The 144,179-nt window shown below is 33.4% G+C and overlaps 11 protein-coding genes across 12 annotated transcripts; 6 read left to right on the forward strand and 5 right to left on the reverse strand.

Annotated features, from left to right (window-relative positions):
* Positions 1 to 216: 216 nt before the first annotated feature.
* On the reverse strand, positions 217 to 9,562 carry LOC120348654 (prostaglandin G/H synthase 2-like). The gene is made up of 13 exons (XM_039418842.2): positions 9,409 to 9,562; positions 8,633 to 8,752; positions 6,980 to 7,123; positions 6,762 to 6,905; positions 5,889 to 6,064; positions 5,706 to 5,804; positions 4,777 to 5,011; positions 4,083 to 4,268; positions 3,018 to 3,121; positions 2,756 to 2,903; positions 1,900 to 2,053; positions 1,279 to 1,423; positions 217 to 453 (listed from the first exon to the last, which is right to left on the reverse strand). The coding sequence occupies exons 1-13, from the start codon at positions 9,473 to 9,475 to the stop codon at positions 364 to 366; spliced, it is 1,812 nt and encodes a 603-aa protein (XP_039274776.2). The 5' UTR covers positions 9,476 to 9,562; the 3' UTR covers positions 217 to 363.
* A 2,578-nt stretch (positions 9,563 to 12,140) lies between these two features.
* Positions 12,141 to 51,830, reverse strand: LOC120325482 (phosphatidylinositol phosphatase PTPRQ-like). 2 transcript variants are annotated; one of them, XM_078112248.1, is made up of 61 exons: positions 51,703 to 51,830; positions 51,230 to 51,346; positions 50,873 to 50,996; positions 50,069 to 50,280; positions 49,462 to 49,639; positions 49,132 to 49,260; positions 48,441 to 48,599; positions 47,637 to 47,739; positions 47,115 to 47,293; positions 46,332 to 46,476; positions 45,819 to 45,952; positions 44,605 to 44,730; positions 44,194 to 44,355; positions 43,403 to 43,675; positions 42,340 to 42,645; positions 42,073 to 42,170; positions 41,647 to 41,818; positions 41,034 to 41,159; positions 40,495 to 40,626; positions 39,798 to 39,922; positions 39,033 to 39,174; positions 38,533 to 38,654; positions 38,004 to 38,184; positions 37,534 to 37,694; positions 37,310 to 37,408; positions 36,851 to 37,124; positions 36,285 to 36,434; positions 34,924 to 35,087; positions 32,762 to 33,229; positions 31,950 to 32,176; positions 30,546 to 30,824; positions 27,970 to 28,115; positions 27,744 to 27,887; positions 27,164 to 27,295; positions 26,430 to 26,708; positions 25,823 to 25,971; positions 25,027 to 25,162; positions 24,083 to 24,276; positions 23,406 to 23,652; positions 22,925 to 23,097; positions 22,464 to 22,746; positions 21,891 to 22,175; positions 21,607 to 21,782; positions 21,080 to 21,224; positions 20,357 to 20,490; positions 19,947 to 20,097; positions 19,414 to 19,550; positions 19,144 to 19,345; positions 18,914 to 19,066; positions 18,509 to 18,616; positions 18,009 to 18,147; positions 17,573 to 17,743; positions 16,964 to 17,122; positions 16,348 to 16,520; positions 15,771 to 15,847; positions 15,270 to 15,404; positions 14,914 to 15,036; positions 14,428 to 14,576; positions 13,814 to 13,949; positions 13,503 to 13,587; positions 12,141 to 13,129 (listed from the first exon to the last, which is right to left on the reverse strand). In XM_078112248.1, the coding sequence occupies exons 1-61, from the start codon at positions 51,772 to 51,774 to the stop codon at positions 13,101 to 13,103; spliced, it is 10,089 nt and encodes a 3,362-aa protein (XP_077968374.1). In that variant the 5' UTR covers positions 51,775 to 51,830; the 3' UTR covers positions 12,141 to 13,100. The 2 variants fall into 2 exon arrangements, with proteins under 2 accessions (XP_077968374.1, XP_077968380.1); XM_078112254.1 differs by lacking the exons at positions 21,080 to 21,224; positions 21,607 to 21,782; positions 21,891 to 22,175; ... (2 more) ...; positions 23,406 to 23,652; positions 24,083 to 24,276.
* A 1,822-nt stretch (positions 51,831 to 53,652) lies between these two features.
* Positions 53,653 to 56,424, forward strand: LOC120348281 (uncharacterized). The gene is made up of 6 exons (XM_039418396.2): positions 53,653 to 53,971; positions 54,211 to 54,350; positions 54,524 to 54,609; positions 54,952 to 55,029; positions 55,956 to 56,042; positions 56,269 to 56,424. The coding sequence occupies exons 1-6, from the start codon at positions 53,852 to 53,854 to the stop codon at positions 56,406 to 56,408; spliced, it is 651 nt and encodes a 216-aa protein (XP_039274330.2). The 5' UTR covers positions 53,653 to 53,851; the 3' UTR covers positions 56,409 to 56,424.
* Positions 56,425 to 57,921: 1,497 nt separating this feature from the next.
* Positions 57,922 to 59,249, reverse strand: LOC144422332 (relaxin receptor 1-like). Its single transcript, XM_078112319.1, has 3 exons — positions 59,104 to 59,249; positions 58,502 to 58,644; positions 57,922 to 58,128 (listed from the first exon to the last, which is right to left on the reverse strand). The coding sequence occupies exons 1-3, from the start codon at positions 59,243 to 59,245 to the stop codon at positions 58,024 to 58,026; spliced, it is 390 nt and encodes a 129-aa protein (XP_077968445.1). The 5' UTR covers positions 59,246 to 59,249; the 3' UTR covers positions 57,922 to 58,023.
* A 2,731-nt stretch (positions 59,250 to 61,980) lies between these two features.
* On the forward strand, positions 61,981 to 64,387 carry LOC120348282 (uncharacterized). The gene is made up of 6 exons (XM_039418399.2): positions 61,981 to 62,138; positions 62,544 to 62,683; positions 62,857 to 62,942; positions 63,287 to 63,364; positions 63,599 to 63,685; positions 63,922 to 64,387. Exons 1-6 carry the CDS (start codon positions 62,019 to 62,021, stop codon positions 64,059 to 64,061), a joined length of 651 nt encoding a protein of 216 aa, XP_039274333.2. The 5' UTR covers positions 61,981 to 62,018; the 3' UTR covers positions 64,062 to 64,387.
* A 518-nt stretch (positions 64,388 to 64,905) lies between these two features.
* Positions 64,906 to 68,199, reverse strand: LOC120325447 (relaxin receptor 1-like). The gene is made up of 5 exons (XM_078112316.1): positions 68,065 to 68,199; positions 67,696 to 67,920; positions 67,384 to 67,532; positions 66,775 to 66,917; positions 64,906 to 66,250 (listed from the first exon to the last, which is right to left on the reverse strand). The coding sequence occupies exons 1-5, from the start codon at positions 68,097 to 68,099 to the stop codon at positions 66,221 to 66,223; spliced, it is 582 nt and encodes a 193-aa protein (XP_077968442.1). The 5' UTR covers positions 68,100 to 68,199; the 3' UTR covers positions 64,906 to 66,220.
* A 28,995-nt stretch (positions 68,200 to 97,194) lies between these two features.
* LOC144425559 (cytochrome P450 2U1-like) lies at positions 97,195 to 106,791 on the forward strand. The gene is made up of 9 exons (XM_078114884.1): positions 97,195 to 98,303; positions 98,529 to 98,674; positions 98,951 to 99,047; positions 99,470 to 99,579; positions 100,440 to 100,561; positions 101,645 to 101,775; positions 101,895 to 102,039; positions 102,557 to 102,720; positions 103,239 to 106,791. Exons 1-9 carry the CDS (start codon positions 98,046 to 98,048, stop codon positions 103,554 to 103,556), a joined length of 1,491 nt encoding a protein of 496 aa, XP_077971010.1. The 5' UTR covers positions 97,195 to 98,045; the 3' UTR covers positions 103,557 to 106,791.
* A 376-nt stretch (positions 106,792 to 107,167) lies between these two features.
* LOC144425566 (cytochrome P450 2B19-like) lies at positions 107,168 to 116,637 on the forward strand. The gene is made up of 9 exons (XM_078114885.1): positions 107,168 to 108,038; positions 108,499 to 108,644; positions 109,129 to 109,225; positions 109,919 to 110,028; positions 110,688 to 110,809; positions 111,468 to 111,589; positions 112,326 to 112,470; positions 113,103 to 113,266; positions 113,432 to 116,637. Exons 1-9 carry the CDS (start codon positions 107,778 to 107,780, stop codon positions 113,747 to 113,749), a joined length of 1,485 nt encoding a protein of 494 aa, XP_077971011.1. The 5' UTR covers positions 107,168 to 107,777; the 3' UTR covers positions 113,750 to 116,637.
* Positions 116,638 to 125,602: 8,965 nt separating this feature from the next.
* On the forward strand, positions 125,603 to 129,041 carry LOC120348550 (uncharacterized). The gene is made up of 6 exons (XM_039418708.2): positions 125,603 to 125,767; positions 126,796 to 126,932; positions 127,687 to 127,763; positions 127,999 to 128,076; positions 128,395 to 128,481; positions 128,712 to 129,041. Exons 1-6 carry the CDS (start codon positions 125,654 to 125,656, stop codon positions 128,867 to 128,869), a joined length of 651 nt encoding a protein of 216 aa, XP_039274642.2. The 5' UTR covers positions 125,603 to 125,653; the 3' UTR covers positions 128,870 to 129,041.
* Positions 129,042 to 131,854: 2,813 nt separating this feature from the next.
* On the reverse strand, positions 131,855 to 134,985 carry LOC120348435 (uncharacterized). Its single transcript, XM_039418551.2, has 6 exons — positions 134,713 to 134,985; positions 133,959 to 134,095; positions 133,122 to 133,198; positions 132,787 to 132,864; positions 132,348 to 132,434; positions 131,855 to 132,090 (listed from the first exon to the last, which is right to left on the reverse strand). Exons 1-6 carry the CDS (start codon positions 134,818 to 134,820, stop codon positions 131,939 to 131,941), a joined length of 639 nt encoding a protein of 212 aa, XP_039274485.2. The 5' UTR covers positions 134,821 to 134,985; the 3' UTR covers positions 131,855 to 131,938.
* Positions 134,986 to 139,214: 4,229 nt separating this feature from the next.
* Positions 139,215 to 140,609, forward strand: LOC120325441 (uncharacterized). The gene is made up of 5 exons (XM_039391552.2): positions 139,215 to 139,347; positions 139,416 to 139,501; positions 139,808 to 139,969; positions 140,047 to 140,236; positions 140,520 to 140,609. The coding sequence occupies exons 1-5, from the start codon at positions 139,237 to 139,239 to the stop codon at positions 140,583 to 140,585; spliced, it is 615 nt and encodes a 204-aa protein (XP_039247486.2). The 5' UTR covers positions 139,215 to 139,236; the 3' UTR covers positions 140,586 to 140,609.
* The last annotated feature ends 3,570 nt before the right edge of the window (positions 140,610 to 144,179 follow it).

A 144,179-nucleotide genomic window follows, 5' to 3' on the forward strand; every position in this document is an offset into this window, starting at 1 on the left:
CTGATATAGCGTCATTAGGGCAAGATTTACTGTCTGTTTTGCAGTGCAATGACGCCGATGGGTCACATTCCGCCAATTTTAAAAAATTCAAAATTAAGACAACCTTCAATTTTCTACGTTCTAAAAAGAGAGGATAGCTGATCGTCGCCCAGCAATTATCCACTACGTCCACATCGACTGACAAATCATTCCATAAGCCTCAGCAATAATTCGTACTCAAATATACTCAATCACTATTACCATATATCTATGATCACATGCTTTATAGTGAAAAACAATATAATTTGATTTGTTGCATAAAAATTGCCATCAAATTTTTGAAGTATAATTATTAATGTAAAATCAATCAAACAACGAATATATTCACAATTCCTTTTTCGACAATATATCGACGTCTTTCAATTCGGCGTAGTTCATTTCATGATTTTGTTGTGTGCTCTTCTTATCGCTTACCTGATGAAGAAGACAATATTGAAATACACATTTAGAAAAACAAACAATCAACAATATCAATCAATACAGGAAAGTTTTAAATGGAAGTGAAACATTAGATATTGTATATTATGTTAGTATAAGATTTTTTATGGCGTAAAATACCCCTGATGTTATAAGCGCCACAAAACATATAACAGCGAGAGAGAGAGAGAGAGAGATTTTATTATTTCGTCAACCAAAAAACGTGAAAAATAGTCATCAGTAAAATAGCACTAGCAAAAAAATTTTTTTTTTGGTATGGACAGGAGGAAGCGATACGACCATACGGTCATCGAAGTCAGCTCCCACCATATATGCTGATTTTATTAAGATAACACTGAAAAATGACCAGTGACAAAACTTAAACTGTTACATTAATATTTTTACAATAAAATTCTGAATAAAATTAGGAGACTCGTGGGTAAATGCATTGTTATGAGTATTTTTAAAAGAAAGAAAATAGAAGAAAACAAAAACAAAAACAAAACAACTTTTGCGCGATGTGTTATGCATTGTTTGCAGTCGTTTGCTAAAGAGATACTAAGAGCCATGCTTGGCTTACTCTTCTTATCCTGTTTATCAGAACAAGCAAAAGTACCAAAATACGAAAACGGTATTTTCTTACAAGAATTTACTCACAGCATGGTCACGCGCACTCACTCAGAAGTACAGTTACTCATCTCTGACCAAACTTACAGGCATTTACTGAAATGCCAAGATCTATTCTTTACCGCATTGTCAGTGGGGTCAAAAACAATACATACAGAAAAATGTACACTTTTATTTACATCAAAAAAGTCAAACCTTAAAACTAATCCTTGGACATTCTTTTATATTTCGACAGACGAGTTTTTGCAATGTGGTAGATTTTGCCATTTCAAACATTTCTTTACCCCCAAAAGTCGATTCTCTCCAGAATTGCGGGGAGCCAATGGTATTGGAAAATACACTGAAGTAAAGGATTTTAAAAATAAGAAAATCAGTATTTCTTTTTAATAAAAATAAAACTTTGTTCGTTGTTTGGTAACGGGGTGGGAATGAACGTTGCTTATTTTTTTACACAAATTCTTGACCACACAATATCATTTTGCTTAGCTAAATTGCATCAGTGTCGGTTTATTTCACGAGCCGATGGTCGCTCATTGAGAAAAGTTCTATTACGGGCGCTCCAGAAGTATGTGTACCAATATGGTGGTAACTAGCTTTGTTCGCCTATTTTACATCAACCTGGTACACATACTACGGGAGTACCCTATTACGATGATAATAACTGCCAGATTCTGCTTAATGTTATTGCAGTTAGATAGAATTTAGTGAAAAGAAAGTATGGAAATGGAGGTATAAACTTCAAAAAAAAAATAAAAATTATCAAAAACGGCATCTGTAGCTACAAATGCCCATATGAACTGATGTAAGCGGGTTTACTTGCGAAAAGCATATTGTCCGATTATTTCAATGAGACCAATTCCTGCTATCGCTGTGGGATGCCTTTGTTCAACGATCATTCCGATAAGAAATTCAACGGCATCGATATCATTTGCATAGATTTCTTTTAATGTATTTGCTGTTTGGGCATCCCCTAAACAAAAACAAAAAACGATTATTGCATATCGTAATAATAAAACTATTTGTGGTTGTTGCAGAAACTAAAACTCGACGTGGTATCGATTTCCACATTAAATTAAAAGTTGCTTCGCTTCAAATTATAAAGTTGTTAATCGTCTTCGATGCGTCCCCCAAGGTTTTATAGCTCACTAGTGACTCTTAGTGGTTGATTTAATATTATACTTGTTTTTATACGGAAGCGACATACATGATTTCTTAGCTTATTGGCTAAAAGGAAATGCTTATCTTTTACTTATGTAATAGCCTGCTTACTACGTCAGAATTCAACAAGCATGTCCGACCAGAAAAAGTAAAACCCACATTGTCCAACAAGTTCTGATATGTTGCACTTAAGTTGCATGATTTATTTAGGTTCCATTACATTTGAACCCACGTACATTTGAACCCATGGCAATTTCACCTGCATACTATTTTTTTTTGTTTTTCGGATAGTTGAACCCATACTAACCCTAACCCACGGGTTTTAGCACCCGCATATAGATTGAACGCGCGGATATACACATGGGTCCAAATGTCCGTGGGTTCAAATGTACGGTCACCTTTATTTAGGTTAAATTCCTCGCGCTGAGGAATACCTCATAGATACCTCAATGAACTCTAACATGATTTTTATCTAGTTTGTTTCGAGTAAAGACAAATATAAAATTTCGAATGCCTGTAAGCTCTTCAAATGTGTTGATCCGTGGTAATCTGAAATATTGTCTGTATCTATTATATGATTGCAGTCGAACTTCGCGGTTTAATTCTAATGCTCTCGCGATGGCTTTAATCAGAAATGCAGGCACAATGTTCCCACCAGACGCCTAGAAATTCAAAACCTGTTACCTTGTTATATCAAAGCAAAATGTACAAGGTTAAAAATCCAGAAGAATAGAAGACGAAAACTTCAGTATAATGTCAAACCACTTCAAACTTACTTGTCCCATCGGTTGATTAGATAGTGAAGTTGTGAATGTTGCCATTCCGACTTGAGTGAGAGATTTCGTGTTGTACATCATATCCGACAGAGTGTAATTTTTACCTAAATAAAATATTGCATTAGGAGGAGCCTCAGGTATAGGTAAACAGTTTGACAAAAAATCACCCAGCAGTTGTGTTGTTTGCTGAATTCACAGTATTGGATTGGTATAAGTTGCCATGTGGCACTATTTGAGGAAATAAAAAACTAATGGCTAATGTGTTTTAAGAAGAACGATATCCCGATAAGTCTACTTAATTCTGACAGTCCTATGTGAAGCTTGGATTTATCGACGGTGAGGCTCAAAATTTGTGCCCAATGCTCGCGCTGTAGAGCCAATATGCTAACCAATGCATCAGATCTGCTCGTGAAATTGACACCAAACCTCATGTCAACCGATACTTCCTGTGTTATGCCAAGTATGCCAGTTTGTAGTTGTTATTGCAGATTGTGTTAGACACATCGAAAACCACGGGGTCATATTTCACAAATGGTACTGACTAATATCAGAAACAGTTGTAAAAAAAGGTGATACAAATGTTGGCAACAGTATGGCACTTCACTGTTGTATTCATAGTTGCGGTGTCGTGTTGTATGTTTTGATAACTGGTTACAGATAACGAAACGAATATGCATTACTGCACAGAATGAGAATAAGTCCCGGATTTATTACGAAAATGCTACTGTTGTTTGCAAAACAAAGTGAAGTATTGAACTCTGTATTATATTACTGTGGTTTAGGCCTAGCATCCAATACAATTTTCCCACCAATTTAAGAACATTTAATTTTATTAATCAAGCTTTAAATACATAAAACAATCGTTCTATGTTTAAGGATATTGTTTCATAATGACCATTTTTTCAGTATAGGGTAGGATTTTTCAAATTTATGCCGGGAGATTGGAAAGCCGATAAGCCGGCTTAGTCATATGGCGAGTTACGGCCTCTCGTCCGGATACTAGTCCTTGTCGAGTACGAGAATAATGAGCCGATTAATTGTTTTAGATGCATGGACTTATATTACCTCCGATGTTGAATACATCTGGAACAGTGCCGTGCCAATGGTACATACTGTTGAATTCGACATGAATTCGTCCGCTAGACCAAGCCATTGTTGAGCCATGGATCAGTTCTGGCTTGTAGTCTAACTTCAAGTGAGTGGCCGATATCTGTTGTGCGTAGTCTCCGATAGTTACGACCATCGTTTGAGCTGAAATTGAATTTATATAAGAATTATATATATTCATTGTGTATGTAAAAAAGCAAAATATCGTCGATGTACATAATCGCACATTGCGCTATGTAGGATAGGACGTATAGTCGTCATATTATCTCGTATATAAATTTTATTATATCTCTGGGAAGAATTTTTTTACTATAACACATAAACACTTCTTCAATCTAGATTCTAGAAGTATCCATTTGCCATGGTTCATAAGTATACAAGCTATAAGTCAGAGAGCTTTACTTTAGGAAATATTATTGGACTAATTTGGAGTAATGACAAAACTAAAATTTTGACAATTGACACTGAAAGTTTCGTAATAAATAAAATCTGTTGTAAGAGTTGGGATCACTTAACGTTCAAATGAGAAGCGTCCACGCGAAGTGCTTCAGTGGTGGTAACTGATAATAATTCTCTTTATCTCAAAGGTTGCTTCAGTTATTACTACCCACACCACACCAAATCATTAAAAACTATTCGGCTTATAGCTTACCATGAATATTGTGCCTTGCTGTTTGAAAAATTCTTTCATCGTCCCAGTTTGGATACTCCTGGGCTAGAATGTCGCATACTCTATTGTGCTCTCGCAACCATAACGTGTTGAAATATAATAGAGAAGGGAACGAGCCAAAGAACGGATGCCCAAGTCCAAACTTGTGATCTTCGGTAATTTCGGCTGGATACCACATGTTCAATCCAGGGCAATCTTTTAACTTTGGCGGATAAGTCTGTAAGATCGAAAAAAGTAATGTACAAGAAATGATTTTTATCACGTCGATAGCAATACCATATTGCAACCATTAAAAAGACAGATGTTTAAAACGATTTTCTACCAGACACATATGATATACTACTAACTGAATTGTAAAAATTGATTACAAAATTTTGATATGAATAGAAAAGGGGAGGGATTAACCTCGACCTTTGGGCGGACAAAAAAAAAACAAGATGGCGGCGATTCGGAATTTCCGTCTGAACCGATTCGAATAATTTACTATTCGGTTCGATATGCCCAGCTTTATATAATGTAACGAATTGCAGTTTGTCATATAGATATTACGCTACAATTGAACTCAAAATTATATTAGGTTGATGTCATACGATTTGCTCTAAGCAAGGTTCAAACACCTCAACAAGGGGTCCAGAAGTGTGTGCACCAATATGGAGGAAACGAATTTTGTTCACCTACTTTGCATCATGTTGTGCAAAGGGACTGGAACCCATGACCAGGGAGTTGGTTATTCACTTGACTAACACAGACAGTCCCCGAACTCGTAATATAAATAGAATGAGGAAACTCTGAATAAAATAATGGCCTAACCGTAACCTGGTACACACACTACGGGATTACCCACAAAAGTATACTAATAAAAAAACGCACTATGGAATTCATATTGTGTAGATTTTTTTTCATAAAATTACCTCTCCATTAATTTTTTGCATTTTCATTTTACCGCCTTCCAAAGTTCTCAACAATAATTGTTTTTCCTTTGTTTCACCGTACAAATGAGATAAATCCATCTGAAAATTCAGAAAGAAATCATACATAGACATTTTTAGTGCAATTTATAAGTAGTTCGTCCGTACATTCTCTATATATATTACCTCGTGACTTCCCCACGTCAATTTGGGATCGTCTTGATATGATTTGAACGATTGATGAGTAAAATGTTGTGCGTAAAGAGGAAGGAGTACAGAGGTTCCCATCGGACAAGGTTTGAATTTTGTTCTGGTGAAAATTTTCTGTAAAGTCTCCATTACTCCTGGGAGAAATTTAGGACCTATAATGTAGAATTTTGTTAAAACTTGCAATATGCTAAGCAAAGCAAAGGGTGCATAGCAAAAATTGAGATTTATTTAGAGAACGCCTACCGTGTTTCCCCAAAAATAAGACAGTCTTACTTCAATTTTCTTTCTAAAAATTACTTCAGGTAATTGAATTGAAATCATTTTAAACGAGTAGGAGAGATCTCTTGCTATCGAATACGTAAAAAAGAAATTCGTCTTATTTTCGGGGAAACACGTAAGTGTTTAACAGTCCTGCTTTAAATACGAGTGTATAACCAGATCTAATGACCTGTTATTCAACATAGTTAGAGAAAGCACTAGGCCAGGGTGCAGAACGCACATGAAGATACGTCCAATATTTTTAAAAGATCTTATCGCGTACCATGCCACGTTCGAATAATTGTGGGTTGTGTAAACGAACCGTAAAACACATAATACCTGATAACATGGGCACGAGCTATAGAAATGTGTAAATAAACATAGTGATTCCAGTATAAACCTGAGTTATTACGATGTATTATAATTACAATAACTACTTTTTACCAAACGTCTGGTGTTCGAATTTATGACGTGTTACATTGAGCACGCCGCCCTGTTTTGTGCATCCCTATATTAGGCCATATAAAATTAGTAACAATTAGTACAAACAATTAGTAAATAAATATTTCCCAGGGTCGAGGGTGTGCCTACCTGCGACTCCCATAGGTGTTGGACAATCTTTCGAAACTGGTGGCAGAGTTCTTCCATAAAATGTCTTGTTTGCATATCCTTCATATGTGGGAAAATCTGCGCCTAAACTAGTCGATTCAGGCCAGGGTGGTTGGTCGCTTTTTACTGTAACAAGTTATGGCATTGAGAGAGAAAATGGGTTATCTCACATTTATATTCAAAGTATATAAATAACATACATATGATTATAATTTTAAGAAGAAAATCGTGTAAGAATTCTACTTTGTTAATCAAATCCCAGAATAATTTCCCGTGTGTTGTTAGCCATCTCACAAGAGCAGGTGAAGGTTTGATGGTGTCTCCAATCCAAGTGCTGATGTAGGCTAAAAATAAAACATATTGTAAAGTTTTACAATCTACAATACAAACTAATTATGATATATAAAAAATAACAAAGCGATGCTCGAATATATGGACACGAAACCCAAAACGAAGTCGTACGGTTATGCAATCCGTCACAGTAGACTACCGCCACAAAGTTCAATTTTGAAGACGTCATGGCACACAATAAAAACAAATCTTATAGAGCCCACAGAATTTTTTAAAATAAATATGCGATTAACAAAACAATCCATATGTACATTTCGTGTTCACTGAAAGCTTTGTCCAAATATGTTGCAGATTTCATTTTTGCAAAAATTGCGTTTTTTTTCGATTACCTTAAACTTTCGACCGGCTAAAAACGGCATTCATTGATTCGCCCCAAATTTCATTCGATTTTAAAAAAGACGAAATGACAAGAATTTTACACATGATTGATTTGGATAATCAACAAACAACGTCTATTTTGTTTCCATCAAACCAGGTGATGATTGATGCCAGCTATAGAAGTTCTGGAGACAGTGATGCTTTAGTTTTATTTAGAAACTGTGTTTATGCAGACAAAGTAAACGAATTATCTACATCTACCATTCTGTAATTTTTGAAGTTCACTCTATGACTTCCCAGATGGACACTTATTTTTTTTCGAAATTACCGATAGATGGCAACGTAGTATTTCCAATAAATCGTTATTTCGAGCACCCGTTGTAAGGCTAATTAGCAAACGAATCGGCGAGACCTTCTTGCGTTATTACCACGAACCACATGCCAAACGATATTTGCTGTGTTTTATTCAAGTACCCCATTTTTAGTTGTTTTTGCAAGTTGTGTTCAAGTGAATACACATTCAAGAAGACGGGATCATATTTCACAAAAAGTACTGGATAACATAAGATATCGTTGCAAAAAATAAGGATTTAGATGTGGGATATTGTATGGTACTCAGTGGTGTATATGCTTGAAATGGCTCCCATGGCAAAGTTAAAAAGTGCGCTCTCTTTATTATTTGATTGACGATTTATAATGAATATTGACTGTTATTGAAATGAGATAGTCTACTTGTACGTTATTATTTGAATAAAAATTCAAGTTCCAGTTATTTCCAATCTGGATTTATTTTATTGAAGCACTTTACGGTTAAAACATTTGCCGTTTTTGCGCACCTGTCCAAACGGCGCCCATGGCATGAGCCAAGACTGCCACACCATAGATACGGCATTGATGGTACTTCATTGTTTATGGTTTTGACATTTGGAGTAGGTATATATTTGGTTACAGCTAATTAACAAAACGAATATGCATTACCTCGCAGAATGAATAGATGGAAAGAAATTTCCCGCAAGCTTATTTTGAAAACTGTACATTTATTCCCAGACAAAGTATTTTTATTGTATTTATTTATTTTATAATTATATATACTTCTCAGTGTTGTCTTATTTCTTTCAAAATAACCAATTTTGATTAAAAAAAAAACGGAAAATCTACATTGAATCGTATTAACGTTAACTCACGAGTTTGACAATTGTCTCCATAATATCCCGTTCTATAACAATCACAGTGGTATTGGTCAGTGAATCCAATCCTATTGCAAATCCCGAAATTTTGACAAGGAAAGGAGCAACATGGATCGTCTAATTCAAAATATAAAACATACAGGGTCACAGTATAAATATAGTACGGGTGTGCAATTTGTCACAGTAGACTGCTGGTACCAGCCGTCACGGTGTCATAAAAGCGTGTGAGACAGTAATCACGATGTCATAAAAACGTGTTTCTATAATTAAAAATTATCTGCACAATTTAGATAAAATATCAGAACTCACAGAAATATTCGGATCAAATAAAAGTAATACCTTTTTATCAATAAATACAATCTTTAACCACTGAAAATTTCGAATCAATTGGTCGAGTAATTAATTAATTAAAGAGAAAGGCGTTTTTTTTTCATAATGATGGTATGAAAATATCTAACAACAAGAACGATCCATAGGGCCATTTCGTTTCCAATAAAGGCGGTTTGGCCACTCCTTTGTTGAGGAGGAAGCGAGGACACCTGGTAGCCTACTGGTAAATCTTCATTATCTGTATACTTTGTTGAGTTTGGGTAATACGTGATTGACATCAAGGCCCTCTATTCGCGACAATACACGTGCAAGGCGTGAAATTTTATAGTTTACTGATTTTACACCGGTTGTGGATTGTGTTGCTCATAATATATATATTTTTGAAAGTACTGTATATTTCGATGTACGGTACAGAAATATTATTACATAAAAACACTACTTACATTTTTCAGCAAAAGTTGACCTCACTAGCAGCAAAATAAGAATATACAATTTCATAGTAGAATGCATTGACTTGATTACGCTAAAACGATCATTGTTGACTACATATAATATATATAGAGTGTTATATCGTTATGAATTAGCAGAAAACGATCGAGTATGACGATAATGTGGCGAAAATGGGGGTTTATACATTTCAGGGATTTCTCAAGTACATGAAACTTTGATATGTTAAACCAATAATATCTAAATAAAACTGATCGCGGACCTGATTTGAAAGGTTACAATAAAGGTCAATTGTAGCAATATTAAATATCTGTCTTCTCGTTAATCTGTGCTGATTTTAACCTTTAACTTTGACTTTGAAATACTTTAGCTTATCCTGTCTGTTAGATACCAAATACCATATCGTAGTCGTGATTATTTTCAATCATATGTCGTGCTATTTTATGAATCAATTTAAAATACGAAGTTGTAGGATTGCTTATTCTTGACTTAACTTGGCAAGCGTTTATAGGAAACTATAAACTATTTGTTATAAACTGCTACCATACTCTATTCTATACTAAAAAGCGCATATGTTTCAAAGTCAACAACTCGACATTAAATGCCTATTTCAAATTGATCGTTGGCAGTTATGTGAAAGAATTATCGTTTTCGACAGACATAATAACCTAACCTAAAATTGATTCAAGTCTGTGAAAGTAGATGAGTACTTCTGATAAAGAGAGTTAGAATCGATTATGGTGTTGAGACCGATATTTGGTTGATACTTGGCAACTATTGAAAATCCTGCTTGAGTAGTTTTAATCAAATGTGAGTATTATTATCACAGTATTATTAACTGCAGGACAAAACCAACACCGTACCCGGCGGCTTGCTTTTAAATTTGAATAGCAATTTGACTCAATCTCAATTACACCCACGAAAGAATTTTTCTAATGTTAGGCAATTCAGGAATTCAGGATTCTTATTAAAACGTTCCCTCTAATAGGTAACCGCTATTTAATAACAAATAAATAAATACATCATTGCTCAAGGCGTAAAATTTGAACAACAAATAAAATATTATATATTGGTCAGTTTGTAACAAACTTTATAATATGTTCCCATGTCAGAAACTTCACTCTTTTTTTTAACCAAAAGTACTTCTAAACAAATAGTATTTATATTTTTAAACTGATTAGTTAGGTACCTCAGACAATTTCAATGTCGCCTCTATAAATTAATATTTAGCTGACCAATGTTGTATGGAACATACTCCCCTTCATTTCAAAATTTATCCGGCTCGAAATGCGACAAAATTATTCATATACGATAAAAAAGTTTTAAAACCAGACAGCAGTAATAATTTTCGTGCTAAGGTCATATACACATTAGTCGCTTCTTAAATGCGTAACGCCCGATATCGATATTAGCTCACATTATTTTGTCTACTACGTTATAGCGGTTTCACTGTCTCGAACATCTGAAGATAACATCTATGTAATACGTCTTTATGTAATGAAGAAATGCGCAACGTTTTGACAAAACAAAATATTAGGAATCGCTATTCTTAGCAATTAATATACCAAAATATCGATTTTACAGAATCTGAACTTTCTCGACAAGTATCAGACGACCGTTCTACGACGTGGCTCTGTGTAGCCCACATTCATAAAAATATGGGTAACAGCTGGATAATTCGATAAACAAGGTTGAAAGTTTACAACGTGGTCCAGTATATCATCCCAAACCTAAATTATACCTAAGAGAAATCTAAAATCATTTCGACTTTGCTAAATTATAGATATTTCGATTCTTTCAGATATGATAGATTTTACCTGCCTCTATACGAGTAAACGATACAGTAATTTAAAAAAAAAGAACTTTTCTTAGATATAAACTACATTCCTGTCGCTCTGCCGTGGTTATAGCTCGCGAAGGCGAAGCTTCAATTTCCTACAACTCATTATTACAATAGATTCATATTTTTAGTCTGCCGCCTCGACTGCATGGTGCGTAGTTAATTTATAGGCGGAAATGGTTCAGTTCAATTGATTAGACGTTTTAAATCATCGTACGTGACTCGAAGCTTCACGAAGAAGGACGCAGGAGAGCATTGTGATATGGAACAAGAAAGCAATGCTCAAATATATAAATACGAAGGCTTAATGAGTACCACAAAGTCAACAAAATTCTAACCCGGAATTAAATTTTTTTTACCGATTGTCATATGAAAGTGTGCCCGTAAATTATATAAGAATAGCAAAATTTGAGGTAACATATCGGCTCCGTGGTAAGAAATTAAAAAATATATATAAAAGCCATATCCTGTTAGCGAAAAAAAAAATCTTTAGCCACTGAAAATTTAAAAGCAATTGTTCCTAAAGTTAAGGAGAAAATTCTCTCATAACAACATTAACGAGAACGAGAATGAAAAGGATTCTAGCAGCATAATAACAGAACGATCCATATGTACATTTCGTTTCTAATAAAGTAATACCCTTTTAGCGCCTTTTCTATCTCCGAGCACTGAAAATTGAAATTGATTAGTTCCTTAGAAAGAGAAAAGCGATTTCATAAACCCAACTACAAAAACAATAATTTAGCTGAATAATCCAGAAATTCACTCTGTGTCCAACAATGAATTCTAACTCTCTTTTCGCTTTTAAATTGTCCTTAAATTAGAGCACTAATTCTACTACATTTTCTGCTACTTAGTAAAAGTTTCTCGAATAAAAGCACCACGGTGTTACATTGGAATATATATATTTCTAAAATGAGTGGTGAAAAATTTAGTTTTTTCTTACAAATACTGAAAGTTACTTTTTTCTCCCAGCACATCAAATTGAAACAAAATGTTTTCTATTCAGCTACAGATGACTTAATGAATGTGAGAGAATATATTATGCTCTACGTTAGATGCGTCTGTAAGTTATTACACGTCGAGTTTCATAGTGAAATCTTTACGACGCTACAAGACTTCAGCCAAATATGTGTGAGTAAACGCATTAGTAAGTAAACGCAATAAACGGACTAGCCTCTTTATTACAGTATAACGTACTGTATATATAGTTCATAACAATTGCAAATGAAAACTAAACATCTGCATTATTTTTACTGCAAGAGTAGACAACAATCGCGCATTGAATGAACGTGGGCCCGGTTTCGAATATATATATTTGATAACAAGTTGAAATCCGTATTATATTGTTTTTACGTCTAGACTGTTACAATCAATAAATCATAATAGGTGAAAATGGATTGATCATACGAGTACCGTGAAGAAAATTTGACTGTGTAAAAAAGCAGTGAGTTTCTCTACAGTTTTACAGTAAAATTTAAATCTTTCAATACACCTGTACAATGTATGTATCATTCCAGGCATTTTTCGAAAAATACTCAAAATAAAATGAATATGAATGAGCAAAAATTGATACTGTACAATGTGCATTCATTCTACTTTTATTCAAAAATCTAAAAATAAAAAAAAGTCATTAGAAAATCATCTTAGGCAGTTTATGCAAGCATTCTAACTACTACGTGTGCAAAGAGCCATCAAATTTTCGAATATGTACAAATATGTGAAAGCCTAAAGTAAAACGGCAATGTTCCGAAAGTAAAATTTTCATCCATCATATAACACCTGAAATCTGTTTTACACAAATTGGGACCCTGACACGAATGCAGACTTTGAAAATTTTGGCGCTAATCAAAACATTGTGGTTTCTTCTCCGTCACCTAGAAAATATAAACCCAGTAGGTATCATATGAATTTTTTGTTATAAATAATATTATGAAGAAGTTTAAAATAGTATTGAAAATAAATTATAGAACAGGTCGACATTAACTACATGTTTACGTTATGCAATTTTATGCAATACAAATAGCAAATCATTTTAACTCGGAATAAATGAGATACATTCACACATAAACATTTATATGAAGCTCGATCATTGTATAGTATATCTGTGACCTATTTCTGCCTTTGAAACCTATGTGTGGTCTATTTGTGACCTATTTTCTGCCTTTAAGATGTGGCAGTTATGACCCTATACGACGTATGATTTCGTATTATAGTCTCAAAAGCACGGATACTGCATAATGGGCTCACCAGTGGGAGATCTCACAGAAGACTTTTCCGAAGATACGCTTGTCAAAACGTACGCCAGACAACGATGCAGAAATGAATATTCAGCCTGTTGTAAAAAATATTCATTTTTTGAATAAAGTACAAAATAGCGTAACATCGTACGAATTTTGACATTTGCCTGTGTGAAAATTGTCGTGTGACATATTCAAAAACTTGAATTTATTTAGGAATATGAAAAATATAATGTAGATCAGTTGCGGTTCCCTAATTTCAATCGGTTCAACACCCCATGTGAAAAAGTCACAGCATGAGACAATAAACCTGCAACTTACAGCCGTTTGAATCATATATGGACGATAATTTCTGAGATCAGCTACAACTCCACACGGATCGATGTTGATTTCTTTGTCAATAGTGTCCATTATGATGTCCAATGCAATAAATACCGCTGTGCGCCCCGATCCAGTACTAGATAAATAGGAAATTTTATTTGATATATTACGCAGTTATAACACAAGAAAAGCTCCTGTTGTAGTAATCGATGTTCTCCCCATGTATCGGAATTGTTTATTTTCATAACAATTACCGATCACGGATAAATTAACTGCGATGTAACAATTGTTATATGTGCAGCCTCTCAGATACTAATTTCACACTAACAGGTTTCAACGTCAGATAAAAACAAATTAGACATTACCATTTAGCCATGGGCTAGTTACCAATTATATATAATACATTGGTGACGTGAGCTTATTTTGTTTACATATATAACGAAGTTCTAAAAATGTAACTTATCAAACCAAAACCAAGTTGAAAAGTCTGATTCAACTTATGTTAAGGTACTCCTGAAGTATGCGCACCAAGATGTCGCACAACCTGAACCCTAACATGGTACACAACCTGAGTTCATATTTTAAATCATCGATAATTCAAAAGCAATAGTTACCTGCACATGACGACTGTAGGGCTATCACCCACTGGCTTCCCCATACGAAACGTTTGCAGAAACCTCACGAGCGGTTGGGGATTGTCTGGCACTCCTCTTACTGGCCACATTGTGAAGTGATATTGGGTCAATTGTCGTCTTTTTTCTCTCTGACAAGAATTGAGAATTAAATAAAGTTAAAGTAACTAATAAGTTTCACATCTGGAGGCTCGTAAGTGAAGGAAACTTAACATGGCGCTTCGCTAGGATTTTGACAATACGGCTCGTTTTCGGTAATCAACAGTGCGTAAGAATTCATTATTGCACACGAAGTGTACATATGTATCGTTTTTCCAAATTTTAAATTTTAGTACCTAAATATGGCTGGAGTCGCTATAAGGTTATTAGTTTTATATTTTTTGCCAATTCTTACAACCCGTTCCGAATTAAAGCCACAGCTACAGGATATCCATATCTATATAGGTATAAATATTATGTATCCAATACCTTTGAAATTGTAAAGTTTCTGATCGTCCATTCGGGTTGTCTTTCTTCATGCAACGACTGTACAGACAAGTTGCCATAATATGTTGTCTGCGAAGTATTCGGCCAGTACTTTGTACAATGATCCTGTAACGAATTATTTCAAATAAAAATTCGAAAGTATTATCTTAATTTGAATATAAATAAAAATAACATAATCTCTTTCCACGAAGTATACTGGACACTATCTCAGTCACGCATCCTTGTGGCAACAGCCACATACGGATCCGGAATAAAAAGTAAACAAGGAGGAAGGACCTGCAGTTCAATACACAATACCCCTAGTACACCCCTTAATTTGAATAGGTTACAAATTTTACGTTTCCTTCGAGGTCCACATTTCCAAGCATTATTATTCTTTTTGCTCCTGTTTCCCAGATCATTCTCCACAAATCATTCTTGGTATGTCCGAGTGGGGACTGAGTAGCAATGTATTGTTCCGGTGTACTTGAACCCTATAATTAGGTATTTTGAAAATATAGGTAAAAACCGAATGTATAGAAAAGTCCAATTAAAAGATCCGTTGTATCTATAAGGGCGTTCGTCAGACGCACAAGCATGCAATCAGGCTGTTTACAAACAGAGCACCTCAATTTATGTCTCTTCTTCATAACCACATCGGCTACGCACAATGAAATTATTGCTTACGGCTTTTGCCTTGATTTTTGTATGTACTTTAAATTGCAAATTTTACCAATTGGTACACTTTCACTACGTAGCAATAGCAAATTGAACGTAGGCTTATGCTAGTGTTACAAGAGCATATTGATATATATTTGTCAACAACAACACAACACAGTTGCTTTTAAGTTCATACTCACGGGAATATAACTTGCGTTGATGTATCCAGAACTTTCTGTCGATCCCAGATTTTCAATTTTCACTCTGTAATGATCGTCTGAAAAGAATATAGAATGTTTCAATTGAACGATTCTTATTTAGGCTAATTTCTGGAAGAAATGAGCAAAAATGATAACGTATTAGTTACGTATAACGTATTAATTTATACAGTTATTGGAAATACCTCAACGTATATTCAGAGATTTATTACAAGAACACGAGACAGAGTTACCAATAGTAAAATATAAGATTTTTTCGAAACTTCTTCGAACACAATTTGCTATGTTTAAAGGCCCTGCTCGAAACACTCACTATGTTCGATTTAATTATTTTCAACACTAACTTGGATTAACGTTACGAATAAAACTCGTCATTAACCACTATAATTCCTTATAGTCTCGATAGCTCTTGGCCCTTTATTGATCGTCGGTAACATTACTCATCCTATTTTGCGTCTGAGTGACTGCGTATGCTCTTTGTGAGCGATTTGAGCACGTTTTCGTTGGAAAAATATGTTTCTGTTTCGACTAGAGAAATTGCATTGGAACTTCTACTTACATGGTATAATCTCAGCAAATCTATTCTTCGATTTGTTACACGCCTGACTGCCAATGGTTTTTGGTCCAAACGGTGTGACCGATTCAATTTCTTCAAATTCTGAGGCAAATCCTTTATCATTGTGAGCAGACATTCTTGTCACGTGATTGGGAAAGTGTGCTTTCGACACTGGCCTGTTGAAACGTAAATAGGGATTTTTTTCTGTCTCACTCTCTTTATATATATAAATATATACTTGATCGCGAAAAGTTCGAAGGTTGTATTAAAAAGATATAACTGACAAGGTAAATATTATTTCCAATATATAAAAATATAATTCACGATCACTCACATTACTTCTTATATTGTACTGACAATTTTATATTTCTGTTTTCATTTAGTTATTCATTCTAGACTCAGGAAATATTCACGTAGAATAAAAAAAAAATACCATGAAATAATCATTTTTGATATCGTTATCTGGGGCCTTTCTGGGCACTTTTTTTAAAATAATCCAAGAATAATTTTGTACACCTCAAAATTACACGAATTGACCAATCCAAACAGTTGCTTCAAACAAAAACATAAATTCAATGATATGCACATTTTATATATTGACGTACAATCTATTACGAACCGTGTTATTGACTTCTTTCCTTTGACATTGGTCGGTTCCATCACAAAGGACATATTGTGAGGAGAAGCAGGTAAAGATGAAGTTGCTCGTTTATTTAATGATCCTGATGATCGATCACTTCTTTGAGATTCGTTCAGACTTTGCTGGGTCAATCTTTTCCTGGCAATCAGAGAAGGATATGATTGGATTCAAAAAAATTAAAACATGTACGGGGTTCTTGCAATATCTCGTTTGACATTTTCTTATTCACAATATAGGCTACCTAATTCTTCACATTTTTGGAAAGTGATTTTTAATGAAAACTACAAAATATGGCAAAGTGGAAGTTCATATTTAGCTAGACCGACATGTAGGCCTTTCAACCAGGGGCAGGACCAGCACACTGAAGAACTGTGGACCGGTTCAAAACTGAATTTTTTGAAGGGTGGCGTTCTGAAGATCTTTAGCACTGAAATCAGCGTCGAATAACGTTACAAAATTGTTTCCAAGCATTTAACATAAAATTATACAACGATTATATATGTACATTGCAATATAATTACACTTAATGCCTGAACTCATATGAACACATATCAATCTATGTGCTTTAGGAGAAGAATTTCTACATACCTTATCACACAAACCAGTATGATTACAAATATAACAAAAACTACTATTCCAACGACAAGTCCAACAATCAGATACATATTTGCTTCCAGAAATGATGAACGAGTACGAACGGGATCGGAAAACTCTGTTTCTGTATATTCTCCATTTGTGGTCGTGCCTCTTAGTTTGAGTCTAAAATGAATAATTAATGTTACAAAGGTAGGAAGTTTCTCATTTTATTTAATACGCGAATTTATGAATCATGAAGTTATTAAGTTGAGTTTAAGACCTGACCTTAAGATTTACTTTGAGTTAACGTAGCAATCGCAAATGCTACCTTATTCGTGGCCACAGAAAACAGCTCCGCGGCTAACTGGAGGCTGAGGACCAGTTTCACAAACGCCGGTCTAAGCCGTTTATATTTCGTGTAAAATATAACATCAAATTCACTATATACCTGTACGGTGTGTTGGATTTCAGTGGACCGTTACAATACGGTTTCTTCGTTGTTTCACAAGTTTGATCATTACCTAACACAAATTTTGGAGCCTCGGCTATCGAACGTCGTTTTCTGGTTGACTTCGAGATTTGACCATCTGCATATGAACAAAAAACACACTTTTTTCAGACGTAATTTGATTTGATAATACTACCCAGAGCACTGTAGTTGGAGTGGAAGTTTGACATGTTGTTATTGAAGCCGGAGCCGCATGTTTGAACTTCTCAGGATCGGGAGTCAAAATTATCAATGCCGTCTAGTCAAAATTTCAGACTGTGAGTAATGATAAACAAGTCAAAATTTTCCACAGACACCCCAAAGCAACAAGTTTTCTAAGCGTTCCTAGGGAAGGGTTGCATGCGCCAAAGCTTTGTCATAAAAATTTGATTTTGAATCTGGAGCCAAAGTCAAAATTCATATTTGTTTTCAACTTGGAGTTGTGTAGTTGTCACACTTACCAGGACTACAAAACTCAACAGGATTGCTGGTGGCTCTAACCATATAGGGAGGAGACGGTTTCATATAGTAAGCTTCAAACCAATGTGTTGGATCTTTGTCTATTTTGTCTGAATAAGACATTTAAAGGATTAAGCACAAACACACACTTTTGAAAAGTACAAAAACAAGTTATTGATGTTCTTTGATATATTTTGCAAATAATTTCGATAATTTTTTTTCTAGATATATGACCATTTTAAAAAGTTTGCAATGTAATGCAATTTTACTTACATTTTCAATATTTATCTGAAATCATAATGCAATATGGGAATGCATTCATTATTAACAATCCAGTATGCTAGTGTCCAATTTCACAAACATATAACACAAAAACTAAGAACATAACACACTTTCATTCAGCCTACCTTCATCTTCGGCAACAATTACAGTGATGTTTTCTAAAGGTCCATTTTCATCCGAAAACACTCCACAAATATCAACAAGTAGCTTTGACGAAGCGGCTTTATTTTCCTCCCCAAATGACGTAATCACTAGAGTAACGTTGGGAACCGGTGGTGCTATAAAGTAAATCACAACTCATTGTTAAATTATTTTAGTGTTCAAAAAAACACATTTTACCAATATAAGAACTTACAATTTACGGGTAGAAGAATCGGGCTTGACCAGACAGACCATGGTCCAGTTCCTTCTTGAGTCGCAGAATTCATTCGGAAATAATAATTCCGGCCACCGAGAAGACCAGTCACAATCATCCAGTGTGGAGATGTGTTAGTAACTGGTTCTCCCGTATAAGGGAGATCCGCATCAAGAATGTGAATTGTCATGTTATGATTAGCCTGTTTGAATTCAAACAAAAAATGTAAAGACATTATAGGAAATTGTGTAATTACATGTCGGTACATACTTTTTCACTTTTGTATTGCAGATTGTATTCGTAAATTGCTCCGTTTGGATCTCCGGGCGGCAGAAATTCAACGAGTACTGTTGATGTGTTACCGTCAGTGGTATTCACTCGCAACAAGACAGGGGGATCAGAAGGTGCTAGAATTCAATAATAATTATTAATTTTATGCAACAAATTCATTTAGAGGATATTCACAAATGGAAGAAAGATTATGGGAAGTAATTTTTCGTTTAATGGTGACAAATGTCTGAAAAGGGCTCATTTCGCATTCGTGTTTGTTTTACAGTACGGCATAGTGGCCGTATGACGCTAAAATACTTTAACTACTTGCTATGTGTACACATAAGAGTATGGGATGGCATTCCCTTCATACACCGAGTTGAACGTCAAGTCGAGCCACGGATTACTCTAGTTTTGATTCCGATGTCGATTCAATTACTCAGATGAGTTTCGTTGACGATGAGCTGAGTCATTTCATTCAGATGACTTTGAGTCTAGCTAGAGTTAATGATTCGAGTTTCCCCAACACTTACCGTCTTCGTCCGTTCTAATCATTGTGTTGCCTGAGCTCAGTTTCCCAGCAGATGTAATTGCAGATACAGACACAGCATATCTGGTATCTTTGTCCAAATCAGCGACTGTGACCTCTGAAATTTCCGACGGATATTCGTCGCTTTCTTTTATCTATGCGATACAATTGGAAAATATGAAATTTGTTTTTGTTAGGTATACAAAAGGAGGTATATTATGAATTTGGTTTCTTCTGTCTGCTTTTAGTAGTTTTTTAAAACTGTAATTTTCATAATTAGGTACACGAGTTTTGCTGTCACATTCTCTATCTTTGACATAGGGCTAGAATGACATAGTATATTAGCCCATCTCTTATCCAGTTCCTGAGATTTTAGGTACTTTTAAAAAATGTTCGATTATGCAAATATCTTACAGTTTTTTCTCCAAGTTTCACAACAATTTGGTAAGTAGTTGGTCCAGCCAGCACCAGTGGTTCTGTCCACGTTACATTTATTGCAGTCGAAGAAATTGCATGACCTTTGACATTACGAGGTGGGTATGATGGTGCTGAAAACAATGTTACTAAACTTTTATTTTTGGCTAAAATAAATAAGTTCATAAAAAATGAATGATGGAAAATAATAGTTTATTGAGAATGTTTAAGCAATGAGAACTTGGTGAACGATGATGACTTTTATATCCACCAGCTGCATGAGAAACAAGTTCATCCAAAACATCTTATTCTATATTCAGTTTTTCTCTATTATATCGAATCTCAATATTAATATTAGTAATTAAAGTTTTTTATATCACTAATGAATACTATACTATATCATTTCTCAAACAAAAATACCTGTTGATGAAATTTGTGATATACTAGTGTACTTTTTAAATTTATATACCGTAGTTATACTATGAATAATGAAAAAGAAAAGAATAGAAAAGGCAACGTATTATGGTACTACGTTTCTGTATCTACGAGACAAAACTATTATTGTTTATTCACAAATACATTACTACAACAAAAAATGTACTTTACTTACTTCCCGTTATGATAATGAATTTTAAAGCAAACATCTTTGGAGATTTCACAACTAACTTCAAAATAGAATTAAAGGGTATTTCACAATTCAAAAATTCCATTTTTTTATGTTACCTCCCACTAATGTTTTAAAAGTGCGTTTAAGACCAACTTTGCCCAGACCGGCACCAGTGACAGCTGCCACGCTGACAGTATATATAGAGTAATTTTCCAGGTAGAATATTGTTTTTGTTGTTTCTGCCGACTTCAGTTTGCACACCTTAATAGAAATATAATAGAATACCTTTTGTGTATTATTGCTGTTACTTCTTCGTTCTATGTAATCCCACAAACTTTGCTGAAGTAACTTAAGACGTCGACTATATTCTGTACAATTTCCGAGATAAATTTTAGGGTTTGGTATGTTTTTCAAGCAGATATTTATAAACTGAGAATGTACAGTTGACAAAAATGAAACGCATACAAATGGACAGATCGCCGTATATCCGAACGAAAAATCCAAAAGAATAATTGGTCAAAAATCCAATGTATGATATGCAAATCCTAATAAGCATACTGGACCTCATATATTTATAAACTGGTATGCTACATTCATTGAAACTTTAGTAAAAATTCTGTTGAAAATTGAACCTCTTTCATACCTCTCTGTCAGACACTGTTACCACCGATCCCAAGTTTTTCCAACAGTAATGCGGCGGTCGGTATAAAACAGCATAATGCAAAAGTTGACCATTGAACTGATCCGGTTCCATCCAGTTCACTGATAGTGATGTGCTTGTTTTATTTGTAGTATGAATTGCTTTGGGTGGATCCGCAACTGAAATTTTAAATATGTTCAATGATTCTGTAGTAGTAGTAAAATCAACATGAACACATTGAAATAAAAACTAAAAAAGATTTTATATCACAACTAGTTTTGTCTTACATCCTTCGCCAGTTCTAACACGACATGACGCTGGTTCCCCAATTCCTGGCTTCGTTTCAGCTTGTAATTCAAATATGTAATACGAAAAAGGAAGCAATCCCGTTGCAATGTACGAATCTTCATCTCCATTTGTAACGTTATTTATTTTATCTGATGGTTTTGCTTCCAGATAATATTTTATTTTGTAAGAAATTATATTTCCATTCGGATTATTCGGAGGTTGCCAAGTCAAGATGATGTTGTTTTGATTCAAGGGATTACATTCGAGTATTGGTGCAGCGGGCACTGGAATAAAAAAGAACAATAAAACAATTGATCTGAGATAAGTTAAAGTCCCATAATATTAAACAATTTATAAATTGCCACCACCTTTCAACCTTAATATATATACATATATATATGCAAGAAATTTGGTTTGTTGAAGACTGCGATTAGACCGATATTGTATAAAACAAGGATACTAATTACATTGTACAAATGTGTCAAATAGACTCTTTAGTTGATATCAAAAAGCCTTATAAGTCGTGAAATCGTTGTTGAAAATGACTCCACTGTATATTAAATAATACTAACCGTCCTCAAGAGTTGTGAAAAATTCCGGAAGACTGTGAATTGGGCCAACTCCAGCCGAGTTAGTGCTGAAAATAATTAGCTTATACGTCGTGAAAGCTCGCAAATTTTCAAGTGTATAGTGGGTTTCGGGTGTTGGCAAAATAACAAATTTTTCCGTTTCATGATCTACTTTATTGTCGTCTGCAATTTCGTAATACACTATTTTGTATGTTACTATTCGTCCATTTGGCTTTGCCGGAGGATTCCAAGTTATACTTGCTTCATTTGACGTGATTGTGGCAATCTGAAAAAAAAGGAATATGAACACTCGAAAAATATTACACTCGAAAAAATTATTCAAGATGATATTGTTTCAATAGTTCGATAGTAAATGCGACCAAATCACAATATAATGATATATATATATTGAATTAACAGTGTTTTTTTTATTATATAATACGAGTCAAAATTTAGAATTCTACTTCAACATTGGTCGCAAAATCTTCTGGTAGTCCTTCTGATGTTGTAAATTGAACTGATTCCTTTGGGCCTGTTCCGACTTTAGTCTTAGGAGCTACAAATGCAACGTATGATGTGTGCGGTAGCAAATTTTTAACAGTGAATTCATATCTCGAAGTTGGTTCTGGTGTCTCAGCTGCAATAAAAACAATCAAATTAATGATCAAAGCGTTTGAAATTTGCTAAACTTTGGCAATCATCAATTTGTTTTAAAAGGGTAGCAAAGTAATTTATCTACGTTTCAAGTTCAGAGTTGCTGGACCTCGCTTTAATTGTTAGAAGAAACATCCGCGAATAAGTATGCTCAAAAACTACAAAATATATAAAAAAAAAACTAAACCTGACAAAAATGTGAATACTTTTGAAAATTATCAACTAATAATTAATCACAACCAAAGATAACTCTCTCCCACAACTCAATTTGCACTCGTACGTTTCTGTTACCTGGTATTTCAAAATTGACTTTTTCTTTTGGTACGTCAATAATATGAAAGATCACAACTCCGTTTGGTTTTTCAGTCGCTTTCCAGGTTAAAACAGCAGAAGTACTTGTGATATTCACTGCATTTAAATCTGCTACTGGTAACCATGGTCGATCTTCTAAAGTTCGGAATTGTACTTCTGCAATTAAGCCAGTTTCGTTCACATTTTCTACAACAGGAGCGACGCTAACCATGTAATTTGTGTATGGCTATGAATATAAATAAATAAATTAAAATTATTGAACTAAATGTTAACGAAAAGAAATGTGCTATTTTTGCAAATCAAATTATTTTACTCTCCAAAATGTTGTCTCCCACTGTCACCTACTTGTTGCACACTTGTGTATATGACTCTCTTTTCATATAAATATTCATCTACCCTAACTTGGCGAGTGGGACATGTGTGACAGATGGGGACGAGTGCTTCAAAGAGTGACAAGTGTGTTAAAAGGGTGGACTCTTTGAAGACACTGAAATATTTATACCTCTTAATCGCAGGTAAAAACTTCATTATCACTTCATAAAAAGCCATCTACTCTAATTTGGCCTAATCAGGTGTGGCAAATGACGACAAGCGTGACAAAGTGGAACAAGTGTGTTAAAAAGTGTGGATTTTTTGAGACACTAAAAAATTGGTACCTCTAAATAGTCGATGAAAACTTTATTATCAGGAATCACAGTATAAAATATTGGAGAGTCGGCAGCATTCTTCTTGTAAACAGCAACAACATAGGAAAGAATGCCGGTAACACGATCAGGTGGAGACCAAGAAATGGAAGCTGACGTTGAATTTACTGGCAAGGCTTTCAAATTGTTCACCGATGTGTCTGGGACTACAGAATATTTAAACTGTTAATCTAGTAAATATTTTTTTTTGCTGTAAACAAACGTATTAAAAATACATTGTGTTATTGAATTCAGTGAATTTGTTACATGAAAACTTCTGTCACGTGAGGTACATAATATGAAGGTTAGTGCAACGATTGGTGAAAGTTAATTCAATTAATGTGAGAATTAGGATAAGTAATAATTATGACTAAACGAGCACTTTTTTATTTTTTAATTAGATATGGAGCTCGAACCAAAGCCCTTCATAAGAATCCACATATATCTAACAATGTTTGCAAATCTTATCATTTTATTTGATTTTTCGAGCTATTTTTTCCACATATTACATCGAATAAAATTACATTTTAAGCAGTTCCAAACAAAACCACTAATAATAGTCACCTTCGTTTACGGACTTCGATGTACGTCTCTACGAAATCGATATCTGTAAAATCCTGAATATAATTAGGAACCATGCAAGGCATGAAGTTATAAGTACTAACAACTACTAACCTTATAACGAATCACTAAAAATAACAGCATGCAGATTAACATCAAATTTCTAATGTTCTACGATTGTTCATTTTCACGATTCTGATCTTGCGTGCGACTACAACAATGATCATCTATATGATATTGTATGATGATGACATGTATAACTACAATCTACAAGGGAAATATTTAAGGAAAAAGGGCAAAGAGAAAATTTTTTCAATTTTAATTGTTGTGTGGTCAGTGTGTGATGTCATGCGTACCTCCTTCTTTTGTTCTGGATCTGATGACGTCACTCTTTTTACCGCCGTCACCTAGCGCTGTACTTGCAGTAACGTAAATGTTATACCAAGTATATATTTTCAAATTCTCAACAACTGTTGAAGTAGCATTAATTACCTGAGAAAAACAACATGTAATATACTATAAAACATTGTTTTAACCTCGCATTAATAATGCCTTTGAAAGTGAGGCGTTTGCGAGTTTGGTTAAATAAGGGTTTTATGATTCCACGATTGGAAGTTAATATGATAAAAAGCAAAGTCTCTCTTATAAATCTTATCCGAAAGCTTATCTTCAGCACAATAAACTGAATGTGTTTTCGGTATCCAAGAAGGTTCAAGTTAAAAAGCTAACATATTCAAATCGTAGTCAACCAGAAGAGAAAATAATATAGGCAAAAACGCTTCTGTTACTACCGTCATAAGTAGTGATTCTCAAACGGTGGGGTCCGCCCCACAAGGGGGTGTATACGATTTTTTGAGGGGGTGTGAAGCTAATTAAAAATAAAATCATTTATAGGATTTGATCTTGCCCGCCCTATTTTAAATATATACATTTCTTTATTGTTTAGAGATTGAGATTCCATCCACGTTTTCAACGTGTTTTTTGAATAAAACAGACTTTCGCCTTACTATATGTTATTTGTAGCTCATTGTTAGCTAGTTATTTTTGAGGTGTGGCGCAAGACTAGACAAATTCTAAAAAAGGGGCGTGACCTAAAAAGTTTAAGAACCACTGGTCTTATTAATCTAAAGAATGATGTAACTTTTATTATACCTTATTCTTGCGTATGTTTTCCCCGTCGCCAATGAAAACTGTGTAAAACTGAATGATTCCGTTTGGTTGCATTGGTGGTTCCCAAGACACAAACATTGATGTTGATTCCTCAGATATTGCTGTCACATTCCGCGGTGGATCACTTGGTGCTAAAACATACAGTTCTTTTGATGAATTTGAAAGACTTAGATACAAAAAATAAATTATGTTGTTATAGACTATATATGTACATACATTGTTTGCACAGTTTAACTGATTAATTTATGGCGAATTTACTCAAATTTTATAATCTTACTTCAACTATACTAATCTTTATTAACTTCAACTCATTTTTGATCAACGTTCACAGGCTTAAGAAGCAAATTAACAATAAAATTACATTCTTATTTGTACATTTGTTATACATTGAATATCGCTATAAACTTATCTGAACAATATTTTCAACAATGGCTTCAGCATATTGGAAGCGTGTTATGAGCATGACAGAGCCATACGATTTTCAGTTAAATATAACGTTTAAAATTAGTCGTAACTTTTTTGAAACAACGACCGTGCTAACAGATAGAGTAATACTTCAACCAATGCTTTTCATATATATCATTATTACCGTCTTCAAGCGTCTGGAATATCACCGGAGAACTAGACGGCCCTTGTCCAACTCGAGTGAACGCTGTAACTGTGGCAAGATATGTGGCATATTTTTGTAGATCCGACAAGGTAACATTTGTTTCGTACGTAACAGAATCGAATACATTATCCTCGATTGAATATTCCACCAAATATTCAGTTACAATTCCGTTTGGTTTCCTGGGAGGTTTCCATGATAATGTTATTGCAGTTGACGACAACTGCACATATGTGACGTCTCGTGGAGCTGATGTGGGTGCTGAAGTAATACATAATAAACAATGAAAATGGGAATCTACACTATATAAAAAACATTACTTCGCAAACAATTTCCTATAAAAATATCGCAAGCATTGTTGGATAGAAGACCTAGACCCCGAATCAAGTTGAGTCATGGGTCATCCGAGTATCGAGTCTAGTCGAAACGTCAAAACCATGTTAATCACTGAGTTAAATCATATTGGCGAGTAGTTGATTACGTGTAGTCTAACCCGAGTCGAGTAAATGACTCGATCTTTCCCAACACTGACATTTGACAACGTTTAGAATTGATTGTGTTTTAACTCAGCTCTGGAAAAAAGTAATCCTTGTCTTGCCAGAATGACTCCACAGATATCAGCACCATGCAAATTATTTTAATTCAACTATATTCCAATTATACAAAGATGGCCTATTTTTGAAAATTTGTAATCACAAAAACAATTATTGACTTACAGTCTTCATCAGTGTACACGGTAATAGATGTCGTTGGTCCTTCACCGGCTTTTGTACTCGCAGATACATTAAACTCGTATGTAGTATACGGTTCTAGGTCATCTACATTTATTTTCACCGAACTTCCACTTGCTAGAATTGAAGAATTGTATATAAAATTAAAAAATATACGATTCCGTTTCAAAAATAGTAATACAATCCGATCTTTTTTGATGAAAGCAGAAATAAATTAAAAAAATAATATTATTGGGTCTTCTAAAATGTATCCGGTACTCCCGTAGTATGTGTACCAGATTAGGGTTAGGCCATAATTTCATTCCGATTTCCTTATTTCAGTTCTGTTACGAGTTCGGGCACTGCCTGTGGTAGCCAAGTAAATATACCTCTTGCCCATAGGTTTCAGTCTCTTTACACAACTTGCCGTAAAGTAGGCGAACAAAATTAGTTTCCTCCATATTGGTACACATACTTATCGAGCGTCATTTATTCGTTACAAATATAGATACCTTTTATTTATATTTAATATTCCTATTCTTATGCTGTGTTTGAAGTACAACAAAAATATTGATTTAAATGATACCTGTGACAGTAAGTATTTTATCGTTGTAATAAATAATATAATTTTCTATTTGTCCATTCGGTGTAGCAGGCTCGTTCCACGATAATTCAACAGAGGTCGAAGATAAGTTTTTATATGATAAGCTTTTGGGTGGTGATCCAGGGGCTGTCAAACAAAATAAACAAATCGTAATTAAGAAAGAGCAGAATTTTCAATTGAAAGCAAAGTTATTAAAGTGAGGTTTTACCATCTTCTTTTGTGTGTATTTGCAAAGGATCAGATTCCACCCCTCCGTCGCCATGTTTTGTATGGGCATGTACAAGTACAGTGTATGAACTATCTGGCTTCAGATTTTCCACCACAAATTCAGTATCAGCGCCTTCAGTTTGAAGCCTGAAATAGCATTAAAAACGTGGTGAATGAGGAACTTTTGTTGGAGGTCATTGTGAAATTGGTTTTGATTACAATGTCTATTTAATGTCAGTTCATCACTAGTTTACAGTGTTGGGTCCAGAAACCGAGTTACGAATCCTCGTCACATCACGGGCCATCCGTGTATCAAGTCAAGTCCAGTTCTCAATAAATTTTTAAATTCGAGTACAAGTCAGGTCGAGTCACCACAGTTCCTAGACCTAAGATCAAGTCGAGTCTCCGTTTTTTCAGGTTACAAGTCACGTCGGAGTCATAGGCAATAGATTTTATAAACAACAGTGAGTTGATAGAAGTACGATGACACTAATATTTTACTATCGTCTTATACCAACCTTATTTACAAAGTAAAAATTGAATTCAATGATTTGTTGACAACCCTTTCGAAGACATCAACTCGGCCTAAGTTGAGTTATTGATGCTAGGAAGTAGGCTTGCACGTAATTGACAAAAATCAATTCCGTAATTACGGCCAAATCGATTACGTAATGACCCCGTAATTGCGATATTTTTTTCACACATTTAAACCTAGCATACCAACCAATTTAATCCACTTCTATTCCGAATGGGACATCGAAGTTTGGTTTTCATATTCCCGGCAGTACCACACGCCGGAGACAGATGTTAAAGACAAATATCAAGGAGTGAATTCAAAATAATTTTATTCTGATTTTTATCTTTTGTATTAGCTTTGATTTTCCTTTATCAACTTTATCACCAAATTTTATGCGATCAATTTTATCATTACCAACACTGGTAATATATTTAAGAAACGATAGTTCACTTTTTTAAAATCGTATTGACGTATTAATACGACTTTCGTATTGAATAAAAATTCCGGGTTGCTAATTTATTAATCAACTACAAGCGTATTCTCTCGTTTGATTATACTTTCGCTTGCCTCGCGACGAAGACTTGTTATTTCACCGTTTTTTACAATATCCGACTTTACTACTTAGTTAGCATTTTATAATAATTATTGATGCCGACTTATTGACGATATTCCGAATTCCATGCTTCATTTTACATTAAATCATTTCGCGGCCTAAATGTTATAACATTATTTACGATAAATTTAGATCAAATATTAATTATTTGCGCATTATTTAAAATACCGTACTTATATGACATGCCTTCTCCGAAAATACAAAGTTATATCGCAAAACAATGCATTTTGTGACATTTATTTTGCACTCATGAAAATATTAATTTATTTTTCTAACTCAAGTCGACAATCCTATTTGCCAAGATTGACACAAGTTTGGTCGAGTGCCGGTGGTATTCAGGTCGACGATAAATCAAAATAAGTTGCCGCATTTGGTAAAGACAGGTAATCATATTTGGCCGACATATTGCGATTTGCGAGGCATTGTGAAAAACATATTGAGCAATGCCAAGTCCGGACAGATATATAACGATAAAACCGGTAACAAAACATCAAGATTTTGTAATAGAAAATGGATTTCGCGCAGAATAAACACGGGAAATCCCGTCGTAATGTTGTTTCTCTGCCGTCTCAATCGCTTTACCGATGCCGAAAGGACTAAGTTGCGTTGGTTCATTACGCAATTTCTCTTCCGTCTCTTGCTGTTTGATAAGCGCGACATTAATTATCACGACATTTACAAATAGACCATGTTTTATAAGTTGATCTCTTACATTCTTCACTCATTTCACCCGAAGAAGTTGAAACCAGGTGTGTTGGCGTCCATCGGTCTCGACACAATTCTATTCCTTATTTACGGTTAATATGTACATTGGTCATCTTAGATAAGTTGATAATAGGTTAGTAAATGACGCGTTATGCCCTCCCCATCTGCCTAACAAGAGAGAGAAAAACGGCTGCGAATACCGGAACTCTAACTTCTTTTACTTAAACTTTAATTTTTTACAATCGACGGAATTGACTGCTCTGAAGAGAGCTCGTTTCAATCGCGAAAGCGCTCGACCAATAATTACGACTTTACGTAATTCGTGACTTCGCTTGCGTAATTCGAAATAATTCCGTAATTCCGTAAATTTGTAAATTACGTGCAAGCCTACTAGGAAGCTAGGAAATTTTCGACTTTTCTCAATACAGCATTTATATATGGGTGAATCGTATTGCGCATTTTTTGTTATTCCAAAGACTCGCTGAGTTCCATGACATGTCTCTCTGGCGGTTAGACATGTCCAAGTCGAGTCTATTCACTGAAGTAATTTGAGTCAAATCGAGTCTTGGAAGTTGGAGTTGAGACATTGATTTGAGTCTCCTCAACAATACTAATGTGCGCAATTTAAAAGATTTAATGACTGGTAGGATATATAAATTACAACTCCCTCTCTTAATTCAATTTTAATCTAAATGCTTTTATAGAATATAAACCAGCCCTTAAATATTAAAATAAATCAAACCTTAGGTATTCTTCAGAGGAGTCGGGCAATATCCTTATGACGTAGTGTTGTATTATGCCGTTTGGTTCAAGAGGTTTTTTCCAAGACAGAACAACACTTGATGACGTCATATTTTTATACGCTAGTTCATGCGGAGGTGATCCCGGCTCCCCTTCACCAGTATGAACGTACAATGGCTCACTCCTAAGACCTCCATCTCCATATCGAGTGCTCGCTGAGATTTGAACCCAGTATTCTCCGTACACGCGTAAATCATACAAGTAAATAACAGTTGAATTGCTGAAAAAATACATAAAACAAATATTTCATGTATTGTTTTAAAATGCGCTGACACCTTTAAAAATTTGAAGCAATTCGATGGTCCCCCGAAAAATTAAATTATTCTTTGGCATGTACACACACGAACAAGAACAACGTAATCCATTGTGGGGTCGTTTGGTACTAATTGGAATATTTTTGATTGTGTCAATATATCATTCACTACTTATCAGTGTGGACAATCGCCATAGTCTCTTTGCAATAGTTTCTAACTTGCAAATGACTATTTACTCAGTAAACGAATAGTTGAAGCTTGATAAGTGACGCGCCCTTAGTAAAAATTTAATTTTGTTCAGGGACCGTAAGCAAATTAATTCAATTTAAACGACAATTTATAAAAAAAAATTATTATCATCATAAATAAAAGTCGATGTAATGTATGTATACAAAAATATATAAACATTTTATAAACTACAATGAAATGACTATTTTACGACAAAGAACTCTCCGTGCAAAGGTATGAAGAAAATGGGCATGACGCATCGTTACCGTAAATACTCGCTGAAGTACTAAAATAATAGCACTTATCGATAAAACAAATCATTAACACATTTCAAGTGAGCAGCTGCAAAATGAGATTGTTATATAATTAGTCATCAATCCCATTAAAATATTTTCAGTTTGATGTCTTAGTACACAAAGATGCAAGCCAGTAATTGTCTAGCCACGTGATTTTCCTACCTTTTGAGCCGCGCCCCATTTTTTATTACAAATTTTCCATACATGAAGATGGAATAATTCACAAGAAAGCTATTACTTTTATTTATTTTTTTCCCGAGTCTTACAGGGCTCAATATTTCACCGCAATTTTTTTGGTTTTTAATATTTACTAGTACAATTTGACATGACACACGGTACAATTCCTTGTGTGGCATTTTACTGAAATTACTCTGACGGTTTTGATATTATTCGTTTTCATTAGGAATTTCTAAACAACCTCATTTGCTGGTAATATCAAAATCAAGATTATAATATAGAGAACGTACGATGGCAGGATAAATTTTTTAACTCATTTGGTTTTAGAAAAATAGTTTAAAATCGTTTTTTTGTTGATATTTATTAACAAGAAACACCAATCCAAATCACCTTTTTCTAGAATATTCCTTGGTTTCATTTTTGTAATAAACTGTATAAAATTGTATGACTCCATTTGGTATTAATGGTGGGTCCCATTCAACTTCTGCAACAGTTGGAGTAACATTTACATATCGTAGATTAAAAGGTGGAGATCCAGGAACATCTTCATCAGTAAGCATTTCAAGTTCTTCACTCGGTGGGCCTCGTCCTGCTGAAGTCCTTGAATTGACAAATACCTATACAAAATCATAGAAATTTATCAGGAAGTTTGTTAATATTAACATTTTCAAGTCCAACGATTTTACCTTATAAAAAATACATCTTATAATGATAAGTTTTAATTAATACATATATCAGTCTCTTTATAAAGTTTAATCATCTGGTTACTAACAAACGCATGGACAACGGAAATTTTAGATTAGCCACATTTTAATTTAACGAAAACGCTAGTCTCAAAAGAATAGACGAGATGTTTTCGTTACATATCAAATTAATCTGACTTCAATCTCAAGCCTAAATGCATTTGTTGAGGGATTATGCACCAGAATGGTTCTGTATGGCCTTAGTAGATTTTAGTTTACAAATTCTGTATGATTTTAAAAGCTATTAGGATTAAAATGGTTGCCGATATTGTAATCAACATTGTATATATCAATGCTAGTTTGTTCCCTTGTTTTATACTTCGAGTTCGGAAGAAAGGATGATCCAATCCTTGCTTCGAGCAACCGTTTTTTTTTCAAATGCTTGCATAGGTTTTTGTTTAAATTACAGGCGTATAAATGGCATAAATATGGCTAATGGCTAAACAAATCAAAGCATACCGAATACAAAGAATATTTTTTCATATTCTTCAATATTGCATACGTCGTGTCAAAAACTTCGAATCTCAATTCTTTTTCATCCGAAATGTAAATAACTTCATAAGCCACGATTGCTCCATTAGGACTCTCTGGTTCAGCCCACGTAAGATTTACAGAAGTTGATGATATATTTTCATATCGTAAATTGGTCGGTTTTGATCCAGGCTTGTCTTCAGCTGTTTTGACCTGAGTAGCTGAATAATTCCCCGGACCAGCAGAAGTTACCGCACTGATTCGAAACTCGTAGAGGGTATAAGGGTTCAAATGCTGCACAAGATAGTTTATTGTTTCGTTAACTCCTATAGTTATTTTGCTTTCGAGTTCTTGAATTTTAGCTATGACTTCAGGAACGACGCTTGGGTGTGGAAGGTTCTCATTTTCTCCTGTGTTCAGGCTTAAAGATGGTTGCTCTGTTATGTTCCGAGCGTTCTGAATAATTTAATATAATTCGGATAAAATGAAAATAATCTTTCAGGCATTGTACAACAGTCTTGGCTTGGCTCGAGACACTGACTCGACGTAAGTTGGATACGAGTCATTGAGTTGAAGATTTAAATGAAATGACTTGAAATCGTACTAACACAAGGGTTCTCAACTTTTTTTCTCTCAAGTACCCCCCAGAGTGACCAAACAATCAACGCAAACTCCCGTAATCAGGCAGCGAACAAAATCGTGATATATTGACTAACAATTTGTTGCAACAACAATTTATTGACCATATGTAACTAAATTAAATCTTCGCGTTGATATTATAGCCCTTGTAGTCGGCCCATCTAATGAATTCTCAAAATCAAAATTTTCAAAAAAAAGTTTCAATAAGCATAATCGCTTTCTACAGTGCTCGAAGAACGCTGTCTTAGAGATTTCAGTTTGTCTGCAACGCGGTGAATTTCACATTGTTGCGTCACAATCACAACAGCGCAAGGTCCGAGAAAATCTACGTTTCAAGTGGCACGCATTTTCCTCTAATACACTGGTTCTCACCCAGTGGGCCATGGCCCACTGCTGGGCCATAGAGGCATTTTCGAGTGGGCCACGAGCGTATTATAATTACTATAGTTATTGAAAAGTTTAGTTTCATTTGTGTCACTATAATCAAATTTTTATTGTAGTAGCAATGAATGATGCTGCCGCTTTTTATTCTAACTATTAAAGAAAGTTAGTGGGCCAAGGACTTTTTATGCAACAAAAGTGGGCCATGAAAAGAAAAAGATTGAGAACCGCTGCTCTAATAGTAATATATGACATTAAAAACAGCGACACACAAAAACTGGAATGCCGTCCAAGTACCCCTGGAAATCTTCTCGTGAACCCCTGACATAATCATCAGCAAGACTAAAGTGAGTGATTGAATCGATTTCTACCCAACATTGTTGTACAGTGCATTCAGCAATGTTAAAGTAAGTCACCGAAAAATAACGAAGTAGCAAAGATAGCCTACTTGGAATCCGTTATCACAGTGGTTTGATATGGCCCGCTAAACTTAAGTGAAATAGTTTAACACTCCATGTTTTTTGTTTTGTTTTAAATACCACCTATTGTTACGTGGGAATCAAAGTTTAAGCGCGTGTATATTCGTAACATTTCAATTATACCGGTATTTTAGTTATACGTACCGGCACCGGCCCCTTGCGGCCACACCTTTCTCCTGGTGTCGACTATCTCCGTCCTTTCTATTTTTAGCCCCACCGCGTTATCAGGTTATATATAATCATTTGAATCAATTAAAAACATAACAGTCTATAAGGTATATCATGTTTTTAAAATCATGAGCGATAATTCAAATTATATGATTCTATACGGACAAGATGACTTTATATAAATGGACCTCGCGTTGGACGCGACTTTCTTGCCATCATGGAGTTTATGATATCGGTCCCAATCCCAACCTTCATCCCCACAATACAACAGAATGAGTAGATATGCCAAAATGGAATAACATGGTTCTCATAAAAACAGTAGATTTTTCCATATCAGTGAGTATTTGTAAAGACCTTTGTTTGGAGTGAAAGCCCGAAAACGTCGTGAATAAATAAAAATTCGCACAAACAATAACAAATTTAACACCAAAGTATGCCATCTAACAGCAGACCTATATAAAAGAATATTAGAAAATGAATTACCGAGTACACAATATCAGTTCTCAACGACTTTTGTTTATCTATATCGTATATGACGACTTGATAACTTGTCACTATTCCTCGTGTACCGCTTGGTGGATACCAACTCAAATAAACAGACTTTGAATTCATCACTTTACCGCTCAATTCAACCGGCTTGTTTGGAACTGTATAAATATAAAGTATTCGTTAAATACCAGTCGTACTGTAAAGTCTTCGCATATGAGCCGACTTCAAAACTTGATAAAAGAAGGTTCTATTTAAACTAAGGGGTCGGCTTATACGCACATAAATATGATCGCACTAAAGGGTCGGCTTATATGATTTGGAGGGTTGACTAATATGCGAATATTTATGATTTCCTCGTTTCAAAGTCGTTTTTAGTTTTGTTTCGGCTAATATGGAGGATATACTGTACTTGATCCACACCTATTCCACTGTTCTGAGTTATATATTTAAGGGCAAATGGCTAAAGTAAGCATATGAAGTAGGAATCATGCTATGTGCTATGTTAAACAACGTTGTGATAAGAATATTTCTCTTTATTTCCACATAACCCAAACAACATAATCGAAGAATGAAAATTACGGGACAAAATATTTTTCATTTACAAATATGTAGTAGATAATAAACAACTATGTACATATTACTAAATTAACGCTAATATTATGATTGCTCAATTTTATTTTTGAATGGTGAAAGTGAAACTTTTTTTACAACGTTTTATACTCACTCCGTAAGAGTTGAGGTTCACATGATAGATTTAGTTGAAAATTATTGTTTAAATGTAAGGGCTTTATGAAAATACTTCAATATCATTCTCTATTATAACTAACTTAATATCAAATGTTCAATCGAGCAGTGTAAATTTGAAATGATAAATATTTAAGTCATTTTCCTACAATACTATACATACAATAAGGAGTGGTACAAGTGGTGAACACGTGAACAAAAACGTGGGGCGGGCGGAACAAGTGCGATACGACATTTGTAAGACAACTTATATATTTCAAATATTTCCTCTCCCATTTAAACATTTATTCAAATATATATTAATATTCAAACTTATTGTTTAGATGATGTGAATCGTTTTAGTTTTTGTCATTAAACGCCAACTTTCATGAAGCTTGTACAAATCCTTGTTGGGAGTGAACGTGGTGGTATATTTCCTGATACATATTCAAAAAAATTTAATATTCTTCCATTAAATTTCCATTTTTCGATTATTTTATTTCGGCAATGTAGAAATAAAACGCTATTTTATTATCATGATGTTGTTCAATCTCAAATGTTCAAATGAAATTGATCAAAATCACAGTAAATCATAAAATCATTTAAATTTTTTTTTTTTATAATATTCTCACCATCCTGAGTTGTGTTCAGCAATAAGAAATCGGTCCATTCTGAAGAGCCTGCTTTAGTATTAGCAATCAAATGAATGGCATAGACAGCATAAGGACGAAGATCTTCCATGGTATAGTAGCTTAGGTTGGTGGTAGTACGTAAGACCAGCCCTTGAAAAATGCATATAAATACTTGAAGTATCTATTTAGGTTTGCTTCAAACCAAAGCCCCCAATTAAAAGCAGAATGAATACCGATAGCAAACTTGCAAACCACTGTTGTCCTCAATGAGACATATGGAGGATCCTTGCAACAGGGATGTTGGTATAGATAGCGCTTGACAGACAAACAACGCCTGTTATAATAACTATAATATAATTCGAGTGAAGCCATATTTTATCAATGCTTAAGATTTTAGAAGACTTCAGTGAGTTTTGAACCGATTCTATTCATAACTCGTTCGGATTTGGTCAAATAAGTAAGTAAAGGGCAAATGAAGATATTAAAGTAAACTCAAAAGATTTTCTATGAATTTGAGGAAGCAACTGTAACAGCTATGACTAAAATGAAATGGGAATTTTACTCACCAGACCGATCAAAGTAGGAAACAGAATAAGTCAATTCTCCGTTTGGAAAATCTGGTGGATTCCACTCCAACGTTAGGTAAGTAGGTCCAACGTTTTTCACAACAATATTTTGTGGCGGACCGCTTGGGGCTTCTTCAAGTGTTCTACCCGTTGTCGTCTCTGAGACACCTTTTCCAATCGATGTGAATGATTCGACATAAATTCGATAAGGACTATATGCTTCAAGGTCCTCTAACATGTAAGATACAGGACAGTTTGCTTCAAAGGTTTTCTCCTGAAATATTAGATGCTTTATTTATATTCTGAAATTCTACAATGTCATGTTTTCACTTCAATAAAGGGGTTGCATTAACATTCACTGCTGGGGTAAAGAGATACTTTATTCTGGGAGGACAGCGATCTTATCAGAGAGGCAAAGTCTATCCAATTTAGTCTATCCATAGTTTCCGTTGTACTTACTCCAGTAATCAGCGTATCATTGATCGTTGGCAGTGTTTGTAAGAACAAATTCATGGGTACTGGTTCTTGTCCTTCGAAGCACTCAAACGGATTTCCACTCTAGTTAGAAAGAATAATAAATAGAATTGAAACATGTTATGAAACATAGTAATCCAATGAACACGAATATTTTTTGTAAATGAAGTTTTTTGCAATTTGTGTCTCTATTGCAAGAAAAAGCTTACCAAATTTCGATCAAATATCACAGAAGCAATTTTATTGTCCATATTGTCTTTTACAGTTAACTCGTATTGCATTATATACCCATTTGGTTGTTCTGGTGTCTCCCATGTTATTGTAAGACTCCGTGATTTTTCAGCAGTGGCAGTCAAATTATATACCGGTCCTGCGTATCAAACAAATACATGTAGGGATTTATTTGCAAGTTTGAGAGCATTGAAAGATTGCGAAATTGGCGTTTTTTATATCAACTGACACTTCACTTTACATAGGAATAATATAATCTCTTTTCATCAAATAGCAGGTATATGTGTTGAGGCATTTTTGTTCATACGTATCACTCTATTACAGCCTTGTTCAAGCCTATTGGCAACTGCTTCATACAGATCCAGAGTAGGAAGAAAATAAGAAGTAACGACTTGCAGTTCAATAGACAAATTCCTAGTAAGTTTTGCTATTTTTATTCACATATTACCTGGTAGGGATGGTAAATTCTTGATAAATTCACCGTTTGTCCATTCACCGGGTCCTTTTGAGTTTTGTGCACGAATATGCACTACATACCATGCACCGGGGTCCAGACTTTCCAATCTCCCACTTTCAGCAGTAGCTGTGAAATTCTTGTACTCATATTCTTCATGCGAATGTGGATAAACCTTGTGAATCATTATAAATTGGATTTACAAATTTTCAGTAATAAATTTGATTGTGAAGACAAAGTTATAAAAAATAAATGGGAATATCAACTTTCAGATTATATAAATTTATCGTTTTCTTCAAATATACTTTTTCTAATACAATTTAAAACTACACATATCGCAGTGGAAATAATGACGAAAATATTATATTCGAAAAGGGTGGAAAAATGAGAAAAATATCTATGTTTATTTCAAATAGTTATTCAAAGTTAGCTATTTTAGTTCTATAAATAAATCATAATATAGAGGTAAAATACGAAAATAGCCCTAGTCTTTTTCAATGTACCTATTATATTAAAATTTTACTTGTTTATATCTGATAGTGTGTTGCAGAATTTTTCCGTTTGGATGCGGCGTCTTCAACCAAAAAATATCAACGGATGTTGGATCAACTGTTGTTATTGATTGAAATATTGGTGATCCAGGTACTGAAATATAAAGAAATTTAAATTGAATGGAAGATGGGTGTTTAAGTAATTGTATAAATTCAATTAAAATACTTCAAAGGTTGAGGTTAGAAACGTGACACAAGATTTGGGGCTTAGCGGGCTATTTTATTACCACAATGCCGTTATACTGACGACCTTAATATTACGTTTTTTCATTTTATGCCACAAAAAGCTCAATACTTCATTAGCTGATTTATTAACTGGGCTACGTATATCTTTTGAATGCAAAATTTATCGATATCTATTAACTAACACATTCATTCAAAACAATGAAAAGTTTTTTTTTGTTTTGCCGGTTTATAGATTACCGTGTGTAAATGAGTTTTGTCAATAGTGGAATATGAGTACGTCACTCACGAGCTTCCTTGGTTTCTATGGATACTTGAGCAGACTCTTCAGACCTTCTGATGTTATTTTGACTCTTTGCGTATACTTTGATATCGTATGTTACACCAGGAATAAGATCAGACAGAGTCGCTGTTTCATCGATTATTGAAATCTAAACAAAATATTCGATAAAAAGCTCTCAGAAAAAACTTTTATATAGTGCTGGAATTGATACGTGATACACTTGTTGGTGTGATACAAAGGAATTTAAAGTTAAATATGGATTGAGTCGACTTGCTTGTGAAACTATATGTCATCAGTATGCAGATAAACATATTTCCCTTTCCTAAATTAATGTAACCGTAAATAGCGCCTCCCAACTTCCCCTAAAGACTGAAACCAGATTAATTAGAATTGGCAGATTGTAAGTTATATAGAGCCCTTTATTTATAGCCCTATAAATGTCAAAATGTATTCCTGGTTGGGAAACCTTGTCCTCATTATTAGAACACAACTTTTATGCAAAGCACCCTCGATTCCCAAAAATTTTGGGTACAATCATACACACACAGAGTTTCGAGATTTAAATTAATGTCTTCATTTTCTTAGAAATAATTTTTATGTTTCGTTTTTATACCCCTCTGTATATTCTACAGCGTGAGTTGGAAACCTTGTTTACAGCATTCCAAGTTACTCTCACAGTAAAAATTGTATACCCTGTCTTTAAAAATATTTTCCATTTAAAAAAAAAAATTAAAAAAAAAAAAATTAAAAATTGAATAAAACTATTATTACTTCTCCATCAATGGGAGTCCATTCTATCGGATAAGAATCGGCTCTGCCAATCGCTTCGTTCCACTTTACAGATATAGTCGTCGAAGTCCTACCAGTTGACACAAGGTTTGTTGGTGCCAGTGGAACTGAATAAATAATTAGAGAAAAACCTAATGAAGGAGATAATAGTAACAAGTACTATCCCGATAATAACACTTGCATAAGGAATTGAAGATAATATAAAATATTTGAGGCTATCTGGGAGTGAATCAAAGAATTTTACCTAAAGATTCTTGATACGTTTATGATTCTGTTTACATCACTATAGTAAGTATGATTTAGATATATTAATAACAGTTTTACTATTAATACCAGTTTTACTGATTCATCTATCATTTTATAAAATGACGCCAAATTCAGATTTGCATTGCCTCGAATTATTGCGTTTGCAGTAACAAAAAAGTAAAACGTATTTTCTATTCTGAAAGATTTCATCAAGAAAATATACTTGCGCGTATATGACGTATATACGAAAATATACGTCAAGTGCGTCATATAAGGGGACAAAACCCAAATCTAAGAAATTTGTTGCGCCTTATGGTCCGTAAAATAGAGTACTGGGCATGGAGTAAGGATACAGTTAATATTTCGACTGTACATCTAACAATTAACTAACAATTTAACAATTTTTCCTCTTTCAAGAAATAGTTTAACTTACAAAGTGTTGCAGTCGCAGTAACTTCATGACTTGAGGTTTCATTATATATGGCAAATATTTTCAATTCGTATGTTGCTCCAGGAATGAGGTCGGTGAATTTTACATAAGACATCTCGGTAAATTCTTTGCGATCTGTCAAATTTCCAGTTATAAAGGTCAGCATTTGAGCTGTTATGATCGAGTGGTGGAAAAGTGCTGATATAGACAAGATTAAAAGGAAAAGAAGCGACAGAAGAAGCGATTGCTTCTAATGTAATGTATATTTCGGAAAATTTATTTCATTACATTATCTAATAATAAGTTACAGTTGGTAAGCGAGACAACACTATAAATAACTGCTGTGTGAATAATCACATCGAGAGAAATACATTAAACGTGTGCTTAAAATCGATGTACGTTCAATTACCTTCCAAGCAATATCTAAATATTCAATACATATTTTTAAGAGCAAAAAGACATCAATTTAATACGATGTTTGGCAAAATTTAGGAGCTGAAATGATACGAATTCTGTAAAACGGCTGTAACAGTTGATTTTACCTTCTATGTCGTCAGAAGACAAAACGACACGAAAATTGTCGTAGAGTGATTTTGGTCGATTCCATCGGACAGTGAAAGATTTTTCTCCAACGTCATACACTTCAACATCAGTAACAGCAAGTGGCCCTGTCAAAGTAAAATCACCGATCAACAAGACATGTTTTATGTAGCCGTTTTCTAAAACGGTGAATCACTTTACCCGATGTTCTAAAAATGAATATTCTAGCTGATATACTTATCTAAATACAATTGCGCTCATCAAACATTCAGATTAAGTTCCCAACAAACATATTTCAGCGTAAGTTCGCCGTCGAATGAAATATAAAAGCGGAAAGAAAGGTTTATGCAGCCTACTGGAAGTTTTCCAAGTTTAATGTCACCCGCCACATATTGACATCTCTGTAGCTTCGAAGACTCAATGTACAGATTCCAGATCTGTGTAGTTGTTAGTAGATATTGCACCCAATCAGTACCAGCAATACACGAATAAATTATCATGGCTTTACTTTGCAAATTGCACCACAAAAATTTCAACTTAACAATATTATTATTCAGTGTTGGTTCTAATTTTAGTCGAGACTATTTTGTCATCGAAACAATATTCAAATCTTACTTGATTGTATAAATATTCCTGCGGGAACACTTTGCCAGGTACGGTCTAGTGTCAAGGTAGAAATAGACGCGTAATATAAAGTAGCTGGTGCCGGCAATGTGGAATTGTAATTTGATTCTGTAACGTAAGCCGTGTCAACAGTTTCTTCGTCACCCGCTAATGTTATTTCAACCTGTTAAAATCAGGAATGAAAAAATATCAGTGTGTAATGTAGTCTCAAGTCTCCAAAACCAGCAAACATCGTAAAAAACTCTATAACAAGTCCAGTAATTTTAATCAATGGTCGTGCAAAGTGAGCTTTGAACTATTGAAAAACAAAATTAACAAAAATTTCATAGTCTGAAAATATCGGCTGATTTACATTTCACAAAAAGACACATTTCCTGATTTTTACATTAAATTGATATAAACTAAAGATAATATTACCAAAAATTCGAAGTAACCACCAAATCCTGGTTTCCATCTGAGAGTTGACCAATATTCATCTACTTCAGAGGGTTTCACATGAGTTACCGCATTGGGTACTAAAATCAATAAAGTTTTTAGGCATTAAAGTATCCATCGACTAATACATTAAATTTTCCAGTTTTTAAATGGCATCTAATATATAAGTATATATATAAATACATTAGTACGAGGTATGAATATCTTTAGTATAACCACAAGGAAATATTGAGAATTTACACAACTTACGCATTGTTAAAAATACAGAAGCAGGTTCACTGGAGGTATCATCGCTGACTGAAAATACTCTTGCATGATATGCCACTCCTGGAGTTACATCGTTTAGATTTGCTATAATTTTTCCCTGCTCGACAATAACGCTTTCTTTATCTCGAAACCATGATGCATTGGCTGGTCTAGTAGTGAAATATTGGTTTTCCAATGCTACATTTTCAACTCGATAACCACTCTTGGTGCCGTCAACTGGCAACCATGATATTACAGCAGATGTTTGGTTGACGAAGTCAATGGCAACGTTTTGTGGTACTTTAGGTTCTAAAACAGAAATTCATTATGTTAAATCAGTTTTAGTAGTTCCGTAATTCTAAATTATATTCACCCTCATTAGCTATATAAAAAAAGTGGAAAGCACGATAAAAATAGAAAATATATTTAATAAAATCGTCGATTTGTGCTCATTTTCTATATATTTTCATTTACAAATACACCGGGACGTAATTATATTGTTGGTAAGATAAATCTAAGAGGTGAGTGCCTCACGTACGTGAATGAAAGGATAGAAACCTAATTCCAATTCTGTTGTTTAACAGGCAAAACCATTCATAAGGGCTAATGCCACCACATGCATATACAGGGAGCATAATGGCTATCATCAGGATTCATTATCTATAAAATATATATATGATAAAAAGAAAAAACATATCTATTTTGATTGAATAATTGTATTACTGAATTACTACGTGACTTTTAACAAGAAATTACAATTCTTTCATACTTTTAATTGTGTTTATTATGCCATTCATTTTGTAACTTTTGATAATATTTGCATTGGTTTGTAAATGCATATATATTCATCTTTAATAAAGATTGTACAAATCTCCAACGACAATCAATTCCCGATAATCAATATTCTATAAAAAATTCTATATTCTAAATATTCTATAAAATAAACGAAAAGTTAATCAGCATCTATCTGTCCTTTAGAAACCCCAAAACAATTTCGAAAAGAAGTATTTTAGTTTAGATAACCTAACATACAATAATATATCTTGAAACATAAACAATTTTTTACTTGTGCGGGTAACAAGCTCGACTTGCTTGCTGGCACGTTGTTCTTTATTGCTGCTCGTCTGTGAGACGATTGTGAAAACATATTCTGCTCCTGCACTCAGTTTTAAAAACATGGCTTCATTCGCTTTATCAATTCCGATTAATTTTGCACCGTCATGACATTCATCACAGGTCACAAGATAACGCGATACTTCTCCTCTGCTTGAAGACCAACCAACTAAAATTGATGTTTCGTTTCTTGTCAAAACTCGAAAATCTTCAGGTGGTGATAGTTCTGGAAAATAGCGTGTGCTTGAAAATGAGAGATCAGTGAGAACAATATTAGTTAAATTCTCGACTATTGCATTGGGTGGAAGCTTTCAATCATTTTAAAAGACTCAGTCTTAGTCTGGGGCAGTATTCAAATTGAAAAAGGGAGAATTACATGCGTTGAAACATCCTTCTCGTGAATTAATAGAAAATAGATTATTTTTTTGTAAAATATTGAGTTTTATGAACAGGAGTCAGGAAAAATTAAAAAAATACCAGTAATGATTTTTTTAGACAATATTCATCATTAAATACTGAAAATATAAAATTGATTGTTCCCCTAGAGAGCGATTTTCTCACAACATCAACAAGAACAACAACAAAAACATATCACGATTCATAAGTACACGTATTGTCTACACGTAATGTCTGAATAACCTGTATCTGTCGCAATATGCTACTCAGATAATTACGAATCGCATTCTGAAGCTGTAGAGTTCCTGCTTGCATTATGCCCCTGTAAGTTCTTTTAATGACGCTCACCCATTGAAATTTTTCCGCGATCAGATGGCATGCTTTTGACATCTCCGCTGATTGTATATGCTTTGAAATCGTATGTAGTTCCTGGAATCAAACCAGTGATTATGGATGATGTAATTCCGCTTTCACTTTTCTTTATAAATTCATCTTTTCCTTGGAATGAACCTGAATAAAAATTGCGAATGAGTTCGTAATTATCAGAATTATAATAATATTTTAATAATAGATTCCCATCGTTTAGTATTAAAAATTTGAAATTGATTTGTTCATTAGTTGACGAGGAAAGGGATTTTTAGAATTTTGGCTATCACAACAACAGCCTCCAAAAGAACAACAACAATTTAGTAAATTGATCACTTCTTGTCGAATATATAAGGTTCTTCAGAACACATGGTGTAGAATACAAAATCTTACTTGTGAAGGATAAAATGTAGCCACTGTAGTAAAACTTTTGGTGATTGCTCCCAGATTCGAATATGTCAATTTTTACACTATCAACGCCAATTTTGGTTTGTACATGGACATGACTAATAGGTGGTCCTGTAGAAAAAAAGCACAGTAATGTGTTACTGATTTACCAACGATTCTGTGTAATGAATATTTAACGAGCAGCCATATCTTTTTTAACTTTCGGAACAATGACCAATCATGAGGAAGTAATCGAAAACGTCACAGTGAGACGTTTTAGCAGCTCTTAGAGACGACTTCCTTGTTTACTTCTATACCATAACCAATCATGGGGAAGTAATCGAAACGTCACAATGAGAAAATGTAGCTGCTCTAAGACAAACTTTTCACTCAGACACACTTTTAGACATGTTCGTGCGCATTGACTCGTTTTCGCAGTTTTGAATGTTGTTCTCAGTTTTAGTTTTATTTCAAATGTATAAGCAAGCACAAGCAGAATAACTCATCAGTAATTTTTTTTTAGTTAGTTGTAGTTATCTAAAACTGCCGAAAAAATTGAGAATGACCAGGCTAGTAAAATTAGCGACTAATAATCTTTCCAAATTGCATTCTAATTAAGATGATTTTGAAGGTGAACTAGTTTTCGTGCGATAAATCGCAAAAACACTTATAAAATAAGCATATCAAAATTCGCAATGTTAAAATATGAGAAAGATTTCTTGAGGTCAAGGGTCGAAGGAACATCTATTATGATTACTATTCTCCTTGACGAGGCCAGAATCAAGATTCATATAACTTAGCTTCATGGAGGGGAACACTTTCATTAAATGTTAACAAGTGGCTTTGCTTCCACGTGATACTATTCATACGTGATTGAGCAGATGGCTGATGAGTGGCTCTTATCTCGTTGAAATCCTGGGTAAATCCAGGCGAAGCGACATTAGTGCCTATTTAATGAACCAAAGTATAATGAATAGAAAGCTTCAGCATTCATTCAAGCATTTACCAGAAAACACTTATAAAATATTCTGGGAAAATTCCATTTAAAAAATTGGTGGTACGATTACTATTGTTTTTTATATTGTTATGTCCATATTTATTAAAGGAAGCTACCTATATATTATTGCATTTTTTGGTTAAATGGAAGAAATGAAATTTTAATTAAGCAATTCAAATTAATACCGGATAATAGACGAGTTTTAGCTTTGAATATTGCTCACTTGTTCTTTCGGATAGTGTCACCGGGTCACTTTCACCATCAAGGCGTTTCGTGATTACAGTAACTTGATATAATTGCCCAGGAATAAGATTAGAGATGAGAAATTCATTTGCTGTATTTTCAACTTCAATAATTCTAAATGCGCGCAAAACAATAAAATGAATTTAAAAACGATAGGCTAGACTAGTTTCTTTTTTATAAAGAATATGCATAGAAATCCGACAAAACGGTGATGAACGACCGCACAACCCCAAAGAAAATATCATTTACATAATACTCAAAACTTACAAGAAGTGCGTGAAGAACTAAATGAAACCTTTTATTGCAGTCTCAATTTTAGCGAAAATTGGTCATTAGTTAACGCTTGGTTTTTATGTTGATTGTTAAAGAAGATTTTTGGTAATTAGTGGTTAAACGAAGAGTAACATGCGGCTAAACTGATGATTTTGTAAATTTATCATTTTGGCGGCTTTTTTTTACAAAATACTTATTAGGCTTAAAAGGCGTGGCTTACCGAGGATTTTGGCCGTCAGACGCGTTTTCTGTTATTTGTATTTCGTATGAATCAACCACTCCTTCAGCGAAGCTCCAGGTTATTGTGAAGTTAGTTACGTGGCGAGACTCCGGAATAAGTCTTAAGTCCTTGACGGGACTTACATCTAAAAATATTATTTGCTGTAGAAAATAAAAAAAATCGCAATCGTCTTATTCAAGTTCTAACAATAACACAAAGGCAGGGCGATTATATGATTGTTTTCGAGGATTTGAGAATTGGGTTCGAATGTTTGGGCCTTCTTTAGTTTAACCTCTTGAAATAAGCTCTTCGACGGAATAAACAAGTCCACTTCAAAGCTATACAAAGAAATTAAAATCACATCATAAAAGGATTTTGCTGTGTGTTTTGTCCTGCAATAACAGACAGGCCTTGTAATAAAAATGAATTGACTGTTGATACCTAGACGAATACTTCATCAAATTGTTATGTCTTTCTATTTGCTATAAATTTGAATTGCTGATGTTTATGTTATACATTTCGAACCTGTGGTGCAGGTATAATTTCTATTTTAGGGGAGATAAGACATTTTTGAAAACAAACATAAATTTCCCGAATAATCTTAATTAATTTTTATTGTTAATATACCATTTAGCGTCAAAATTAAAATTTCGAAATGGCGCTGGTGGATTCAGAGGAGCAGTCTAATAGCATTCTGGGCAGTGATATATTTTTTATTTGATCAAAATTATCTCATTAAACAATAGAATGACTGGTCTCAATCATTTATGTTTTGAACTGTACCTGTTAAAACAGTCAACGAAGTATCAGCAGGGGCTGTACTCAATTTCTCTAAATAGGAAATCTGGCTGACCGAGAATACTTTGATATTGTATTCGGTGTACGGACTCAACTTTTCTAGTGTATAGGTTGTAAAATTCTTGTGCACGTAAATTTTGGTTTCCCCATAAGTTATACAGTATCTAAACAAAATGCAATACAATTAGATAATAAAACATATCAACAACTATAAAAACGCCAATTTATAATCAAAATATTGAACTTCATGAAAGTAAGTGCTCGCGAACCTTATGGAAAAATGTGTCCGGTATTCGAGTAACTAAAATTGCGTACGTTCTCGTATCCCTTCCAATGTAAACATACAATTTACCACGTTTATTTAAATTTTGAAGCATCATATTAATTAATTAATTTGCTGCCTTTCATATCTTATAAAATCGTATTTGGAATAATTTGAATAAAATTATATCAAAGATTTAGTCGTAACCACCATTATTCAAGTAATAACATCAATGCAAAACTTACTTGTCAAAAATATTATCATGGCTAGATTCAGGTTTATTCCATGTAATTGTTATGGTGGTTGGAGATTTATTAATCAATCTTAAGTGTCGTGGAGGATTCGGATCTAGATTTAAAAAGTATATTTTATTTGCAGAACACATACGATAAAAATGTTCGCATGACTTTGTACGATCGTGCGAATCGTGAAAATTTATCACAAGATTTAATAGGATAAGATAAGATTTACATATTTATTCCGGGGAAAAGGAAAGTCGATAAAACGGCTTAAGCCATATGACGAACCACAGCCTCCCGTCCGGTTACAATTCCACGTCGGCTATGGGATTATTTAGTGATTGTTTGGAAGCATGAACTTGATGGTAGAGGAAGCCGTAACCGACCAGTGGTTACATGCATCCTCGCATAGGACTCAAACCTGCGAACCCACGCAGAGTAATCAGTGGTGCGTGGCGAGCGTATTTCTAACGCTTAGCACGATGAGCCACACCGCTGCGCCGATTTAGTGATTATTTGTGATATGTTTCCAATAGGTTATAGAATGTAAAATTATACTTTTCTTTTCTGTCAGTTCCAAATACAATAAAACAAGAAAGAAAAACCAAGGCGAACAAGAACGTTATCATAACAACAAAACGATTCATATGTACATTTCGTTTTAATTAAATTGAAATATTCAACTGTCCACATATTCCACACGGTCTAGTAGTAGATTATTTAGAAGAATTAGTAGAATTTCAATTTTCTCGTGTTTCAAAGGGTATCAACTCTATGAGAGAAATCATGTATCTGAATATTGTCACTTACTTGTCAGAAATGCATGTGTATATTTTGCACTTTTGCTTTCAAAATGTAAAGTCGAAATGCTTGCTTGAATTGAGAAGAAGTACAAATGCCCTGATTTTAATCCAGGCAATGTATAGTTTAAACTCGATCTTGAAATTATGTACTTCTCAGTAACAAAATCTGAATGAAGAATTTAATACAACTTAAAAAACGTTGTTAAATTGATTATATGTATGGTAATTTAGAAATAGAGATTAGAGATCATATAAGTTTTAGATAAACACGGAAGGTAATGATTATTTCATAATCAGCAAAATTTCAGACAAATGCTAAAGATTTGAACCGAATGCCAATATACATTTCTGTATATATTTGATTAGGAAAGTAATAAAAACAATAGTCTTCTAAAAATGTTTTTTTCTTTCAGTGCCGAAATCAGTGAATTGGTTGGAATCAATTGGTTAGTTGAGAAAAAAAGGAAAATTTTCACATCGACAACCCAACCGGAACACCCTACCCCACAATAACCACAATTTAGCAAAATAAACTTTTAGCCTCAATGAGCTGACCCACTCCAAACACGTTGTTTAGATTAGTTTGGCCATGTCATTTGCCACTATTATAAATTTTGTGCCAGAAGCTAATTGATACCACACTTGTCGATGCGTCCTATTGAAAGTAAAAGAAATTGAAAAGAATATGATATACTTGCCCTTGATCTCTTTGATTTCAATTGTATATTGGCCAAAGTCGGATCCATGTAATGATTTTGGTGTTTTCCATGCTATATCAGCAGATGTTTCGGATGTCGAAATATTTATATTCGTGGCACACTGTGGAACTGAATTGAATTATATATATATTACAGTTGAATATGAAGTGGAGTTAGGATGGATAGGATGTGAGTATGTGTACTATTTAACAAATCGAAATGACTTCAGGGCAACGGACTCATATGTGTAATTTGGATGCTAGTCTGCGCAAGCAAAACCTACATTACTTTTCTATTCTATCTACTTTTCTAAATGTATCGTATCCTTACCTGTATATTCGCAAATAAAATAGGTTTCGTATTCACATTGAGCTTCTATCCATTTATATTCATTCATATTTGATTGAATCACCGCGCAGTTTTCAGACGCTTTGTCGTCTTCCTCTTTGAAAGCTTGAATTTCTTCAGTTACTGGTGACCCATCAGTATAAGTGGCGTTAGAACCGTCCTAAAGTTAATTTGTAAAATTATATATAAACATCGTTGGATTCACAAAGAGAACATAAAAGGCAGACAATCCACCTACCCAGTGTTTACGATGACATCTCGTCCCGAATATTAGTTTGTTGTTGTTGGACACAATTACTGAGAGATATTAGTACGGCGGTAATTAGTCTGATTACTTATGTTTTATACAAATTTAAAGACATTTGATAAGACAGGCGACATACGATTGTTGGACTGAGGCATGCAAATTGCATGAATAACGAATGTTTGATAGCCGAATGATGGCCGATCTCACATAAAAAGATGCTGTTCCAGTATTGAGCTTCTTTTTTTCGCTGTGTTATAATGGCACAATTCACATGCTAATGTTTCCAACAATTTGAGTATCGGACGATGAATACAAATTCTTTATGCTAAAATATAAACTTACAAGACTAATACCAATCCAGTTGAGCGCAACCGTACTAGTCAGAATTTCCGCACTGCTGATAAATTCAAATTCTTCTGTCCTACGAGGATCAGCGAGATGAGCTCCCAACACTGAAGTACTACATTCAAGGTTTGCTGCGTTCCTGTTTTCTTTTTTGTTAAATCTTTTGTAACAGTTGTTACGTAATCCCATCCATTGTTCTGGGCATTGAGCTATCACATAAATTTATTTGATTGTATATATTTAATTATAAACTACACCTATATGTAAAATGTAAATCTTCGTTCCCAAACAATTTAATCACTGATTATACTCATTAGAGCACAAAAGTTGGGAAAAATAATATCACGACGTGGCGGCACTGAATAGATAAAGACATCAGAAAAGTAATTGAATGGTCGGTAAAATTTTACCCATGAACAGTTTGCAGTAAGAATCTTTCGATTCGCAATCAAGGGTGAAACATAGTCGTTACCTAATCTCTGATTTACTCAATTTAAATATAATTTTTTTGTTTGAATTATTTTACATGATATGGCTTAAAAATAGTCAAAAATTAAAGTTTGAAGTTAGATGGAAAAAATTACAATGAACATCAATGAAAAAATATAATACAATAAAAACACGGCACATTCGAAACATATTTTGCTGGCTGTTCAACTTTGAGTATTTATTTCAAAATATTATTTAATTAATCATTAGTTCCAAAATTGTAATATAAATATAAACAGTTTGCAAAGACATACATGTCACGAAATTCAACTATTTATAAAATATTAATATTGCATAATGTCAATTATTAACCTGTTGTAATACTCGACATCCACTTCCTGTTTCCTGTTCCATTTACTGAAAGTTCATAAAGTCGTCCGTCGAAAAGGTCACGGAATTCAATTTGGTTGCCGTAAGTGTAATTTAATACTTGAATCTGAATGTTTTGAGAAAAATTGTTATGACATTTTTTTTCAATAACAACGTGCTACGTTTCATTTTTTTCATTTTTAAAAATTTTGAAATTTGGTGATAGCATGAACCCGTATCTGAATAGAAAGAAAAAACAGAATGCTACCGGAAATTCAAAAATTGATTATTCAATGTATTAAATCAAGTTAAGTTTTATCTGGACTAAAAGTTTATAAACTACTTTAATTAAATACATACGTCCAACTCCACATCCCACAACTGTACCGATGATCCTTCGTCTGCAGGGGCTAACGAAATTTTCAAAGTTGTCGTTGTGATTTCATCGATGGAAACATCGAGAGAGGCAGACTCGGCCTGGATAACAAAGAAAGAGTCTGGAATAGATTCACATTTTCAAATTCTATCAAACAAATTTAAAAGTCTTCAACAGTAATTCCAACTTGAACGTTTATAATTAGAATGGGATTTATCTTTCAGTAGTAGAAAACAGCATTGTCATTGATTGCTGCTACAATCAAAATTACCTATTGTGACATAAATAAGACTAGCAATTTCTAATAGTTCTGTCGGCCGCCTCACCACCCTTCTGTGGCCCGGCAGTGGGCCACGGCCCACTGATTAAGAACCAGTGCTTGTCTAACAAATCAACTGCTGTGCCATCGCATTTACCCAACTGAAACAGATTTTCAAAAATCGATATTATTTCTCACCTTGCTGGAACCTATCGATGAATATAGGACTAAAAGAAACACAAATAGGTTTTCTTTGAATTTGATCTTCATATCTTATCAGTAAATACTATTTTATTTTTTCAGCATCTACAACAATAATTGATTTGAATTATTGACCACTAAGCATCAATCGTAAAAACGTTACGTTCGAGTGTTAAGTTCTAGAATGAGTGTCCACGAACGCCACTTCATCGGTGATTTAGATATTACCTTTGTAACGCTTCAGTCATATAACTAATCTATGTGAACCAGATTAAAAATTTTTTTTCTGGAGCGTCAATTGAAAATGTATGCCTACTGTCAGAATTAACGCACGTTATCTTTTTGTTGTTGTTGTTCCCAAACAGATACCTTTTAGTACAACAATATACTCAAATATTTAACTTTTCTGATTTGCTTTGAAATAATTGAGCTTGAGAGTTTTATAGTTAAATTTTATCGTACAATGTTGAAAATCATTATACAATACCCCAAATAAAAGTTTTTTATGCTCTGCACGCAATAGGCTACATAATATAAGCAAAAAAATGAGCAAAAATGAAAATAGATAACTTGTTTATATCTATACCTTCATCGTATCAAATTAACCTTTAATCTGCTTTTACTTTATCATTCCTATCTGATTTTTTTCATTAATATAAGCTGACGAATTTTATATTAGCCATTGTCAAATTCGCATTAATCCAACATTAGCTTGCATTAAAAATTCAAGTCCAATCTATTACGAGTAATTGTATACTCCAAACCGTTATATAGTTGTGTTCCGATCAAGATAAGGAGTCGAGTTTTTTCACGAACAATGGACTTTATATAGCTTGGAATTTTTAACACATTCCTTTGATATAGCATGAACGGACGATAAATTAAGCTTAACAAATCAATCCAATCCTGGCTAGTATTTAAACAAGTCAAGAAAGTACTCCAAACATCTATAAGAGTTAATATAAATGTTTTTGCTCGATGGTACTCCAACGGATCTCAAATCGCACAGATCATCAATAACATTGAGTCACGCAGCAGTGCGCTCAAGATACCAATACATGAAGTGGCTCTTGTGTAAAAATGAAGAGCGTTGCCATGTTCTCGTTAGTGCGTGCTCAAGACCATGATTCAGGCACCATATAAAGAACATCACGAGAGTGATAACTATTCTTACAAAAAAATCTCCCGTAGAAGAATCTTAACAACATTTAAGAATGTTGTCAAAAATGGTATGCTGAAAAATAAAAATGAATAATGTTAGCATTAGTTTGTTCGAATAGGTCAATTGTTCGTTATTTATAGTTCATTTTCATATATTATGGTTTTGGATTGAATAAAATTGGATTTCTGCAAATATATCTATTTCAAAGCTTTGCAGAAACAAAAAAAGAATGTATAAATCATACATAAAAATAAAAATGGATGACATTAAGATTAGTTCATATAAATTAATCAAATTTTGCTTTGTATCTTCTATTTTATAAAAAATTGGAAATTTAATTAAATTTGAGTTCTTCCGAATATACCAATTTCAAAGCGTTGCAGAATTACAAAAAAATGAACAAAAATTCTAGAATTCTTTCCTTCTAATTGGTTGGACTTGCACTATTTATCTCGAAAAAAAACGATAAAAAGATAAAAGGCGTATTATTTTGAGTACTTAAATACTTATTTTTATTCTTTAGATTATCCCCTTTTTTGAATTGGACATTCCCATGGATGGATTGAAACATAACATATTGTATGTCTAGCTATGTCTTCATTCGAGCTCGCATGAGCACAAGAGTCGTGATGTTTGAATTTGAAGACGTAAAATACGTATTATAAACAGTTTCGTCTCTTTGTGTGCACTGTCTAAGCCATTTAGCACGTTCAAGCTCGTAGAAGCTGTTAAAAAACTAGCTATTCTATTGTCTGTAAAAATATACATTTTTTCTGCCGCGGCCGTGTATAAATTGAGAATTGAAACGCACGCTAACTATTTTTTTATACTCGGCCTTGAATAATTTCAACTTTTGTACATCAATGTGTACATACATGTACATGAAAATGCTTGAATAATACCGCAAACTATTCACAGTACGGAAATATATCATATCTTAGTCTATGCGTATATATCCATTTGAGTTTTGAACAACGGGCAAAGATGAATACGAAGCAGCGTGTTATTCTTCTTCTGTCCTTGACAATATTTGCTGAGAAAACGATTGCAGATCAATACAAATGTCCATTTTCTGCTTTGAACCAAACTATTGACTGGAAAAGGGTGAGAATTACGAGTATTCTTGATTTTGTTTTAATTTGAAAGCAATTGAAACAGCGCAAGGTAGCTTCGTCTTGAATGGGTCCACCTGCGACGGTTTTTGATAATTGAATTGAATTTAAAATCCAATTTTAAAATAGCAAGTTTGTTGTTTCATTTGATACCAGTACTGTATATTCGCTCACCCCAAAGGTGCAATCATTCAATAACCCAGTTTATACCATTCACCGTGTTTACTTTAGTTCAGCAAATTAAAGACAACATGGTACGAGGTGCTTACTATTCCTATGCTACTCGAACCTATGGATTGTTGGGATTGGTCAGATTTTGTCCCGCTGGAAGGAGGAGAATTCACAACAAAAATACATCAAAATCTAAAAAGGTAACAAGCTTGTGTACAGAAATTGGAATACCAATAATGTGGCATTGTAATAACTATGTGTTCTGTTAAAATAAAATCTGATAATTTGAAAGTTAGCATATACTTGTATATGACAAAATAATGAAAGCACTTAGTCGTAATTCACAAAACCAATAAATTATTATTTCCTGCAGCGGAAATGGTGGGGAATATATAATCGATTTTCATATGAAACCAAATGCTGACGGATCTTATACCTTGGTGGAAAAAGAAGGTTCGAGTAAGTACATTGCTGTTACATAAATTTCATATCAATATATTATTCAAAATGCTGGAATATGTAACCTCGTCTATAGTTGCAATTACAAAATCTCAATTGATGCTGATAGAATGAATTAATTCTACGGTGAGACTTGCAGTAATTCAATAAAAAACAGTCCAGCTACATTCTAACCTAATTTGAAATGAGGTTTCTCATCGATAGTCTGAAATATTCGCAAATATTGAACTTTTCAATTACTGAATGCAACTCACTCAGAATTGTTGGTCCTGTTTGAATATCAAATAGCAGCTTCAATGCATTATTCCATAAAGGTATCAAATGGTAACTTATTTGGTACAGGATCGAAAATAGCAAACACAACCAGGTCTGCACTTTCTCACATTCAAGATAAAGAAAGTATTGAGGACATGGTAGCAGGTAACTACAGTATTTTTAAATCTAGGCCATATTTCATATTCAATTATTTCAAAATTTTCAAGTACATTTTCATGAAGTCAAATTTGCCATAATTATTATATATATATACTGTAATATACACATCATCTATACATACTTTGTTCAAATGATGTTTCATTTATTAGAATAAATGGAGCTTCAGAAGTATGTGTACCAATATGAAGGTAACTAATTTTTTTCGCCCACATTACATAAACTTGACTTCTACAGACAGTCGCCGAAATCGTAATAGAACTAAAATAAGTTAAATCGGAATAAAGTAATGACCAAACTCTAACCTGGTACATATACTAGGGGAGTACCTGAATAATTTACCTTAACAATCAAAACGCTTAAAAACAGTGAAAAACTTTCAAAAAACAGCAATAATCCTGCTAAAACGCTTAAAAACAGTGAAAAAAATCGTAGATATTTTTTTAATATTGGAATATATTTTACGTACCTATTTACTCAGCTTCTTTTCCCAGTTATTTCTCTGTCATTTGCACTTCTACATTGTACTATATTGCAAAGTTCATTTATATAAAAAGCAACAAACGAATGTTTCAGTCATATCAAAGAATTTACTTTTAATGTCAAAAGACACGCACATTTATATTAGTTGTATTATCAAAAACTGCAGAATAATGTATTAAATTCAATAAAAACAAAATATTCTTGCTGAATACTTGAACGAATAACAAATCATTTTGATGATAATTTTTTCTGCATCTTTTACACTGCTAATAAAATTTTCATGTTGCTGTCAAGTGCTGAAAGTTAGTCACTGTTTGACCATTTACAGCTCCTTGCGAGTTTTTATTATATTGCTCTGGGGAAAGGCCTATGTTGCACATGAAATAATCATTCATGTTTTTTTTCTTCACATTTAATTTTGTTTTATACAGTAACTGAAGGTTTTGTTCTCTTGAAATGGTATTTCATGACAGACTATGAGAATTACCTCATTGTTGGAGCTTGTGGTCCAGGATTTCGTATGTATTTTAAAATCATTTTTGCTTTAAATAACGTCCACATTATCGCATTGATTGGTCTCTTGTGTTCTAACAATTTAATTTCTATAGCAAACCAATTGGATTTTTGCACCCAGTTTATGTGAACCAAGTTTCGTCTATGACTCCGCAAACTTTAAATGCTGAAGATTTAGTAGAGATTTCCCATTAATAAAAGCTACATAATATAATTATTTTCACGTTACAGATTACCAATCTTTTGCAAAGTTCAGAAAACAAAGACCAAATTTTGTTGATGTGGTTAATACTTGGAACAGATTTTCTGCTCTGGGGGAATCCCCAAATGTGGCACTCAGAAGAAAATGTATCAAAAGAAAACACAACTAGAATAAATAAGCTTACGGGTCTGACAAAATCAACTTGATAAAGACAGCATCGAAATATGTTTTTTTGGGGCTCCCGAAGTATGCGAACCAAGATGGCGGACATCGGAATGTAATATGTGTATAGGTTAGGGTAAGGCCATAATTTTAGGTATAAATACTACGGGAGGCTCTTGGCTAGTCTTCGAACTGATAATAGGACTAAAATAAGGAAAATTGGGAAGAAATTATCGCCTAACCCTAACCTGTTACCCATGTTACGTTCCGATGTCCGCCATCTTGGTTCGCATACTTCGGGAGCACCGTTTTTTTTTAGTTTTTAGCAATTTTTTTTAGCAATATACAAGCATGCGATACAGAGATTTTTATTGTAATTGCTTAGTGTGATTACCAATTTTATGTAAACCGTCGCAAGAGTTCAACATGTTGTACCATCGTCCTCATATCGGCCCATACTTCTTATTTAGGTTATTTTTTCCCAGTGATATATTATTTCTATTTGATATTTGTATTCAAGAAATTGTTTGAGACTTATTAAAAACTTTCATCGAAGTAAAGTTGCAAACGAAACTCATGATCACAAACTTGTCGTTCTGGGTATGGTGTTGATACAGCTTAATCGTGTCTCTCAGGAAAACAAACCTTCGATATAAATTGACCCCGACTTGAGACTAAAATATGAAAATAATCAATATCAACAACTCGGTGGTTCAACTTAGATACCGTCTTTCCGTACAACCGAGATTCCAAACTATTATAAATACTGTATAGTAGAAAATATGATGCCAACAAACGTATTTGGAAACCTGTGTATCCATTATCAATGAATCAAGTCCATGCTTCTGAAAACAATACACTAACTAATCCGATACCCGACATGGAACGGTAACCGGACGAGAGGCCGTGGTTCGCCATATGGTTAAAAGTCGTTTTAAGTGGCTTTCCTCTCCCCCGGGATAAATATGTAAATTCTATTCTAACTATACAATATCGATGAGTCAGCAGACAAAAAGATACAACACATTGCACATTAAACGAATCAAGATATTTATTCGCTTGTGTACAAACCCCAGTGTACTTCACACAGAGATCTTCTTATTAAAACAGTGTGATAGTTGTTATATGAATCATGCAGAACAAATGACTTTCGAATGTAAGCACTAACACAATTATAATATGCTATAAATATATTTTTTAAATTCAGCGATGTGAAGAAGTCAAAGCTAGATGGTGTCAATTTGCCGCGGTCGCCATATAATTTTTCAGATGCAATAATGTGGATAACGGAGGAAGTCGAACTGATCAACAATCACGTTAATGAAACACTCAGACAAACAACAAATTTAATTTACTTATAACTTTGAGCCAAAAGTGCATTCTTAATTAACAAACCATTCAGGTGACAAAATTGATGAGCAATCATTGCAAGGAAAACACTGGTGAAATGTGGAACTTTCATTGGCGTGAATTGCAACAATGTTTCATTTGTTTATAGTATGTTTAGGTCATTTAAAAGAATATGTGATGGTCTCAACTTCCATATTTTCACTTGGATTTATTTAGATATTTTTTATTGACTCCGAACACCTATGTCCACGTGACCTCCCTTTAGGATTTCATCATTCTTTTGGGGTTGACTGCTGATTAGGTTTGTCGTATTTTTGTTGCTCTCTATTCCATCCGACCGAGCCGCGTCTTTCTGCTGGGTAAATAAAGTTCCTCAGCTGTATAATAAAAATAAACCTATTGAATTTCTTGTGTAACTTGCACCGCACGAATTCTTCTGGCATGGGTATAAAACTTGACCAGTATATGGTCAGGACTTGCAGTTTTTGTTGCGTTTCGGTAAAGAAGCTACAGCGAAAACTAAAATATTCCACTTCTAGGTTGTTCTAGTCCAGGCTTCAGTACTATGTCTCGTTAAAGTACGTTACGTTATTTTATCAACGGTTATCCTTTTATTAACGGTTTCCTGAAGTTTTTGTTGAACGTTTTTACTACGGCATTGATTCTACCCTAATCCAGCATTGGGTATTCTTCATAAAGGTTGACATAAGGTGTGTAGGAGAGACGCCTTACTTGGGTTATTCAGCATACCTTCGTTATTCTCGCGAAAAAAGGTTTTACACGTTGCCAGATGTATTCAGGTGCTTCAGAAAATAAAAGTGGATTCAGAGCACTGTTGATCGGAATCAGTATCAAGCCGACTACAACGTAGGTATCATTCGGTATATCGACACCTAAAACAAGTATTATCATTATTATTTTAACAAAACATACTTGAAAAGATTGCTGAGTGCGGAGGACAGCCGAGACAGATTCGGTCACGCTTGATGGAATGCAAAAGTGCTCTCATGAATTAAAATAATGTAATTTCGGAGAAAAATAGGATTTCCAACAACTCATAAGAAATTTGAAAATTAAAAAAATATATCTTTTAGCGACTCCTTGCATTTTAAACTTCTAAAGGATTGAATTCGAATGGTCTATAAGTTTATAATAATTATTCAATTTCTCAGCACCAAAAAATGTCCGGATATTATTTCCGCTATTGGCATGCAACGTTAAATCAATATAACTTACCACCATCCTAGGAAATTCATGTCAAAGATTGGTTTGTATAAACCTCCCGCCCCAGTCGGAATCATAAAACAGGCCAGTATCACCAAAACAACCCTCACAACAATATATAGACTAACCTGCTACCTGCATAAACGCCATGAAGCAAATGGACATCCAGGACAAGAAATCCTTTACTATGATGCGAGTTATTTTTCGTCTCATTTTTTTACCTCTTTCTTTTTGTGTATCTGTATTGGTTGCGGTTTTGCCTTGCTTCATAGCTTTTCTGTTACAGAATTGTTCGCCATATTATTTGTGTGGAATTTTGTCTTCCCTATCTAGAACTTGTATCAAATCAGTAAAATCACTTAAAAGTCAATACACTGCTAACTCAAAAAAATTCCAACAGGATTAATCAAATTTTAAAAGTATTGATATTATACACACCTGTATATGAATATGTAGGCAATCACAATGAAGCTAAAAGCCACTAAATTCACGAAGATAATCAGAAGAGAATACATCCAAGCAGTATCTTGTTCACGATCTGGAAACAAGGTTGGAAGACAAACCCCGTGTGTAGAATAATATCCAAATTTTCGTTTCATTGTGTAAGATGGATTCAGAGTTTTCATCAACGCGTTCAAAGTTTTCCATGAGTTTACCGAGTTTCTGGAAAATAAGGACTGAAGGAATGGCAATCAACGCAATGGGAATGAAAACGAATAGACTAGGTAATTCAAACTAATGGCTCGTTTGATACTATAATACAAGCTTGCATAAATGTTTTATAAAATCTTCTAGAAACACGCTTACCTGTAAGAAGACACATTATTAAGCATTGCGAGCATCCGATGGGACTGAATGTTCACTTCATGTTTACTAATAGTTGCAACAAGTGGATTTTGATCATACCTTGATGAAAGCAGTTTTTGTTACATGGCAGCGAAATTTCAAACAAAATCTATCGTAAGCTAGCCTTTGATGTGAACATGGAACAAATTAACTTGGAAGGACCATAGTTAAGATATACAAGAAAGCAATATTCAAATATATAGACACGTCTAAAACGAAATATTTAATTCATGATTTCCCTAGACTCATAAATATCCCAAACGAAGATGTGGATCAACTACTATAATTTCCAGTAGCCTATCGATAACATCGGGGTGTCATGGCGTTCCCAGGTTCTGTGACGATAATGATTCATGCGTCTAGTCTCAACTTGAATCGGAATACAAAATGCTTCGTTTACTGTGCGGTAGTCTACCTCCGATTTTTGTTGATCACGAGATCGAGGGTTGCAACCGCGGAGCCGCCAACGGGTCGCAAGTTTTAATTTTGATGACGTCAACAGACAAGATTTCAAAGTAAAAAACGAATCTCATAGAGCAGTGGTTCTTAAACTTTTTCGAGCGCGACCCAAATCTGAGTTTTATGAATACTCGCGACCCAATCCTAAATAACGCAAAATGTGTTTTTAATGTTAGTACAGTTTGACTCAAATACAGACAACTATTTATTAGAAACAGTCCATTGACTCAGTGAGATTGATGAAACTGAAATTTCCTTTTCATTATATCTTCAATACACAGCTGACAGCTCTATTTTACTTAACGCAATACGCAAGTTGTCACGGGTATCGAGGCGATTGCGAGCTTAGTTTTGATAACTGTCAGTGCCAAATATCCTCGCTCGCACGAATTGTAGCAGAAAAGGCGTCCGCTGTCCGTTGCAAACACGACATCCTAGCTGGCCTTCGGTATCTCTCGCAATATACAACTTTTTACTCATCAAATGTGCACACACTGCTTCGTTCGCGGTAAATGGTGCCTCGAGATGAAGTCACATTTTCTCTAGATATTGAATAATCTAATGTCGAGAAGCGAGCTTTTTCATTGCGTCGTCTATTACAATTTACATTACCAAAAAGAAACCCATTTTTGGTTATTTTGATCCTCTAAGACGACATTCCACGCGGTCAACACAACGACAAGCGACGTGCATGGTTACCGATACCATAAAAATAATACACGTGACTGGCATATCAGAATTGTGATGTAACAATGAGCTCAAGACAGTTCTTTCCGTGAATGAAATTTTATATTTCATTATTTTTAAATACCAGAGTTTAGAAGCTAAATTGAAACATTGGGAAAGCTGAAAATTCTTCCTTCTCCTCTTAGATTGCCCTTGCATTGACGACCTTGTCGCGACCCATTTTTAAACCTTCCGCGACCCATGTTTGGGTCGCGACCCATACTTTAAGAACCACTGTCATAGAGCCTACACAATTGTTTGAATAAATGAATCAATAGCGACAACAACAATCTTCAACCACTAAAAATTTCGAAGTAATTGGACCAGTAGTTAAGTAGAAAATAAAATAAAATTGGAAACATGATTAAATTTGAGTTCTTCCGAATATATATATTTCAAAGCGTTGAAGAGTTACAGGAAAATGGACAAATATTCTAGAATTCTTCCCTTCTAATTGGTTGGACTTGCACTATTTACCTTGAAAAAAAAACGATAAAAAGATAAAAGTCGTATTATTTTGAGTACTCAAATAATTATTTTCTTTCATTAGATTATCCCCTTTTTCGAATTGGACATTCCCATGGATGGATTGAATCATAACACATTGTATATCTAGCTATGTCTTCATTCGAGCTCGCATGAGCACAAAAGTCGTGGTGTTTGAATTTGAAGACGTAAAATACGTATTATAAACAGTTTTGCCTCTTTGTGTGCACTGTCTAGGCCATTTATCACGTTCAAGCTCGTAGAAGCTGTTAAAAAACTAGCTATTCTATTGTCTGTAAAAATATACATTTTTTCTGCCGCGGCCGTGTATAAATTGAGAATTGAAACGCACGCTAGCCATTTTTTTTATACTCGGCCTTAAATAATTTCAACTTTTGTATATCAATGTGTACATACATGTACATCAAAATGCTTGAATAATACCGCAAAGTATTCACAGTACAGAAATATATCATATCTTAGTCTATGCGTATATATCCATTTTAGTTTTGAACAACGTGCAAAGATGAATACGAAGCAGCGTGTTATTCTTCTTCTGTCCTTGACAATATTTGCTGAGAAAACGATTGCAGATCAATACAAATGTCCATTTTCTGCTTTTAACCAAACTATTGACTGGAAAAGGGTGAGAATTACGAGTATTCTTGTTTTTGTTTTTAATTTGAAAGCAATTGAAACAGCGCAATGTAGCTGAAGGGCGCCAGTAGCTACATAATATTTGTATCTACAATTCGAAGAATTTTTAACATTGGAAACATATATAATACTAGGAAAGTTCAAGTTAAATCTAGTTAGATGGTGTGAATAATTTTATTCAATATATATCATATAAAAGTTAGAAAAATAAAATTATTTTTTTCATCTTGAATGTCTCCACCTGCGAAAGTTTTTATCAATTGAATTGAAAATCCAATTTTTAAAATAGCAAGTTTTTTTGTATCATTTGATACCAGTACTGTATATTCGCTCACCCTTAAAGATGCAATCATTCAATAACCCAGTTTATACCATTCACCGTGTTTTACTTTAGTTCAGCAAATTAAAGACAACATGGTACGACGTGCTTAATATTCCTATGGTACTCGAACCTATGGATTGTTGGGATTGGTCAGATTTTGTCCCGCTGGAAGGAGGAGAATTCACAACAAAATTACATCAAAATCTAGAAAGGTAACAAGCTTGTGTACAGAAATTGGAATAACGATAATGTGGCATTGTAATAACTATGTGTTCTGTTAAAATAAAATCTGATAATTTGAAAGTTAGCATATACTTGTATATGACAAAATAATGAAAGCACTTAGTCGTAATTCACAAAACCAATAAATTATTATTTCCTGCAGCGGAAATGGTGGGGAATATATAATCGATTTTCATATGAAACCAAATGCTGACGGATCTTATACCTTGGTGGAAAAAGAAGGTTCGAGTAAGTACATTGCTGTTACATAAATTTCATATCAATATATTATTCAAAATGCTGGAATATGTAACCTCGTCTATAGTTGCAATCCCAAAACCTCAATTGATGCTGATAGAATGAATTAATTCTACGGTGAGACTTTCACAGTAAATCAATAAAAAACAGTAGAGCTACATTCTAACCTAATTTGAAATGAGGTTTCTCATCGATAGTCTGAAATATTCGCAAATATTGAACTTTTCAATTACTGAATGCAACTCACTCAGAATTGTTGATCCTGTTTGAATATCAAATAGCAGCTTCAAGGCATTATTCCATAAAGGTATCAAATGGTAACTTATTTGGTACAGGATCTAAAATAGCAAATACAACCAGGTTTGCACTTTCTCACATTCAAGATGAAGAAAGTATTGAGGACATGGTAGCAGGTAACTACAGTATTTTTAAATCTAGGCCATATTTCATATTCAATTATTTCGAAATAGATTTCAAAATTTTCAACTACATTTCCCACGAAGTAAAATTTGCCATATTTATTATATATATATACTGTAATATACACATCATTACAGTTTTTATTATATTGCTCTGAGAAAGACCTATGTTCCACAAGAAATTTTCATCCATGTTCTTTTCTTCACTTTCAATTTTGTTTTCTACAGTAACTGACAGTTTTGTTCTCTGGAAATGGTATTTCATGACAGACTATGAGAATTACCTCATTGTTGGAGCTTGTCGTTCAGGATTTCGTATGTATTTTAAAATCATTTTCTCTTCAAATAACGTCCACATTATCGAATTGATTGCTCTCTTGTGTTTTAACAATTTAATTTCTATAGCACACCAATCGTATTTTTGCACCCAGTTTATGTGTACCTAGTTTCGTCTATGACTCCCTAAACATTAAATTCTGAAGATTTAGTAGAGATTATTCATTGATAAAAGCTTAATATATTAACATAATATATTTATTTTTACGTTACAGATTACCGATCTTTCGCAAAGTTCAGAGAACAAAGACCAAATTTTGTTGATGTGGTTAATACTTGGAACAGATTTTCTGCTCTGGGGGAATCCCCAAATGTGGCACTCAGAAGAAAATGCATCAAGAGAAAACACAACTAAAATTAAAGGTTTACGTGTCTGACAAAAACAACTTTATAAGGACAGCATCGAAATATTTTATTCTAGTTTTTAGCAATATACAAGCATGCGATACAGAGATTTTTATTGTAATTGCTCAGTGTGATTACCAATTTTATGTAAACCGTTGCAAGAGTTCCACATGTTGTACCATCGTCCTTATATCGGCCCATATTTTTTATTTAGGTTATTATTACCCAGTGATATATTATTATTTATTTGATATTTGTATTCCAAAAATTGTTTGAGATTTATTAAAAACTTTCATCGAAGTAAAGTTGCAAACGAAACTCATGATTACAAACTTGTCGTTCTGGGTATGGTGTCGATACAGCTTAATCGTGTCTCTCAGGAAAACAAACCTTCGATATAAATTGATCCCGACTTGAGACTAAAATATGAAAATCATCAATATCAACAACTCGGTGGTTCAACTTAGATACCGTCTTTCCGTACAACCGAGATTCTAAACTATTATAAATACTGTATAGTAGAAAATATGATGCCAACAAACGTATTTGGAAACCTGTGTATCCATTATCAATGAATCAAGTCCATGCATCTGAAAACAATACACTAACTAATCCGATACCCGACATGGAACGGTAACCGGACGAGAGGCCGTAGTTCGCCATATGGTTAATTAATGATCGGTATGGTGAATATCTGTGACACACACTCCCTGACTTCAATCAGCCAGTAGCCTATTTGTTGTGCCAGGAATCCTTCTGATAAGTCAACGATGGGAGCTTGTCTTCTGGGTTTGGATACGCTTAACCTGACTGCCGCAGAAATTCCAATACACTAAACCAGACACAGTTCCGAATCGAACTTGTTTTATTTTACCACTCAACATAAAGTGCTATTGTGGCCACTCGTGTAAGGTCAGGTGATTTAAAAATAGTTTGGACTGCAACGCATCCAAATTCTACTTAATCAGATATACATATGTAACTAAATGCAAAAATAAATACAGTTTTAGGTACAATCCTAATAACTTAATCTCTATTTCAACACATGTCTACATAAAACACAACCCTAAGTTCCCTAAAATACAACCCTAAGTTATTATTAAATCTACAACAAAAAACGTGCGGCCCTTTTACCAGTGCTGATAAACCAAGAGACTGTCGCAACAACATGTTGCCACAATATGCACTATATACCAATTACGAATGGGCACTAGATTGCAATCAGAAAGTGTTATGTCAATTGAATGCGAGTCATCAAAAGTGGATCCTAAGTCTATACCTAAAACAGTTCTAAATAAATGAAATAATATACAAATACCAATGTGCAGTGACAAAATACATCAGAATATTTGCATAAGAAAAACAATATGTGGCAACACTATATTCACTGCCTTATTAGGAATGAAACGGCAATCATCCTCAACAGTTAAGTCGTTTTAAGGGACTTTCCTCTACCCCGGGATAAATATGTAAATTCTATTCTATCTATCCAATATCGATGAGTCAGCAGACAAAAAGATACAACACATTGCACAGTAAACGAATCAAGATGTTTATACGCTTATGTACAAACTCCAGTGTACTCCACACAGAGATCTTCTTATTAAAACAGTGTGATAGTCGTTATATGAATCATGCAGAACAAATGACTTTTGGATGACTAACATAATATGTAATATGCTATAAATATTTTTTTTAAATTCAGCGATGTAAAGAAGTCAAAGATAGAAAGTGTCAATTTGCCGCGGTCGCCATATAATTTTTTAGATGCATTAATTTGGATAATGGAGGAAGTCGAACTGATCAACAATCACGTTAATGAAACACTCAAGGAAACAACAAATGTAATTTACTTATAACTTTGAGCCAAAAGTGCATTCCTAATTAACAAATCATTCAGGTTACAAAGTTTATGAGAAATCATTGCAAGGAAAACACTGGTGAAATGTATGTTTCATTGGCGTAAATTGCAACCATGTTCCATTTGTTTATAGTATGTTTAGGTCATTTAAAATAATGTGTGATGGTCTCAACTTCCATAATTTCTCTCGGATTTATTTAGCTATTTTTGTTGACTCCGAACACCTCTGTCCACGTGACCTCCCTTTAGGATTTCATCATTCTTTTTGGGTTGACTGCTGATAAGGTTGTTCGTATTTTTGTTGCTCTCTATTCCATCCGACCGAGCCGCGTCTTCTGCTGGGTAATAAAGTTCCTCAGTTGTATAATAAAAATAAACCTATCGAATTTCTTGTGTTACTTGCATCGCACGAATTCTTCTGGCATGGGTATAAAACTTGACCAGTATATGTATTTGTGTGGTCGTATTGCTGCACTACATTGTTAGCATCTAGGACTAGCAGTTTTTGTTGCGTTCTGGTAAAGAAGCTACAGTGAAAACTAAAATATCCAACTTCTAGGTTGTTCTAGTCCAGGCTTCAGTGCCGTATGATAAAAAGTTGAATATTGAAAGCCTGTACTGAGTGTTTTAAGATATATATAATACAATACCCCACAATCACCAATTGCACAGTTACCATGTCGCGTTAAAGTACGTTACGTTATTTTATCAATGGTTGTCCTTTTATTAACGGTCTCCCGGAGTTTTTGTTGAACGTTGTTACTACGGCATTCATTCTACCCTAATTCAGCATTGGTTATACTTCATAAAGGCTAACACAAGCTGCGTAGGAGAGACGCCTTACTTGAATTATTTAGCATACCTTCATTATTCCGGCGAAAAAAGGTTTTACACGTTGCCAGATGTATTCAGGTGCTTCAGAAAATAAAAGTGGATTCAGAGCACTGTTGATCGGAATCAGTATCAAGCCGACTACAACGTAGGTATCATTCGGTATATCGACACCTAAAACAAGTATCATCATTATTATTTTAACAAAACATACTTGAAAAGGTTGCTGAGTGCGGAGGACAGCCGAGACAGATTCGGTCACGCTTGATGGAATGCAAAAGTGCTCTCATGAATTAAAATAATGTAATTTCGGAGAAAAATAGGATTTCCAACAACTCATAAGAAATTTGAACATTAAAAAAATATATTTTTTAGCGACTCCTTGCATTTTAAACTTCTAAAGGATTGAAATCGAATGGTCTATAAGTTTATATTACTTATTCAATTTCTCAGCACCAAAAAATGTCAACAACCCGGATATTCTTTCCGCTATTGGCATGCAACGTTAAATCAATATAACTTACCACCATCCTAGAAAATTCATGTCAAAGATTGGTTTGTATAAACCTCCCGTCCCCGTCGGAATCATAAAACAGGCCAGTGTCACTAAAACAACCCTCACGACAATATATAGACTAACCTGCTACCTGCATAAACGCCATGAAGCAAATGGACATCCAGGACAAGAAATCCGTTACTATGATGCGAGTTATCTTTCTTCTCATTTTTTTACCTCTTTCTTTTTGTGTATCTGTATTGGTTGCGGTTTTGCCTTGCTTCATAGCTTTTCTGTTACAGAATTGTTCGCCATATTATTTGTGTGAGATTTTGACTTCCCTATCTAGAATTCGTATCTAAATCAGTAAAATCACTTAAGAGGTTAATACAATTCTAACTCAAGAAAAATTCCAACATGATTAATTAAATTTTAAAATATTGATATTATACACACCTGTATATGAATATGTAGGCGATCACAATGAAACTAAAAGCCACTAAATTCACGAAGATAATCAGAAGAGAATACATCCAAGCAGTATCTTGTTCACGATCTGGAAACAATGTTGGAAGACAAACCCCATGTGTAGAATAGTATCCAAATTTTCGTTTCATTGTGTAAGATGGATTCAGAGTTTTCATCAACGCGTTCAAAGTTTTCCATGAGTTTACCGAGTTTCTGGAAAATAAGGACTGAAGGAATGGCAATCAACGCAATGGGAATGAAAACGAATAGACTAGGCAATTCAAACTAATGGCTCGTTTGATACTATAATACAAGCTTGCATAAATGTTATATAAAATTTTCTAGAAACACGCTTACCTGTAATAAGACACATTATTAAGCATTGCGAGCATCCGATGGGACTGAATGTTCACTTCATGTTTACTAATAGTTGCAACAAGTGGATTCTGATCATACCTTGATGAGAACAGTTTTTGTTACATGGCAACGAAATTTAAAACAAAATCTATCGTAAGTTAGACTTTGATGTGAACATGGAGTAAAATAACTTGGAAGAACCATAGTTAAAATAAACAAAAAGGCAATATTCAAATATATAGAAACGAAGTTCGAAACGAAATATTGTACTCATAGTTTCCCTAAACTCCTACATATCCCGAACGAAGATGTGGGTCAACTACCATATATAAATTTGCAGGAGCCTATCGATAACATTGGGGTGTCCTAGCGTATCCAGGTTCTGTGACAATAATGATTCATGCGTCTAGTCTCAACTTGAATCAGAATACAAAATGCTCCGTTTACTGTGCGGTAGTATTTTCGCTGAGCACGAGATCGCGGGTTGCAATTTTTAATTTTGATGACGTCAACAGACAAGATTTCAAAGTAAACAAGAGAGCAACGCTCAAATATATGGACACGTGGACTAGAGCGAAGCAGGGTTTACCTTTGACGTTACCGGTACCGTACCCTCAAAAAGTGACGGGTTTTCAGTCGCAAGAATTTTCACAGTCAGCCGTCACGCTTGGCGGATTAAAAACCGTGTTCCCATAATTAAAAACTAATACAGCGCAATTTTGGATGAAATATTAGATCTTATAAGATTCATAGAAAATTCAGGAATAAATGAAAGTAATAGCCTTCTGGCAAAAAAATCAATCTTGAACCACTGAAAATTCCAAAGCAATTGGTCCAGTATTCGAAGAGAAAAGCGATTTTTTAAAGATAATAATGACAAAAGAAAATAACAACAACAAAATTTTGAAACGATCGTTATGGCCACTAAACGTGCCCAAAAACGAATCTCATACACAAATGTTTGAATAAGTAAATCAATAGCGACAACAACAATCTTTAACCACTAAAAATTTCAAAGTAATTGGACCAGTAGTGACGGTAAGTAGAAAAGCAATTTTTTTCCACAACGTCAAGAAGAAGATAAATACCAAGAAGAATACTAACAACAACAACACAATAACGAAGCCACCCATAGGCTCACTCCGTGTCCAAGAATATATATCAAAAATGTTTTTCTATACATTTTAGAGGATAATTTAACAATCTCTCACCAGACACTATCAATAAAATAATCCTCCAAAAACGTTACCAGAGGAAGTAGTGCAATCATGCCAGACAAAAGCCAGGCAGTTCCAATTACAGCCATAACTCGTTTGATAGGCGTCGTTTGAAATGGTCTGAAATTTAAAATTTCGTATTTAATATTTGTTTCATGTGATTGAATTCTTGTCATATTTATCAATTTGAAACTAATAACGCTTGTTTAATTTTTTATTCATTCTTGAAGTACGGTAAAAAGGGACTCATGTAGATAATACCTAGGTCTACATGCCTGATCTTTAAAGCTTGTTAAGCGGCTTTGTTCATTAGAAAGAATTCGATCAATGTACGAGTTTAGGACATAGCTCTGATTCATGTACTATATAAGTAACTACATGTTAGTAGTGACTTCATATGTATCATATCCAGGTGCAACCTGAGGTCTACCCCGTGAGGAATAATACAGCGGTAGACTTCACAATAAAGTAATAACGGGAGGTAGATCTCGGGCTAAACTAGCACCTAGTTAAAATTCCATGCTGTTGGCTTAAAGTATTTTGAGTTTCATATCAACCGCTAAATACTAATTTTTTTGTGATGAGATTGAGAATATATTTACACATAACTCCTTAATCAAGTATTAATGGTAGCATACATCTCTCCCTCCAATACTTTTCCTATTTTTAGAGAAGATTTGGTATTTTGCTCCATGCAAATACAGAAAACACATACAAATAAAAAAAAAAATTTATTCAAGAGGGACATATATCATGTACCTTAAAATTGAATACAGTCTGAAGCTAGCAAGGATTACGAGAGTAAATACAGAGGTTTCTGATCCGATCATTAAAATTGCTCCAAGTGCTGAACACAAAAGTCCACTTCTCCATTGTCTGCTTTCTCGGCAATAATTGCCACTTAGCATAACGTTTTTAATGCAAATAAAACAGTTATGAATCTAAATACAAAATGCATTATCATCATACTCAAAGGATTTATAATATATATATCAATCTGCAAAATTAATCTCACCCCAACAAGCAAATCAGAAATTGAAAGATTCAGAAGCAACATTCTGTTTATCACTTCATTTGTTTTCAAGGATTGTCTCTGGTGAATTAAGCCACGAATGCTTGATCCAGCAACTATAAGGTTCCCCATTATGGCGATGCTACCTACAGATACAAAAAATTAGTGTTAGCAGTTGATGATTCTATATTTATTTGATAACACATGATGCATGGTGCGTTTTAATATAACGTTGCTTCTATTCTAGATATTTAAACTATCATTTTTTTACGCATTGTTGGCCCAACGAGTTTCACTATTAACGCTTGGGCATTTGTTTGCTGCACAGGATTTCAATGATCTTTCTCAATATATTTGAATTGTAATTGTTTCTCATTGTATTGCCTTTAACATTAAAAATAATATAGTTATGAGAAAGCTGTATTAATGTGGACTTGCCAATAATCCAAGATATCACGAGCAAAGAAGTGTTTTTTATTAAAGACATCGTGTCAGAGAAGGCACTTGTGATACACTCCTCCAAACATTCATCGTTTCCACTCTTACAATCTTCACTGCCGTCACAAACCTGGTAAACGAATATTGAGAATATATCAATAAAATTTAACATAATATGTACTTCGCATACCCAATATTACTGGGTGGAATTCTTATTACGTGATATTTATCTGATCCGCTAAACTTAAAGTATATATTCCAAATGACTTTAATGCATCGGAGTTAGACTTGCATCTCTATGTGGTTGCTTAACAATATCAAGCAACTTTCGCCGCTGTTTATTTATGCGAACTAGATAGCAAAGCTCAAATATGTGGTAGTAGCTACGAAATCTATCAAATCTTTCACAATACCGGTACGGTTCCGTCGGTTTCCCGACTTCGACTGACCACTAGAACGCAACGAACGCGAACGCGGAAAGGCCACAGTGTGCGCAATGTTAAATTTCAATGACGTCACTACACTAAAATTCCTCATGAAAATTGAATCCCATAAATCCCACAGTGATTTTTGAAAGGAATTAAAGTTATAGACGTCTAGCTACATGAAAAAATATTTTATCACTGAATATTACAAATCAATTGATCTTATAGTAAGAGGAAAAAGCGATTTTTTCACAACAACAAGAAAAAGTAGAATACTAACGACAAAAACAACAAAATAATGGATAGGTCTATTTTGTGTCCAACAAGCAGGCATATATAATTCACGTTTTGCTGTATATGCAATAGCCATACAGGAATGTGCAAGGTATTTCAAATATATATTTATTATAACCTGCTTTGAGTCGACGAATTTGGTGTTTCCCGTATCATTGCAATAAAAATGAGTTTGAGAACTGCAGTTTAGTTCGTCACTGACGTCGTGACAATCCTGTAATAACATTTAATCGTTTATCATAAACAGTTTTTTTTTGCTCAAAGATTTTGAATTATTATAATTTACAATGACATTATTCGTATGGCATATGTATAGCGCATTCACAACAGGTAAACGAGAATATCGGTCGGAGACCGAAGACTTATCGATCGAAACTGTGGTTTCGATTCATGACTCTATAGCGACACCGCGTGTTCCATCACTAATTAATCAATACCTCGCTATACGACATAATTAATTCAAAATCAATAGGCTTCTGGTCAGAGATATGATGAATGCAAATGCAAAATCTGGAGCAGATTCAATCTTGCTTTCGTGAGATATTGCATCTAACAGACAGACAAACAGACAAATACCTATCAACATACTTACCGATCTGAAGATCGTTAAGTAACAAGTCATTTTTTAAACTTGTACGCTAAATCTTGTTTTTACTTACCTTTTTTCCATTACAAACATTCGATTCAGGTATATGAACAGCAAATTCATTTGTGCAGTAAAATCTATATTTAACATAGATAAAATTTATTAATTAACTTTTATATACATTTTTACAACATAACAATAAATGAACAATTTGCCACTTTTAGGACAAGCCGAAGCCAGAAGCTTGTAGAGATGAGTATAGCGCAAAACTTAGATTATTAAGTTACTGTTAGATGTTCGTCAACAAATTGTTTCATTGAATACATTTTCGAAACCTCCTTGACACTCAACAAACTTTATATTAGGGCATTCAGACATCATTTTGAAATGTATTTGTAAAAATGTAAATGTATGTTGATTATATTTTGATAAATGTAGTAAAGAAATACCTGTCTGGGCAGTTTAACTCGTCTGTGCCTTGAGGACAGTCTATTTTTCCATCACACAATTCACTCGATAGTATAATTTTCGGAATTGCAGAATTGGATGGATTAAATTCACAAAATTCCTGATCCAATGCCCTAAAATTACAAACAGGTATTTTTTTCCCAATCATTCAGATAATTTAATAATGATTTAATTAATTTAATTAGCCTAATGAACTTATCTTTCAAACAAAATCATTTTCATTTATAAAAATCGTATGTTTAAAACCCTTCACCCTTATTCACACAACAAGTATTGTAATATTTTTTAAATATTCACAAATTTTATCACATACTTTCTCACAGAGAACATGACACACCATTTCATTGGATTCATACATCCACATTCTTCTCGTAATCTAGAAGAAAAAGTAGAACATTCCACTATCCCATCACAAAGAGTTGCCCAAAAGCCGTCACAGAATATTTTTTCGCAATTGCTTTCATCAAGTGCGTTTTTGCAGTCTGGTCTGAAACGGTGATATATTGTTAATATTTATATCCAATCAACGTTTAGGAAAAAACACATTCTTTTTGAAAAACTCACTTTCCATCACATCTTGTAAATTTTGATACGTTCAGTGGATTATCGGAATCAAATGTTTGACATTTCATATTTCTACTGTCATTCACCTCTAATAAAAACAAATGAAAATTAATAAGTAGGCTGCGGTGTGAATGTGCGATTGGAAATCATATATGAAGATATGATAAGATAAACTACCCCATTTGACTATTTTGCAGATTTCCGCAGTTTCTCTTTTTTGACATAAACATTCGTCAGATAAATCTGGACATTGTACTATTCCATCACAAAGCTGTCCGATCGGAATTATTAAAGGGTGATTCAAGCATCGAAAACATTCTTCATTTATGTAAACTGCATAACAAAAAGAAGTAATAACATGTGAATGCCTTTAACTAATTACCTAACTTTAAAATAACTTACTTTGTTGGGTGAATGAAGAATTGTTGTTTCCACAAAAACATTCGTCAACATCTGAAATATTAAAACACATTAGATGTTTCAACAGAAATTGCACATGTTTTAACAGAACCTTGTTTTAAAGTTGAATGAACTCTTTTATATATATTACTTTGAGCATTAAATAACTAGAAATTTGTGGAAAAAAAGTTTGGATTTAACAAACCGAAACGATTAAAATTTATTCAGAAAATTTGAGGATACAAGTTTATTTTAATACGAATTTACAATTTTACCTCCGACGCAGTCTGTTTTTCCGTCACATATGTATTTATTTCTTACAATGCATTTATTTGTTGAAAATCTTTGGTCTTTCCAATCACATACTATTCTTCCATCAAGATTCTGATCTGAGTACTGTTCCTCATCACTTCCATCACTGGAAAATTTTAAAATTAGTATTCTCGATTTTTGTATTACCCTCCTTGACTTTATAGACAACAAGCTAACAAATGGAAAAAAACGGAAAAAATTAAACAATAACAAATATGAGTTAATGAGTAAAATAAAATAAAAAAGACGTTACTAGCATTCTTTTTCAAAATCACAGAAATCTTCAGTTTTCAAACACTTTTTTCTATCAGAACAGAGAAATTCGTCAGGCGCAGAGCAATCAACATCTGTAATTTGAGTTGAATATGCAATTATACCATTATCCAAACAAAGATGTCCGAATTCTACTGTTCGTTTTCTAACAATTATCATACTTTCTGTGCATATGCTTTGCTTGTACGTCATCAAGTATTTGGGTAGAATACATAAATGATGACGTTGTCGACATAGATACTCAGGTGTGTTTGTAGGCAAATTGAATTCACGATAAACCTCGTCACTGTCATCACTGGTATTAATAAAAATACAAAAAATGTCAAAGAGAATTTCAATAGCAATCAGGCGTGGCTGTAGAGTAGAATCAAGTTTGGCAAAGCAAGTGTTTATACTATCAAAAAAAGACCTGCATGTAACAAAGATCTTGTAATCAAAATTTGTTTTTATCCGAGTTTGGAGCTGTGGTCAAAATTACAACAGACGAACAGTCTTTTGAGAATTTCCCTGGGGTTGGAAATATTTTAAAATATACAACTTGCAGGTTTATTTTTTAGACAATACACTATTTATCTTGATTGTGGTGATCAAGTCAGAAATCTTACTAGCAATTTTTGCGTCCATCGCAGAATGCTTGTATAGAGTGACATCTTTCACTTCCAGTGCATCCAAATTGACCGAAATAGCATTTTCCTAAAACAAGTAAATGTTTAACTAAACTAGAGTGATCATACGTCTTTCTTTTGGATTTGTCCTTCTTTTCCGTTAAATATGTCATGTCCTTCGAGAACACTCTAGAAGGTTAAAACGTCCTACTCTTTAGGGGAATGAAAATTTAAAATTGTCTCCTTATATAATCAACATTTATTGATGGGTTAATAAGGGAATTTTAAAGTAAGTAGAACATTTTAATTATCATATGACAAGCAATGCATTGCGTTGATATACCATATAGGTATTTGTCTGTTTGTCTGTCTGTCTGTCTGTCTGTCTGTCTGTCTGTCTGTTAGACACTTTTGTATGTTACGCAGTATCTCACGAAAGCGATGTTGAATCTGCTCCAAATTTTGCATGTGCAATTATTATATCTCGGAACAAAAGTTTATTGATTTTGGATGAATTATGTCGAATAATTAGGGAGCTACTGTTTAAATAATTTTTTTTTTATGATTAGCGAGATATTAATCAATTAATTTTTTTTTTGTGGAAGATCGATAAGTCGTGGGCCTGCGATCGATATCTCGTTAAAGCTTTGCTAAATTATCATCCGTTCTGGACGGCTCAAAATAAAGTTTAGTCATAAGGTAGAATATGTCAATTCCGGCAAAAATTCATTATAATGCAGTTTGCAGGAGAGACGACAACTGATCTACCGATCTCCACTGTGCAATTATTATACAACAAAAGATTATTTCTACCATCAACACTGTGGCCCAGCAATGACTATTTTTTGCGATGCATTCTGGTTACGCCACAATGATCATTTTCTGCACAAAATTAACTTCTCTATTGTGAAGTTCTAATTGCGCTCCTAATTTCAACCGTTGAATGGGGTTCAACTGGAGCATGCACAATAGCTTTCGGGTTTTGGCAGACCTGCAAAAGACCCCAGGCTAAATGCATTCTTATTTTACATACTTGTTTATCACGTAAAAATCGTGTTTGGAACTATGATTTTTAATGTACAAATTGTACAGAATCGAATTTTGATGCCCGTGAAATACTTTAATGATTCAATAAGTATCGAATAAGTAGCTTTGACTCTTTGTTTGGTATAATGTTTTACATTATCTTTTTTTTTACTTTTGCGACAAACCGCTAACTGCTTCTCCAGCTGATTTTCTGGCAATATGCAAGCGAAGTCTCTCTGACATGCAATTCCACTTGTGGCATCCTCGTCGCTTTGGTCTCTGTCAAAATGCCAATCTCAAAATAAAAAGAGCAATGCTAAAATATAAGATCATAAAGGCCAAATGAAAGTCGTGATACCATCAAAGTTTCAGTCAAAAATAAAACGTTTTGTATCGAATAATATTAAAGCTGTAATGATGTCATATGAAGACATTGTCGTGAACACGCAAACAGCAATATTGGATGTGAGAAATTCGAGATTCGGAGGATTGAAAAAAATTTAAAAAAAAGAAAATCAAGATGATAGCCTCAAGCGATTTTTTCGTTTTTCAGATAATAAAAATTTAAAAAAGATTTGTCCGTAACTGCTAGAAAGTGAGATTTTTCACAATTTAAACGACTCATATATGAATAACGACAACAATTCAGCAAAAACTATTTACGGGGAAACTTTTGTCAAATCGCAACATCTAGACTGAGATTTTACCACATGATTGATTGCCAAACGGATTGTGCAAATAATCTAACAATTTTGTGTTCATCTGTTTGAGCATTACTTAAATACTTCTTTGAAAATAAGTTCAATGTGGTATGTTTTATCTAAGTAAACACGGTACGTTTTATTCCCGAATGTTTATATAATCATTCATTTCATCACCTGCAATGATAATGACCGTCACAAAAGTTTACCATTGGTATACAATTTTTGTCGACAGAGCATTGAAACTGATTTTCTTTGCAAATTTCCCCTGTAAAACGAAATATATGAACATGGTGCGCAAGTTTCTTTCACCACTGCAAATTTCAAAGCAATTGGTCCAGTAGTTATAGAGAAAGCGAACAAGAAAAAAAATACTAACAACAAAAACCTAATAACAAAACGATCTATAGCTACATTTCGTGTACAATAAATGACTACTCTCTTGCACGATAATTTTTTATATCATTTAATATGAACTTATGTTTATATTTTTGCCATGTAAAAAGACTATTTAATTCCGGTTAGATAACATTCAGATAAGCTCGTCTATATCAAACTCGTAGTTTCAAATGGTAGAAAGCCGGATGAAAATGAACTCAAAGACAACCCTATGAACTGCGGATATCGTTGAAATCACCTATGTTGTAATTAAAAGTCGTGTCCCAGTTGAAAAAAGCTGAACGCGGATAGAACCTTTCGTTTTGAGCTATGAAGCCTTAAGTCAAATTGTACAAAATAAAAGAAACCATTTGAAGCTAAAGAAGAACACATCGCTTATTAGTTCAGTTCATGAAGTCGCTTAAAGGTAACCTAAAGGTTTTTATGAAGACATGAGGTCACTATGCATGCCACAAGCTTGTTTTCTGTCTAAGCAAAATAAACATAATTTGATTCTGATTCCACCTATTCCAAATACTTGATATGTTTGAAATATAATTTCAAATAGTGTCTAATAACTATAAACACATAATATCCAATATTAAAACACACCTTTTGCTATTAGAAATAAGTTGAACCATGAAACTGCCGACGATAAAAAACAACAAATCTTCATGCTTCAGTTTTCGTTTTCTATTCAAACTACTTTTGCAATGCAATATACCCAGGGAGGGTTATAAAAATTTGAAACGCCAATATTATAAAGATAACATGCATTCATTACAGCCAATTTTAAAAGCTAGTGACCTGTAAACAATAAACCACTTATTTTGGATGAATGCTGAAACGACACGCAATGTTACCGAACTTCGCCTTACTTTGTGTCTAGGAAATTAGCTGCTTTTCTATAATGTCTATAACAACATTCAATTTAACTGAAAAATACTTCTGTCTCTGCCTAAATTTAAGAATATTGATAAATGTTACACAAAATAAAAAAAAAACTCGAAAAAAAAAACGATTAGCAATATCTATCTTGAGAGTGAATCACTATTATTTGTCGAGACATCATTCCCTTTCGTTCACTTTCCATAAGATTTGTTTTAACCTGGAAATCAGTTTAATAGTTTCTTCCTCGTTAAAACCCTAGAGGATCGGCCTGGTTATGAATGACTAATCTGTGTCATAATTTGGGATTATGGCTAAATTAAATGTATTTTGGGGGGTTAATAGTATTTCATACTGGTCTGCATGTGAACAAAACCAATTTCAAAACTCAAAATGTTTGAGTTTACATTATCCATGCTTGATCCGAGTGTTCTTAATTACGGTGACGTCATCATATTTTTTTATGTATAATTTTTATTTTGCAACAAGTTCAATTTTATTTGTATGAGTATTTCAAAGCTTAAAAATAATCAAAGAATCTGTTGTTAGTTGGAAACTTTTTGAATTTTGAACGCGCGAGCAACGTTCTCCGGCTCATAATAAACAAACAAAGATACCAGACAGCACGCGATCAAATGCTCTTCGATAAAACGAATATCACTTCACTTACAAATCCCACTTTTGTTTTATTTTGAAGGTGACGTAAAGCTCTTCTAAAAGAGAACTCTTTCGCTTGCACATCAATCACGTGTCGACCACAGCGTTAAAAGTGAGAAACTTTTTCTCGAAATTTTTTTGAAATTTCTCTCTTCTTACCGGCGTACGGCCGTACACATTTGCGCTACGTAATTTGGGCGCATTTTAGTGGAAAGCGGCGAAAATAAGCTTTTTAAGGACAGATTAATGATGTCTTTGGAATTTTTGGTTGGTGAAATATTAAAAAAATCATCGAGGGGTGTCAAAATGACCCAGGAACACCAGCGGTCATTAGGATATGGCTAGAACACAAGTGACTTAAACTTCTTTGTATATGAAGATAAAAAAGTAGTTGAAATTGATATTAAGCACATGAGATGAATTAAATCGAATTCATATGATTTCCTCGAAGAAAATATTATGTAGTTATGTATATACCATTTTGATGAAGAACTAAAATGATCATTTAAAAATTTTGTAACTTATTGTACTCAAGTTTAATTTAGATAACCTTCGAGATGGTTGAAAAAACCATTTCCAAACGTTTAAAATATCGAAAGCGACGTCAAATAAAATCATTTAAATTGAACTTGCCTAGTTAAATGCGGCCGTGCAAACATCTCCAGCTGCAAGTGGTCCTGACAAAACGGCTATAATGATATATAAATGTTTTACTGCCTTCATCTTGAGTACTGATTTAGCCGTTACTAAACAAGTACATTGTTTCTACGATGGTGGGTTTTAGAGCAAAATCGCGACTCCTAAAGAAATACATTATTATAAACATTCGCTGAGCATCTGCACTCAAAAGCACAGAAAGTAAAGGATATCGTATATCACTGAAAATAACTTTCATTCCTCAGATTCTTATTGCATTGATTTTACCGCAAACCACACCAGATTGCCTTCTGGAACTAATTGAGCTTGCGCTAGCTTCAGTATACAATATTTTTATGCGACAGGATTCAAAATTCCAAACACAGATCAATCAATAATAATAATGTAATAGGAATCGAAAATTATCCAACAGGCACTATTCGGTTATTACTGTGCAAAGATGAAACAATGAAAAAGTCATTTGTGTATGTAACATATAGATCAGTTGATACAATTGTACCAATTATTCAGTGAATGAAAAAAGTCTGGTAATTGAACTATTACGACATCGGAAAGTCAGTATAACGCACTCGCGCTTTGTAACAATAAACAGCTTGGATAAAAATCAAAAGCTGTTTTAGTCTCACCTATGCTTCAAATAAAATACTGACCAGGAGAGAGTTTTGAATTATATAAATTGAACTAGAGAGAGATGCTCAATCATAAGGACGCAACGTTACAAGAAAGGCGCATTCGTACCGGTAGGCTAAAGTTAGAATTGAGGGCGCCGAGTTTGTAGGAAAGTTCGTTGAAGTTTTTTGGTGAATATTGTGCCTATAGGCATACGTGAAGAAATTAAACAAAAAATAATAAGGGCGATAATTTTGTACCAATTTCTTCTATCCATTTTTTCTGCAAAAACGATCTCCTTCACAACTACTATAACCACAATTTAACAAAACGATAAGCAGAGACACTTCATCCCAATAAATAGTTAAGATAAATATAAAGACCAACTGATATATGTCAGAATGGCGTCATATTTTGAACACATCTCGTGTGTATAAAAAAAAATTCGTTTCATTTCTACACTCTTCTCCCACTCGCTTGTTTGCGCGGTCAGGGACACGTGCCACGTTTGAAACTTTTTGCATTGCAATAAATTGCATTGCTATGACAGTAATTTTCTTGATTCATATTGTATTGTTTAGGTAGGTATGAATTCTTGATAAACTATGTCGAGAAATCCTGAATCGAAAATTCAGGAATCGGAAAATAATCGAATACTTATAGGTAATCATACTTAGCAACCTTTGCTATAAGAATAAATATCACCCAGTTAAACTTGATGTAACGACGACTCTGTAGAGATGCGATAGTAATACAAGCAGACTAATGTCAGCTGTCACTTTCACAGAAATTTATATCCCGAAGTCTGTTACGAAAATATTGTTCACTTAAAGACGAGAGGGATAATTTAAAAATTTGGGTGGCTTTTTGGTCTTCCATTGATATCCGGATGCGGAATTAGTCATCGAGTCTTCACCTCAACTCGATTTTAGATTAGAATTATTAGGTATTCGTTAAAAATGTCGAATTATTTGATGGAAACATCTAATTTTTCATTTTTTTAATTTTGAGACACGAGTAGCACTAAAATAATGAATGCATTAAAAATTGCAATATTCACGAGTATAATGTTTTTTTGTGACTGACTAAAAAAGCATATTTCATACCAGAAGTATGCCATTAAGAAAAGATATGAAGTTTATAAATGGGAAATACGGGTTTAAAAATCATGAGAGTTTAACTTACCGAAAACCAAGTTTGAATCTAATTACGTAAAAAGGTTTCCATATATAATAAATATCTTATATCGATCTCATGAATACCTTATATGCAAGTTGTAGCCAAGTGTGTGTGACTCTCGACTGAAGCGATTCTAAAATTGTAATAAATAAATATTTTCTAAAAACCAAAATTTTAATTATATTTACAGAATTCAATTATATACAAATGACAAAATCTGTAATTTTTTGTCTGAATTTTTCATTTTGAAGTTCTGCTTGCGACCGCCAAATGGTTTATAGGTCTGATGAACTTGATGTACTCTTTTTTACTGTTTTCACTTTTTTTATATCAAATAAAAATGATGCGATTTATATATATATATATATATATTATACTCTCTAATAACAACGCAATTACAAGTACATTCCAATTCAAATTCAGAATACCCCATGTATATGAATACCCTATGAATATATTTAGCTGCTTCGGAAAACAAGAGTTGGTTCAAGGCACTGTTGATCGGTATCATTATCAATCCGACATGAACGTAGGTAGCATAGAATATTGCCTTCAGTTTCTCATAGTCCACAGGAAACCGATTTTTCAAATTAACTAAAACTTAATGAATGAGATATCGCTATATTAACTACTCAGATTGATCACTCTGAGTTCAGGTAATGTTTCGAACTTTCTTTGTTTGTGAAGATCACCGAGAAATTTAGGCTGGCGTTTCTTGAATTTGTTTAGGTGAATTAAATATGAAGTATCACACATTGACATTATTTAAAAAAAGTATTCTACCAGAGCAGGGCCTCGATATAAGTCAAATGAGTCTCGCAATATACTGAATATAGCTGCAATCCCATGCCATTTTGAAGCGATAGAAACACGCAATTGACACCTACCCGCCACTTGCAGAAATACCATAAACCAATTTGACATCCAGGTCAATAAATCTGTCACTATGATACGAGTTTGATACGAGTTATCTTTCGTCTCATTCTGTTTCCTCTTTCTTTGTGAGTATCGGTATTTACAGCGCTTTTACTTTGATTAATCGCTTTTCTGTTCAATAAAAGGATTGATCAATATTGTATAAAGAATGTTACATTAGTAGGAATGTGGCGTTTGTCTCCTTTTCACGCGGTTGTTATGTCAAAATAACGTAACATTTTCACGAAGGGACTCAAGGTGAAAAAATATGTTTTTCTAAAAAACAAGTTATTTGACTCACTTGTATATGAATATGTAGGCAATCAAAATGAAGTTTAAGGCTACTAAATTCACGATGATAATCAAAAGAGAATACATCTAAGCAGTATCTCGTTCACGATCTGGAAACAATGTTGGAAGGCAAACCCCATGCGTTGAATAGTATCCAAATTTTCGTTTGCTTGTGTAAGATGAATTCATATTATTTATTAAGGTATCCGAAGTTTTCCATGACTCCATGTGGCTTCTGAAAGTATTACCTTCTTCTCTTTTACCTTATTAAAATTCTAAGTAATATTATGAGTTTTCAGAGCGAAATCAACTTTAAATACTACTCATGAAAATTGAACCCGTGATAAATGTCAAATTGAATATAATTTGTCATCTAACATTTATTGGTAATGGGTTTAGGAGTCAAAAAGAGATACCAGAAATAATTACAATATTCCAATAAAATAGCTGAATGTAAACAAGAGTAAATTGCACATACCAAATGTTAATTTGAGGCTAAACAGTTTCAGTCATAACGCTCGAGATAAATGTGTAATAAATGTAATATAAGACACATTTAATTAGGAAATAACAACTCTTACCCAAGGCTGGAAGTATTGGGATACATTATGAGCAGCCAAGAAGTTAGAGTCGTTATGTTATTCTTGGTGATTACTGCAACAAGAGGAATTTGGTTGTACCTTCAAATTTACAGAAAGTTCAAAAACACCATGAAAACTTTCACGACAAGACGGCATCTTTTACTATATTCCTTTTGTGAATTATGAAAACTTGATAAATTGTTTTGGTAGTTTAACCAACCCACCACACGCTACACGCCTCAACAAAGTAGTCCTTTATTGATGTTGCCGGTGGAAGAAATGCAAGGAAACGAGACAATAGCCACGTTGTGGCCGTAATCAAAATAATTTTTTCGAATTGTGTTGTATCAAACGGCCTGAAAATAACATTAAATTGTTGTTCAATCTACGAAAATTAGCAGAAAAAGCAAAATATTTCCTTATGTTCCTTGTGTCTGGTTCGAATCAACCTTTACAACAAATCTCAGACTCACATACATCGTGATAAAAGTCTTACAGCAGTGGTTGTATGTATTTATATGTTTATTCGTCTCGTAAAGGCAATATAAAATAATTAGTAATTATAAATGCCGAAGACGGGATGTATGCACAAGACCACACTGGCCTAAAACACGAATGTGCGGCATACACCCCTTTTGTTATGTCCAACCTTTAAAACTCCCCATGAAATAATTTTTTTGAGAAATGTGTGTTACTGTTATTGTTACTGTTACTGTGTTGAGAAATGAAATTATGAATAACAAGGAGTTTCCTTGTAAAGGGAAGAGTAAAATCAGTTTTTCGCTTAGCATTGGGGCCCTCCGTACAACTAATTGCACTGTGGCCCTCTTGATGGGAACCGCAGTATTTACAGAAACCGTTACACTCGATAACGTAGTGCACGGCATGGGTAATCATTTCCAAACACGGCAAAATTGATCCGTATTGGTTTGAAGACGAAAATGAAATAGCTCAAACGTTTTATGACGAGGCGAACCGCCAAACATCAATTCACACCCTCGACGGGCTGAGAGAGTGATTTCAGAAGGCTGATCAGCAGTCAGCAGTGACATCAACTGGGCACTTCATTCTTTGGACTCAAATTGCACAATTTTATCTGTAAGAGTATTCGAAAGGTAATATGTATCAGAACGATCCTCAAACAATTGGTGAACTTGGGGCTAAAATTGCAGCAAAAATTAAGGTAATCTCCATAGATAAATGTGTGTGCTAGTGATTGACTATTTTGAGCAAGTCTGTCTCACTTGGAACATAATCGTGAAAGAACATAATTTTTTTGCAAAATTTCTTAGATTTATGAAACTGTTGGGTGCAATCATGCACAAACAGAAGTTCTAGCGTAGACAAAATTGAATTTACTCTATTTTTATAGAAGTAATTGAGATATTTATGAATTCCGTTTTTTGAATCTTCTGTTATTTGAATAGCTGAACGGTAATTTAATTAAGTGGTGCAAAAATCACAATCATCACCATCTTTGTGGGTTTCAATTATTAAGGAAAAAATCAAATTACCTGTCAATTAATTTGCGTTGTGATTTTTGTCTTTAGAGAAGCAAACCATCAATAAAATAATTAATATGAATGTATTTGAATCTTAGAATCAACTACCTTCTTAGTTTAGTTATCAATACCTCAAAATGGAACGTAATCTGAAAGAAGCTACAATGACGAGGGTGAAGACGGAGCTTTCAGATCCAATCACTAAAATCGCCCCAATCGCTGAACACAAGGTGCCACTTTGCCATTATTTACCTTCGCGGCAATACCGATCCTTCAACATAATACTTTTGACACAAATAGAAAAAGTGTAAATCTAAAAACAGAGCGTATTGCATATATATGACTAATACACTATACGTAAATAAATATTTTTAGTTACGTATACTTCTAAAGTCCTTTGTAAAATATTGTGTAATGAACCACAATTTACAGTAGTTTGGTGAATGTCATTCGAACAATATAAATGTTTAACTAACATAGTTTTGTCCAACTGTTCAACAACTGCGTCATGGTAATTCATTTTACGCATATGCTTTCGTTTTTACTAGAAACGAAGTGGACACATGAAAGGATTTGTTAAACTGTTGTGTTTGTTGTTGTTGTTAAGGCGACTTTTTGAGGCGGAAATGGCTTTTCCTGGTAATTAATCAATCCATTTCACTTTTTCAATATTTAAAGGTAGAAGTAGTCGCCAGGAGGATATTCCACCTGTCTTTTTAAATTTATGGGAGCACTTTTAAACTTCCGTTTCGATTTGGCAAACTCAGTGATCAGCTAAATTACTGTTACAAAGGTAATTGAACAACTAAAACGGTACTGTCTTTAGTTATTAGACCTCTATATACTTTAGACCAGGGGTTATCAACCTTTTTTGTCAAGTATCACCCCGAGTCACAAAACAATCCACGCGAACCCCGGTAATCAGACATCAAACAAAGTTGTGGTATATTGACTAACGATTTGTTGCAACAACAAATCATTGACCAGATGTAACTAAATTGAATCTTCGTGTTGATATTATTGCCTTTGTCCTCCGACTAACTAATGAATTCTTGAAATTTCTCCCAAGTTTAAATAAGCATAATCACTTTCTCGCGTAAATGAATACTAATACGCTTTCTCCAGTGCTCACAGCACGCTGTCTTTAGAGCAGGGATCCCCAACCCGTTGCCCGCGGGCACCAAGTCGCCCGCAAGGATCATATGAGTCGCTCGCAGTTCAGTTTAAAATAACTCAAATAAGCGCGCTTATCAGTAAGCTACATGCCTACATCTACTGATTTTATTCTTGCTATTCTTGTTTAAACTTTATATGAGAAATGAAAATGACAATATAATAATTATTGTAACGACCATCCTTTTCTGTATGTGACATCGGTAATGTCGCTGGTCATTCCAATTATGACATCACACACACTAGGTCAGCTGGAGCAATCTGTTTCAACAGGTTTGTGATGGCAGTGAAGATTGTGAAAATGGTGCGGACGAATGCCTGTAACATTGTATAACAAGCGCATTCTCCGATACGAAATCATCGATTGAGAATACTCTACGAATGAATTCGCAAAATATGACGAAATTCTAATAATGGGTTTGCAGATTATGACGAAATGCTAAAAATGAGTTCTCAGGTTATGACGAACTTCTATGAATAGGTTCGCAGATTATGACGTAATTCTAAGAATGGGTTCGCAGATTATGAAGAAATTCTAAGAATTGCTTCGCACAAACCCGTGCTAATCCCCTGAATCCCATCACTGATAACCATGGAAAAAATTTCAGTGGTAGATCCCTCAGTCTAAAAATGTATCAAATTGCGACACAAACTTACATAAATTGGGATATTAAATACTACCAATTAAATATGAAAATTAGTTTTGATTATTTTCAGGCAGTGTTGCCATAGCTGAAATCTAGTTGTTACGGGAACAAGTATCCGTAATATGAATTTTAAAGAACTGAAAAGGAATGAAATGATCAACCAACTTCGCGAACCCCCAGTTGTTCACGATACGATTTCCATGGGTACTTGGATGGTAGTCGAGATTTTGTGTGTTGCCGTTTTTAATATTCCTTATTACTACCAAAGGAAAATGCGTGCCCATCGGAACTAGATGCCAATTGAAACATAGATTTCCCCGATACGCGTTGTTGTGATTGTGACGCAACAATGCGAAATTCATGATTTTTGCAGGCAAACTGTGAAATCTCTAAAGCAGGGGTCACCAATTCAACGAGTTGATAGTTTAGATCAGTGGTTCCCAAACTTTTTTGACCATCGCCCCCCTAAAGTAGTTTATACAACTTCATCGCCCCCCAGCAATACAAAAAAATGTAAAGTCAGAAACGAATATATTACAGACCAAATAGGAAGACAAATCATAGTTTATAGTGTTTTTTAATGAGGATAGATGAGCTTGGTGTTCTTCAGCGAGTTTTTTTTTTATTGAATCTAAAATTACCCCGTTTACTGGTGGAAAGTCAACTTCGTTGTTTTGATAGCAATAGTAGCACGGCTGAAAACCCCTTTTTCACCATATAATAGGTCAGAAATGAAAGAATCCAGGGTTTCACCTCTTCAAAAACCGCCGTGTACTCTTGCCTTATAGCATTTCACTTTCACCCCATTTCACATTAAAATAATGAAAACAAAGGTAATTTTCCCAAACTTATAATAATGATTTTCGTACATCTCATTCATTCGTACAGCCTGATGACCTGCACCAAAATACTTCGGTAAAATTCATCCCCGATTCCTCATCCTACCACGGCCTCCAGTCCGATCACCAGTCCATAATCACCCAGCCATTTGTTTTTGGATTCATGGACTCGGATGTAGAAGAAGCCATGACCGACTATCGGCTACGGCCCAGGTTTTCGGCAAATTTTATGTCGCTCGCAGGACAAAATTCAGGGTTGCTAGGCTTTTGCGGGTCGCATATATTTTTTGAAAGTTAAAAAAGGAACAGCGCGCGAAAACTGCGACAATTCGTGAACTCAACTCAGTCGTCTTATTAAATAATTTTTCAATGACATTCAATGTGATACTGTCTTTTTGCTGCATCACGCTGGATAGCTTTACGACGCCAAGATTGAAACATTTTCTAAATGGGCATCACTAATCCCAGTTCTTTGCTTGTTCTTTGTAATGTTCATTTTCGAAAATATTTGTTCGCACAAATATGTACTTCCAAACATCGAAGTGAATATTTTCGCATGATTTGTGGAATTTCGATAAAGATTTTCTTTAAGAAGATACATTCTTACAAAAATTAAGCAGTGATGAATCTCTCGAATAGAATATGAATTTTATTTCTTTATTGCTTTGCAATATATTCGAATATTGACTGCGCTATTGAACCCCTGCCCTCAGCATCAACTTTTCTTCGTGTTTCCATTTGTCTAATTATAATTATATTGTAGGCTCGTTAAACGAGTAGCTGTTCAATAGAATTTTTAGGATATGATGAAATTTAGTCCAAACGTTTCTCACGATAAATTCTGTTACGCAAAAAAATGTTGTTTACTTCTCGAGCGTAGATTATAAATAAAATAAAATAATCGTCAAAACCGCTGTTTGGATGTTTCCCTGGGCATAGACTTCCTTGTTTACTTCGTGACATTGGCCAATCAGCAAGATGCAAAAAACGTAACAATGCCCCATTTCGCATCCGCTCAAGCGCTCAGCCACGCTCACTCAGACAGATTTTCAGGCGTGGTCGTGATCATTACCTCATTTTCGCGTTTTTGAATTATATTCGTTAGTTTTTAGTTGTTTTTCGGAAATTAAAATATAAATCAAATAAGTCAATGATTACTTTGTCTTTCTATGAGTTTCAGTTTGAATACAGCAATCAAAAATTAGTGTAGAAATAGCGGTGATAGACTAGGCTAAAATTCTTTATCGGTACTTTTAAAAAACAGATTGTTGAATGGTGTGTATTAGAAAGATAGTTTGAAACAAATACCCCATTTTACAGGCAACAACTCGTGAAACCACTCTTTTAAAATAAGCACTGACAATTTTAAAATGGTAAAGTATGGGAAGAATTTTCCGCAGTCAAAGGTCGGGGAAAGGTCCATTCAGTGAATCTTCCCGGGCCAGATTATTTTACTCCGGTCGTATTTTGCCGACCACTGGGATACGCAAACTAACGTACCTTACTGCGAAGACGAGTTCAGAAATCCTTTCGCGTGTGATAATCGCCCACATGATCCAAGTCTGCGAATGCACACAATGTACAGAATTAAGTGCGCCGAACATAAAACAGGTCCCGCGAAATCGCCCCCTTCGAATTTTTCGCCCCCCTCTGTATCGTTTTCGCCCACTGGGGGGCGATATCGCCCACTTTGGGAATCACTGGTTTAGATAACCACCTAATTTATCAAACTAACAACAGAATGAAAAAATTTAAAGTCGCAGAAACTTGACCGCAAAATAATGCCTTATAATGCAGTTGATAGAATGAATAATTAAATCTAATATTTTTGTAGTCTTTTATGAAGATATTTTATTTTAATACCTAAATTTGAAAATAGATCTTATTACTCTTTGAGAAAAATTCACGATATACAGGAACGTTTGAGTAAATATGGCCGAGCATTATTATGACATTCCAATGGTGAAGTTCATGTCTGTTTAACTGTTTGTCTCAAAATATCAAGTTATTCGTGTTCCCCAGAATTTACCAGTCGTCGTGGTTGAGTTACAGCGCGAATAAAAACGTTTGTGTAAGGCGTAAATAGGCTTTCATGGATGGGCAAGCAAGGATGTGGGTCTGCGAATCATCATGGCGCCCTAATAAGCTAGTTGCAATAAGGTAAAAATATTGGTTAGCTTGCATAGACTTTTACTTTCGTATGTCATAGCCTTCTAAAGATCTCTTTCTAAGTCATTATAAGTTTTCTTAGAAGTAACCAGTTTAGTATTTCTGTTTAAAAGTCGAGTTCATACCACAGAAATAATATTGTTTACGCTATGTTGAAATACCACGGCAAGGAATAGATTGCTCAAATGGCTGCTGAATGAATAATTTTATAGTAAAAGGATGCTAGCTTTGAGTATCAGCATCTCAAAAAAATGCGAGTCAAAAGTCAAGTAAAAATGAGTAAATTGAAAATGATAAATAATATTTTATATAACTTATTAATGAACTATATGAATTTATAACATTCTTGATGTATGCAGGCGGATATTGCAGAACACTCATATTTGCTGGCGCCAACAGTATATTAATCTTGATCTTTCTTTTGGTTTACAATAGCAAATAAGAAAAAGTGTATTCTGGCTTTTAAACCATGATTTTGCCACTTTTCTCATCGTAATTTTACCTTTTTTATCATTCTACTACATGCTGAAAAGACCCAAGAATTTTCCATTTGGTCAACGGGGCCTGCCTATCGTTGGATATGTATCGTTTATAGGGAAAAATTCAGCGGTATGTTTGCAAAAAATAAAAAAGAAATTTGGATCTATGATGTCTGTTCAATTCGGACGTGATTTTGGGTTATTTTGAACGATTAAGAAACAATAAATCAGGTAAGATAGAATTTATAAGTATATTGTTGCTGCTAAAGCTGAGTAAAAAATCCATCCAAATGAAAATTTATAGCAAATTTGGAATCATTTTGAAAAAAGTTAGAAAATCGTTAAACGACATAAAAAATCGTATATCATTGGATCATTTTTTCTTCCGAAGACTGACTCACTTTTCGTGAATAATTATATTGCTATTAATTGACTTTTTCAATTTTGTTTTATCTTTCCTTCTGAGACATCTCAATTGCAAACTCGATTATTCACGCGAATATGATAAAGTAGCAAGTCATAAAATACTGTTTTATAAAGGTTAGTCTTGTGTGAATGAATGTTTTAATTATAACTGAATGCATATTCAAATTTGCAATGTGGTATACAACTGCTTATTATAGGTACAATTTGCACATGAGTGCGGGAGAGGCGAAAAATGTAACTAACAGCAATAAAAATTCAACTTTATTTTTACTTATATTTCCAAATTGATTTAAGCGCGTTTGCCAAAGAGACTAATTTTGACTTAATCTTATAAATTCAGTTTCACTATGTGACACGAAAGTGTCAAATTTTCAGTAATACTTGATGGTAGCGTCCCTGAAAGGTAAGGTAAAGCTGAGGGTGATTCATATTCATTTCAAAACCATATAACATATTGCAAATTTAGATGAAAAATTCATAAATAAGCTTTCAAATTTTACGCAAATACACAAAATTAGTAGATGAGTATAAAAATAAGTTTACAAATCTTATCTAATTTACTCGTATAAAATCATGCCAGCAATATAATAATATTGGTTTAGTAGTTAGATTGATTCAAAATAACGAATATTAAAATATTACGGAAGTTCAGGGTGAGAGATCAGCGTCATTCTGCGAACTATCTGATTTCAAAGAGTTAATAATTTAGATAATTGACTAATTTATCTGATTAACCACAGAATGATTTCTTTTATAATATGCTACTTATTGGTAAGGATTTATAGATCAAAAATTCGAAATGTCCCGGTGTGGTTAAAAAGACAAAAAATTTAAAGTCGCAGAAACTTGACCGCAAAATAATGCCGTATAAAGCAGTTGAAGGAATAAATATTTAAATCTAATATTTTTGTAGTCTTATATGGAGATATTTTATTTTGATACCTAAATTTGAAATAAAGGTCTTAATATTCATTGAGAAAAATTCACGACAATATCGGAACGTTTGAGTAAATATGGCCGAGCATTATCATTACATTACAATGGTGAAGTTCATGTCTGTTTAACTGTTTGTCTAAAAATATCAAGTTATTCGTGTTCTCCAGAATTTACCAGTCGTCGTGGTTGAGTTACATCGCGTATAAAAACGTTTGTGTAAGGCGTAAATAGGCTTTGCATGGATGGGCATCAAGTTTGTGGGTCTGCGAATCATCATGGCGTCCTAATAAGCTAGTTGCAATAAGGTAAAAATATTGGTTAGCTTGCATAGACTTTTACTTTCGTATGTCATAGCCTTCTAAAGATCTCTTTCTAAGTCATTATAAGTTTTCTTAGAAGTTAGAAGTAACCAGTTCAGTATTTCTGTTTAAAAGTCGAGTTCATACCACAGAAATAATATTGTTTACGCTATGTTGAAATACCACGGCAAGGAATAGATTGCTCAAATGGCTGCTGAATGACTAATTTTATAGTAAATGGATGCTAGCTTTAAGTATCAGCCTATAAAAAAAAGTCAAGTAAAAATGATTGAAAATGATATAAAATATTTTATTTAACTTATTAATAAATCATATAAATTTATTGAAGTATGCAGGCGGGTCTTGCATAACACTCATATCGTCAACAGTTTATAATACCTGTTCAATTTGGACGTAAATTTTGGATTATTTTGAACGATTACGAAACTATAAATCAGGGTGAAGGTATATCGTTACACCTAAAACAAGCGGAAGATCGTGCATAATACTTGCTAGGTATCGATTGAATACTGAATAAATAAATTAGTTTTTATGCATAGTGAAAAGAAATAATGAGTTAAAAAATGGGCAATTGCGGGAATTATCGAAGAGAATGGGAACGACTGGATCAGTTATAGTTTATAAATGAACAAACGGTCGATGGTATGCAATCTATACACACGAACACGGATTTAAAAAATTAACCGAAAAAAACTATTTTAAGCAAATTTAATTTTTATGATAATCTTGTCTATTTAAAAGATATAAAAAATGATTCAAGCATAATGCATGGCATACCATGGTTTCATGTTCCGTTACCAGCTCAGTTTTACTAAGAGAAATTTTACAGTAACTGTAGTACATAAACGGTGTGCGGCAACGGTGTGCAACAATGGCGTTGTTCAAGCGTGCAAACAATTTCATTTCATGAAATTTATCATACAATGTCTAAATATTGTTTAAATTTTTTTTAAATCCTGTAATCTTGGAATAAAAGCAGGTATTCATCGAACAACATGATTTAAACCATAAAATTAATATTAAACAAATATATTTTATTTGATCTGTATTTTTATTGGCAAACAACATGAATTTGCAATCGGAGGTTACCATCTTTCAATTTCAGTCGGAGAGTCGGAACCGAATTTGTATTTTCAAATCTCCCAGATTAGGAAGTTGGAATCGAAATTTCAGACCGTTAATGATGATAGAGATTTCGATTTTACTACAAAAACTCGAAATGCAATAAATGTTATTAACAATCTGTTGAAAAGTCTTGCATACGCTGAAGTTTTGTTATCAAAATTTAATATTTAATATTCCGAGTTTAAATGAGAATTAAAAACAAATTTTTGTGTAGAGTTGAGTCTGGAATAGGAATCAAAAACTTCTTTATTAATAAGTCGGAGTTGAAAATATTTTTTCTCGACCCGGTGTCTGCAGTCACATTCGATTTCGAATTGAATTTTTCTTTATCTCACAGCGCAGGGCAAGACACATACAACATTTTCCGAATTTGCTCTTATATTTTTTACAGATTAGGTGACGGTAAGAAGGCAATGATAGAAAATATTAACGAAAAAACACCTTTGTTAATAGAAAATCCAACAACAAAGTACTCAAGAACCAAGATTTGCAAGTAAGATACACGACCTTTTTTTTTGAGAATTAAAATTGAAATATTCTATATGTAAACAATACTAGCATGACTTCATATTTGCTAGACTTTCCTTTACCCCCTGAACAATGAATACATTTTCTGATGCTTTAACTTTACAAATGTATGATTGATCCACGCCACGTTATTCCCGATTCTCACCTGTCGGCTTCTCCATACATCGCCAATATCGTTAATTACAAAAGATTAAAAATATATTTGTATATATATATATTATATACGTTGTGAATGCAATGTATTCGTAATAGAGCAAATAAGTATAAATATTAAGGTAGTGAAAAAAATTAATATTATAAAAAAAATGCCAAAAAATTAAATCAGCTCATACATTTTTGTTGTCACATGGAAAACATTCAGCGTCTTCTACTTTCTTTTTTTGTTCTATTTCAGTTGAAACTTACACTTGTGGTATCAAACAATATCTGTCGTCTAGTATTCGTTTCGAGGTTCGATTACAACAAGGGTGCCCGACCCGTGACCCGAGGGCCGCATGCGGCCCGCCCAATAAATTTTATAAGCAGACAATTTTTTCACTGTGTTATAAATAGGTTTAAGTATGTTTCGTGGTTTTGATGTGATTATTCCCGCCATCTATCTACATCCGGATGCAGATTCTTATTATTACGTTTTATGTATCAAGACTTGCGCCCTGGTGGACATCTACGTTTGTTTTATTTCGAAGAACTGTGCGTTCTGTTCGACGATCTCGAAAGCTGTTGTGCGATCATAGGCGACGAACGCTGAGCGCAGTTATAGTAATGAATTTGGAACCTAAATTTTCAAATTAGTTTCATTCTGATTGCTTTTTCCGTGTAGGCTTTGATCGTCTTTATCGCCAACGTAAAATAAATAGTGAACAATAATCTTTGCTGCTGGCTCCGGGACCCGTTTTCTTATGTTTGTAGTTTTGTTTATGTTATGTTTGCGTTAAATAAAATGCCGGAGATATCGTCACTGCGTATCCGTCAATAATTCTGATAAAATTGACAATTCTACATATTTAAATTAGTATATACGGTGTATTCGTTCAAAAAGTTATTGTAATGTTTTTTTTCATTAAATAATTGTATTGATGTTCAAATTTCACGAAACGGCCCAATTGGCGCACATTACGCTCATTGAGACAGTATCATAGCCACTGAAAATAAATAAATAATTAAACACCATGACTCAAATATATATGAAACTCAATTTTTACGTCTTAGTTTGTTAGTAACTCTGTGCAGATTCTCGTCTCGTGATAAATTCACAACTGCGTTGTGTAATGATTGATTTTTTGATTCAGCGGCCCGCGAGTGTTATGTCCAAGCCATGTGTTACCAGATATTCGAATACTAAACTGCTATTTTGATATTCGACTTCATATTCGAATATTTCGCCAGCACTAATGAGTAACCATACAGTAAATAATTGTTAACGTGATTGATTTTATGTTAATAACTTGCCTTTTATGTATTATATAAATTCTAACGAAATCAGGACTTGGTTGGTATTAAAGTTTGGTACAAACGTTTGCGGCCCGCAACGAATTTCCTTATGTGAAAGTGGACCGCGAGAGGAAAAAGGTTGGGCAGGCTTGGATTACAACAACCAAATACTTTTCAATATGCTTGATATTTATCGAAAATTGTACGTTTTAATTTTTCAATTCGTTCTATTTCTCAAAGATTTTATGATTCCAGACACCTCCTAAAAATTTTTTTACAGAATCTAACACCTCCGGGTTCGCTTTTAAAGAAAAAACGCATTAAGGTGCGTTTACACTGCATGCGATGCGCAGGGAAAATTTAAGACGGTTCAAATTAAGGCAATACATCTTAAATATGTCCGTATCGGTCATGGATTGATCACTTTGCACAAAAGAAAAAGCATTATTTGTTGAAAATGTCGGCTATTTTAACAAGTGGCGTAGGATTTCGAGGCGACGAATATGTATTTTCGATTTACTAATAAACTTTATATGTATTTTCATTGTACGAGATTAAATTATACTCTGGATTTTATATCAAATCTTGAGATTTTTCTAACGGCGATTACGAATTCGTCAAATCGCAAAGATACGTATCAAAACTGAATACATTTAGGCAGTTTATCTCATACCTTTATGTCCACAGATTGCCGTAGTATTTTAGGATAGTACGATTTTTTTGACGCAAGAAGACGCAACCGCGAGATACGTTGGACGCAATTAAATTAATATAGAAAGACATTTTAGATTCCCGTAATTGTCATGTATTGGATATTTTAAAGGACAGAAAAATTATTTTAGGCTGAAAATGACAGATCTTACTAGCGGGAAAAGGCGGCGACTGTTTCAGACGGAAATGACAATTTTCAAATTTTGAAACCTCCGCTTTTGAAAATCCTCGTTGAGCGCCTGTATTGAATAATAAACTTTATTTGATATTGGTTTAGTGCGATGTAGTGAATACTTAGTTAAATTTTATTCAATAAACAGAATATGGCAATTGGGTATTCCTAATGGTTTAACGCGGCAGGGTTCCCTTTAGAAAAAACGGTGCGTTTACACTGGATGCGACGCGGCAGACGCGACCACAGGGAAAACTGAAGGCGGTTTATATTAGTAAGGGAGAGTACGCCACCCTATCTTTCTTACCCAAATGCGTGACATCCAAGGTAGTGGCTGAATAGCTGTTTGGTCACGTGTCTGGTGTCTGGCTTCTGGACGATAAATATTTACGTCACACAAAGACGGTTTTCGTTTTGCGCGTTACGCGCCCTACAAGCAGGTTATGAAAAAGTCAAGTCAGTGTATTTTGGGGGTGATTTTTAGCTTTTCTAAGATCGACTCATGAAATATCGCCTGGTTTCTTGGATTATTTTGGGATTACTAGGCCCTCTAAAAATTTATGTTTGAGGTTCCTGCATGATGATTTTTTTTATTCCACACTATCCGAACTTTGTGTATACATAGTCAAAAAATATTAAATTTGACCAATATTACTGAAAATGTATAATGAACGACCCGAAGGCGATCAAAACCACGTCAAGTAAACGCGTCCGTTGCTACGCTTTTCAACAAACCGAAAGTGGGCGACGTAAAGGGTAAGGAGAATAGATTTTATGTACGTTCGAGTGGCACCATGTAAAATGAAAAAAATGACCATGGCACTATGGGACCAAATTTAATTATCAAAAATGGCACGAAAAGGGTTAAAATAAAATATCTTTACAAGAACAAAATACGTTCGCTAATTAATTAATATTTTTTAATAATTTACAGTTGGAATATCAAAATTCAATTAATAAAAGTTAGGTAAATCGTGATAATATAGAGAAAAGAAGTACATCTGTCCCATAGTAGTTTTTTAAATACTAAGCTACTTTGAAGACCGGAATGTATGTGGGGATCAACATGTTGATTTGTATCCCGGGTTTGTGTTTGAACAAAGTTTCTAAACGTAAAACGCAATCTCAAATATGACAAAGCGTTTTCTAATAAGAACTGGTGTAGATAAAAACTATTATAACAACATTGAACATATCGTAATTTTGTTGTCATTATTTGTTGAAAAAAGGTATACTTCACGAAGGGGACCTAATTGCTGGGGAGTTTTTTACAGATTACAAATTTAAAAATTGCCAAATCAATTCGAATACAATATTATTCTCAAATATGGGTGGCACGCAAATAAAAAACTGAACATATACAAGATGAGAAAAGTCTTTTAGTTGCCCCAGAAGAATTCCAAAACGTCATGAATTATTGAAAACTTTTGGTGATATCATACATAAACAGATGTTCGAGTATTATAAAAGTTTTCATAATTTATGTATGAGTAATCAGTCAAGAAATGATTCTTTTTATGTCACCGTAAACGATATTAGCGGAAAGAACAAAGCAAAATAAACGTTACATAAATAAAGATTATTAACTCAAGAATCATGAATTTATGTGTAATTCAATTTTATATATTTTTACTATAATGTGATATTGTGATAGAAGCAAGGTGAACTAAACAATTGTGATGTTCGTTCAAGGTTCAGCAAAAGCCAATGAGCGCCGTTCACAAATGACTTCAAACTCAGAAGGTTGATCCGTGAGTAGACTGAACCCGCGTCTTGGAAGGATGGGATAGCTTTCTTTGAATCGGGCAACAATTTCAGTCTTTATATTATTCATGTTAGAAATATGAACAGCACCATTTTCGCCAGTCTTCGTCCAAGGCAAAGCCGTAGCGCCGACTGAAAACGGGACCTCTTCCTTAGATTTGTTAAATTTTCCACCACGTTCGATAAATCTTTCAGGACGGAAATATCTTGAATTATTGTAGTGTTTGGGATCAAAAGTTTGACCTAGAAGTTTGGAGCTGCCTAAAAATAATTATTTCAATATTAGTCAAGATCAAATTGAAAAGTTGTCAAATGTATACCAAAATTCCTTTAGAATTTATAACAACACAGAGATTTTCGTCTTTCCGACGTTTTGACTTATATTTGAAATGTTGATAAGATTGCCTTAATTTTGATTTGTATTTCATGTTATTCTCTCAAAGCAAGATCTCAATCATATGACATGAAGGAAAAATTATACTGATATAATAGTTGAATCTCTTATCCTGAATTTCCAAAAACTTGAACATGAAGAAATATTTTATTTGTTTATTTATCGATTTAAAAGTTATCATCTAATAAAACAACATTAATGAATACAATAATCTTTCAATATCGAATTTGAACTGCCGTCGCATTGCTAAAGGTCAGAAAGTAAAGTATATTAGACGCATGACGCAGTTTACATTGGGGATTCGATTTTTGGCGTCTGGAGAATATCAGCAAAAGGTTTTATAGCGGATGTTTTAGGATATAATTTAACTTTAACATTTGATGAAATGATTATGGAGTCAAGTTTTGAAAGAATTATGTTACAAAATTTTTTGTTATTTCAAACAGTTTTTGATTTTTTCTAATGTATATATAAAAGAAGAACATTCACCATGAGCATTTATTGCAGTTTAAGTAAGATGAATTTAACTTAAATGTTATACTTAATTTTATTTTAGGTTTGCCGACATTCATCACGAACTTGAATATTTTGTAAATACGGACGAATTTTGGCCTAAAAGATATCTCGACCGTGACGATTTAACTATTTTTAATGTATACTACTATAAATTATTTAGGATATTGGGATTTAAAAAAAAAAACTGTTAAGATTTGCAAAAAGCCACTGATATTCGATTCCTGATAGCTAGAAATATACTTAATGTTCCGTTAATGATTTTCTTCTGTCTATCTTTCAGATATACTATTATAAATATCCCACGTTATAAATTTTGCAGATTTTAATCATCTACACTAGAAACAGAAAATACTATCTAAAACTAGTGCGACAAGATGTGGATTGAAATATTTGAATATACAAATGTTTTAGTTGGTATAGCAGCATTTGTATTTTGGTTCTATTTGCAAAGAAAACCCAAAAACTTTCCTCCTGGTCCTCGAGGTCTGCCAATTGTCGGTTACCTTCCATTTATAGCGAAGAACCCCGCAGAAACTTTTATGGTATTGAAAGAGAAATATGGATCAGTTGTCTCTGTAAAATGTGGACAAGAAGAATGGGTCATTCTGAATGATTATGACATCATTAACGAGGTTTGCCAGGAATATCTTAAATGTAATTTGTTTCAATAGATGAATAAATAGGTTCATATGTGTAGTTATTTTGTAATTTTTCTATAGGTAATTCTAATTGTAAATCTATTCTTAGAAATAAGAACGATATAAGGTTCATGTCTGATGATGATTTAGCCACTAGCCCATTACGCATGCAAACTTTACGCAAATACTATTTAACAAATATCAACATGTATTCTTCAGGCATTTGTAAAACAAGGACAAAAGTTTTCCGGGCGGCCCTACAATCTTTATTACGAGCTGATAACCAAAGGGAGCGGGTTCTTGACATTGGATTATGGATCAACATGGAAGGATTTGAGCAAATTTGGCCATGCCACATTGAGAAGGTAATAAATTGTATCAAATATTCTTTGCCGAAAATGAAAATAAGTATTCAGTTTTTATTAAATAAATGTAAAATTGTATTTGTATGAGAAATGAACTTTAAATGAGTGAAACAATTTAAAAGTTAAAGTAAAGCTATCGCTCATCACCTGGTCGAGTCTCAGACACATATAGCATCTTACAATTGTAAAATTATCTGGCTTGTGTCATTAGGAAACACTTGTTTTATTTATTTAGTATCAACTAATTTAATAGGTTTCTATTTCTTGCTTTTTTAGAATGGGCATGGGCAAGAAAAATATGGAAACAAGTGTTGTTGATGAAATAAGATTCTTGATTGAGAGTTTGACATCCAGTAATGGAGAGAGCATTCATGTAATATTATTAAATACTTCGACACCTTAAAAGATATGATACGAATCTTTAGAACAATATTTGTATTTTACCCTAGCACAATTTACTCTATATTTGTATAGCGGTATTCAGTAACCTTGAAATAGATTCCCCCATATTGATCCAAAAGTGGACTAATAGATTGTTGTTGTTGTCGTTGTACTTATTGTTGTTGTTCGTTTATAACATTTTTATCTGAGACCCATAGATTATCATATTTCACTCAAAAACTTTGATGTTTGAATTAATTCATGACAGCATTTGTTTATATAATATATGAACATGCTTTTGGTGATCATTTCGGAAAACTCGGTGCCTTAATACCACTAAAAATTGACCGAACCGGTACCGATGCAACGCCTTAGATTTCATATTATTTTAACATTGCTATATTGTGTCTTTAGATGAAATTGAATCTCGCGGTAACCAATATTATTTGTCGGATAGCGTTAGGTTCCAGGTTTGAATATCACGAAAACAAATTGAAGCATATTGTCGAGATATTTATGAAACAGTAAGTTGATATCTTATTACATGCTCTTTCCTGCTTCTTGGCTCCAGGTAGATTTTTTATTAATATTTCATCAAACCATGATACGTCCCATCTCATTCAATAGGAAAAATATGCTTGTTCCCCCTTACCCTATCGCACTTTACCCATGGGATTTCTTTAAATGACAATTCCATGGCCAATTCTGGTAACTAATTTTGAATTAAAAAGCTAGCTGTATATATTTAATGATTACCAAGAGTAGCTCATACCTGATCCTGTTTTTATAAGCAATTAAATGTGCCGTTTTCGAATACCAAATGACAGAGGAATTTTCATGGTTTCTGAAATTTCTAAATGCCAAGTAGATCGTGACAGCTAGCGAAGTCGAAAAACGTGTGTTTTCAGGTGTCTTGAAATCCTAAAAAACGTTTCCAGCTACAGAATTGCTGATATAGAATAATGTTATTTTTAATGTTTTTTGTTATTGCATTGTTACCAAAATTATTGTTTCATGAATGGTGCCTTGATTTGTATCCTAAATTTTACTTTAAATTTTTGTCGATGCATGACGACATCTTAATTGAACGAATTCGTAACCTCTAGTCTACAAATTTAAGGTACTGAATAAAATACTTTGGTTTGGCACACATTTTTATTTGAATAGGAAACTAGTTAGCTATGTTTGTTTAAAAAACGCTTGTCATTCAATTACTACCGTTTATCAACCATTGCATCAGACCAATTACAGGAGCGGACCGAATCCGATGTAAAACATTGAATAAATCTCGGTATGCAAAGAATTAGTCTCACTGAAAAGCTAAACACTGACCCACAAATTATATTTCCCTTAGTGGCTGTTTCATTTTTTTTTTCATTGAAAGGTCTGAAGACAATTCTCATTCACATATGCTATCGGCGGTTTCCATGGCTCCCGTTTTACGTTTTATTCCTCCGTTCAGCAATGTTGTGAAAATTACATCTGACGAAGCAGAGTGTCTTATGGGTAAGATTTGTTGATATTTTTTAAGTTCTTATTTATATGAAATTCATGGGTTTGATATCTTCAGTATGATTCAAAACATATATTTAATTTCATTCAATTGTCCTGCTGCAAAGTAATGCAAATGTACTTCTTTTACGTTTTGTCCGTTTATTGTAGACTGACTTTGATGGGACTAATTGTTACAGAAATACATGAATATGAATCCTCTAGCATGAAAGCATGGAGGAGGGATAGGGAGTTAGTCTTATTTTGCAATTAAAGAACCAATCAATTTCAAATTGTTCAAAGATAATGTATCAGAATACAGCATCGTCAATGTTTCTACAATAAAAATTAACTTTTGAATATATAAATAAAACTAGCAATTTTTAATAGGTGGCCTCATAATGTTTCTGTGGCCCAGCAGTGGGCCGTGGTCCAGCGGTTAAAAAAAGGTTCTCTGGATTAGATGATTTATAATGTATTCTTCCTTATAATACTTTAACTTGTAACCCTAACACTGTTTCAAGAGTTATAAAAACATTTTTTTCATCACGCTTGCCTGCCGATCTATTATGATAACACTGTTCTCATTTAGCGGTAATGTGTCCTATTTTAGGCATTGCCCTCTTTTTCAGGTAGTAATTGAATTATCAAATCTTTAACCAAGTGAATTTTTAGACACTAAATGGACATATGAATCGTTTTGTTGTTATGTTGTTGTTCTTTAATTGTGAGTATTTTTCTTTTTTTTGTTATGCAAAAAATTCTTTTTTTTTCAACTACTGCACCAATTGCTTATTATGTTTAAATATTTCAAAACTTTGTGTGGGCTCTATCAGATGCGTTGTTTTTGTGCGATGACTTTATAAAAATTAAGAATTGCTCTTCTTGTGGCGGTTCTGCCTTCTGATCAGCGATCTTGTTGTCCGGCAAAGTCATGAACACTGGGCACCGGTAGGCTGTCTGCCTGTGATAGACTGTATACCCTAACTATTTTGTGTCCATATATTTGAGCATTGCTCTCTTGTTATTTGTCTTATACTTATTTATTATAAATTCCACAAGTAAATACAGGAATGGAAAATATTAATCTATTTTTAGCATATCTACGTGAATTTGTAGAAGAACACGAATCTAACTTTGACGATTCAAACATCCGGGACTTTATTGATGCCTTTCTGGCTGAAATGAAGAAACGTGAAAAAGATGATGATGATGATGAAGCTTTCAACGTAAAATATCCTATTGATCCGACTCACACAGCCCTGTTTAATATGAATTATACAAGTTATTCCAGTCAGCTAAATGAGCAAGAACACGCCTTTATTCATATTTTTATTTTCTCATTCAGAAAACGCAACTCACTAGATACGTTCGTGATCTTTTCCATGCGGGATCAGTTACAACCAGCGGAACGTTAACTTGGGCTTTGCTGGCTCTGGTCTGCTACCCAAAATGCCAAGAAAAAATAGTAGGCGAAGTATTGGCAACCTTGGGTAATTTTATATTGTTGATGATGTTACTTAGTGATACATTCTTTTGTTTAATCAAGATTGTTATAGTATTCGATAACTTATGTCATGAACAGTGTTCCCTCTAAGGTGTGCGCGTGTACGCGCGCACACAGTTTTCAGAGGCTGCGCACACGCATAGATTTACTGCGCACAGACGTATTTCGATGTAATGTAACAATGTTCTCGGTTAGCAGGTTGAGAAAGTTTGTTGTTGGCCCAACTTGAATTGCCGGGATGTAAATACATAGGAAATCTTTGTGCATCAATACGTACTATAATGATTTGAAGATTAGATATTATTTTTTGCCATGATTCTACGCGCCACTGAGTTGTTAAACATTAATTTAAAAGCGAGGTGTACAAGGTTCAAAAGATAATTCCTAATAACATACAAATTTTTTTAATAACCTTATTGGAAAGGAATTGTATATATGAATCGTTTTAGTGGTTAGTGATTCAATCTTAATTAAACATCCCCAATTTTTTTGTTTTCTAACAGGGGGGAAAGGTGTCCCATCAATGGAGCATAGAGATAAAATGCCTTACACCTGTGCTTTCATACAAGAACTAATGAGACATAAAACTTTGACGCCTTTAAGTGTATTCCATAAGAACAATGAAGAAACAAATATCAATGGATACACTATCCCGATAAATACAACGGTACGTATTTTCCATAGATAGATCACTATTTTTAGATCGTGAGAATGTTCAACAACAACAACACTAAATAACCCAATATAACACGTATTATAGGTTGTATTTATAAAAATAAAATCATTAAGGTCTTCATTGTTTGTTTATACAGTAGGATGTATCCATTTTATAGCACAACGCCGCTTCGTTTATTTAGTTATTTAACGTTTAGTTCTGCTCATTTTGGGAAATATCTTTCAGATACATCTTTGTAGAAATCCATTCTCAACGACGTTAAATTAGCCAGCTATATTCTAGAGCAAATTATTACCGACAAAATGTGTCCATAGGAACGCAGAGAGATATATTTGTACTACATTGTCTAATGCAATTGAAAACATTTTGAGCGGGCTTAGAATCTTTTTTCTACTTGGAACGAAAAAATAGTTGATTACACACTGCAGTCAGTCCCTCGCTCTCATATTTAAGCAAGTTAAACCAAATAGATACCCATCGTGCGTTGAAAATATATGTCTGTATTTCAGATTGTACCAAACATCTGGGCAGTTCATAACGACCCAAAATATTTTAAAAATCCGAGAGAATTTCGACCGGAGAGATTTCTCGACCGTGCTGGAAAATTCCGCAGATCAAATAACGTCATCCCGTTTTCGATCGGTCTTCGACATTGCATGGGAGAACAACTTGCAAGAATGGAGATATTTGTATTTCTAACGGGAATTATACAAAAGTTAAAAGTGTTGCCAGAGCCTGCTAAGCCCCTTCCTTCATTCGATGACGGTGTATATTGTATGTTAACATACGAGCCACCTCAGTTTGATGTTGTTTTTGAACAACGATAATTTTTTTCTATTTTAAAAATAAAAAAAATTCGGCCTTTTATTTTTGAATCAATCAATAACTCATAAAAATAACATTTAAAACATAGCATTTCATGTCATGATTTAATAAAACGTACAAGCAATGCAAACCGGAATGATTTCTCAATCTTCTAGATCAGTGGTTTTTTAAACTTTTTGAGTCGCGCCCCCCTTTGAAAAATTTTACGATCTCCCCCCCACGCACACACACACACATCGGATTACAACAACTTCACCATTCACTGTCGTATGTATAAAACCATACTCAAATAGTGGTAATCAAACATTCTACATTTTCCGCTCAGTTTGCAATACCTGGTAAAGTCAAACTAAATTTCAAGTGAAACTAAGTAATCAACAACGTATGCTTAAACGTTTACATAAGACACGTAAAATTCCAATCAAATGTTTACTTCATCACTACTCAGCAACGCAAAAATTATTTAGCGTGTGTTAAAAATACACAACAATAACAGACTTCTTGGCTTGCCTCCACGTTTCCAAAATTCACTAACAATACCTTTGGACAACCACCAGATTCAAAAATACAGTTTACAAAAGGGTGAAGTGTTAATAAATTTATGTAAATTTTTGACAAAAAAAAAGCAGTTCATATTTTAAAAGGTATTATGCACGCACAATCCCCCGGCCCTTGACTGCTAACAAATAAAGTAGCTAATGACGTTTGCGATTGCATTTTGTTTGAATCTCCGATTGTTTTCGTCAGTGTGACGTGCTATTTAAGCCGTAAATCTTTATCACGGTTTTTATTCACCATAAATCAGAAATTTTTCATAAATTGTGAAGTTGCTATACAATTCCCACAGATATAGAAAGGTGGAATTGGCTTTGCAGGGTCAGGAACTACTCTCATCTTCTGCAATATTTCTGTTAGGATAATGAATATTTCCATTTTGGCCTGCTGCTAACCAAGCCAACTTCTTTGGCCAACTGAAAACAAGATCACTTAATTTGATTTGATAAACTTTCCGTCACCGATGAAAATTTTCCTGTTGAAATTCTTCTGGGTTTTCAAGATGTTCTGGTTCAAAATGAACAGCGCAAAGATTTGGACAAACCTGAAAGATCATAAATATTTATTTAGCATTTGGACGCACAGTTGACAAATAGGTGATATTTATTATATCATTTAAACGTCCAACTATTTCTAGACGTTATGCTCGGTATAGATGCGAAAAACGCATTATAGAAATTTATCACTCATGCATTTCGAATTACCAAAGCCTTTCGTGGTATTTTTCGCGATAGAATTTTCGTATAAAATTGCCTCTTCGTTAGTTTTATGGAATACACCCAGAGGTACCAATGTTCTGTGCCTCATTAGTTCTTGTATAAAATCACAAGTGTATGGCATTTCCTGTCGATTATTCATGCTAGGTAATCCGTCTTCTCCTAATAAAAGATTGAAATAAAATTGTAATTTTTGGAAACTGACATAATCAGCATTAATCTTTTATCTCCACTAACAGAATGGAATGAAGAGAAATATACCGTGAACAATTAGTATAAACACAACGCAAGTTTTCAATAATTCACGATATTTAGAAAATGAAAAAAAAATGTTCAACAGAACAAAAACATTTTTGAACAATGAACATTCCTTCACATGAATTTATTCCCAGTCATCCCTAGAACCCTCGCCTAATCTGAAGTCCGTATTCCTATCTCACGATGTACTATGCACTATGCCTGATTTATTTAAAATCAATCGGTAATGGAGCTCGTATTATACGCAATTCACATTCCCGCTTTCCACAGTTTTGTGAACTATTATATGTGCATGAAAAAGTAATAAAAACCAATAATTATTAGTAAAAAAATCCCCCATGTGAGTAAAAATTTTCTTTCAATAATGGAAAAATATTAATTCTTGCACTTATTAGTCTTCACCCAATGTTTCGAAAATTTCTTCAGCATGTTTTTCTTGAAATTCTTGAAAATGAGCAAGCGCAAGTAAAGCCCAAGATAAAGTACAGCTGGTTGTTAGTGATCCAGCATCGAAAAGATTCAGGATATATTGAATTTATTGTAGTTTCTAAAAATAAAAAAATCCAAAACCGGTGTTATGATTTATTAGTTAGTAAGATCGTCTTTGCTCTTCGGAAACGTAATGGAATCATTTTGCTAAATTTATTCTGTTGTATTTGTTGTTGTAAAAATTGCTTTTCTATTTAAATATTTGGCAAGTTGAAATTTTCAGTGGTTATAAATTTTTATTGTCGCTTGACGGCTATTACTTTTATTTATTTCCGAGTTCTCGTAACCTAAAATTGACTCCCCCAAAAATATGATATAATTTTAAGAAACAACTAACATTAAAAGTTGGATCATCTTCTGGACTCTTTTTTAATTCAAAAAGAAATGCGTCAATGAAGTCCCGGATGTTATGTTCATCAAAGTTTGATTCGTATTATTCCACGAATTTGCGCAAATATTCTGTAAAATGAAAAAAATATATTACAAGAGTTATGATGAATTTTTTTATACTAATCTTACACTCTACTACTTTAAAAAATTCTATCTTTTTAACCTTTGAAACAAAGTATGCTAGTTGAACTTAACTGCACTGTTTTACTGTAATAATGCCTTTATTTTAGGAAAATAACTATAAATATTAAGCTATATATAATAATTCATCTAAGCAACAAAGAATGGGAGCAATATTATATATAATTTCTACTATGCCAAAACTACCTGAAAACAAATATTATGATTTCGGGTTTTCTGTACCAGTTTTGTATGTATGTCTGTATCTTATCTGTATTAGAAATTCCTATTGTGACATCACAACAAATTAGTTGAGGTGTGCTTGTTACAGAAGGGCATCTTAATTAGCTGGATCTGATTCAAACCTACGTATAGCTTGCCATCAATCTAAGTTTATTTTCCAATATTGTATCGCACTTGTTTTGCCAAATTTAAGCATGCGGGCGGGTCCCTTAGCCAAGTGCTTCTGGATTAAAGTAGGCCTGTGTTTCATGATTTGTTTTGCGTTTTTTACCAAAGCGTCTCTCTGATATCTCCGATAAATATGATTGTTAAAATCTAATAGGTTTGGTATAGGTACTAACTTTGCGATAAAGTAAGGCGATAAAATGAGAGTCGAAGCAAAATAATTATTTCTTAAATTTTAAAATTATTATTTGAACAACTTGTGCATCTACCAGAACGGAGAACAATGTGGCGTAGTTTTACTGTGGTAGAAGGGGTATTTCAATAAAAAATACAAGAGATACAAAAAATCTAAAACAAGCCGTAGTTTTAAAACAGGCTATTTTTAAAATTGATAGGAAACAAAACCCTTCGGGGTGAAATAACAGAAATTGTACAGAAATTTACACGTAACTTTGAGATTCTTTTTGAAAAAAGATGAACAACTTTACTTTTGTTCATAAAGTAACCCTGTAAATAGTTTATATAGTTAGATTTGCAATAGTATTCTATAGAGTTTATTTGAATAATGTTGAGGTTGCAAAAGTTTAAAACCATACAATGTAGTCACGAATTGAACGGCAGTAGAATTGAAAAAATTTGAAATCAAAGTATTTGGAATTTTGACGATAATTTAGCGTTCGAGTGGAATTGAAACAAATTGAAATCAAAGTATTTGGAATTTTGACGATAATTTGCGTTTGAGTGGAATTGAAAAAAATTGAAATTAAAGTATTTGGAATTTTGACGGTACTTTTTCCGACAGGAGCGCGTATTGACAACATGCTGCAATGATCATTATACTAATCCGTCATATATACCTAAATTGAACTGTAGTCGAGTCGAACTGTAGTTGCTGAACGTAAAATTATTTAAATATGACTACGCGATTGAAGTCAAAGATATTGTACAGTTTTATGGATTGAGAAAATGCATGTTCGACATTTAATGATTATTCAAAGGTTTTTGTTGGCTTTGGGAAAGAAGTGGTATGTTCAGATTGCTGAGGATATTCCAATATGATATAATTCAATATTTTTCATGTTTTGAGTAAAAATTTGAAGTGTATTCATACTAATGAAAAATGAAAGTTTAAAGTTGTTAAATTAGCTTGACTACCGAGATAATCGTGCCCTTTTATTTGTCAGAGAGATTCTTCCAAATAAATTGTAAAAATTATTGCGTATCTGCTTCACAGGTGATAAGTATTCTATTCTAAAATATTTCCTATAAAAGACGGAAGACCTAACGATGTTGTGGGGGCAACGTCTGGATTATGCAACTTATATTGTTGGAATAACCACATTTTTATTTTTCTATTACTTGTGGAAAAAAACTAAAATTTTTCCACCAGGTCCTCGTGGGTTTCCTTTATTAGGATACATTCCATTCTTAAAAAACAACGCTGCCGAATCCCTGTTTAAATTGAAAGAAAAATATGGATCGGTTATGTCTGTGCAAATTGGACGTGAAAATTGGATCATTTTAAACGATTACGATGCCATTATTGAGGTGAGACAACTCTATTGTAATATAGTGCTGTATATGAAGTTGTATTTAAAACGTCATAGTACTAACGGAGTCGCCCTAAAAATATATCTTATAAGTGGTGCTTTGCGATTTTATATATGTTTACCCATTGAAGTTTGTTCTGCATCAATAATTTCAGAGATTATGACCATCAAATACTCTTCATTTAACACGAAGTGGATTGTTTTATTAAATTGGTGTGGTTGCGTTGTTGATGTGATAATTTTGGTTGTAATTGTTGTGTTGCTGCTGTGGCGGTTGTGGTTGTAGTTGTCGTTGTTGTTGTTAATAATAATGCTTTGAAATTTTGAGTGGTTGAAAATTGTTGTTTTCCCAAAAGAGATATTCTTTATATATATTTCAAAGCTATGTCGTATTTCTATATATTTTATTCAGCACTTTCATTGAAATTATATAATCACTTTATTTTTTGTTTGCACAGGCACTGGTGAAACAGGGAGAAAAGTTTTCTGGAAGACCTCGTAATTTTGTATTTGAACTAATCACTAAACATCATGGAATTATTGCAATGGACTATGGGCACAATTGGAAAGCTTTACATAAGTTTGGCTTGATGACATTACGAGGGTAAAAAACTATGCCAGTGGTTCCTAAACGTTTATGTTAAATTCAACCGTTTTCCTATCTCGCAACTCTATATCCCCCCACACTGTGCTGAAAAACTTCTATGGTTTTTCAATCTTTAATGTATAATATATATGTGTTCGTGTATAAGTGAGTTATATTAAAGAAATGAAGAATATTAGTAATACTAAAACGTATACAAAGTAAAAATTTCTGCCCCAAAACGGCGCAACGATGACACAAAGGATTGCAATCGCTATTTCAACGGCCTTTGAAAATTGTGGGTTAGTAGTGTACCAAAGAAACTTAGAGTGAATTTTAAGTCCAAATTGAGATCAATTAAAACTGAAATAGAAATTAGAAAGAAAAGGTTATTGCTGCACGTATACGTAAAGATGCGTTGCGATGCCAAGCACTGAACTGATTTTACAATTAAAACCAGCATTGTACACACTGCGTTCATTGCTTTCAAAAAATTATTTATTAGATTCGGCGTAGGCAAGAAAGGAATGGAAGAAAATGTTATTGAAGAAACTCATTTTTTGATCGAAAATCTAATAACGGCGAAAGCTTATAGTTTACAAGTAATTTGATTAAATTTTAATTTAGATGCACAAAATCTGTTAAATATCAGTCTATTTGCAGTAAAAAAACAATTCTCTATCACTGTATTTAAGTTCAAAGATGTGCGAAAATATAATTTGTTTTAATTTTTAGATGGAATTCAATAGGTATAGAATCTGTGATTTATGTAACTATCACCTTTGATTTATTGAATATTATTTATCTAATGATTTATTTGCTTCATATCAATTTCTAGGAATATTCATTTTACAAAGCGATATGTTCTAATATGAGTGTTTTAAATATTTTTTGCATGATACTTGTTTGGTGGTGGGCTCATCATATCATACAATAAGAATAGTCTTACATCTGAAACAAATAACTGGTTGACTATTTCCATGTACGATTATGCCGTCTTATGAAATATGCCGAATATGAAAAATATAAAAAACCGTTTCACACTATAATGATTGACAAAAAAAAAAACTCCCACAAAATGAAATGTTCAAATGAAATCATTTTAATAATTTTATAAAATGAATGTCTAACTTCGGGGGCGTTTCCTATATTTCGAATTGTTTATACAGAGTATACTTTACAAAACACGTTAGTCCTTAAACAAAATTAGAAGCTTTATATACCCATTGAGTGCTTGAAATGCTTTTTTTTATATATAATCATATTTGTAAAATTTTATTAATATCTATTTTTAGAAGAAACTTACTCTTGCAGCGTCAAATATTATATCTCGAGTAGTGTTGGGATCGAGATTTGAATACGACGATAAAAAATTGCTTCATATGACCGAAATCATTCAGAAATTGTAAGATATTTGTACTTTAAAGTTTAAACCATCAATATCCTTGATTTAACATGTATCAATGATACAAATGTTGCCAATTGCCCGTGATTTATTGTTACGTCTATTGTATTGAAAATCATTTGGAGTTTTGACAACTCTTTACAATTTTTTTTTTCATTTTCCATATATATTGTTTTTTTATTAAACCATGACAAATTAATTGACTACCTATTTAATATATACTAATTTCTAGTATAAATGCCACGAAGTTTGAATACAAACCATGTCTTGGGGTGCAAGAAATGATTTATTCAACTCAAGACAATTTCAACAAGAATTTGTTACGTATTAAAATTTTCAATTTTGTCCTGAGACTCACAAAGTTTATTCAATTTAAACAAATCTTACCAATATTAAGCTGTTTCCCATTCCACTTGGACCTCCATATGAAAGTAATTCTCACTCTCAGTATTTAGAAATTCCAAACATTTTGTTATATGCTTAAAATATATAATTGATCACCCAATGCGGACACAGTTCTTTGACAAAATAGAGAACAATCTTATTCTTTAATCTAGAAAAATAATTTTTTAGAAAGTCCCTAATTTAATTTCGAAACACAAATGATGCAATTTTTTATCAACGATTTCCCGTTGCTTTTGTTTTCTTCAATGTTGCAGTACTGAAGATTCAACTCACGCACGTTTGTTGGCGGTATTGACGATGGCACCAATATTAAAGTTTCTTCCACCGTTCAGAAAAGTTGTAAAGATCACTTCCGATGATGCAGACCTCTTCCATGGTAATAAATATTTCAACTATTGGAATATTAATAAAATAAAAACATTATTACTTTTGTTTTTTAGTAATTTATTTGTTCTGTATTTGATGTTGACTTGTTGATTAATAATTGATAAGAAATACCAAGGCATGAAAACAAGGCAGCAGTTTGCTACGATTAAATAAAGCCACGCTAATCTTCAAGATTTATAAAATATTACATTGTGAAGTTTCGAAAATGTCTAAAGGTCACGTCATAATACGTAAATAAAAATTAAGAATCAATTTATCTTGCAAATTGTGTACTGATACTGCAATCTATTAACATTGCAAACATACAAGCAGTCATATTTTTGTTTTCTATCCAAGTCCTTTGCATAACATGAGACGGCAATATCAATTATTGACAAATATGTTATAAACCTCTGGTTTGAGTTTCCTTTCTAATTGTTGGATGGTAAACTCTCCAGTGGTCGTTGCAATTTGATTCAAATTCAAGATTTTTTCAAGTTTTGTTCGACGTTGTTGCCTAAAATTTTTTTTTAGTATGAAATAAACATGTGCAAAACCCCCAAAAACTTGTTACTTACGATCGGAACTTATAAAAATCTTGTATTTTCTGATTTTTATGTGGAAATCAGCTTATTACTTGTCTATCAGTACTTTATTTAATTTTACAGAATATTTATACAAAATCGTAGAGGAACATGAATTAAACTTTGATCAATACAACATTCGGGACTTTATTGACGCTTTTCTTCTTGAAATAAAGAAGAGTCCGAAAGATGATTCAGTCTTTAATGTGAGTTATTGCCTGAGTTTTTGAGTATTCAAGTCGCGTTTGTTAACTTTCATCCATAAACAGCAATTTTTTGGGGATATCGCCGAACTTTATATTTCTGTAAAGATTTTAAAATAAAACTTGTTCATATAGAATATGGATCCTTTTTCTTAATTTCTGTTGATGTTGGTAATAGTCTTGTAAGCATTATTGTTTTTTGTTGTTTTAGATAATCCCTTAAATATTCTACTTACACAATAGTTGACAACCCGGTTTCAAATTGTTAGTAATTGACGATAAGATTAGAATTGTAGCTTCCTAAAAATGGGCTCAATTGTACAGTTGCACGTTGAACATCTTCACAGAATACTAGGAAATATAGTTGTTTAAGAAAAGTTTATAGGACTCAGAGTTGATGACTACCACATCTCTAAAATACAATCTCGGAACCGCCACATGATGTGCCATTTATAATTTTGATGACAACACTAAAATTTAGAGTGAAAAACAATTCCAAAAACCCAAAAGAAATTTTGCGACAAATAAAAATAATAGTTTCCTAGCGACAATAACAATCTTTAACCAGAAAAAATTTCAAAGCAATTTGTGCAGTAGTTGGAAGTGTTTGTTTCAGGACAACAACAAAGAAAGAATATTAACAACAACAAACATTTCAAAAAACGATCAATGGGAAAAAAATGAAAAACGGTTCTTTTAACTGATAAATCATGTTGAATTAATGATATATTTTATTCAGAAACGTCAATTAATTCAATACATAGTGGATCTATTTGATGCTGGATCACTAACAACAAGCAGCACTTTATCTTGGGCATTACTTGCGCTTGCTCATTTTCAAGAAAGCCAAAAGAAAATTGCAGAGGAAATTTTCGAAACATTGGGTGAGGGATTATAATTGAAAGCATAAATATTTTTTGCTTGAAATGTTAAAAAGGCTTAAAACAACGTGAAATGTCTAACGTTACCCTCCGGTGCATTTCTTCCCAAAGAATAATTTGTTACCCCGAGGGCATCTTTTATTTGGTGTAGTTTTGCGAATATTCCTTAGATCTTTAATACTATTAAAAACTTATTTAGACACATATTACAATCAAAGCGAACTATATAAAAGTGGAAATGTGACCTGTATATACCACGAGCTAACGATCTTTTAACGGTTGATTAGGTAATAATGTACGAATAATGCACAGTGCACCGTGAGGTAAATAAATAGTTCAAAATAGTGGAAGGGAGAAATTTAACGAAAACTGTTGGAAATTACTGGTCTAGGAAAACTGAGATTAAATTCATGTTGAGGAATGTTCATAGCTCATAAATGTTTTATTTTATAATTGCAAATTTTATACCTCATTTTTGAATCATGAATTATTGAATTCTTTAAAGTTGTAAGTTTATACTAATTGTTCCTAAGTAATTTTGTACTATAAAACCTTCAGACGTGAAAATGCAAATGTGGATATGCTCGATATATTTCCCTTCGTTTCACTCTGGTTATCACGATAATTTTCCATAGGAGAAGACGGAATATCTAGTATGAAACATCGATCGGAAATGCCTTACACTTGCGCTTTCATACAAGAACTATTGAGACATAGAACGTTGGTGCCGCTGAGCATATTTCATAAAACGAACGAAGAGGCGATAATACATGGATATTCTATCCCGAAAAATACCACGGTAGGCTTTGGTAATTTGAGCATTCATAAAGTGATCAATTTTTATAATGCGCTTCTCTTATTTGCAATCAACATAGCATCTAGCAATATTTGGAAGTTACATTATATAATAAATATCACTCATATTTTAACAGTGCGTTGAAGCGCTAAATAAATATTCATTCAGGTTCATCCAAATCTATGGGCTGTTCATTTTGACCCAGAATATTTTGAAAACCCAGAAGAATTTCGACCAGAAAGATTTCTCGACGGTGACGGAAAATTCATCAAATCAAATCATGTGATCCCGTTTTCTGTCGGCCAAAGAGGTTGCCTAGGACAACAGCTGGCCAAAATGGAAATATTCATTATTCTAACAGGGATAGTGCAGAAGTTGAGAGTAGTTCCGGACCCCGAGAAGCCGCTCCCATCTTTTTATATTGGTGGAAATTGTGTAGCAACATATGAGCCTCCACAATATGAAGTCGTTTTTGAACGACGTTGACTTAACTTTTATATATTTTCCATATGTGCTTATATCGTACAGTTGTGATCTTACATTTTTAGCTCAAAATGGCGCGCTTCAGGCTGCAAACCGAATCACAGTCCCATATGGCAAATTATAAACATTTTTAGTAATCAAGTTAAAGATAACATACCTTATTCCGTGACAGCCTTATTTCAAGTACCCCTATGACCAAATTTTCAACTTTCAATTGTGTGATTTGAAAACATTCAATTCAGCGTACTATGTGCCGTGGAAAATTAGTCTGCCGCGAAAGATTCTTGAATGTTCCGCGAGTCTTTTTGAAATTTCAGAAAATAATCTTGTTTGTATTACACATGCATACAACGAGCAAGCTTATGGGACACGAGTGAGCACTATTTATCAGATAACTGTTAACGTTATTGCGTTGGTCTTATAGGTGTAGTAAAAGGGATTGTTACGTCATGATTGTATTGAATTGGTATGTTATAATGTATTTGTAACCAAGACGTTCACCTTCCACCATATCGATTTGCGCGCTTAGATATGCTACCAGGGGCGCCATTCGCTAAACTTCGTAAAAACCCGGGTTTACGATCTCGTAACCGTGTCTCTCAGAATCGTGATAGCGAAATCTCGTTAAATGCGATTCACCAAAGACCTCGTAAGCACTTGACGCACGGTCACTAGAGTTCTCTCGAAATCTTACGCACGGTCGCAGTTGAACAAACTGCACTGACTGATCACTCAGCCGTATCAGTTGTCGCCTGCTTACGGTCGAGCGTGTTTCGCCTTCGCGGTAACCTGTCGGCTTTCTCTGTTTCACATTTGCAGCCTGCGCTTTGAAATTTCGTTCACATAGCAGTGGCGTAATCTATAGACTGACGGATAGGCTACATGGAATAAATGATGAAGTTACAGAGAGAGAAAGATTTATTGCCACAAAACAAATTACATATTGTGAACTACTTGTGTAACAGACAATAAAATCAGTGAATTGCCAAAGCTTGTTAAGATTCCATATTTTTAATTTTTCATTGAGGGTATAGTCCTCTATTAAGGTCCTTTCACTTGCATCTAGCAGATTTTTTTCTTTCGGATACGACATGGAGAGATTGTTGGGGCTTTTCTTCTGAAAGCTTCAATATAGGTAGCCATTTGTGAATCTGTGTTTATATTACTGTAGGCTAATGCTAGAATAAACAAAAAACAATGACTTCAACAACTGAACAATCTCTGAATCTCAACCCTAGTTTAATCTGTAAATGCGGCAGATATCCAACAGTTAAGTTAACGGCACTAGACTACATACACGCTTACCCGAGTAAGGCCTTTTGATACTATGCCAATTTTTACAAAGTATGCTAACGTCTCAACGAGCCTATTTTAATTTGAATCGCTGCTGAGAGCAATCCGAACTGTTAACGAGGCGAAGATTGTCTTCGTTAGCTAGTGAGCTATTCAGCGCGTTAAGGAACTTTCGTAAATACCGATTCTCGGTAAAATGTGAGAAGAAGGCACTTTACGAGACGTCTCATTTGGCGCCAAAAAAATTCTCTCCAATAATTTCTTTCGAATATTTACGAAGCTCTGTGAATACCATGTTTGCTTTTCACGAGAAAGTCGGTGCTTAACTAACACGTTAAGCGGTAACGAAGCTGAAGCTTTGTGAATGGGGCCCAGGGAAGCAACTTTGGACGAGTTTTGGCTGTCTGGTTACAACACTCAACAACATTCAATCATCGTTGCAAAAGTCATCAAAATATTCTTGTCATTTGCATCGCCATGGCTCTGTTAACACGGATTTTCGGCTTTGACTGAAATTGAAAGCAAAAGGTGCGCGACTTCTTGGAATTGACGATGAAAGGCTGGTGTTCTTGGCAACAGTGGGACTCGTTTTAATATTATTTGTTCTTCAAAACAGCCACACCCATCGCATTAACATTTGCATAGATGTAAGTTTGTTCACAGTTAACTATTTTTGTGCAGCCATATTAATTTCATTTTATTAGTGCGCTGCAAGCAAAACAAGTTCGAGAAGCAATGAACACTTGTCATAAACTATTTCGGCGATGCAAGCCATAAAAAATCTCAAATGGGGTTTAATTTAGAAGAGTACATAGTTAAAAGTTTTGGTATGAAATTAAATTAGCTCTCAGTTTTTATCCTTTTAACTGTATTATTTGTCCTTATTTTGCAATTAACTTTTCCTAATATAAGTTTTGAACGAAAGTTTTTTTCGTTGTTTTTTTGACGTTTGGACCCACTGACATTTTGAACCAGCCGTTCCTGCCAACGCAACGACGCGGGACACGAACTGCATTTTACAATACACTGTTCAAAGTGTGGAACTTGAAGTGTTGAAGTTGTTACTCATTGCTGAAACCATTCCTTTGACTATATATTGAAACTCATTATTAATCCCCCACATGTATACAATATTTTGGTTATGCAAAATTTAATGGATACATAGCTAGTGTTATGCGCAAATTGCACTCCCATTTTTGTGCAGTATGAGTAGTTTATAATGTATGCCTGAATATGCATTATTGTAATAATGTTAAACTTAATATTGATAGTATTACTACAGCAACTGTAATGCAAAGTTCCTCCCCAACAACCAAAGATCCCGTTTGATGAGAATTTTTACTCTGAACGAAGACGTGGCCATAGGAATAATATTAACTTTTTATGCATTTCAAATTTCAACAGCATTTGAGAAAATTTACCTGTTTTTCCAGGTGCTACTGACTATAATGACGAGTTATTAGAATTCGATGTGTTTTTGGAATCTTGTAGTAATTCAATATTTCTTATTTGCTATATTTTTTCTTTAATTAGCACAACGGTTCTGTGTATCATTCATTAGTTTTGAAAAAAAGTATGAGCAGTACTTCCGTATGTTGCATTAATGGGACTCCGTCCTCAACTGTTAAGACCACGTTTTTACGAGTAAGTCATTGCATGTCCTACCAACAAACAGCTGTGATTAAAATAATATAATTCATTCCTATCCACATCATGGATGGAATGACTCGAACGCATCAACAAGTAACCACGTGTGAGACTCAACTTTGAACTTAGACTCGACCTGGGACTCGAATTATTCGGGACTCGAGTCGACTCGCGACTTCTACACAACGCTGGGTATTAGTACAACAATTAGTCAGAAATGATTGACATGAGGCCTACGTGAATTTATCCCATAACGCTCGGAAGATAGTGAAGTTATAATTATAACTCAGTTAAGTATATAATAATTCATATATAATCTATAATTCCTATTATTCTTAATCATAATAAAAATATATAGCGTATACATTGAGTAAAGAGATTCTCCGTACTTGGTGTTTGTTAATAAAATAAGAGACATTAATTTAATGTCTGATGAATTCTTATTTTAAAGGCCAAAAGAACAAAAGCTGCAAATATTGAAACATAATAAAAACTATGGATTTATCTTCTTAAACAATTTGCAATAGGAAATATTTGAATTTTGCAAGATTTTCATTTTGAAATGCGAATTATTGCAAATGTTGTGCTTGTTCATTCAACTGACATGTTCAGACTTGATTAGATTACAAGATGAACATTATCAAAATTGAAGTGCAATTAACACAGTGTACGCCAATTTGAGTCTGACGTATCCTTAATAACACGTTTTAATATGATTTAGTAGACAAAAAAAAAAATACATTGTTCTCAGTTCTACAAAACGGTAATTCATTAAAGTCCCTTTCGAAAGTCTTTATAATTAAGCTTAATCTTTGATTGATTTCCTTTGGAATTGATTGTGGTTATGTACGTGGTACATGGAGTTTTAAAATGAAGCGAAAGAATCAAGCGCATTACGAAAAGTTGAATTTACATCGCACTATTCGTTCTACTAAATAAAAAATATATTAATGCTTATTGTCTAACATTTGTTTACTCCTTATGTGCGCAATATACAATACGCATTGTCAAAATTATAATGCTACAAAAACGCTTGACACCGTACGAGTCTGATGTATCTCTATGGTGTATTAATATGTTTGACACATACCAAAATGTTACATAATCTGTTGTTCTTCAGAACTAAATTTATTTATATTCCCCTAATTACATAATTAATTATCCATATTTTTTTTACACGAAGTTTACATATACATCATTTTGCTCAATCATTTTTGTTGTGGTGTTGTTCTCGATAAATAACGTTTTTATTCGAAAATAATGAGTCAATCAGTTTATGAGTTATACACCAAAATATTGAGGGAAATCGCTAGAATTATATTACTTTTTTTTCAATTTCCATGAGAGCCGGTATTAGAACAAAAATTTTGCTGCTCTTTTTATAATTGGAGGAGAACACATTACACTTCCAGAATTGCTCGATCGCCACTATATTCTGAGTTTGAAGTCGTTTTTGAACGACGCTGATTGACTTGTGCTATACCGTGCTATGCACGAACATCACAAATGTTTATTTCACCTGGCTTCTATCACATTATAGTGCTGAAAAAAAAACAGAACTAATTTTCCTAATTACTGCTACGAAAATTCAAAAAATAATACAGTTCTTTACTTTCTGTTTGTGTATGATTGTACCCAAAAGTTTCAATAATTCAAGATGTTTTGAAAGTCTTCCAGAACAATTGAAATTTTTCTTTGCTTTGGATTTGTTTCAAAGGACCTCTTTCATTTGTAATATTACGAGTATAATTGAAATCCGAGTTGATGTAACAATTTTTAAATTTGTTATCTGTAAATAACTACCCAGCAATGAATCCCACCATTTCGGCAAGATTTGGTTATTTATCCCACTACATAGTGGTACCAAATTTTGATTTGGAATATTAAAAATCATTTTATAAATATTGTATTTGGTTTAGATTCCAATTTTTTAAGTCATTATGTCTTATGATAGGGTAAAAAAATCATTTTTAAAAACATATTTTTGTATGTATAAGGAAAAGTATTAGTCGTAACTTATATTAAATGCTATATTTGAAAACTGTTACTTTTTGTTCACTTAAAATCATAGATTTTTCAATACAGATAAGGATGGTCCTTGAAATTTAATTTATCAAACTGAATGTTTGGCGCCATATTATATCAACTGGGTTAAATTGATACTAAAGTAGGATTTATGATTGTTATCATATTCTTCGCCGGACATCTTCAGTGTCGTTCAATTGAATTTTGACATAACATTAAAATTAAGGTTAATTTCTTAAGTATCAATGGTAGCTTACATCCCTCCCTCCAATACTGATCCTATTTTTAGTGAGGATTTGGTATTTTGCTCCATGCAAATATAGAAGGCACATACAAATATAGAAAATTATATTTTATTAAAATGTGACATGTATCATGTACCTTAAAACAGAACACAGTCTAAAGCCAACAAGGATTACGAGAGTAATTACAGAGGTTTCTGATCCGATCATTAAAATTGCTCCAAGTGCTGAACACATAGGTCCACTTCTCCATTGTCTGCTTTCTCGGCAATAATTGCCACTTAGCATAACGTTTTCAATGCAAATAGAACAGTTATGAATCTAAATACAAAATGCATTATTATCATACTCAAAGAATTTATAATATATATAATAATCTGCAAATTGAATCTCACCCCTACAAGCAAATCAGAAAGTGAAAGATTCAGAAGCAACATTCTGTTTATCACTTCATTTGTTTTCAATGATTGTCTCTGGTGAATTAAGCCACGAATTCTTGATCCAGCAACTATAAGGTTCCCCAATATGGCGATGCCACCTACAGATACAAAAAATCAGTGTTAGCAGTTGATAATTCTATATTTATTTGATAACACATGATGCATGGTGTGTTTTAATATCATGTTGCTTCTATTATGGATATTTAAAATACAACTATCAATTTTTCACGCGTTGTTGGCCCAACGAGTTCTACTAACGCTTGTGCATTTGTTTGCTGCACAGGATTTCAATGATCTTTCTCAATGTATTTGAATTGTAATTGTTCCCCATTGTATTGCCCTTTAAACATTAAAAATATTATACTTATAAAAAATCTGTTTTAGTGTGGACCTGCCAATAACTTGCTAATCCAAGATATCACGAGCAAAGAAGTGTTTTTTTATTAAAGACATCGTGTCAGAGAAGGCACTTGTGATACACTCCTCCAAATATTCATCGTTTCCACTCTGACAATCTTCACTGCCGTCACAAACCTTGTAAACGAATATTGAAAATACATCAATCAATTTTAACATAATATATATTTTGCAGACCAAATTTTACTAGATGGAAATTTTATTACGTGATATTTATCTGATCTGCTAAACTTGAAGTATTCCAAATGACTTCAATGCATCGAAGTTAGACTTGCATCTCCATGTGGTTGCTTAACAATATCAAGCAACTTTCGCCGCTGTTTATTCATGCGAACTAGATAGCAAAGCTCAAATATGTGGTAGTAGCCACGAAATCTATCAAATATTTCACAATACCGGTACGATTCCGTCGGTTTCCCGACTTCGACTGCCATTAGAACGCAACGAACGCGAACGCGGAACTGCCACAGTGTGCGCAGTGTTAAATTTTGATGACGTCATTGCACTAAAATTCTCGTTGAAATTGAATCCCATAAATCCCACAGTGATTTTCAAAATGAATCAAAGTTATAGACGTCTAGCTGCATACAAAAATATTTTATCACTGAAAATTTCAAATCAATTGATCGTATAGTAAAAGGGAAAAGCGATTTTTTTCACAACAACAAGAAAAAGAAGAATACTAACGACAAAAACAACAATATAATCTATAGATCGATTTCAAGTCCAACAAGGAGGCATATATTAGGTTTTTTGGTGAATATAGGCATACGTGAAGAAATTAAACAAAAAATATTAAGAACGATAATTTTCTAGCAATTTCATCCATCAATTTTTTCTGCAAAAACGATCTCCTTCACAACAACTATAACAACAATTTAGCAAAATGATCAATAGAGCCATTTGGTGTCCAATAAAAAGTTAAGATAAATATAGAAACAACTGGTATATTTCAGAATGGTGTAAAAGATTTATTTTTCACATTTGCGTGAAGACTTTTTGCTGTGAATGCTCGCCTGAATGTTTACAGTTGGTATTGATCATGTAGAATACGGCTTCAAATTTCTCGGAATAGAGCCGCATCATTTTAGGACGATAACAAAACGTTTTTTTGCGTTGCGCCTTCCGTGGGCGTTTTCATTATATGTCAGCTTTAAGTTCACGGATTTCATATTGACTGGAAAAGTACTGAGATAAATTTTGTGCTTTTCGTTTATCTGGCCGTGGTCGTTTGCTGGGAGGCATCCACAGCTTGGGCGGGTATTTGTCCAAATGCAACGGGGGGACAAGTCATTAACTTGAAAAATATATAGTTTATACCACTATTTAATACGCGAGAAAAACTCACTTTCCTTGTGTTTACTTTCAATAAATATATAAGTCTACAAAAAATTATTTAAATGCAATAAGACTTTTTTTTAATACAAAATAGAATGTGACTAGTGGCTAATGATTTTTTTTTTTAAATTACTTTGATTCGTGATGACTGAGTCACTTGCACCTTAACCAAAACTTTGTTTTGGAACATATTTGAATTAGCGTGTATATAAGAAGAATCATTGGCAAATATTTTTAAATCACTATTTTTATGAAGAAAATTGTAAAATCTGTATCATGTCTCAGATTGTTCGTATGCGTTTGATGACAGCATCTACGTCAATGATAAAGGCATTATTTGACACGTGCTACTACTTACAATTGTTGCAAACCGGCGCTTATCACAGCGATAATATATCTGCATTCTGGCATTACTTGAGTAATGCTTACTTGAATTGTTGGGGCACAGGCGAAATTTAGAAATGCTTGTTGACTTTTTTTTATTTTATATCGATACAGCAGATCGTGCTCTTGTTTCCGACAGAATGCAGATATTTTGTCTCATATCCAAGCTACAGTCTGTATAACTGTCTCGAATGTAAGCATCCATATTTTTTTCACACGAAGTTTACATATACATCATTTTGCTCAATCATTTTTGTTGTGGTGTTGTTCTCGATAAATAACGTTTTTATTCGAAAATAATGAGTCAATCAGTTTATGAGTTATACACCAAAATATTGAGGGAAATCGCTAGAATTATATTACTTTTTTTTCAATTTCCATGAGAGCCGGTATTAGAACAAAAATTTTGCTGCTCTTTTTATAATTGGAGGAGAACACATTACACTTCCAGAATTGCTCGATCGCCTCTATATTCTGAGTTTGAAGTCGTTTTTGAACGACGCTGATTGACTTGTGCTATACCGTGCTATGCACGAACATCACAAATGTTTATTTCACCTGGCTTCTATCACATTATAGTGCTGAAAAAAAAACAGAACTAATTTTCCTAATTACTGCTACGAAAATTCAAAAAATAATACAGTTCTTGAACTTCTGTTTGTGTATGATTGTACCCAAAAGTTTCAATAATTCAAGATGTTTTGAAAGTCTTCCAGAACAATTGAAATTTTTCTTTGCTTTGGATTTGTTTCAAAAGACCTCTTTCATTTGTAATATTACGAGTATAATTGAAATCCGAGTTGATGTAACAATTTTTAAATTTGTAATCTGTAAATAACTACCCAGCAATGAATCCCACCATTTCGGCAAGATTTGGTTATTTATCCCACTACATAGTGGTACCAAATTTTGATTTGGAATATTAAAAACATTTTATAAATATTGTATTTGGTTTAGATTCCAATTTTTCAAGTCATTATGTCTTATGATAGGGTAAAAAAATCATTTTTAAAAATATATTTTTGTATGTATAAGGAAAAGTATTAGTCGTAACTTATATTAAATGCTATATTCGAAAACTGTTACTTTTTGTTCACTTAAAATCATAGATTTTTCAATACAGATAAGGATGGTCCTTGAAATTTAATTTATCAAATTGAATGTTTGGCGCCATATTATATCAACTGGGTTAAATTGATACTAAAGTAGGATTTATGATTGTTATCATATTCTTCGCCGGACATCTTCAGTGTCGTTCAATTGAATTTTGACATAACATTAAAATTAAGGTTAATTTCTTAAGTATCAATGGTAGCTTACATCCCTCCCTCCAATACTGATCCTATTTTTAGTGAGGATTTGGTATTTTGCTCCATGCAAATATAGAAGGCACATACAAATATAGAAAATTATATTTTATTAAAATGGGACATGTATCATGTACCTTAAAACAGAACACAGTCTAAAGCCAACAAGGATTACGAGAGTAAATACAGAGGTTTCTGATCCGATCATTAAAATTGCTCCAAGTGCTGAACACATAGGTCCACTTCTCCATTGTCTGCTTTCTCGGCAATAATTGCCACTTAGCATAACGTTTTCAATGCAAATAGAACAGTTATGAATCTAAATACAAAATGCATTATTATCATACTCAAAGAATTTATAATATATATAATAATCTGCAAATTGAATCTCACCCCTACAAGCAAATCAGTAAGTGAAAGATTCAGAAGCAACATTCTGTTTATCACTTCATTTGTTTTCAATGATTGTCTCTGGTGAATTAAGCCACGAATTCTTGATCCAGCAACTATAAGGTTCCCCAATATGACGATGCCACCTACAGATACAAAAAATCAGTGTTAGCAGTTGATAATTCTATATTTATTTGATAACACATGATGCATGGTGTGTTTTAATATCATGTTGCTTCTATTATGGATATTTAAAATACAACTATCAAATTTTCACGCGTTGTTGGCCCAACGAGTTCTTCTAACGCTTGTGCATTTGTTTGCTGCACAGGATTTTAATGATCTTTCTCAATATATTTGAATTGTAATTGTTCCCCATTGTATTGCCCTTTAAACATTAAAAATATTATACTTATAAAAAATCTGTTTTAGTGTGGACTCGCCAATAACTTGCTAATCCAAGATATCACGAGCAAAGAAGTGTTTTTTTATTAAAGACATCGTGTCAGAGAAGGCACTTGTGATACACTCCTCCAAATTTTCATCGTTTCCACTCTGACAATCTTCACTGCCGTCACAAACCTTGTAAACGAATATTGAAAATACATCAATCAAATTTAACATAATATATATTTTGCAGACCAAATTTTACTAGATGGAAATTTTATTACGTGATATTTATCTGATCTGCTAAACTTGAAGTATTCCAAATGACTTCAATGCATCGAAGTTAGACTTGCATCTCCATGTGGTTGCTTAACAATATCAAGCAACTTTCGCCGCTGTTTATTCATGCGAACTAGATAGCAAAGCTCAAATATGTGGTAGTAGCCACAAAATCTATCAAATATTTCACAATACCGGTACGATTCCGTCGGTTTCCCGACTTCGACTGCCATTAGAACGCAACGAACGCGAACGCGGAACTGCCACAGTGTGCGCATTGTTAAATTTTGATGACGTCATTGCAATAAAATTCTCGTTGAAATTGAATCCCATAAATCCCACAGTGATTTTCAAAATGAATCAAAGTTATAGACGTCTAGCTGCATACAAAAATATTTTATCACTGAAAATTTCAAATCAATTGATCCTATAGTAAAAGGGAAAAGCGATTTTTTTCACAACAACAAGAAAAAGAAGAATACTAACGACAAAAACAACAATATAATCTATAGATCGATTTCAAGTCCAACAAGGAGGCATATATTAGTTTTTTTGGTGAATATAGGCATACGTGAAGAAATTAAACAAAAAATATTAAGAACGATAATTTTCTAGCAATTTCATCCATCAATTTTTTCTGCAAAAACGATCTCCTTCACAACAACTATAACAACAATTTAGCAAAATGATCAATAGAGCCATTTGGTGTCCAATAAAAAGTTAAGATAAATATAGAAACAACTGGTATATTTCAGAATGGTGTAAAAGATTTATTTTTCACATTTGCGTGAAGACTTTTTGCTGTGAATGCTCGCCTGAATGTTTACAGTTGGTATTGATAATGTAGAATACGGCTTCAAATTTCTCGGAATAGAGCCGCATCATTTTAGGACGATAACAAAACGTTTTTTTGCGTTGCGTCTTCCGTGGGCGTTTTTATTATATGTCAGCTTCAAGTTCACGGATTTCATATTGACTGGAAAAGTACTGAGATAAATTTTGTGCTTTTCGTTTATCTGGCCGTGGTCGTTTGCTGGGAGGCATCCACAGCTTGGGCGGGTATTTGTCCAAATGCAACGGTGGGACAAGTCATTAACTCGAAAAATATATAGTTTATACCACTATTTAATACGCGAGAAAAACTCACTTTCCTTGTGTTTACTTTCAATAAGTATATAAGTCTACAAAAAGTTATTTAAATGCAATAGGACTTTTTTTTATTACAAAATAGAATGTGACTAGTGGCTAATGATTTTTTTTTTAAATTACTTTGATTCGTGATGACTGAGTCACTTGCACCTTAACCAAAACTTTGTTTTGGAACATATTTGAATTAGCGTGTATATAAGAAGAATCATTGGCAAATATTTTTAAATCACTATTTTTATGAAGAAAATTGTAAAATCTGTATCATGTCTCAGATTGTTCGTATGCGTTTGATGACAGCATCTACGTCAATGATAAAGGCATTATTTGACACGTGCTACTACTTACAATTGTTGCAAACCGGCGCTTATCACAGCGATAATATATCTGCATTCTGGCATTACTTGAGTAATGCCCACTTGAATTGTTGGGGCACAGGCGAAATTTAAAAATGCTTGTTAACTTTTTTTTATTTTATATCGATACAGCAGATCGTGCTCTTGTTTCCGACAGAATGCAGATATTTTGTCTCATATTCAAGCTACAGTCTGTATAACTGTCTCGAATGTAAGCAAAGCTTCTCATTCCAGTTTGATTTAGTGAAGCACCAAGATGAAAATGAAGAGGCTTCTTTGTCTAACTCTGGCTGTTTGGTTCGAAATATCTGCAACTGAAGCAAGCATTTGCCCGAACGCAACTGATGGTCAAGTCATTGATTGGGAAAAGGTAGTCTACATGTTTCTTTTACAGTCATTTTATACTTATATAATACCGTCATAAATACGATCTAATAGGTATTCAATCTATGATATTCACTTCAAAAAATAAATAAAAATGTCTTTCACTAATGAAACAACGAAACATTTTTTTTTCACGAAGCAGATTCATCTGGTACTACGTCTAGTTTTAGGGTATTATATTAGGGTATTCACTATCAAAGACTTTATTAATCTATTATAATAAATTCGTATCACTCTACCTTTTTGTAGCAATATCCTGGTCATGTCTCTTGGTAGATAGTATTAAACTAAGCATTTAATACATCTAAGTCATAAATGTTCTGTTTGCAAATGAGTTTGAAAAAAAATAAAAAATACTAAATCTCGAGCCAAAAACCACTAATTTAGAATACTTAACCCAACCCAATTTGTTCTAATTTGAATGAAACATTAAATTTGAAATGTTCCTGACAATTTTTATCTATCTTGTTGAACACGTCAGTGTACATAACGATCGTTTTCAATATGATGTAGTTGTTGTTGGTATTATTCTTCCCTTCCGTCATGATGAAATCGCTTTTCTCTTGGAATACTGGACCAATTGCTTCGGAAATTTCAGTAGTTGAATATTGATTTTTTTGCCTGAAGGCTATTACTTTTATTTATTTCAAACATTTTTGTGTACTTTAAGAGATTCGTTTTTTGAGTGCGAAGATGAGATCAGAATAAAAAAAGCGGCACCTTGTGGCGATTTCGCGTGGACAGCTGAGAAGCGAACGTAATTCTCGCTTCGCTAAGATTTGTTTGTGGGGAACGGTGATCTGCGCGTTACCGGTAACTGGTGTTATAGTATAGTGTGACTCGGATCGCTTGTGTTACTACACTAATGAGTTAGACGTGTCCATATATTTAAGCATAGCTCTCTTGTATTTATTGTGCCTATTAATTTGTGTTTGTGTTTTTCTTATTGACATTCGGTCTGGAGTAATAAACTAATTAAAATAAACTAATTAAATTGAATTCTTTGCATTTTAGTTGGGAAGTTTGAACACATATTGGTATGATGTCATCGACATTCCAAAACCAGCCACCGATGTTGATTGCTGGGATTGGAAAAACATTTACCCCGTGCAGGATGGATTAAAGGCTACATTAGTCCAATACGTTGAAGGGTAAGAAAATCCGCTCATTGTTGACCAACTGCTGCTTGTCCATGAAAAATAATAGGTTCTATATGCAGATGATACTTGTACCAAATGCAAAGTTTAATGACAAATTATATAGATGTAAGCTATCCCAAAATATTTTTATGCATGGATCATATAACATTAACTTTTCACTTGTATAGTTGATCATTTTTGGTGATGTTTTGCATCAACCAGAATTTTATAGAATACCATAGATATGGTTTTTCCGAACAATATAAATCCAAGTACATCCTTTGATAATTTAATACCTTGGAATTGTTAATGGAGTTTCTGTGAAAAGTAAGGGGTGTCGGCAATTGGTTTATTTCAGTATGGTAAATTGAATTTATAATAAACAAGAAGAGCGTCGGATTTTTACACAATTTCCAATTGCGCATTACTTCAATCTGGTGTAATGGAATTTCTGTGAAAAGTAATAGGTGGCAGCGCATTGTATTTGGAAATTGGTTTTATTAATTATAAATAATTTTGAAATTTTTTGGAAATAATAAGGGTATTATGTTGCTGTACTTTGGTCAATAGTGTAATCCCCCAAAAAAGAGGAAGAAATTTCTGCAGGTATTGATGGAGTCATGATGGAATTATATTATTTGATAATAACGTTTTTGTAAAAATCGCGTTTTAAAAATATCGCGGCAGCGATTCCAATGAATTTGGGAAACCTGAAAAAGATTTTAAAATCCCTTTTTAGTGTTTATTAATAATCTTTATGTAACAGCGGTACAGGCAAACATCTGATGAATGCACACCTTATATTGAATGAGGATGGCTCCTACACCTGGAATATTAAAAACAGTGAGCTTTTTTTTTTCAAACTGTTGAACACCCATATTACAAAATATTGGCTATGAAAGATAAAATTGCCTAAATTTTAGGAAATTGATGAAAAAAAAGTCATGGGAAAACATAAAATAATCGACTTTTCCAACGTATAATTTTAATCAAAACTACTTAGAAGTGTTTAAACGAAAAAAATTAATTAGAGAAATACTGGTATGTATTATTAATTTCACATATATTTTTTTTTTAGAAAATCTTTTCAGAAAAAAGACTAGAAAGGCTCTGCGGCATAAAATTAACGATCAAATGATTGAAAACATAGATGCCCGTACGTCTGACAAAAAACTTATTATTTTATTGCTGTCATATATTATTCAAGTAGCTTTTCAATAGATTGCCGGTTATATAGATAATACCGCTGCTATAGTAATATCATGAGTCAAAGTGTATTGGAGTTGGAGAAAAGCTGGAAAATCCATATTTGAATATTCCATCAAATTATCGAAGATATAAAAAGGTCGCACAAACTAGATGTAACCGTGTTTTTGTACCTGACCACTCAAATGTTTTTGTTACCATGGGTATTTCAGGAATTTCTTGTATTGTATTTGCACCTATTTAAAACCACTCATATGTTATTCTTCAGAAGCGGACCTAATTTTCAAGCTGAAATTCTGGTTTATGACTGATTACGAAAACTACTTCATATTAGGAGCCTGCGCTGCGGGAGAAGGTATATATATTTTTTTTCATTGTCAATTGCAAACGCAAGTAAATCTATGAAAGTATTTATCTATATATCTACAATAGTTACACTTACATATTACCTAGGCACATCAATATTATTTTTACAAAAAGTTTTGCCTATTACTAATTACTAGTACTACTAATTACGCAGCATATTTTTTCTGAAACAAATATCAAATTTCAAACTTTTTATTTGCAAATAATGCTCTATTTCAGACCATATTTTTGGCTCGTATATAAAATCCAACAAAAAAAATCCGCCTCTTTCCGATGTACTTGATGTCTGGAACAGATTTTCTGATCTTGAGGAGTCACCACAAGTCTACTTGAAGACAGCTTGCATTAATAGAGATCCTGATTTTTTTAATTATTGAAAGTGTGTTTTATTTCTTGATTTCAACAATTGACTAACAGAAAATATCACACATGACGCAGTAATATTTATACAAAATGAAATATTTGACCAGTTTTAAATTTAGTATTTAGTTCTAAATATATTTGGTATTATGCTTGACTTTCATGTATCTATATTATAATATAATATTGTTGCATCTATATGATGAGTCAATGTTATAACATCAAAAGAAATCTTGACAGGCTGAAGACCCAGAAGCATTTATTGTAACAAGAGAGAAATTTGTGGATACGAAAGTTCACAACCGCAATCCCGGTATAGCCCATATGCGACTCATATGAGAATGTGTTTTTGAGCACTGAGTTTGCAAATTTAACAGAAAAATAAATGTGACATTAATGAAACAGCAGAAATTGAATTTTGGCGAATTATTGAGACTCGTAAAACTGAAAAGTATTTCATCTGGGAATTTTTAATGGCTTGGTGCATTAATTACACAGAATAGCAACTATCCAAAAAGTTGCATCAACAACAACAACGTTTAACTATGTTTTGGTCACTTTGTGTTAAAGTGAACATGACCGCCAATGTACAGTTTTCATAGGTAACAGGGCATTGGGAGAATGCCATGGAGTAGTGTCCTCTATGAAAAGAGTCACTTCATAAACTAGGGTTTTGATTTATTCAAAAACTTGATCAGGTCAAAAGTATTGAAAAGAACTCAAATTATTTCCTAGTAATAAATATGTTCACGTTCAGGGTGGGCCATGAAATCAGAAAACTATACGAACATAGAAATTTATGTTTCAATGATCACATTTCTTATAACAGAAAATGTTGAAGCTGTTTTGTTTATGTTGCTCTTATTTTTCACGCATGAGATGGCCTTATGGGAAATGTGATCACCCAGAGAAATTTGCATTTTTTCTTTTAAATTTTGTTGTTATCTTTAATTGTAGACGTGTGCAGTTTTAAGGATAGAATATTTTTTTTATTTTTTTATATATTTTTATCCTGATAAACATGGTCAAGATTTTTGATAATCGGTCATTGAAATGTTAATGGGCTATACCATGACATCCGTGGGTGCAAATGTCTGTAGCCACTATACGGTATTCAGTGAACTGTCACTGTTTTGTTCCATGCTTTCATTTTGTTAATTAATTTAATAACTTTTTTATATTGTTAAAGTTCATTGCGTAATAAGTGATGAAATAAATAGTCGATTGTGTACCATACGATAATATTCAAGTCTTTTTCAAGTATATATATACTATTGAATGTTGGTATCAATTATAAAATATTTATACAATATTATACAATTTTTTTGAAAATCTTTGGTTGTTTTGATTTATTCCATTGTACATGTCCGGTTTAAAACAATACATGACCTCTCAAAATCCCAAAGTGTTCGTAATGACTTTAACAACTCTTATGAAAAATGATCAAAGGTCGTTCTAGGACTTATATTCAACGTATTGTACTAATGTAGCCTTTAATTCATCTCGCACGGGATAAATGTTTTTCCAATCCCAGCAATTAATATCAGTAGGTGGTTGTGGAATGTCAATGACATCATACCAATAAGGGTTCAAACTTCCCAACTAAAATGCAAATTGGTTTATTTGAATTAGTTTAATACTCTAGTCCGAATGTTAATATGAAAAGCAAAAATAACCACTGAAACAGGACACCGCTATATTTCAGATATCTTTTTTCAAACTGTGTAGCTACTTGAGAGATAAAATACGATCTTTTTGGACCTGGAAGCGTATGTATATACATCTTGCACGATAGTTAAATAGTGTTTAAAACTTATAGGAACAAGGCCATTTTCATGCCGATACATAAACATTGCTAATTCAATGTATGAATTCCACATAGCTGTAAGATATTTAACTGACGATACGGCTGGAAATTGGTTATGTGAGTTCTTTCTGAAAATGTCATACACCTTAAAACTTTATTTTGCAAAAATTGTATTGGCTGAAATAGAGACTTATTTATCGACCCCCAGCTAAGTATATCATACTGTAATCAAGAGTGAAATAAACTATAGTAGACTAATTTGAGTGTTTTGGAAATATACCTCAGTCTGTAAAATATTCCAACAGTTAGCGATAATTTCAAACAATTACAAGCAAATTATTAATGTTAGAAATAGACCTAAATGTAGCTGTGCACCTGGTGACTGAGCTATCAAGTACTCTACGAGTGATATTCCTTCTCATAACTAGTAAGCATGTATGTGTGTAATATTTGGTGGCGATCGACGTGTTGGCCACCCCCTAGATCGATCATAACCGTACATCAACACGAACTGGAAAATGTTTCATTAGAAAATAGGAGAGAAGATTAAGATTTTCCACTGTCGACAACAATGTCTGACAAATATTGCTGGTTATCTAATAATTTGCCAAAATCCAACTTTCGTTATTACACAATTATCTTCTGAATTTGCGAACTCAGGGCTTACACACATTTCTGAATGAGTCGTATGGGTTATACCGGCAATCCGGTTGGTTATTGAACTTTCGGGTTCATACATTTGAGCATTTTTCTCTTGTTGAACACGGAGTCTACTTATGAATCGTTTCGTTATTTTTATTGTTGTTCTTATTCATTACAGAATTGTTGTTATGAAAAGAATCGCCTTTCTCTATGACTAGTAGACCAATTGCTCTGAAATTTTTAGTGGTTAAAGATGGAATTTTTTGCTAGAACGGTATTATTTCTGTGAGCTCTATGAAATTCGTTTTTTTTGTGAGTTATGACGTCATCAAAATATTATCTTAATATTATTCGTGTCCATATATATAAGGCCCTCTTTTTTGATTCAATAAATACTGCTGGGTCTTCGGACTTCAGATTTCTTATCTTGTGATGGTATAACATTTACTTATTATATGAACTCATAAATGAAAGTCAACACATAATGCCAAATTTATTCAAAACGAGAAAAAATAGTAACACTAAATTTAAAACTAGTCATTTATTTTATTTTTGTATAACAATTATTAACCAGTCATGTGTGATATATTACATAGTCAAATTGTTAAAATCGAGAAATAAAACACTCTTTTAATTATTAAAAAAAATCAGGGTCTCTATTAATGCAAGCTGTCTTCAAGTAGACTTGTGGTGACTCATCAAGATCCGAAAATCTGTTCCAGATATCTAGTACACCGGAAACAGGCGGATTTTGTTTGTTTGATTTTATAAACGAGGCATAAATATTGTCTAAAAAATAAAATTATTTGCTGATAAAATGTTTGAAATTACAAATTTGTTTTAGAAATTTATGCTCCGGAATTATTATTAGTAGTAATTAGCAATGTATAAAACTGATTAGAGTTTTAAAATTCGTCTGATGAAAAATTGATCTGCAAAAGTAATATGCAAACGTAGTAACTATTGTAGGTATTTTAGTATTGTAATTTCATATGTTTCTCTAAACTTGCGTTTGCGATTGAAAAAGAAAAGAAAAACAAGTTTACCTTCTCCAGCAGCGCAGGTCCCTACTATGAAATAGTTTTCGTAATCAGTCATGAACCAGAATTTCAGCTTAAAAAGTAAGTCCGCTTCTGAGGAATAAGTATATGAGTTGTTTTAAAATAGGGGAAATACGAAATTTTCAAATAGTCATGGTAACACGAACATTTGCGAGATCAGGTACAAAGCACGGTTACACCTATTTTGTGCGTTCTTTTTATATCTTCGCTAATTCGATGATTTATTCAGATATGACATTCCCAGCTTTTCGTCAACATTTCAACAATTTGAATTATTATATTACTATAGCGGTGATAGTAACTGTATAACCGGCATTTTATTGAAAAGCCACTTGTGTAATTTTTGCAACCAATATATTGAATGATCCTTCTTGTCAAAAAATATATTATGGCAATAAAATAATAAACTGTTTGTCAGACTTACGGACGTCTATGTCTTCAATCATTTGATCATTGATTTTGTGGTCCAAGGCCTTTTTCGTCTTTTTTCTGAAACGTCTTTCTAAAAAATAAAATGTATTGATGCATTCTTTTGCGCCATGTTGAGTATCACTATAGCTGCCGCTTACATAGTGTTATATCTCTCATTAAATATGTTTAAACACTTCCAAGTAGTTGTGAATTGTAATAACACGTTGATAAAGTTGATTAATGTATGTTTTCTAGTGAATTATTATTGTTCATTGATTTCCTAAAATTTAGTTTCACAGTCGATATTTCATAATATATGTGTTTACCAGTTTAAACAAATATGCTCACTGTTTTTAATATCCCAACTATAGGATCCATCCTCATTCAATATAAAATGCACTTTCATCTGATGTTTGCCTGTACCGCTGTTACGTAAAGAATATTAATAAATCTTAAAATGTATCCTAAAGCAGTTATTGAAATTTTCCAATTATATTCGTGTTTTATTTTTTCATGATGGATGTACACGATATCCTTAATTTTTTTTTTTAAAGACAGCGATTCAATATTATAAATCCATCATAACTCATACAAAAGCAAGCAATTAACAAATATTATGAGTTGTGACCTTTGTACTCGTATACATTTCCTCCTATTTTTCGTGTAACACAATTGACTAACGTACAGCAACCCAATAGCTTTATTATTTCCAAGAAACTTTAACAATATTCATATTTAATAAAACCAATTGCCAAATACAAGACCTTGTCAATCATTACTTTTCATGGAAATTCTATTACATTAGATTTGGGTAATGTGTAATTGGAAATTGTGTAACAATCCGCTGTTCTTTTTATTTATTATACATTCCATTTATGTCCATACTGAAATAACCAATTGCTGGAACCCTTTACTTTTCACAGAAACTTCATTAACAATTCCAAGGTAATATATAATCAAAGGTCGTTCTCGCATTTATATTGCTCAAAAAAACATATCTATATTATTCAATAATTTAAGGTTAATGAAAATTTTATATGACCAATACAGGAAACGTTTCGGGATAGTTCACAACTATATAATTCGTGATTAAACTTCGCATTTGGTTCGTGTATCATCTGCATATAGCAACTATTATTCTTATCGACAAGAAGCGGTTGGTCAAAAATGTGTGGATTATCTTACCCTTCAACGTATTGGACTAATGTAGCCCTTAAGCCATCTTGCACGGGGTAAATGTGTTTCCAATCCCAGCAATCAACATCGGTGGCTGGTTTTGGAATGTCGATGACATCATACCAATAGGTGTTCGAACTTCCCAACTAAAATGCAAAAATTTCAATTAGTTTATTACTTTAGAGTTTAGACCAAATGTCAATGAAAAACAAAAACACAAATAAAAAGGCCCAATAAATATTAGAGCGATAATAATTGTCACGAATATTACAAATTTCATGTGTTATTCAAAAGAAAAAAATTGAAAGTCTTCTTTCATGTACGTTAGGTAAATTATTTTAAATTAGTCGTTTTTGGCTCGATATTTATACTTTTTATATCAAACTCAATTCCAATAACAATTTTTTTTTCAATCCAACATTTATTGCTTAGGTGTAATAAATTATTAGTTTGATACTATCTAACACGAGACAGAATCGAGATATTACAACACAAAAGTAGAGTAGCAGGGTTTTAATAAAGGAGATTGAAAACGGTCTTATAGTGAATATTGTATTACAATGGCATAACTAGGCGTAGTACTGATTAAATTTGCTTGTGAAAAAAATGTTTTGTTGTTTTTTCAGCGAAAAGGACCTTGTATTTGTTTCCTGGAGAGATTCAAGCAATTATCGTAGAGTAAATACTTTTTAGATACTAGTTCTGACAGTAGGCATATCATGGATGTATGGGAGTATGAAATAACTAAAAAATATAAAGGTACCTTCTCCCAATCAATGACTTGACCATCAGTTGCGTTCGGACAGAGGCTTGCTTCTGTGGTAGATGTCTGAAACCAAACAGTCAGAATTAGAACAAGAAGAGTCTTCATTTTCACCTTGATACTTTGTAGAATCAAACTTGAGTGAGACGCTTTGCCTACATTCGTGTCATTTATACTGACTGTAGCTTGAATAAGACACAAACATCCGCGTTTTCTCGGAAACAAGGGCACGCCACGCTGTATCGATATTCCAACAATGAGTCAACAAGCGTTTGCAAATTGCGCCTGTGCCACAACAACCCGAACACACGCTCAAGTAATGAATATACTACGTCATTGTCATAAGCGCCAGTTTGCAACACTTGTAAATAGTGACAAGTGTAAAATAAAGCCTTTATCATTGACGTAGATGTTGTCATCAAAATCATAAACCTTTAATTGAACAAAAAACTTTAAACATTTAGATTTTACAACTTTCTTCATGATGATGATTTTAAATATTTGCCAATGCACACGAGAATTAGACTCTCTATATAAATGTGCAAATTCAAATATGTTTCAAATATAATTTCGGCTGACTCCTCAACATTTAGACAAGAAAGCGATGCAAAAATACAAGAAAAGACAAGCAAGAAAGCCAAAACGAAGTAGTACATGTATGCAATCTTTCACGGTACACATCACGACCTTGCCGGACCACCAAATTGCAACGAACAAGGAAACGCCACAAGGTGTGTATTTTTTTATTCGACGACTTCATCACACACAAAAACAAATAGTAAAATAAATGTTAAATAATAGTAAATAAATGAATAATAGTAATGGCCTGCTAGCGACATCCATTTTAACCATTGAAAATTCCAAAGCAATCGGTCCAGTAGTTGATGATAAAAGCGATACAAAAATGATAACAAGAACAAAAACACAAATCATAAGTCTATTTCGTGTCCAAAAACACAAAAAGTGGGGTCAGTAAGAGAGAGATTTATTGCCATAAAAGAAAGTCCTCACTATTATAAACATAAAACAATATAGAAAAAAATTTCAGCAGTAATAACAGTGAATAGTGATTGATCATTCTTTTGTGTGGGTCAGTGTACAGGTCATCTAGGAATTCTAGGCCAGTCGTTCCCTTCTTTTTTCGCGACCCCAATTGTCATAAAATTATAGCTTACAGATACTCGCTACCCCACAACTAGAAATGTTCAACAATTTCAAAAACCAGCATATCAGTTTATTTATTTCAATGGGAATAATGTACCTGTATATCGACTGCAAGTAGACGTTGACGGTTAACACTTTCCCAAAAAATATATGAACGAGTCCGGCAATGCGCCGGAAAACGAGGAAACCTCAGAAAATTTGACAATACATGGCATCGTATAAAAATCACGGTATAAAATCGGCCACGGTCGTAGATCAGAATCATACCGGTTAAAAAAAATAATTTTGTATATATGATTAGCTGAAATAAGTGTTGATTTGTAAACAAACGTTCCCGTCACGATAAACTTGTGGTGGTATTATAGCATTCTGTGGTAAATTAATCGCTAGCTGAGAAAAGAAATCGTTTATTGAGATTTGCTTGAATAAGAATTGTGGCATTATTGTATGAAGTCGCGAAGTACATTAACATCACATCACCCCTAGCGTCATTCTTCAGTACCATAATATCCAAACATTATCAGAATTCTGAGAGTAAGCTCCACATCAAGTGTATATCCAGCTATACAAGTAATGTATATGCGAATCTAAGTGTCATATACGTATATATCCAACTCAATATGCATATACAGTCAAATATATATAGAATACCAAAAACCAATGTCATATGCACATACAGACAAGTCATATAAGTATAGAAGCAAATATGCATAAACAGGTCATTAGCCTTTGGAATATGCATATAAAACCAACTTATATACAAAGAAAGCCAAGCAAATTTGCATGTACAGCCAATTTCATATTTATATATAGCTAATATCACATACACACATTAAATAAACTCAATTCTATGTACATAGGCATTCATTTAATAAAGTAATGTACAAATAAAACTTAATGTCATAGGCATATAGAGTTAATGTATTATGCATGTACATCCATTCAAGTAATATAAATACACAGCCAGTGTCATATAGTCAATTGAGTATACAAATACAATCACTAAAGTGATGTGTATACAAAAGCCAATTCCATAAGCCCGGCTGGGCGGCGTGGCGCATCGTTCCAGGCGTTAAGAATACGATCGCCACCGCACCTCTGATTACCCTGCGTCGGTTCGCAGGTTCGAATCCAATGCGGGGGGTTGATTATGTGCCAGAGGAACTTCTCGATTCCGTATGGTGGGTTCAAGGAACCGATGGTCGGTTACTTCTTCCTATACTATCAAGTCCATATTTGACTAACTTATTCCACACCCGACATGAACTGGTAACCGGACGAGAGGCCGTGGTTCTTCATGTGAATAAGCCATTTTATCGGCTTCCCTCTCCCCCGGGATAAATATGTAAATCCAATCTTATCCATATACATATAGAGTCAACCAAATACACATATTAGGTCAATACCATATTCTTATGACATCAATGTAATTTACAGCAAATTATTACACAGCCAATAAAGCTTTATTTAAAAAATGCATTGGAATAACAAAGCCTCGAGGATTTTACAGGCAGCACAGGTTTGTATATGTAAAACTGTTACTCGTGGAAAGCTTGCGGTTTCCAACCATTTGCGCGCTATACGACGTTGAAGGTTTATATTGAAAGGGATATGCCAGTAAATAAAATTTGACAGAAAAGTTTAATCTGGTATGCTTAGATGAAACAAGAGAGCAATGCTCAAATATATGGACACGAAAATCTTATGCGCTAACTTACTTGTACCAGTATCGGCGTACCGTAATGGATGGTACAGGGACAGGATCATAGTTTTTTTTAGGTCCTGCGACAATGATCCATTTTTCTTGATCATGTTTAAACAGCAATTGAAATATCACTTGATCTGAGTCACTTCAGTATTACGGTACCGTACTGATCAGGTACCAGAGTCAAACATTTCATATGCGTTAACTTACTAGCATCTGTATCGGGGTACAAATAATGGTACATGGACTGTCATAGCTTTTCCATGTCATGTGGCAATGATCTATTCTTCTCCATTCAATTTCAACGTGAATTGAAATACCAAGTGATCCGAATCACTTCTCCATTACCAGGGCAAAATAAAAAATATCGATTCCCCGATAGTCATATGCGGTACGGTTACTTACCAACTTAATTAATTTCCTCTTATCAAAATAAAAAAAACAAGGTAAGCTACAAAATTTATGTTGTTTACAGCAGAACTGTAACAAAAAGATGAGAGATCTTCACCAACTGAAAATTTTAAGGCAATTGGTAGAGTAATCAAGGAGAAAAGCGATTGTTTCATAACGATAGGAAGAAGAACAAGAGAGCTATGCTCAAATATATGGACACGTAGCGCCAACTAGTGGCAAATTCGGATGACGTCATAGCACACAAACAAACGAATCCCATACTATTTATATATTTAAAATAAATGAAAGTAATAGCTTTCTAGCAAAAAAATTAATCTTTGAGCACTGAAAATTTCAAAGCGATTAGTCTAGTGATCAAAGAGAAAATTTTTTTTTTTGTGACAAAGAACAACAATAACAAGAAGAAGAAGAGTGCCAGCATAATAAGGCAAAACGATCGTTATGTCCACTAACGTGTCCAATAATAGCAAAACGATCCAAAGGCGCACTACGTGTCCAATAAATATTGATTGATAAACATGTAACTATTCCCATCAAGATAAATTTGTGGTAGTTGAACAGATTTTAAACCGCTGTTTAATTAAAGAAAAAAATCCGCATTCGTTCAGTAACGGATTATCAACTGTATTAAAATCAAAGCTATATCTTCTGTAAAATGTGTTTTCGATTTTCATGATTTTGCAAATCAATTAACTGATCTTAATGTCCAACTTTTTGATCTGCAGGTCTAGCAGAAAAAATGGTTGAATTATCCATCGTGGAACAGTGACGTTAATGAGATATGTGTAAATCTAATTCAGTCTTTGCTTAATATATATTGTATATGCACTCGAGGCGTCGTTTTAAAACTTAATCTAAAATGAAAATCTACAAAGCATATTTTATCACGGTATGTCTCTGTGATTTCTCATATTTGTTTATATCGCAGTCCCTTGAGGTGTTCCGCTGGATTAATTACTATCTGAACAATTCCAATCAAGACCGAACAAGTTTTAAGCTATTTATTATGAAGTATTAGTTGTAAATTTATAATTCGAAAATTCGAGCAAACCAATTTTCTGAAGTATGCGCACTCAGATGGTACACAACCTGAGTTCAGGTTATGCGACATCTTGGTGCGCATACTTCAGGAGTACCCCAATAAAAATTTGAGCAATTTTTATTTATTCATTTGATGAGCAAGATATTTGTTTTATTTGACAGTGATTTTATCTAAGAACTCACTATTTTTAAGGAAGAGCATGAATATGATTACTATTATTTGTTTGATGTTTATTTCTGAGATAACTGCAAACTATACACCAAAAGAAGAATTCGTACATTCGGAATTCTTTGAACGATTTGACAAAAAGGTTTGTTAAATTACACCATTTCTTCATTTCTAGCTTGAATATAATAATATATTTTGTTCTTTGCAAAGATATCTCTGATTGAAGCAAGTAAGTTTAAATTTCCGAAACAAGAGGGATTCGTGTCAAAAAAACACCCGGAATGTGATCGAATCAGGTTTGATTTTTGATAAATTATATTATTTTTCTTATATTCTAAAATAAATAAATTTTATATAATATTTGAAAGGGTATAATCAAATCTTTAAGCGATTTTTAACTTATATATTCAAAATTTAATTTGAAAGTCAACACATGTTAGATATTATTTTTATATTTACTCCGGGAGAATGAAAGCTGATAACGCGACTCAATCATGCAACAAGTCGCATATGTTGCGTCGGCATAATTTGGGAACAATACTTGAAGTACCTTGTCGTTATAGCTTGATGTTGTTACGATTCCGATTTATCTAATTACCCAGATATACTTCCGGCCCAGATGAATTTTGTTCTTCGTATGACGGAGAAAAACACTCAACTTGTGGAGATAGGAAATGTACTCACATATCTTACTACGGATCAACAAAATGTAATCCACAAGTGAAATTGTTCAAACCTTTCAGACACTACGGGGTTGAATGCAAGTAAGTACAGGTTATATATTAAAGTTTTGAAACAATTGTTATTTTATGAGAGTTATCGGAAATTGATGTTTGAACAGGAAGCCAAATAAATTTTGCCACGGTGGTAAAAGTAACGATGGCGGAGAGAATGTCTTGTATCCAGACCCGCATAGATCACACGATTTAATTGACGACTCTTGTGAATGTCAAACTATCTGGTGCTTTGGTGAAATTATGACAATTTACGAAAAAGGTGGTAAATTGTTCGAGGGAAACGTCACAGTGAAGGTACGTTCACGTTTATGACGATCTTTCTGAAATTTTAACACAATTTATTAAATTGAATTTATATTCAGTATTTAGCATTAATTTTGTTTTAAATTTGTAAACATTCATTCAATTAATACATTCGAATTCGGGTTCAAAATTATTTTTAATATCTCTCATCAGTTTTTGAAGACTAATATCAAGTACCACTTTGCAATATTGTTTAAAGTAAGTGAGACTTGATTTGAAACTATAATAACATATATCAATTAATTGATTTTATGTCACGTTTTATTTATTGCAGACTCCGTGCAAATGTGAATGCAGAAAGAGATTCATTATGATTGGACCTTATCGTAAAGGCAAATAATATAGTTTTATACACTGATTTTTGTCTTTATCACATGAATCTGTATTTCATTGCATTGGACAATCGTGAAATATATGAATCTAAAAAAAAGAAATATTCGACCGCTCTTTTTTCATTCTGTGGGCTGAAGGATTTAGTGAAAAAAAGTGTATGAAAATGTTGACCGACTCCCCCGTTGTGAATTGCAATCAAAGTTATCCAATTTTCACGTGTCTTGGGTACCTTAAATACTTTTTATTGAATAATGAATTTTATACGAAAAATGTTAGTTTGTTCTCGTTCGCGTACTTTCGCATCAAAAACATTGCATTATTAGCATTGAAGTTACTACACTAAAGTCAATATCCAATCCATCTTACCAAGCTAGGTCATATACTAAAAAGACTGCAACCCTGGTTTGTGCCAATAAAAATCACTGAGGTTCCACTGATTAAAACTTATTTATGCGGTATAAATAGACCGATATCTACCTGGCCCAACTTGAACCAATACCCAGGAAATCAGCTAATAATATATATCACAGGAGACGAGAATAAACAAAATTAGGTTTAAATGCGTTGCAGATAACACAGAATTTTCCCCAAGGTTATTATAACTTTTTGCAAAATTAAAATTGCTTTTGTCTTTTTCATGCACTCGAGAATTATAATATTGTATGGATATTTCGAAAGAATAATTGGAATAAATAACTTGTATAGTAAATGTATATTAATATACATCAGAACAAAAATGCACAAATCTCACTCAAGCGAATTTCTTCCTTTGCTCAGCAATTTTTTATATGTTCCCTTTTCGCAGAAAGCAATAAAATACACCATCAATTATTTTTGCTGAACGTACAGAATTTAATATTTCCTGCAAAATTTATTTGCTGACATATTTCTAATGGTTCAAAAAACCTTTAAACGCCATATAGCTGATAGTGCTTTCCATAATCTTCTAATCATTAATATTTCAAATAACTATTTACAACTTATATCTTTAATTTCCTTGAGCATGGTGATTTCAGCGTAAGGCATTTTATTAAATATTTACTTTTGATGAATACTCTGCAGTTATCTAAGAAATGAACGGCACACAAATAAAATGATTATCGTCGTGTTTCCTTTTGATATTAAATAGTTACTTCTTAGATAGAATTATTGGAATCGTGGTGAAACAAGAAACATTTATTAGCTTGAATACATGTTGATTTGTAAACAAACGTTCTACATTCAGTATGAGCGATAAATAACATGAAAACTATACATACATAAAAATTTATGTTCTGATGACCACATTTTTTATAACAGCAAATGTTAAAATTGTTTTGTTTATGCCACTCCCATATTCCCGCATGATATGGGTTCTGAATACCTAAAATCTATTCGACAGAAAAAATATAATTATGTATGATTAACTGAAATAAAGTTGATTCTTAAACAAACGTTCCCCAGAAACGTTCATGATGAGCTTGTGGAGATATTTTATCATTCACTAGTGATATAATCGCTGACCGAAGGAATAAATATTTTATTGAAAAATGCTTGAATAAAGATTGTGGTATTTATTGTATAAAGTCGTGAAGTACATTCACATATATTCACTCCTAGTGTCATATTTTAAGCACCACAATATCAAACAACATCAAATTGTTTGAGTGTGTAAAAAGAAAAAAGCAATTTTGATTTTGCTAACAGTTGCGATAACCCGAGGAGAATCCTCTGTTATATAGACCGCATGTAAATGTAAACAGTTTTGTTTATTGTCGTATCCTGTATATCTGTAATAAGTTGTTTTCTATGAACTGGTTCAAGTTGGGCCATGTTGATGACCCGAAGTGAACCCTCTTTTATATAAACCGCATGTAAATGTAAACAGTTTTTTTATTGCCGTATCCTGTATATTTATAAAAAGTTGTTTTCTATGAACTGGTTCAAGTTGGGCCATGTTGATAACCCGAGGAGAATTCTCTGTTATATAAACCGCATGTGAATGCAAACAGTTTTGTTTATTGTATATTTATAATAAGTTGTTTTCTATGAACTGGTTCAAGTTGGGCCATGTTGATAACTAGAGGAGAATCCTCTGTTATATAAACCGCATGTAAATGTAAACAGTTTTGTTTATTGTCGTCTCCTGTATATTTATAATAAGTTGTTTTCTATGAACTGGTTCAAGTTGGGCCATGTTGATGTCGGTGCATTTATACCGGATAAACTAGTTTTATTCAACTGAACCTCAGTGATTTTGTATTGGCGCAAACCAGTGTCGGAGTTTGTTCAATGCATGACGTATCTTGTGAGAATGGATTAGCTTATGACTTTTGCGTGGTACATTCGATGCAAATAATGCAATGTTTTTATCTAGAATTACGCGAACAAACTACCATTTTTCATACAAAATTTATACCTAGACTGACAAGTTAGTTGTAATTTAATAAAATCATTTAATAAAAAAAATTAAAGGTACTTAAGACACGAAAAAATCGGAAAGGTACTTCAAACCGAACTCACAATTACGGAGTCTGTCAACATTTGCATACAATTCTCTCATTAAATTTCTCAGCCCGCAGAATGAAAAAAATAATTGGTCAAATATTTTTTGCAAAATAATATTTTCAATATTCTGATTTAAATCTCTATCACACAAATCTGTATATCATTGCATTGGGAATTCTTATCTTAAAAAGAAATTATTTGACTAGTTATTTTTTTTATTCTGCGGGCTGAAGAATTTAATGAGAGAACTGTATTAAAATGTTGACAGACTCCGTAATTGTAAGTTCGGATTGAAGTATTTTTTCGTGTCATAGGTACCCTATTTTTTTTTTCATTAAAGGATTATCATATCTTTATGGGTATAAATTTTGTATGAAAAAAGTTCGTTTGATCGCGTACTTCTAGGTGAGAATATTGCATCATTTGCATTGAAGTTATTACACAAAAGTGCTTAGCTAATCCATTCTCACAAGATACGCCATTATTAAACAGAATGCAACACTGGTTTGCGCCAATAGAAAATCACTGAGGTTCAGCTGAATAAAACTAGTTTAACCAATATAAATGCACCGACATCAGCATGGCCCACCTTGAACTAATTCATAGAAAACAACTAATTATAGATATACAGGATACGACAATAAACAAAACCTTTTACATTTACATGCAGTTTATATAACACAGGATTCTCCTCGGGATTATCGCAACTGTTGGTAAAAGCAAAATTGCTTTCGTCTTTCTACACACTCGAAAATACTGATATTGTTTGATATTGTGGTGCTTAAAGTATGTTATATGTTGATGTACTTCACGACTATATATAAAAATGCCACACCCTTTATTCAGGCAAACATTAATAAACGATTTCTTTCTTCAGCCAGCGATTTTGATCGGTTTAATTTACCGCAGAATGCTATATTGTCGTGACAGGAACGTTTGTTTACAAATCATTACTTATTTCAGCTAAGCATTCAAAATTAAATATTCCTGTCAATTAGATCCTAGTTATTCAGAACCCATCCCATGCGAAGAATTTACATTTTAACATTTGCTGTTATGGGAAATGTGGTATTCAAAGCATAAATTGTTAGGTTTGTATATCTTTCATGTTATT

This window comes from Styela clava, chromosome 1 (assembly GCF_964204865.1).
Source record: "Styela clava chromosome 1, kaStyClav1.hap1.2, whole genome shotgun sequence".
NCBI classification, from domain to species: Eukaryota; Metazoa; Chordata; class Ascidiacea; order Stolidobranchia; family Styelidae; genus Styela; species Styela clava.

Coding starts and splice junctions, on each gene's coding strand:
- LOC120348654 (XM_039418842.2), bottom strand. CDS start 9,475: ATGCATTCTACTATGAAATTGTATATTCTTATTTTGCTGCTAGTGAGG. Junction 6,065..6,761: donor AACACCTATGGGAGTCGCAG/GTAGGCACACCC, acceptor TCTACATTATAG/GTCCTAAATTTCTCCCAGGA. Junction 5,012..5,705: donor TGCAAAAAATTAATGGAGAG/GTAATTTTATGA, acceptor TCGATCTTACAG/ACTTATCCGCCAAAGTTAAA.
- LOC120348281 (XM_039418396.2), top strand. CDS start 53,852: ATGAATACGAAGCAGCGTGTTATTCTTCTTCTGTCCTTGACAATATTT. Junction 54,351..54,523: donor ATACATCAAAATCTAAAAAG/GTAACAAGCTTG, acceptor TATTTCCTGCAG/CGGAAATGGTGGGGAATATA. Junction 56,043..56,268: donor AGCTTGTGGTCCAGGATTTC/GTATGTATTTTA, acceptor TTCACGTTACAG/ATTACCAATCTTTTGCAAAG.
- LOC120325441 (XM_039391552.2), top strand. CDS start 139,237: ATGAATATGATTACTATTATTTGTTTGATGTTTATTTCTGAGATAACT. Junction 139,348..139,415: donor TTGAACGATTTGACAAAAAG/GTTTGTTAAATT, acceptor TTCTTTGCAAAG/ATATCTCTGATTGAAGCAAG. Junction 139,970..140,046: donor CACTACGGGGTTGAATGCAA/GTAAGTACAGGT, acceptor ATGTTTGAACAG/GAAGCCAAATAAATTTTGCC.
- LOC120325447 (XM_078112316.1), bottom strand. CDS start 68,099: ATGCTCGCAATGCTTAATAATGTGTCTTATTACAG. Junction 67,921..68,064: donor AATAATGTGTCTTATTACAG/GTAAGCGTGTTT, acceptor CTTATTTTCCAG/AAACTCGGTAAACTCATGGA. Junction 66,251..66,774: donor TTTTCGCCGGAATAATGAAG/GTATGCTAAATA, acceptor TTTATTACCCAG/CAGAAGACGCGGCTCGGTCG.
- LOC144425559 (XM_078114884.1), top strand. CDS start 98,046: ATGTGGATTGAAATATTTGAATATACAAATGTTTTAGTTGGTATAGCA. Junction 99,580..100,439: donor GTCGAGATATTTATGAAACA/GTAAGTTGATAT, acceptor TTTCATTGAAAG/GTCTGAAGACAATTCTCATT. Junction 100,562..101,644: donor CGAAGCAGAGTGTCTTATGG/GTAAGATTTGTT, acceptor ATCTATTTTTAG/CATATCTACGTGAATTTGTA.
- LOC144425566 (XM_078114885.1), top strand. CDS start 107,778: ATGTTGTGGGGGCAACGTCTGGATTATGCAACTTATATTGTTGGAATA. Junction 109,226..109,918: donor CGAAAGCTTATAGTTTACAA/GTAATTTGATTA, acceptor ATCTATTTTTAG/AAGAAACTTACTCTTGCAGC. Junction 111,590..112,325: donor AAGATGATTCAGTCTTTAAT/GTGAGTTATTGC, acceptor TATTTTATTCAG/AAACGTCAATTAATTCAATA.
- LOC120348550 (XM_039418708.2), top strand. CDS start 125,654: ATGAAAATGAAGAGGCTTCTTTGTCTAACTCTGGCTGTTTGGTTCGAA. Junction 128,077..128,394: donor GATTGAAAACATAGATGCCC/GTACGTCTGACA, acceptor GTTATTCTTCAG/AAGCGGACCTAATTTTCAAG. Junction 128,482..128,711: donor AGCCTGCGCTGCGGGAGAAG/GTATATATATTT, acceptor GCTCTATTTCAG/ACCATATTTTTGGCTCGTAT.
- LOC120348282 (XM_039418399.2), top strand. CDS start 62,019: ATGAATACGAAGCAGCGTGTTATTCTTCTTCTGTCCTTGACAATATTT. Junction 62,139..62,543: donor AAACTATTGACTGGAAAAGG/GTGAGAATTACG, acceptor GTTTTACTTTAG/TTCAGCAAATTAAAGACAAC. Junction 62,943..63,286: donor GGTGGAAAAAGAAGGTTCGA/GTAAGTACATTG, acceptor TATTTGGTACAG/GATCTAAAATAGCAAATACA.
- LOC120325482 (XM_078112248.1), bottom strand. CDS start 51,774: ATGAAGATCAAATTCAAAGAAAACCTATTTGTGTTTCTTTTAGTCCTA. Junction 27,888..27,969: donor AATACACACAAAAGAAGATG/GTAAAACCTCAC, acceptor TTTGTTTGACAG/CCCCTGGATCACCACCCAAA. Junction 14,577..14,913: donor GAAACTTTACAATTTCAAAG/GTATTGGATACA, acceptor AATTCTTGTCAG/AGAGAAAAAAGACGACAATT.
- LOC144422332 (XM_078112319.1), bottom strand. CDS start 59,245: ATGAAGCAAGGCAAAACCGCAACCAATACAGATACACAAAAAGAAAGA. Junction 58,645..59,103: donor GGCGTTTATGCAGGTAGCAG/GTTAGTCTATAT, acceptor TACTTGTTTTAG/GTGTCGATATACCGAATGAT. Junction 58,129..58,501: donor TTTTCGCGAGAATAACGAAG/GTATGCTGAATA, acceptor TTTATTATACAG/CTGAGGAACTTTATTTACCC.
- LOC120348435 (XM_039418551.2), bottom strand. CDS start 134,820: ATGAAGACTCTTCTTGTTCTAATTCTGACTGTTTGGTTTCAGACATCT. Junction 134,096..134,712: donor AAGTCATTGATTGGGAGAAG/GTACCTTTATAT, acceptor TTTGCATTTTAG/TTGGGAAGTTCGAACACCTA. Junction 132,091..132,347: donor GACCTGCGCTGCTGGAGAAG/GTAAACTTGTTT, acceptor TTTATTTTTTAG/ACAATATTTATGCCTCGTTT.